Consider the following 144,179-nt stretch of genomic DNA (forward strand, 5'->3'; position numbering starts at 1 on the left):
TGATGACCTTGGCCAGCTCTAAGCAGGAGCATGTTCCTGAATCTCACACACTCTTTGGATAATGTCATCAAGCTGGCCAAGAAGCTTCTGCATCTTCAAAGGAATGCTTTACCATCTGATTCATCTGCACTGTGTATCTTCCAATCATGTATTCGCTTGCGTCTTCTTGCTATGACTTTCTCTGCCTCACTGGTCCTCAGTACTCTGGTATTGCAGAGGCAGGAATAGCAATGGAGTCATGAGTTGGACAGGACGCGCTGCCCAATGCTCTTCTCTAATGGAAACGGTACAATAAAGCGCTGGTCTTCTTGTGAGCCAGGATCCACACCAAAATTAGTGGTAGGGCCATGTCTACTAAAACCCACCCTGTGGAGTAGCTGTGAACGACAGACCTCCCACCATGGCTCCGCCCTGGAGATACTGAGGTGCGAAGATTAAACATCCCACATGGTATGAGGAATATCGAACAAATTAGGCTGTTTCCAGTTTCCAATACACCTATGAGGCAAACAAACAAGAGGGACCAGCACTAGGGAAGGCTCAAGATGAACACCAAACTTTGGCAAAGCCAATAGTTATAGGTGAAAGTGCTTTCCATACAGTCAGTCATCCACCCATCCACGCATCTTTTCACTCATCATCCAGGCACTCAGTCACTCATTTTGCAGTCTTGCATCCATTCATCCACACAATGGCTCATTCTTGCATTCACCCAAACATTGCCTTCTCCTATTCCCCTATCCACAATACCACATACAAACACACACAAATTCTTCAGTCAATGAAGAGGAATTTTCAGTCATAACCCAAGCATATTGACTTTGTCATTTTGGTACATATATTCTAGCTTTTTGTTTATTTATCAAGCACTGTTTGTGCCAGATAGCATAGAAAAAAAAACGAATGTGGAAAATCTTGCTATTGCTCTAGGACAATTTGTGAGTTCAAAATTTCGCTCACCATTAGTAGCAGAGGCCATTTTCTATCAGAGTGAAGCTTGCACAACTCATGCACATGCTGGGCCTCTATTGTGTGTGTATGTGTTTGTAAGAAAGAAGCTTGCACAGCTGCTGTCTGTGCTGTATTTGTTCTCTTTGTAAAGCTTGCACTGTGCTTAATAGAGGGGTAAGAGAAGCTTTCACTTCTGTTGCCTGTGCGCTTCTGTTACATGTCAAAAAAGAATGCATGCTACATGTTTACCTGTTCTGTATGTGTGAGAGACTCTTACACTCTAGTTGTCTATGCTGCACTAGTTTGTGTGTGTGTGTGTGTGCATGTGATTTGTGTGCATGTGCGAATATGCATTTTTACTGTCTCTGTGCTACATCTGATACGTGGGGAGAGTTAACATAGCTGCTAGGAGGAGTGTTCCTGTTCCATGTGCCTATGCATGTATTTGCACAGTTGCTTTGTTGAACCTGTCCTGCATTTGTAATAAAACTAGTCCTGCAAGAAATTACAGCAATCAACCAGTATTGCAGCCAGATTCATTTCACAAACAACAATAGAATTGCCAATGTGGATTGTGACCTACGTGTGCAGCTACAGCTACAGAGGAACAAGATCATTTTATCCGTTTCAAGGCACTCAGAGGACCATTAAAAGAAGTGCGTTCTGCGCCAAATCCCAGTCTTTTCTCCTTGTGAGTAACTCGTCATGCAGACAGCGGCCAGCATTCCGTCCTCCGTGCCAGAGATCCCTTGCTGACATTTAAGGCACTGGCACCCTTGAAACCCACCCCCAGGGTTAAGAGCTTGCTTTTTTCCATGATCTGGAGTCTTGGCCTAGTTCCTCTGGCACTCTGCTGGTACCACGCCAGAGGGGACAGCTGTAAACACAGGCAGACACACAGTTCCTGTGGTCCAGTGTGGTGCAGTGATCTCTGCAGGTCAATTGTGGGGAGTGACATGTAACCCTGGGCGTAGTTCACGAAGTAGCACTTCGCGAAGCTACGCAAAGTGCAGTTCGCACTACGTGAGCTACGCGTAGCACTTCGCGAACTGCGTAGTACCTGGTTCGCACTGTGCCAGATGTCGTTTTCAATGATTGCACAGTGCGGACAAGCAACCGGCACTGTGCAATCATTGAAAATGGCATCTTGCACAGTGCGAGCTGTAGTTTTCTGCTGCTCGAGTAGATTTTTACTCGAGCGGCAGCTTTCTCAACGCGAACTGGTAGTTTCTCATCGCGAGCGGTCACGAGCATACGCGACCACTCGCAATGAGAAACCTGACCTCCTTGCGTTGGGAATCTCGCCGGGAGGTTTATTTTCCATGCTCGCGATCGGCAACTTGATGTTGCTGATCGCGAACAAGGAAAAAGTCTCGCCGGGATGTCATTTTGCTTGCTCGCGGTCGCCAACTTGACGTTGAGGACCGCGAGCAAGCAAAAAATGACCGCAGCACTACGCAACACTACTCTATGCGTGTTCGCACTGTGCTACGTGCAATTCGCGTAGTGCGAAGTAGCGCGAACTTCGCAAACTACGCGAGCGTAGCGTAGTGCTTTGCCCAGGCTTAGTGACATGTTGAACATCTCTATCATTGGTGCTTTGACCTCTCCCTATCTTTGCAGTACACTTCTGCTCTCCCGTGGGCCTAGCTGCTGCTGGTACACACAGCATAATGTGCTGTTGCTGCATTATCTGCAGAGTACGGGCCAGCTGACATGGAGAGCTTGTGGTGCAACGACATGGAGCACAGGGGCAATCTACGCACCAGTAGCAGGGTGGGCTATTCTGGGGCAGGCTTGGAAAACTGTGATGATAACATTATGCCTCTGTTGCAGAGTCCACTGTCCATGTGCTGCAACGGACTAACACTGGGACTGACCAATAAAATACTGAACTGCCGTAAAACATGCTGGTTTCGATGTGGTGTAGTCAAAGCCCCGTGCGGTATACTTTTTATGTTTCGACTAGACAGTACATGCGCGCTGTCTCTTCGAGGCATGCTGTATCTGCAATATGGGCTTTGAGTATCGCCCATCTTTTTGATTGGTTCCTCTCACTGTCCTTCATAAATTCCGGCTTTTGTTTGGTGAATACGCTTACTAGTCCCTCCTTGTTGACTTTTTTAGCCTGCCATGAGGACAGCCCCTCTTACGTGTGCTCTTACTCTTTCTGGTATTTATGATACTCTGTGAGCACTCCTTTTTTGTGGCTTGCCAGCTGCTCATTTTGTTCCACAACAACAATGAGCTTATCTTGTATTGTTTATTTGTGGCTTGACAGCTGCTAAATTTCGTTTCCCAACACCAATGTGCTTTGCGCTTAGCTTGCCTTGTTTAGTATTTATGTTTTTTTTTGTTCATCGGAAGGGAGTTCAACCATTGCTGGTTTCAGTCCCTATTTCGAGTCTGCCATTGTTTAATTTAATTATTACGATCGCATTTGCTTTGCGAATATCTTGTTTTGTATTTAAAGGGAATTCAACTATTGCCGGTTTCCGTGCATATTTCGAGTCTGGCATTGCTGAATTTTATTGTTACAATTGGCATTTTTTTGTAGGCACTGGGAGAACCGCGAGTCAAACCTGGTTCCCAGCCACCAAATTTGGCAGCTCTGCATGTTAGGCCACATCCTCTCAGGCCACTAATTTGAAAAGTAAACATGTTTGGTTTTAATGAAAGATTGTCTTTAGTGTCATAATGACGTCGTTTTGGGGATGGGCTTCTTTCGGGTTTCTTTTCCTGAGCTAGTCTTATTGTGGACTCGTTATGATGAACTCTAGTGCTTGTTAATATATACCATCGCCACTAACCCAGATCCCAAAATGGCCAGGCTGACAGTGGACTGCCTGGTCTGCGTTTTTTCCTACCTAAATGCAAAAGAACTGCTTACTGCAGCCATCGTCAGCAAGGTAACACTATTTGTGGAGCCGCTGAGTGGGTACCACAACAAGGGCACTCTGGTGCGACTTGTATAAAAGTCTAAAAGGATAGTTGTGCTGAATGCTGAGGTAAGTGCCAGCGATTGTTCCATGCCATGTGGGCCCTTCCCTCTCTCTTAGTCTTCCTCCATAAGAATAATTTGACTTTTGTAAGCCGTCATGCATTGGCAATCGTACTGCTCACTGTTTACTTTAGGAGCAGCGCTGATTGGATGCTCTGAGTAATAAAAAACAAATGTGCAATTGTTCCACCCTCATCCATCCCCTCCTGTTGCTTGTTACTTTTGAGGTCACCCAAGTATGCTTGGGCGAGGCGTATTTTCTCCCCTGGTGTGCTCAACCCACTTCATCCAGCTGTTTTACACTGCCTCCTTCGCAGGGCGGCTTGTTCTAAGGTGAGAGGCAGGCACACTGCAGATTTCTCAGCGGCTACTGTTCGAGTCACACTCTCGAAAGTTGATGATCTTCCGGGGACGGGCCACACCTTGCTAAGCAGAGGGCGGAACAAGTGGTTTTTGGTGTGATAGTACCCAAGATAATGTGCTGCTTGGCTAAAAACTCATAAGGTCCCAAAAGCGAGACCTATTGGCTATGCCAATGCTTGTTTTCCCTTTTTTGGGTATGACACAATGTGTGGAAGCCCTGTCTAGTTCTACAGCTGTGCTCCTGAAGCCTTTCCTGCTTTTCCCTGTGATGAGGTCTTCCAAAAATCTCTTTAAGTGCTGTACTCTGCAGTCCGTGCTGTGCTCCTCCAGTCTGTGCTGTGCTACTGCAGTCTGAGCTATTCTCATGCAATGTGTGATACTCCTACCATTTGTGCTGTGTTCCTGAAGTCACCGCTGTGGGCAAACAGTCTGTGTTGTGTTCCCGCCATCTCTGCTGTGCTCCTAAAATATCTGCAGGGCTCCTAACGCCAGTGCTGCACTTCATTAGTCTGTTATGTGTTCTTGCATTATGTGCCGTGCTCCTGCGGTCTCTGTTGTGTGTCTGTAGTCTGTGCTTTTCTCCTGTAGTCTGTACTGTTCTCATGCAATGTGAGCTACACTTACCATTCGTGTTTTGCTCCTGAAGTCACTGCTGTGTGCGAACAGTCTGTGTTGTGCTCCTGCAAATTCTGCTGTGCTACAATCCTCTGTGCGTTCTCCTTCAGTCTGTGCTGTGTTCCTTCCATATCTGCTGTGTTCCTGAAGTATCTACTGGGATGGTAAAGCCAGTGCTTTGCTCCTGAAGTATCTACTGAGCTCCTATAGCTAGTGCTGTGCTTGTTTGGTCTGCGCTGTGTTCTTGCATTCTGTGTTGTGCTCCTCAAGTATCTACTGAGTTCCTATAGCCAGTGGTGTGCTTGTTGAGTCTGTGCTTTTTTTTTTTTGAAACCTTTATTACAGAATGCAATAGATATACAAGTATAGGCCTACAACCTTCAGGCCAGCCGCTAGCAAGCAGTGGGACCATAAAACACAGTTATAAAACACAAGCGGCCAGTGGTAAAGGTCCCAGAAGTCGAAGGAAGCGTTCGCGGCCACACACCGTCCAGACCTCCCAAATGGCGGTTCCATTTTTTAATGAAAAACTACAAACAAACCCACAAGGCAGCAGAATTCTAAGCAGCATTATGTGCTCCCCTCGGGAGGACCCCACCGATCCACAGGAATAGGGGGGGGGGGATGGGCCGGGACAGAAACAAAGTGGGCATGACGACACAGAATCAAGGTAACAAGCAGACTAGGGAGACTGGGCCGCTGCCAAGTCAGGCGTCAGTGGCGGGGTACAAATCCCGCCACGATAGGAGTTCCAGGGGCCCCACACCTTCACCCATTTCCCAGGCTTACCTCTCGCCACATACACTACCTTCTCCCGAAACATACACCAATCCATGTTGTCCTTCCATACCGAAACCGTTGGTGACCTCTGGGAGCCCCACAATTGTGCTATGTCACGCTTGACCACCATATATCCCAGTGTCACCCACCACGTTTGCGGCACCGTGTAATCAGTCGGTTCCCACACATTCAACAGACATCTCCTAGCCTCGGGAAACAGCGTCACATGCGTGACCGCTTGCAACACCGCATGCACACCACGCCAGAACCGCGCCACCTCCGGGCATTCCCACAAAGTATGGAAGAAGGTCCCTAACAAACCACACCCACGCTTACACATCCCATCCACGGCATATCCCATACGCATCAGACCCGGCCCCGTAACGTATACCCTGTGGAGTATTTTGAGCTGGACGAAACGAAGGCGGGCCGGTATGGCCACCTCTTTCGGGGAGGCCACCGCAGATACCCAGTCCTCGTCATCCAGCTCCAATCCATCGGCAACCCATGCCTCACGAAGGCCAGTCAGCAGTCCCGAGCGATCGTTGATGAGCTTTTTATAAATCAACGAGATAGTGCCATCCGGTACATGCCCGTCTAGCACTCTATCTTCCAGAGGGGAGCACTCCGGGATGGACGCCACATCCGGGAATACAGAACACAGCGCGTGACGAACCTGTATATACCGGAAGTACTCCCTGTCCTGCAACTGGAATTCCGTCTGCAGCACATCAAACGTTTTAAATCCCCCCCTCGTCCAGAGATCGCCCACCCTGCTGATGCCAATCGTGTCCCACTTATCAAAGCCTTTCGTGGTCCACAAGCAGCCCAATCGCTCAGATGCATACAATGGCGTCGCCCGGGTCAACCGATCCTTCCACCCCATCGCCAAGTTTGCCGCGTGCCACACCCGTACCACGACCCGTGTAGGACCCGTCAAACGTGCGTCGAGCGATCTAGAGTAGAGCGCACGATTGTAGTCGCCACACGGCAACAACAATTTGTCCATTTCAAAAGCCGGGTTAAGGGCGGGCCCATAAAGCCCGTGGTTTATCGCAGCCAGCTGGGAGGCCCAGTAATACCGTTTGATGTCTGGGAGGGCGACCCCCCCGTCATACCACGGGAGCGTCAGCTTCGCGAGGGCGATACGCGGCCTCCTATCCCAAAACAGTTGGCGCTGCAGACCCTCCACCTCCCGAAAGTAGCGAGCCGTGACGACGTCCATCGTGATTTGTAAAGCGTATAAAAAACGTGGCAACGACATCATCTTAAACAGCGCCGCACGGCCGAACGGCGAGAGCGGCAAGCGCCTCCAACGCGCCACATCCTCCTTCAGGCGCTGGAGGGGGGGGAGTAGGTTCTGTTTATATCGGGCCGCAGAGTCCAGGGTAATAAAGATACCCAGATACTTAAATCCCTGCGGAGCAACCTGGATAGGACAACCCCGCGGAAGGAGAGAAGCCTCCCCTGAGAGGACATATACACAGGATTTAGCCCAGTTGATGACTAGGCCGGAGTTGCGGCCAAATGAACACAATACATCCACTAACACAATCAACGATTCACGCGGGGAAGCAAGGTACAAAAGAATATCGTCCGCGTAAAGGGAGACGCGATCCTCATACTCAGGAGTCCATCGGAGACCACGAATCGAAGGGTGCCACCGCAGCCACTCCGCCAGGGGCTCCAAGGCGAGCGCAAAGAGGAGCGGCGACAGCGGGCAGCCCTGCCGCGTGCCCCTGCCCAATTCAAAAGGAGCCGATACTCTACCATTCACCACCACCCGCGCCAGCGGTCCGGAATACAACAATTTCACCCAGCCAATGAATCCCGGGCCAAACCCAAACTTCGCCAGCGTCGCCCAGATATACGGCCACTCGAGCGTGTCGAATGCCATAGTGGCGTCCAAGGACGCCAAAATGGCTGGCTCACGTATGAACGGGACCCTCGCGAGCACCCCATGCAGACGCCGCAGGTTAAGCGCGGTTTTGCGATGAGGGATAAAGCCGGACTGGTCCTGATGGATCAGATCGCACACCACGCTGACCAGCCGATTAGCCAGCACCTTGGCCAGAATTTTCGGCTCCGCATTCAACAACGAAATGGGCCTGTAAGACGTGACCCGATCCCGCGGCCTCCCCTCCTTGTGAATAACCACAATAGTGGCAAGACGCTGGTCCAGCGGGAGGGTACCCGCCGAACGGGCCGCGAGGAACATATCACGGAGATGCGGAGCCAGTGTATCCGGCCGCAATTTGTACAATTCGATGGGAAGGCCATTAGGACCCATGGCCTTGCCAGAGGCGACCGAACGTATGGCGAGGGCAATCTCCTCAGATGTCGGAGCCGCGTCCATCAACAATTTATCCTCCTCCGAAAGGGAAGGCAGCGCAATATCTTTAAGCAGGGCGTGGGAATCCTCTTCCGAGCGGGAAGATACCGGGGAATACACCCCGCGAAAATACTCAGCGAAGCAATCAACAATTTCCTCCGGCTCAGTGACACACACACCATCCAGTCTCTCAACCGACGGGACAACTCGACTCGCTCTCTCCTTTTTATCCAGCCACGTAATCAGCTTACCAGCCTTATCACCCACATCATACAGTCGCCCCTGTTGCTCTCTACTCAGGCCCCTGGCCGCCTCTGTGACTAGGGCCTTGTAGTCCGCCTGTTTGAGTCTGAGAGCATGCAGTTTGTCGTCTGTGACACCACAATCCAGATCACCCTCCAACTCAGTTATCTCAGATTCGATACGGGTCACCTCCTCCCGCTCGCGCCTCCTGGAATGGGAAATGAGGGATAGGGCCTCCCCCCGGATTACCGTCTTGAACGCCTCCCACAGAGAAACAGCAGACGACACAGATCCCACATTATCTCCAAAATATTGCTCAAGGGATTTAACCAAATCTGCGCGGATTGTGGGGTTACGCAGGTACCAGGGGTTGATCGGGACCACCCTCCCTTCCCCCCTCGGGACAATATCGAAGTGCAACAAGAGCGGGGAGTGGTCGGAAATACCCCGAGCTAGATGCCGCACCTCCCCAACCCTCCCCGCCTGTGCTGCTGGCATCAGAACATAGTCAAGCCTCGAAAGACTGCCATGAGCCCCGGAATGAAAGGTGTATTGTACCTGCGTAGGGTGTTTCAGCCGCCAACAATCCACCAGTCCCAGGGTATCCAAGAGGCCAGACAACCAAGCTTGGGCGCGGGGGAGATCCCTGGGTGGGTGACGATCCTCAGTTCCGGAAATTACAGCGTTAAAATCCCCCCCAACCACTAGAGTCCCCTCCGGCAGCCCAAGAAGAAGGCGCCCCAAATCAGCGAAAGTAGTCGTCTGCAACCCCGGCGGGACATAAACAGAAACCAAAACAATCACTTTACCCTCCAATCTGCCCACTAGAGCCGTATACCGTCCCCTATCATCATGGAGCACCTCATCAACCTCCAACGGGAGCGAGGTTTTAACCATAATGCCCACACCCCTCGAACCAGAGGTGAAGCCCGAATGGGCTACAAGGCGATAGTCCCGCCTGTTCATGGCACGAAAGGAATTGCCAATAAGGTGTGTTTCCTGCAGAAATACAATATCAGGTGAAATCCGTTTTAAGAACTGCAGGACCACCCCCCGTTGTATCCTGTCCCCCAATCCATTAACATTCCAGGACAGAAGTCTCAGTCCCCTACCCCCCATCACAGCCAAAACCGATCAGTCTCCCCCCAGAGAGCACTTTAGATATAGCACAACAATACTTCTGCCTTGTGGTACAAACAAACAATACCCAACCCAACATCCCAAACAAAACTCCCCCCTCCCTGCACCCCTGCATGAGCCCAGACAGCCCCCCCAACTTGCAGTGTGCCTGTCGCCCCTGTGTGAACTAAACTACAAAGACCCCCTAGAGGAGGAAAGAGAACCCCCTCGAGACACCGCACAACCTCCAATGGAGGGGGAACGAGACACAACAGTCAAGGAACCCTGAGCTTGGCCGAAAAGTGGCATCATCAGGAATGAGCCCCAGTGTCAATACCTCATACCCGGTCCGGTGGGCACTCTCCTCCCGCTGCCCCCATCCCATCCCGATCATGTCCCCCAGACAAAGTGTCTAACCAGTCCCCGGCCGTCTCAGGACGGTCAAAAAAGTGAGTGCGACCATCAGACTCCACACGCAGCCTGGCCGGGAAAAGCATTGCGTATTTTAAGTTCATATCTCGAAGCCGCCGCTTGACGCCCATGAAACTCAGTCTCTGCTTCTGGACCGCCTGCGTGAAATCAGGATAAAAGTTCACCTCCATGTTCTCCAGCTTAAGCGGCCCCCGCAGTCTGGAAGCTTGTAGAATCGCATCCCTGTCCCGAAAGTTGAAGATACGGGCAATGAGAGGCCGCGGGGGAGCTCCGACCTTCGGCTTGCCGCCAGGAACTCTATGGGCCCTTTCCACCGCAAAGAATTTACTCAGTCCTCGGGGCTGGAGATGAGTAGAAATCAGATCCTCCACAAAGAGATCCGCCGGCGAATCCTCCAGTCCCTCAGGCACTCCGATAATGCGAACGTTATTCCTCCGGGCCCTGCTCTCGGAGTCCTCCAGTCGCCGATCCGTGAGCGCACTGGCCTGCCGGAGCCGGCGCACCTCCGTCTGGAGGGCCGCCACCTCAGTCGTGAGGCCCGACGCGGTATGGGCCAAAGAGTCAACCCGGTCATTTGTCTTGGATAGATCTGATCTAATAAGGTTGACATCGATGAGGACCGCGTCGAGTTTGTGCGCCAGGGTGTCGAATTGTTGACCCACCGAGGTCTTCATCTCAGCTATGGCGCCCATGACGTCCTGCAAAGTCAGATCCGTCGGCAAATCCGGGGCATCCGGAGGGCACTCGGAAGACTTATGCGACCCGCCGGGAGAACCTTTTGGTAGGGTGTAGCGATCCATGATGTTGACTTGAAGTGCGGCGCCACGCCGGGTCGATTTGGCCTTCAGCCGATCTCCATCCTGCTTCGTGGCCATCGTCTTGTATCTCGCACCCCCACGAGTCATGCAGCGGAGAACGAGCAATCGAGGCCGAGGACCCCGGAGGTCACCTCAGGAAGGCGGAGCAGGTCCCCGCAGGCAGGCAGGATCCCCCAGCGAGGCAACCACCACACAAAGAAGCGCCGTGATCCCACTTGCGATGACGGCAAGGGGACTCAAAAGCGAAAGTGAAAGTGTGGGGTACGCGGCTCGCCAGGCTCGTCCCGCCGTTGTTATTCACTTCTCCACTGGATCACCCCCAAACTCAAGTCCGGGGTCAGGAGAGGAGCAGGCCGCAAACTTCAGTCGATGCTCATCACGGCACCCGGGGTCCGATTCAAAAACGGAAAACGGGTACCACCTCGGCTCAGGTTCACCGACACAGTCCCCTCAACCGATTCAGGATGAAGACAGGATAAACGTAGGAGGTTGCGGAGGTCCTCGGGAGCCTCGCACCTACGTGGCCATCTTGGTTGCGCGCTAGGCTCCTCCCCTGGGTCTGTGCTTTGCTCTTGCATTCTGTGCTATGCTCCTGAAGTATCTACTGAGTTCCTATAGCCAGTGCTGTATTCTTGCATTCTGTGCTATGTTCCTGAAGTATCTACAGGGCTCCTAAAGACAGTTCTGTGTCCCTTTAGTCTGTGCTCCTGAAGTATCTACCAGCTTCCTATAATCAGTGCTGTGCTTGTTTGGTCTGTGCTGTATTCTTGCATTCTGTGCTATGTTCCTGAATTATCTACTGGAATCCTAAAGCCAGTTCTGTGCCCCTTTAGTCTGTGCTGTGCTCTTACATTCTGTTCTCCTGTAATGTTTGCTGTGTGTTCGCTGTCTGCATGGTCAGGTAAGTCAGGTTCGCCCATGGCTGAAGTGGGCAGAACCTGTGCCCTATTCTATAGTGGGTAGAAGCAAAGCGTGAATGATACTACTGCAGACAAATGGCTGAAGAGGGCTCAGGGCTGCCTGAAAGTCCCTTTTAGCAAGTGTGAATAGTATATATATGTTTTAATTGAAAACAAAAGGTCTTGGCCAATGCTAGGTCTAAAACATGCATTTGCAATGCAGTAGGTCTCACATTTACGAGAGTTTAAGCTATTGGCATTATAAATGACAATGCCTTTTATTTATCTGTTTTGATAATTAACACATTAATAAAAAGCATTGTCATTTACAATAAAAAAAGATAGTGGAAAACTGCACACCAAAAAACTTAGAAAACACTAAAAAAATTAACTCTAAGGAAGAATAAACTGATACCTAGGTTTTCTTACTAGTGCGTGCTACATAGTATTAGGGGGCTGCCAGTCCCTCCTTGTAACATGAAAGTGTGTGATGAATCAAGCGGGATAGCCTGAACAGAACTATGTGCACAGCCTGAGACTGTGTTGCTGATTTCACATGTGGAAAAATTACAATAACAACGATATTCTTAAATGGCGTCTAAATCAATTTTCATTAATGCATGAAATATTGAAATGAAAATGGTTCATTGATTCAATGACAATGAAATTGTGTCAAAATTGTTAATACATCAATTACGATTACACAACTCAAACAGAATTGCAATATACTCGATGAATGTTGCATGTGATGACACCGTGCGCAATGCATTTCGAGACCCTAAGTCCCTTCTTCAGGGGAAACTTAATATAAACATAAAGTAATACAACGTATGAATGATTTTTAAAACATCAGCATGTGGTACAAACAAAGCCACCTCATCCAGCACGCCCACAAAGGTGGAAAAGATATAGAGTGGACCTGCCACGTAGAGAAAGACAATGATATTGGAAGGTAAAAAACGACAGTCTCAGTCCAACAAATCCATCATAATGTGTCTAAGTGATGAACCTCGTGCAGATAATACCATGTGCTGCTATGACAACTTTGCCACCATGGAAAGCATGAGTGTAACTGGAAACACTCGATACTAGTATCAACACGTGCCCAGCAACCACACGTGCCCAGCAACCTGAATGTGAGTGCATGAGAAGAAACAATACTTACTGGCTGATTAAACATTTACAATGCCAATAGCTCAAACTCTTGTAAATGTGAGACATATTTCATTTAAAAGAAGCGGCAGCCATTGTCCCGGGTTGCTTGGAAAGTGAAAGCACGCATGGCACGCTGAATGTTGCTGGAAAAAGCATGTTGTGTCTGCAGTAGGAGAAACACATTAAAGAAAATAGTGCTTACAGACTAAATAAGACATACCGTGTAACAAGAGAAGTAAAAGGGCCAGTCCTCATGGGAGGTTACAAATGAAGACAAGGCGGTACTAAGGAGGGACTAACAAGCCTATTAACGAATCAGAAGCCAGCATTACAAAGGACAATAACACAAGCCAATGAAAAGTATGGGCAGAGAGTGGACGAAGCTTCAAGGTCATACTTCAATACACCATGCCTCGCAGAGCAGCGCATGCGCTGCCTAGACTCGACCTAATAAGGAGTTCCCTTCACACACTAGTTTAAGGGCCATTGTAGATGAAAATGCCTCATAGCCTCAATTCTATCACATAGATCCTTTGCAGATTCCAGACTCTCTGGGGTTTCAGACCCGGTCTGTTCAGCCTACCTCTCTTTCCTGGTCAGCCTGTCTGTATTTCAAAAGCACTTGCCTGTACTTTGCATTTGTGACAATGGTGAGGTAAGCGCACTGTGTATTCGTGTGCATGTGATTGGCTAGCTTGTTGTAGAGCGCCCGGTGCCTCCACACAGGAATAATATTCCAGATCCACCTCTCCTCCTTCCTATCTCAGTTGAAGACATTGTTCCTCCAGGACTTCCCAGCAGGAATCAATCCGATAAACAGTCCCAGTGGAGACACTTCTCTTTTTGGAGTATCCTTAAACTCTGGCATCGGACTTCCTGCAAAGAAAAGGGGAAGTACTTGCAGGGTAGAGCTTAGGCTGCCAGGAAGTCCCATTAGGTTGGATAGAGGGACCTCTCATCTATGTGAACTTATTTCTCATATGGTTGTTTTACTCACAATAGATTTTGTTTCACAAAAAGAGAAATCCTTATTTTCTGCATTCATTTAGAGAGAACAAAGGTAATGAACTGAACCTTTGAGGGAATTATTATAAGTGTTCCAGAATTTCCAGTGCAGATAGTAACTGTGTTATCAGCCCCAGTGGAAATTGCAAGACCCACAAAAACCACACATACATGTCTTGTGTCCCTTTGAGGTTGTGGCTCTTCAAACAGCCGAATCTTCAATGGACATTGCAGTGAGGAACAGGGGGTGCTCTGGTGGAGTAGCGTCGCTCCGCCTGCTGTGAGAGCAGTAGGCAAACACTAATAAATAAAATGGCATAAACATGCTGTTCTATTTTGCCACCAGCTCATGCTGAGCAAAATAGTGAGGCAGGGCTGAATCCTGTTAGTGCAGAATTATTGATGTCCCTTTGAGTGCGCATGTCCGGTTGGCCGGCTGGCTAGCTACAGCCAGCCCGACATGCGCACTGTATACCCAGCAATCCCTGGGCTGTGAAGCAGCCAGGGGATTGCTGGCACAAACCCCCATCCTCAAAATGAGCGCTGGGTTGGCCTGCTTTCACCAAACCTGGAGCTGCTCTCATGCTGAGAGAAGCTCCAGGATTGGTCAGGATTCGCGATCCACTGGGCAGAAAGGGTAGTCCTTCCCTTTCCTGTTCGTGGACACCGCCATCGCTGGGAGAGCAGTGCCGCACCGGGCGGTAGCATCATTTGTGGTGAGTTGGGTGCTTCGACCCCCACATATTTATGTCTCACCAGCAGCCACTGGTGATGAATAGACAAATTACTGGGTGACTCAGACCTGGAATTACCATTTCACCCAGTAATTCTCAGGATTTCTCTCAGAACACCTCCTAACTCTGCACTCCTGGCATCAATGGCCCCCAGCTCAGGGCATAGCTTCAGGAGGGGTGCTTGGGATGTGACCCCCCCCCCCTCCAAATAATTGCATTCCTGGCTAGGTAGTTGAGTTTGGGGACCATGAGTTGGGTCTGCTATGTCTTTGTTAGTTTTCTTATTGTCCTGATTTCACCAACAGATTTTTAACATGTTCATTTTTGGATGAGGAACTTAAATATATATAGTGACCGATTTACCAAAAAAATAGCAACACTGTACCCATAAAAGTACTCCTTGTATAGATGCAAATCTATTACTTTTTATAAGTCATAAATATTGGCAGTAGTAGGCTTGGTAAGTTGTGCCAGTCTCTGGTTGCCAGACATACTACTGGCAAACAAACACCAAAAGGTGATAGAACGAGAGCTTGCAAATAGTCTAACCACTGACTATTGCTCGGGGTAGAATTCCAGCCATCATTTTTCACCCACTTTGTCACTCTAGACAGACGGCCTGAATTATGGTTTGACAGATGGAGTAAATGCAGACAGAAATGCAGCCACCACCCTGCCTTTAATCATTTCTGCAAATTTATAGTTGTCCGCCGGCCCCATGCCCATCCCTATACATTCATGAACCGCAAAGGAGTAACCCTGTGTCCCTCAGAACCTGGGCGTTTATGAACTGGACTATAAATGGTTCTGTCGGGTAACCAATTCCTTAGCGTTCCATAATGAATATGTATCAAGAAACACACCAAGAGAATTAATAGATACACGATTAGTATCTTATTTTTCTTTTCTTTTTGGTACAAGCAAGGCTGTCACATTGACATATTATTCATTGAAAAAACAAATGCGTGACTTAATGGTGAATAAGTGATCAAGTAGTGGCAAAGTGGTAAAGTGAGTACAATATATACAGTGTAAAGATTATAAAACAATATGATCTTCAAAACTTACGCGGAACATTTAGTACCACATCTCCACTCACTGTTCGCGGAGGCAATCTCGGATGGGGCACTACCCCCGACCATGCGTACCGCTAATGTAGTTTCTTTGCTAAAACCGTGTAAGTATCCCACGTCCCCCGGCTCTTATTGCCCAATTGACATATTGAACACGGATTATAAGATCCTGGCAAAAGTCTTGGCCAATCGACTAGCCCAGCTTGTCCCTAATTTAGTGCACTCCGATCAGAATGGCTTTGTTCCACAGAGTAATTTATTTATTTATTTATTTATTTTTGCAATTTATTAAGTGCAGCGATTGCCCATGAGCGTCTTGGCGCTATAACTTTCAGTAATAAAAAGGGTGAAAGTATAACAAATACAGAAGGCATGTTTATTGGTTAAACAACCAGGTTTTTAATGATTTTCTAAACTGAAAAAGAGATTGACTTAATTTGATATGTGGTGGGAGCGTATTCCACATTTTAGCTGCTGATACCACAAAACGTCTGTCTCCCCAAGACGCCGTTTTTGTGCGTGGGACAGTGATTTGTAAACTGGTCGCGGATCTTAAAGATCTGGTAGGTTGATATAAAATTAGTTGATCTTGAAAAACTTGTGGGCCTTGTTTGTTTAGTGCTTTGAAAGTGAGACATAAAGTCTTGAATTTGATCCTATTCTTAACAGTAAGCCAATGATAATCCCTGATGGTTTGGCTAATAGAAGCAAATTTAGGAGTGTTGGAAAGCAGTCTTGCCGCCGCATTTTGGATTGACTGCATTTTTGCTATCACCCATGTTTGAGCATTTGCAAAGAGGCCATTACAATAGTCCAGAGACGATAGAACTAAAGTACTTACCACCGTTTTAGCAGCATTTTCAGGTAGGAACGGGATGACCTTTTTGACAATCCTTAATTTCTGAAATGCAGTTGAGGCCATCCGATTTGCATGAGAGGCGAAATTAAGTTTGTCATCAAAGACAATGCCTAAGTTCCTGACTTTAGATGCCGGAGTCGGCAACGTTCCCATGGATGGAGGCCACCAGACGGATGACCACTCAGGGAACAATTTCCCAAAGATGATCACCTCAGTCTTCTCAGAGTTTAATTTTAGACAATTCTCGGCCATCCAATCTCTAACTGCCAACATACCGACCTGGAACCTTGCCACTACCTCCTCCCCATCGTTCTTAATGGCAAGGACAAGCTGGGTATCATCCGCATAAGAGGTCAGGCTCATCTGGTATTGTTTAATAACCCTCGCTAAGTCCGACACATAGATATTAAAGAGTGTCGGACTTAGAGATGAGCCCTGTAGAACCCCACAAGGTAATGCCAGACTAGCAGATTTAAAAGGGCCTAGCGTCACTACCTGTGTTCTGCCTGATAGGAAGGATGCAAGCAGATTCTTGGCTTTTTCTTGAATGCCTAGATTTCCGACACGGTCAATCAAAATAGAATGATTGACCATGTCGAAGGCCGCCGAGAGGTCCAGCAGTATTAATACTGCTGTCCCACCTTGATCTTTGATGACTCTGATGTCATCAGCGGCTTTAATTAAGGCCGTCTCCGTGCCATGAAACTTACGGAAACCAAATTGTGTATTATCGAGCAATTTATGTTGTTCAATGTATTCTGCCAGCTGGTAGTTTATAGCTTTCTCCAAAATTTTTGCGAGAAATGGAAGCCCAGCAATTGGTGTGTAGTTTTTCAACTCCTCTTTATCTAGCGAAGGTTTCTTAAGAAGAGGTTTAATTATTGTGTTTTTTAAGCTGTCTGGATAGATCCCTTTTCTGAATACAGTGTTACAAACTAAGGTAACAGTCTCTATAATTGTTTCCAGGACTGGGAGAAGAATTTTTGGGGGACAAGGATCCAATGCCGATCCTGATTTTATTTGTTGTATGATGATCCTCATGAGTGCAGTATCTATATCCTTGAATTGGTCCAAGGAACAATTCAACCGACCATGATTACAAAAATTAATATCTACCTTATCCTTGGATGTGAACTCTGCGTAGATATCATTTACTTTAGTAAAAAAAATGTAGCTAAAGAGTCGCAAAAACTCTGCGAAGAGGGGGGGACTAGATCTACTGCTTTACCTGCCAACTGCTGTACTACTCCAAACAATTGTTTGCTGGAGTTCTTGGCATTCTCTATTTGTTGAGCATAGAACTTTTTTTTCGCCTCGTTAATCATTTTTTTATAACAGTGTAGAATGTCTGTATATTTCCTTCTGCTCTCGTTGTCATAGGATCTACGCCAGCGACGTTCCTGAGTTCTACATTGCTGCTTTTTTATTCTTAATTCCTCATTAAACCATGGGGCAGAAGGTGTCGTTCTATTTTTTTATATAGATTTTGTAGGTACAAGGGTGTCAATCGCATTTCCAATCCAGAGGGTGTACTGATTGGCAGCAGTATTAGCTTCTTGGGAAATCTTAGGGCGTGAAATTTCTAAATGCTCTTTAAAAGCGACATAATCTAGATCCTTCCAAATTATAAAATACTCTTGATTTCTTGGCACTTGCTTCCTGCCATGTACAGAATTGACGCTAATCCTGGCCAAAATAGCATGATGGTCGGACCACGTAAGTGGCAAAATATCATAAACTCTTAGCCCATTGATATTAGAGAAAATAGCATCCAGAATGTGACCAGCCTCATGTGTAGATGTGGTGATCTCCCGAGAAAGGCCAAAAACATCCAGGTTTGCCAGTAGTGTTTGCGTGTCTATTTCGTCAATTTTGTCTAAATGAAAATTCCAATCCCCTAATATCATACAGGAATCTTCCACAGCCAGGGTTTCCAACAATGAGCTAAGATTGGACAGAAAGTCATTGCGGGGGCCCGGTGGCCGGTATAGAAGTATGCCTTTAAGATTAAATGTAGGTGTGAGCAGGATATTAAAATGTAGAGCTTCACAGGACGAGGAGAGAATGGGATTAGTTCTTATGGGAAACTCAGACCGAGCTATTATGGCTACGCCACCACCTTTCTTTCCCCGCCTGTCCATTCTCTGGATGGAGTAATCCGGTGGGACAGCAATCACTAAGTCCGGGTCAGAAGTATCGTCCAACCAAGTTTCTGTCATGAATAAAATATCTATACTATTATCCTGTATTAGTTCTGCTATTTCTTGTCTATGCCTACATGCTGATTGTGCATTAATTAATGCCACAACAATATTTTTAGTTTCTTTTCCAGCCCCTCCATGTCTTACATTACCTCTGAATGGTGGGATGCACTTACATTCTGGACATCTAATGATGGCATCTCCAATCACCAACTCGGGATCGTAAAGGGGACACCGGTTAGTATATCCGGTTCTGAGCTGGTGCAAGGAGTCCGAGGAATAAGTGATCTGGGTCCCTTGCAAGCTTGGACCAGGGGGTCTGGCCCACGGCCCGATTCTGTCGCGGATGGGCGCAGACGGGCTTGCCTTAGGCGCGCCTTCGGCGCGCTGACGGCGCGCCCGCTGCGCCCGCCCGCTGCGCGGTCGGGAAGACATGGAAATTTATACTGTGCAGAGGAGGGCAGGAAGCGTCCTAGAGCTGGACCGCAACCCGTTTAATCCCAGTAAGGTGGCGGCTAGCGCCCTTTGACCCCACAGCGTCAGCACCAATCTGCTGAGGCGGGAGTAAGGAGTCGAGCGCAGAAGCCTCGTCTCAGCTGGTATCTCGCACCTGAATATCCGGTCGCTTTTAAAAAAGGCAAGTTAAAATATATACAAATTTTTAAAATTAGCTGCACCACCAATTCACTATTTCAATCGATTTAACAAGAGAGAAAGCTAGAGCCCCCGGCTTCCGCCTCAGGGGTAGTATTACTGAAGTTTGCACACTAAAGGGTACCCGCTCCTTAAGTATCCTGGGAGGGCGGAAAGCGTCCTGGAGCTGGACCGCAACCCGTTTAATCCCAGTAAGGTGGCGGCTAGCGCCCTTTGACCCCACAGCGTCAGCACCAATCTGCTGAGGCGGGAGTAAGGAGTCGAGCGCAGAATCCTCGTCTCAGCTGGTATCTCGCACCTGAATATCCGGTCGCTTTTAAAAAAGGCAAGTTAAAATATATACAAATTTTAAAATTAGCAGCACCACCAATTCACTATTTCAATCGATTTAACAAGAGAGAAAGCTAGAGCCCCCGGCTTCCGCCTCAGGGGTAGTATTACTGAAGTAATACTGAAGTAATACTGAAGTAATACTGCTTTGAACATACAAAGCTACTTCCGGGTGGCAGAATATGCCTCGATTGATTGGCCACGCTCAGGCTGCATGGTGTTGGACCTTGAGAAGGCCTTCGATTCGCTGGCTTGGAATTTGCTCTTCGCCGTCCTGGCCCGTTTTGGAGTCGGTCCCTACTTCCTTAGTTTGGTGCAGCTGCTGTATCGCAATCCATCGGTCCGGATTTGGACGGGACCCTATGTTTCAGATTCAATCCGGATGCGACGTAGAACCCGGCAGGGATGCCCGTTGTCCCCGCTTTTGTTCACGTTGGCAGTGGAACCGCTGGCGGTCCATATTTGCACCCACATCGACATTCGGATAGCACTGGGAGATGGCACTCACACCATTTCGCTATATGCAGATGACCTGCTGTTATATGCTCGAGACCTTCATAACATCCCCTCCACACTTGACCAAGCTCTCAGCCATTTTTGCACGTGCCTCGGGCCTGCGAGTCAACGCAGCGAAATCTATACTTTCACCGTTTCTGAAGGAGACCTCTGATCCGGGTTACGTACTGGGGGGACACCCGTGGCCTAGTGCGTAGACCCTTTTCGCTATTTGGGGGTCCGAGTTTATCGTACCAGAACTGATCTCTTCGATAGGAACATACTCCGGGCCACCATGCCGATACGGTCACAGATGGGTTTCTGGCAGACTCTTCTATTGGCGATCTCTGGGAGGATTGCCCTTATCAAAATGGTTGTTCTTCCTCGCCTTCTGTACTACTTTGCCACTCTACCCCTTATCATCTCCCCCCCTTTCTTCAGACAATGGAAAAAGATTGTGCGGGATTTTATATGGGGATCATCACGTCACAGGGTGTGCATGGAAAAACTTTATTTGCCTACTGAACTGGGAGGACTCGCAGTACCCAACTTCGAGCATTACTACCTGGCTTCCCAGCTGCAATGGGTTGCCAGGTGGCTATCCTGCCAGACACGGCTTCGTTACAGCCCCTGCTGATGCAGGGTAGACTTCTACAAATCTTCCATCCTTGCTCCAAGTCCAAACCCCCGATACACTTCTACTCAATGTAGCGTACAAGTGCTTTTATAGGTGTATTTTTCTCACTAGAACCACCATCCCCTATGCACCCGCTATCCCATTGCTTGGGACTCCACGAAGGGACACCCATACAACAGTGGCTGAGCTACAACACTGGGCCTCGGAGGGAATACAGGATGTGGGGGACCTTTTCCAGGACGGCACCCTCATCCCATACCAGGAACTCATGGCGGAGGGGAACCTACACCCTGGGCAGTTTTTACTGCATAGAGCAATTGTAGCTTTGTTATCGTCTATGTGGGGTACACTCACTCAGGAACCTCTCATGCACCACACTTTGCAATACCTTCAAGTGATGGGGACAGGGGGACACCTCACGTGCTGGTTCGCATCTTCTTTCCGGCAACAAATGGAGGTGGACCTCACTCGACTTCGGCATCATTGGGAGGGGGCCCTGGGAGGGGGCCCTGGGAGGGCATTTACAGATAGAGAGTGGACTACTGTCCGAGATAGCCCGACATACATTCCACGGAATCAACGGTTCAAACAGATTCAATTTTTTGTACTACATCGGGCTTACCTTACTCCAGCTGAAATCAACAGGTACTTCCTCCGCGCAGACACGGCTTGCCCCTGCTGCCGAGCCATTCCGCCTAGCTGGGAAGCACATGTACTGCACCTTTTTAGCAGAAATAAAAAATATAAAGCCGCCATACGATTTCTAGACCTGGGTCTGATAACGGGCAAACGATTGATCACCAGGCGATGGAAATCCCCTCTGTCGCCTCACCCACTTACCTGGCGCCATTCCCTGCTTAATTGGGCTAAAGCGGAGGGTGTAGCATTACGTAGGGAGGACCTACTCGACATTTGTACACTCCCCCTAGTGCCTCAGTGGGACGCAATGGTCTCCAAGCTCCAAGAGATAGTCACTAACACAGGGGCCTCGAATACTCTATCTGGGGCCGGTACACAAGGTCTGTCCCCCACTGACAGCTGACAGGGGTGTTGAGTAACATTGATCCCCAGACTGACTTAGCTCTCCTGTTCCAGAACCTCATTGCCACTAGGCCCTAGCAGCTCTGGCTCCCCCGGCTACACTAGACGCAGCAGCAGGTCTCAAGCAACTCCCTTTCCCTTCCTTGACTTATGTTGTCCTCATTTTGTTGTATCCTCTGTCCCCAGTTGGGTTCGAACTGCACTATATCTGAATCAATTACATGTCACCCGGTGGTGAGGCTCATTAGCATTGATCCACCCTGTCTAGGGGTATTCACCCATGACTTCATGTGGTCGCCGCGATCTACTCACCTGTCTCTCCTTTTGCTATTGAGTACTGCACATTATGCTGTTGGCAATCACTTTTCTTTCTTTCCTTCTTGATGCATGAGCACAGTTCTGACTGCATGTTTAAAAAATGTGCAAAAATGTTAATAAAAAAGATTTAAACAAAAAAATAGATTATAAAACAATATGTACAATGTATGAATCACATAACATCCGTCCCCATACAGAATAATCTCAAAGTCCCTGATCAGAGTCCTTTTTCTACTTTAGGGCGAGGAGAGCATAGGCCATAGATTGTTATAAGCCGTCGATGTTTCGACCCAGGAACATGTGTTACTAGACCAGCGTCACTGCGGGTCTTCTTCAGGACAGAGGTGTGGACAGCCAATTGTGGTGGTTAATATTTTCCACGTGATGAGATTGATAGCCAAAGATTGAATCCACCGTCAGGTTGGATACTTATACTTGAACAACACTGGTGTATATGACGAATTTTCAACGTACAGGCACCAGCGCTTTGAGAAAGGAACCAGATTCCATGAGCCAAAGCATAATCTTCAGGAGGCCCAGGCTGTGTTAGTGCCGGAGGTCTTCATTGTTTATGATATAGATATGCAACCACATGAGTCGGTAACTGATGATGTGACCGTCAAGGAAAGAGGAAGGATCAAGAGAGGACGCAGTCTGGTAAGTGGGGGTGGGTTTTGGGGGGTGGGAGTTAGTTTTTAAGGGTTTGGGTAGCTTTTAGAGCTTAGGGTTGGTGGTAGTTTTTATGGCTCAGGGGGTGGTCGCGGTTGTTTTCAGGGCTCGGGTAGTTTTTAGGGCACAGGTGGGGGGTCGGGTAGTGTTTAGGGTTCAGGGAACGCTCGGTTAGGTTTTAGGGCTTGGGGTAGTGTTTAGGGCTTGGGTTCGTTTTAAGGACTCAGGGGGGGTCGAGGTAGTGTTTAGGGCTCAGGGGGTCTGGGTAGTTTTTAGGGCTCGGGAGGGGGGTAGTGTTTAGGGCTCAGGGGGGGGTAGTGTTTAGGGCACAAGGGGGTCAGAAAGTTTTTAAGACTCTGGGCGGGGGGCTGGGGTGTGATCTTTACCACACATCCCTTTACCCGTCATGCCTTTACCACGAAATTGCGTAGTAAAGGCATGCATGGTAAAGGCATGTGTGGTAAGGAATGCATTGTTCAAACGCATTCATTATTCGGGTTGCGTTGTAGAGCTGGCAGACATGAGGTAGAACGATGTCTTAAAACCCTCAGGTCAAAGTCATTAATAAATGTACAATTATAGGTAGTGGCTGTTTTCATGACGTAAGGGCTCATTCATTAGGTGTGCATCTAATGCCACAGAGTACATTCTTTCTTTTGACAATCCCCATTGGCTGCGGTTTTGGACTTGAAAATCATCACCTTCTGCTAACACGTTCACTTTTGACCCTATTCCACCCATTGCTCAGTCGTGTAGTTGTTTGGACTGCACGCGTCCATCCCATGATCACTCTGGGCAGCTGAGGCTGCAGAAGTCTACAGACCGGAAGAAGCTGTACACATTAATGAGCGGGAACATGACAAGAGCCCCAATCATGGAACCCAGCTGCACCACTGCTCCGCACCACACGAGGGCACTGTGACTGTGATTGCGTAGGATCATGCCCGTCATCACCTTCACATAGCTGAGGAATCCAGTGAAAAGGACCCAGGACAGCACCTGCAACAAAAGAATAACAGAGGCCTCAGTCCCTGTACATCAGGATGGTACCCAAAGGGGATAATCAGTAGCAGATTTATTGGAGAAGAACCCATGGAAAACATTAATAGTGAGCCCATGTGTGGGTGAGGTTTAAGGCATGGCAGAGTATGGAGGCAGCGCTTGGGTGGGCGCAGTTTTGGGTCTTCTTTGATGCCACAAGTGTTAGTTTACTTTATTAATGTTCACTTTTTGAGTGCAATTGTGTGTTTAGATGTTTGAACCATTTTAACCTCCATACAAGACACACTTTCTGAAAACTATATTGCATTATATTTTAGCATTTCTATGGGGTTTTGGTACCCCTGTGTCCTTTCCAGTTCTTTACTAAGAAGTTATTCCATTAGTTGTGCATGGTTGCAAGCAGGTATTGGTTGAAGTATCACCTGTGAGTGGTGGGTTTTGGTGTTTATGACGAAGCCGCATCCTTTGCTTGTTCTGAAGCCTCTATGCCCCTCTCATAGGTCACACATTGACTGCAATACAAGGTAAGTGAAATCCCAACAATCACTTCTACTGGCGGTTCATATATTGCTCTACATCAAGAAGACACCTTTCCAGTCATTGGCTCTCCTTTTACAAGCAGGGTATTTAGGGCTTGTAGTCTTTGCTTGCTTTGTCTGCTTCAGTTGAACTAACTGCATTAACCACACATGTGAAGGTGAAGGAATCACTGTGATTCAATTTGAGGCTCTCTTTAGATCCTCTTAGAAATTTTGCCAGGTGCTGTAGGGATACAATTCAATGGTCGATTGAAGGAGGTTTATATGTGAACGCGCTGGATAATTTTGAGCAAGTTCATTCGAGACAGAACTACCTCTGACGAAACTGTAGATATGGGAAACACACAGTTTAATTGATCGGGAGTTCCTGTACACCATATTAGTTTTTCATGCAACTGCATAGCAAAGTTTGAAATTCCCGGATGATTTTCCTTATGCTCTATTAGATTACTGTTGTAGTTTTTGCCCTGAATAAGCAGAGACAGTATTCCGCGAAACACGTGTTGGCAACTTCAGTGCTTCTAATTGGCTCCATTAGCATTCAACTATATATATTTGTCACATTATTGCTGGATTGGATGTGATGTACCTAATTGTATCGATGGATAGAATGTAACCGAAGCATACTGAATCAAATTGATGGATGAAATACAATTTAATCATACTGATGTTTTGCGAAATAAAATATCAAAAAGTGAATGAATAATATACTTCTGGTGTTCTGAGTGTTTATATTACGATTTCAACTCCCCACTACCCTCATCGCATTTGGTTTCAGTTGTGTCAGCTGGATAAACTTACATCAGTGGGTGAATGCGCAGGACCATTTCTCTGTTTATCCAGTTCCTAATTCTGGGATACAATTCATCACACAGTTGGAAAAGCCATGCCACGCTGGTGCCTTTTGACTGTAGGCCTGCTCTGTATTTTTAAAAAAACACATAAAGTGGGACTTGGTTACGCCTAGAGTATTTGTCTTTCACCTTATGCTATTGGCTGTTTGCATAGGGGGCTATTTTACACCTCAAAAGTGCACAATATATTCACAGGTAACATTATTTTTCTCCTCGATACAAATTGTTATTTGGTTTTTCATTGGAGTGGGTTTTAAAAAAATATTTTAGTCAGTACTCAAAGTGCAAGCCAGAAGTATAGGCTTTGTCAGTGCTTGCTCCCTCGGCTGGTGAGGAAAGAGAGGATCCACTCTAAGGCTTTTCCACGGATGCTGGCATCGTGGAGTCTTGCGTAGAGGGTGTGGTGGGAGACTGTCGAAAGTGGCAGAGAGGTCCAGGAGGAAGAGGGCTGCGGTTTCTCCTCGGTTGAGGAGCTTGTGTATGTCGTCTGTTGGGGTGAGGAGTGCAGTCTCGGTGCTGTGGTTGCTTCAGAAGCCTGATTGGAAGTAGTCCAAGATGTGGTTTGTTTTTCGATGAATTTGGTGCGTTGGGTGCTGATTGCCTTTTTGATGACTTTGCGTGGGGAATGGGAGCAGAGATATGGGTCTGTAATTCTTGAGGCCAGTCGGTTCGGCAGAGGGTTTTTACAGCAGGGGGTTGATCTCTACGTGTTTCTAGTTTTCAGGGAAGGTGGTGGATTCGGAGAGCAGTTGATGGTATGGCAGAGTTCAGGGGCGATGGTGGTGCTGGCTCGGTTGCATATGTGGTGGAGGCAGGGGTCTAAGGGGGGTCCAGAGTGGATGGTCTTCATGACCCGTAAGGTGTCGTTGGTTGAGAGGGTCGTCCAGTTGAGCAGGGTCAGCTGGGATCTGGAGCACTGGGGTGTGGTGGCTGTGGGTGTGGTGGGAGGGTCCTGCGTTGCAAATCTGTTGTAGATGTCTGTGATCTTGGGGTGGAAGAAGGTGACAAGATTGTCTCTCAGAGGGCTTGGGAGGGGGGATGTCAGTGGCATCCGTGGTGGGTTTGGCAAATTATTTGATCACAGTGAAGAGTTCTTTGCTGTTGTGTGCGTTGTCTTGGATATGTTCCTGTATGGCAGTTTTCTTTGTGGCTCTGATGAGGTATGGTGCGTGGTGAGGGCAGTTTTGAAGGCTCTATAGTCTGCTGGGGTCTTGCCGCTACTCCATCTTCTATCAAGTCGTCTGTAGGTGTGCCTGGACTCTTGAAGGGCGAGAGAGAACCAGCTGGCTTTCTCAGCAGGCTGTTTGCTGGAGGGTTTCCTGAGAGGAGCCAGTGTTTACCGCAGTCGAAGACCCATTGGTGGAGGTTCCGTGCAGATGTGTTGGTGTCCGTTGAGGTTGGCGGTGGTGTCTTGTGGAGGGCGTTATCGAGTTGGTCACAAACAAAGATAAAAATGTTAACAATGCATGGGTGGGAGAAAATTAAGCAAGAAATAGTATAGGTACATTACTATAAAGACCAAATTGATAGTCAAAATGTATTTAAATATATTTCTTTGTGACACAGCTACCAGAATTTCATTTAAATTTGCCCAAGGTTTGTCTGTGAAAACCAAAGTAGCCAACTATGACGTAATCAATTTTCAAGGGTAGGTACTCCGTATTCTCTCCAGAGGAGGAAGGTTTGCAGAGCACAGAGGGAAACATAGCTCTGGGTTCTGGCTGATGGCATTTCATAGTCAATATATCTGCTCTTGTTCCAGACTGTTGAAGCAGAGGTTCCTCTCGGAGAAATCCTTCTTTTTTAGGCCTGAAGCCCTCACCCATCCAAGGGTGGTATGCTTCATCCTCAGGCCTTCCTCACGCTTGCTTTAAGGAAAAGCTTCCATTGTGCCCCACCACTCTCCTCAGAGACGAGCTCTCAAGAATATGTAATAGGAGTAGATCACTTTAGGGCAGGGATTCTCGGGATCACACATGGGGTGGCTCCTCCTTTAAGGCACAGGAGTGTCGCCCCACTTACCAGATTTGGAGAAATAATATGGTTATAAAGTTAATTTATTACCGTTCTATTTTTTAAAACCCCATTGCAAACCGAGTGTTAGGAGGAGCGGGCAGGATTTTTTGGTTTCTGCTGCTGCCACTCAGGCAGCAGCAGAAAGCAGTGATGTGTAGGGCACTTTAGGATTACAGTGCGCATGTCTTTTTGGCCAGACGTCTTGAGATGGCCAGCCAGACATGCGCAGTTTAAATCTCTCTAACCTAGCTGTCTTAGACAGCTGGGTTAGAGATGGCAGTGGGCTCCAGTGTCCACGGGAGCGCCGAAGGAGGCCGATCTTTACAATCCTGGCGCTTCTTTCATGCTGCATGAAAGCTGCACCAGGATTGGTTACTGCCGTTTCCTGGTACCACGTGAGAGCCTGCCTGCCTGCCTGGAGAAGACCCGATCGAGGAGAATGTCGTGCCAGGATTAAAGGTAAGTGTAATTCTTTTTTTAAATGTATTTATAACTTTTATTTTTTCCCTCCTGCCCCACCACCCTCTTTATATGCTAGCTGCCACTGAGGGTGCCTACTGCGTAGTACACAGAACGCCAGACCAAAAGAGTCCCCTTTTGTGGGGAAGCTCTTGCCTGACCACAAAACAGGTGTGTGTCCTGTATCCTCTATCTTTTTATACTTGTACCAGAACTATGGGGCAGATATAATCAACACTGGTCTCAAAATGCTGGTTGCATATTGTAAGCAGTATTTTTGCGACCAGTGTGGAATTTTGTGAACCAACCTATGTACTAAGAGGTTGGATCATAAAATTGCAAATCGACCTGTTGCTTTAGTAATCGGTTTTGAAGGAAACACAAAGAAACCAAACATGAAAAATCAGCTAACAACTTATGGCCACATTTACAAAGGTAACCATTTGCTATTACCAAAAAGCAATTATTTGCGATTTGCTAATAGGTAATCGCAAACACCAATGTACAAATGTGTCTTTGACATATTTTTTGATTCCCAGTGGGTCGCAAATAGACCTACCTCATGAATATTTGTGAGGTAGGTCTTGGTTTGCGACCCATTGGGAATCACTAAAATCACAGGGATGGTGGCCTTCTGGGGTCAGCAGACCACCATGTCTGTGATTTCTTTTAAATAAAGCAATCTTTTTAAAAAAAATTGTTTGTGCAGCCCATTTTTCTTAAAGGAAAATTGGATTTGATTTGTTTTTAAAAGAAACGTTTTTTTCTCCATTTTGTAAGAGCAGGCAGTGGTCCATGGGACTACTGCCTGCTATGGACCACTCCCTGTTTTTAGAAAGGTTTTTACAAACATTCACAAAGGGGAATTTGCAAATGGGTTACCACTTACTTGGATAGGTGGCAAAATGCAAATGTTTTGCTACCGCATTTCGGTCGCAAACATTTACACATACCACTGCGATTCAGTATTAGAAAGGGACGCCCTAAACATGCCCCCTCCTGATACCGAATTGCAAACCCAATTTTAGATTCGGTAATAGGTTACCGAATTGCAAATAGGGCTTTGTAAATTAGAAAAAAGCCTTTTTGCATTTGCAAATAGGCCGATTCTGAGCAGCAACCCATTAACGACCACAAAAGCCTTTGTACAAGTGGCCCAGAGTGCCGTAAGGTCAATGTCTTCGCCCAGCCAACTTGACTTCTATGCTTTAATTTGAGCATAGATTTCTTATGTCTAGTGGCCTGTTTTAATAACGGACAATTTTCTTGATAATGAATGTGCTATTATTCGCAAGGAAGTTTTACTCCAAAACGACTCCTCTCAATCCGGGTTATTGAACAAGTTTTATAAGTAACCCATTTGTTGCCAGACAGACCAAGCGATATTTAACCCCCCCCCCCCCCCCCCCACACACACACCGACCATCCACATTTTTTCTGCAGCATTTTCCAACATTTTGTATTTGTGCTTATTAAATTTGTATCTATTTTTCTAACTTGGTGTGGACCTCTCAGATACCAAAGGTGGCCCAAGGATTTCCTCTCATAAATCTGTTACCTCTGTGCAGCTGACTGGGTTTAGTGAAAGTTCAGTCAGAGCTCGCACTAAGGGCCTTTCTTCCAGAGCATGACTGGCCACTTCCCTACTGCTGAGGACGTGTGGCACACAGGAGCCACGAGGCAATCGTAGCTCAGAAGACCAGGACCTACCCAAGAAATAATATTTCATCGAAGAGGTGGAGACCTATAGACTACATTCCAGGGCTGCTACAGCGGCGAGTTGACATTGTTCTCAACCCATCCTGCACCTGGCGTAACTTTTCAGGGGCCTATATGTGCATTTGTCCAGTGAGGAAAGGACAAAGTAGGTATTCTAAGCATTTTTATAAAGGTCTTAGGCTTGGGTCCTATTGCCCGTGGCCACATGCTCTAATTCCAAAACTGCTTCTGCACTCTCTGCGTCCTTCACCATTTGAAGTTGCAGATTGACCCAAAACTAAACCCCAATGTCCAACTGGCAAGTCTTGAGGATTAGTGGGGGGTCGCCATATCTGGTGGTGTCCATGCCACCACAAACCATAACTGAAAGTGGCCAGATATGAGAAATGGTGCTTTAGAGGTGCAATGACCTCAAGGGTATGGATGCAAAAGTCTCCTCAGTAACTTTTCTCAGTGTTCCTGGACCGAGACTACAAGCCTCCTGGTACCCCCAAGCAGACACTAAGATTTTGTGAGCCCACCACTGAACACAAAGTCTCTTGTTGGCTTTGACGTGACCCTTGTTTTGCATGAGTGGTGAGTCTTTTGGTCAACTGGATTTTGGAGCCCAAAGTCTCCGAGGTATCCAGCGTTTTACCCCTGGCCGTTGGAAAACTAGAGCAGAGGGCAGCCATAGCACAAACCACTTAATGCATTATAGCTTAATAGCAGCCACCTCAGCTGTGTTGACTAAGCCTAGTAAACAACGCCCGTGGTAACTCGGAGGGGTCGCAAAGGCTGCACGAATGCTAAGATCTTATGTTTAATGCATATTTTCCAGTTTTACTGCCCTATTTTCCTACATAGATACAAAATACCTACTAATTTCTGAGACATAGCTCTAATTGAACATTGAGCTTATCCAGCGTAAACTACTTGCATCCATATAAAACCTTTTTCCAAACCCTAAGCTACCTCCTGGAGTAGACCCTCAATATCCTTGGATAATCAAAGGGACGAATCAAGTGAATTGGTGATATAATTGGAGTGCAACAGTGGGCGGGATCCTGGGACACCAGTGATAAATAACCGTACCACCTAGCTTACAGCCCAGGGACCAGGAGAAAAAGGCTCAAAGGGGTGGGTTTGGGGTAACCACTGGAGAGGCACTTCCATATCTTGCCTCTGAGCAGGGAACGGCCTTTAGCATGTGCAAGCAGGGCCAGCGCCCAGGGCACCGATCTCCATAGGGGCGCAGGAGCTCCCTGCAGCAGTGTCCTTAGGACCTTGGTCCAAAGAAAATCATATTTTTTCTGAAGGATGCTGGCGCCCTGGTCTGCTTTTTCTTTCATGGTGCTCTTTAATCTTGCCCACCTCACCTTCCCCCTACTCCTCCAAAATTTTCAAAACATACACAATTAAAAAGCACGAGCGGGAGGGGGCACCAAATTTGGTTTCGCCCAGGGCGCTCTCTGAGCTGACTCAGAGGCTCTGAGTCCTGGGTGTGGAAGATATCGTCAGGGCCATTGGAATTATGCAATTGTGTGTCCGCTACGATTTTCGCACAGTTGTAGATTTGCTGCATTTGCCATATAATCCATCATCTGCAGATTTTATTTTTTTTAAATGTGTTTCCAGTTCAAGCGGTTCAAAAGTTAGTAAAAACACAGCGGCACGTGCTGCTGTGCAGTGGAAGCTTCTTTGCAAAGGTTGATTGGTCACATTTCTGTAGCTTATTGCTATGTTTGTGTGTTAAACTGGTACTAATGAGGTGCAACCAATGGCCAGACTGTTTTAAGAAGTGTAAAAGTGACAAAATAATAAATTCATACTATCACAAACTGTGCCGCAAAGTGCCATACAATTTGCTGTTTCTTGCTACTCAATTTACTCAGCCCTGCCACATAATTTGCCCATCCCCTGCCGCATAATTCCAGTGGCCCTGGATATTGTGCAGGCTGTGACTGCTCTCTTCTGCCACGCACCTTGACAAAGGGCACAGGAAAGAGGGCAAGTATTTTGTTAGTGACCAGAAATGCCAGGAAACGTAAGTACAAGTGCCCCACAAACGTTCACTGTTCTCATGGGGGTGCAAAGCCCCTACCATGCTGACAAAGCCAAGAGGCTCTCTGCTGGTCCTTTCAAAACAAAATGGAGGGATGTATAAGCCACATTTTCATCTACAGCGGGGTTTATGGGTTATAAGAGACCTTTAGTGAGGTGCAGAGGGATCAATAGTGATATAATGGTCATCTAACCCCAAGGAAGGGTAAAGCGATCAGGAGGTGTAATAGCGATGTGAGGACCCCCACCCCCTCTTTTCCCCCAGGCCAACCCCCACCCCTCCAACATAGGTGTGAGGAGATTGGGTGGTGTAATGGTGAAGTGAGACTCCTGGGAGATGTAAAGAGATCCACACTGGTGTAATGAAAATAAAGCGTAAATTGAGGAGCAAAAAGATAGGAGAGGTGTAAAGGCGATATAAGGTGCACTGCAACAAGTGTCGGCTTTCAATACCTACTTATAACCGGGGCCACTGAAATTATACGATTCTGCAGCCGCTGTATTTTCCGCAAAATTTTGGATTTGCTGCACTTAACACATAATCCATAATTTTCTGCATAACTTGCAGGTTTTAACCATAAAATGCTTCCAGCTCAAACAGATCAAAAGTTACAAAAAACTTTGCTGAGTCGGTTACGCAGTGGCATGTCTTCTGTCATGCAGGACCATGTTGCCTGTCAGTTGGTGATTGCCGTATTCAGGTGTTTAACTGAGATCAACACGGTGAAACATTTCTGTCCCGTAATTACCGCTTCAAGAACATACAGTTACATATTCTACACAGGGCGTACCTCACTCCTGAAAAACTACAGAAATACTTTCCTGATACACCGTTCGCCTGCCCTAGGTGTCTTGAACCGGCTGCCTCGTTCATACACATGCTATGGGATTGCCCGACACTCCATAATTACTGGGAAGCGGTGCATACCGCCATTCGTGCAGTCACTGGGTTGCAGGATCTCTACACGTGGGAGGCCAGCGCCTTAGGCATACATGGACAACACAAGAATAAGAAGGTGGAGAGGCGTTTTGCTTTCTTGGGACTTATCCTGGCTAAACGATGCATTACTATGCACTGGAAGGCGCCGGCCGGAGGGACCTCCCATGGCGGCATGGGTGGGGGCAGTTAAGAAGTGGGGGAAAGCGGAGGAGACGTTGCTTCGAACGGAGGAGGCTCGGGGACACCGCAAACACCCGATTTCCCTGTCATGGGCGATGCTCATGCATTCCTTCACACAAGAAACACAATCGGCGGCGGGCCCGCGAATAGTTGACTCTCAGGAGGCCCCCGCGACTCAGGAGGGAGATGACCGAGAGGCCCGGGTATCCGATGGGCCCTAACCCTGACCTGTAGCTGGTACCCTATCCGCCCCATGCGCGGCCGGGGATCTACACTCCCGCCATCGACCCTTGCCCCTCCCCTCCCTAGACCCTTCCTCGCGTCTGAGAAAACCTAGCGCTGCGACAGGCAAGGAAACTGCTCCCCGACGTTAGCCACACACTGACTATAATTCCAGATATGGTGCACTCCCCAGTTTACACGTCCCCAGTTCGTTTATAGTACTTAATTGGCCGCGCTTCACCGACCGGAGGGACAACGCACTCAGGGGATATGGATATTCATAGCAGCCCTCATGTAATGCGGCATCCACAGCGTTCGTCAGTGGGATGGGCCTAGACATAGGATAGGGCGGGGACCCTGACACTCTAAGCTTGTGAGATCCGCTGCACACGGTGCTCCAAGGGCACATGTTTACTGTAAATCTGTATGTGCAAATATCCGCACTCTGTTTACTATAAATGCCAATAAAAAGAATTTTCAAAAAAAAACACGGTGAAACATTTCCCCTACGGTGTTAAGATGTGTCACAGTGACAAAAAAGTGAAGCCATACGGCCTCAAAAGGCTAAAATATTGAAAGATAAGTTCATATAGAGAAAGTATAGATTTACAATTCCTAACTCCATATCTGTGTACTATGAAGATCCATATATCGCCAAGGTACATATATGTGGAGTTAGGTATAAAAATCTATACTTACCTTTCGATATTTTGGATTTGACATTTTGTCCTCAATAATTGTATACCTTGATATTCTAGTTTAGCTACTCAAGGGCATACATACCCCTTACATCCCGTGCTTTATACTGTAAAGAGAGGCAAATGTGCATGGGCAGGTCCTGGTATCAGCTCTGCAGATATGTGGCTAAGACGGGCCTCCAGCCTGACATGAACCTTGTTCAACAGTCCTAAGTCACCTCAGGTACATTTTTTCTATTGATCAGAACGTCTTGGCAATCAAGAAAATAATCCAGCAGCTTAAGATTTAGGGCCACATGTATCAAAAATCAATTTTGCACTCCCTAAATAGCACATTTTAGGTAATCCATATTTAAGGAATGCAAAATGGTATGTATGAAAATAGTGATTACCTAATAGCAATTCCTACAGAGTCGCAATCGCAATTAAGTAATCGCTATTAGGAAAATCACAAATTAGGAAATGCAAAACTAAGGCCTCCCTGAAGCACCCCCAAAAAATGTGCACATGTAAGGCTCCCACATGCCCTAGGGGCAAGTGTGCGCTACATGGCTCTTTAAAAAATGCATTTTATGTGCATTTTCAAATATTGCACATGGTTACCATCGATTTGAAGTCAATGGTAATAGCATTTCCTAAATGCTCAGTTTGCATTTTTGGAACTGCTTGGTAAATGTGCTTAGAGAATCGCAAATTGCAATTCCATATTTGTAGTCGCAATTTTAGGTAATTGCAAAAAATTGCAACTACCTAAAATGCACTGCCAAAGCCTTTCATACATCTTGAAAGGCTATTTTGCATTCACAAATGGCCTAATTTTGTGAATTGCACCGTTTGTGAATGCAAAATAGGTTGATACATGTGGCCGTTATTTTTTTTATCCTGCCACAAATAATTATTGGCACATATATTAATTTGGACAGATCCGATCCCTGTTTGAGTCTCTTTTACATCAGTGGCTTTATGAAGCCCCCTTCTCAATCTACTGCTAAGTCTCTAGGTGCCACGAGAATCTAACCACTCAGGACTTCACTAAAGTCTTAGCTGAATAGCAAGGTAGAAGAACCCAGAAAGCCAGAAATGTCTAGGAATGACCTTGCTGCAATTGTCATCAATTTCAATTCTATTTAAAAGGACACTTTTAAAATCCTGGTTTCCTGTCTGGAAAATGTAGTGAAAGGCAAGTTTAGAACATTAGTTGGTTTTCCATATGCTACAATCAGAAAAAAATCAGTCTTTATGAACGTGAAATGAAATACAGGATATTATGTGGTAAAAGCAGCAACTCCTCCTTAATTTCAATTGCGGAAGTTTAACTCTGTATCCTTGCAGCAGAGAGGAATTTATTCACTATAAACTTGCTATAGTGGGTATCTCGCTCAAGAATTATTTAGAAGACCACAGAACCTCATGGTTCTGTGGTCTTCTAAATAATGGGCCTTTTGGTCTTGACAATCGAAGTGACACCTTCCTTAGAATTGGTAAAAGCTTTCTTCATTGATACCGTAAGGGATATTTGAGAGGGAACACATTATGAGAATATACCTGTGCTACATAACCATGTAAAGTACAATACATTTTTTAAGAGCACAGGTTCAGAACTATTGTTTTAACAGAAGACAGCACACACACCAGGATACATTCCTTCTCTTTATTCACTAATAATTTTCCATTGTGTATTTATGCAATGTTTATGTCTTCGTTACTTTGTTAAATTTTGTAAATGTTCTTGTATTTATAATTCCCTAATATGTGATCTATGTGTTTCGCTACATACGTTTACCCTGCTTCAGGTTGAACATTTGAATTGTATTCTAGAAAAGAAAACAATAACTAATTCATTTGTTTGTGTGGTGTGGTTAGCTTCAGAAGAAGTAGAGAGTGAAGGTAAAGAAGTAGCCCTTGTGGGATTAGGTGGAATGAAATACTTACAATGAGGGCAACACCCCACTGCGAATGCTGCAGAAACGGACAAGGACTCATAACGGCGGTCGCCATGTTATAGGCCCCAAAGGCTGTGCCAGCCAGAGACAGGGCACCCAGCAGTGGGAGAGACCTGCAGAGAATAAAAGACATCAGGAGTGAACTGTAATGTGAGAGAGAGGGAACTGCAAAGAGTAGACAGCATCACCGAATAGACAGGGATCTACAGGAGGCAGAGAATGCGAAAAAGAGACCTTTCAGTGTAGAATGAGGGAGAAAAAGAGAAAAAGAAGCCTCATCAGAAAGAGAGAAACATATGTGAGAGAGATACGCCAGGGGAGAAAGAGAACAAGAGGGGGCAACAGAGATCCAGAGCATGAAAGAAATGACCAGTGACCTGATGAGATTAGCCAGAGTCAAGAGAAACACTTATTTACCCTCCTCCAACACAATAATTAAGGACAGAACTTGGGGCTGGGCGGCAAAGAGTCATCCATCAAAACTCATCAGATTCACTGTGTGGCCAGCACTTGGGACCCCACCTCATTTATGGGTGGTGGGAGTGCAGCAGATCCATTGGCCGTGCAAGCAGGGCCGTCTTAACAGAATTATAGGCCCCTGGGCAAAGCAGTGGACTGGGCCCTGCCTACACAACCCCTCGCAGGAATAAAAATGTTTAATGGAAAATTTGTGTTAAATTCTGGCCTGCATGGGGCCTCTAGGCTTGTGGAACCCCCGGGCAACCGCCCAGTGTGCCCATGTGTTAAGACAGCACTGGTTGCCGAGCCTCAGCAATGGCAAAGCCACAGCAGACTTTGCCGACCAAAATATTCTGCCCACCACACAATCACTGTTTAGGGGCGGTCTTCCAACACTATGACACACATTTGTTTGCTGTTCACGACCGCCAGGAATAGCATGGTAGTGCCATACAAGAAAAAAGAAATAATGTTCCTCGGGGTCTTGTTTAAAACACTTGGCACGTCAGGGACATTGATATGCATTTCCAAGAAGGAAACTCACACTTCAGAAGTCTGTCATTGGAAATGAAAAACCACAAATCTTATGGTAACCCACCATTACATGGTGAACCTGCCCCTATAAATTATTTTTCATCCGAAACTGATGGCACCTTCTCAATTCTGGGTTTGGCGGCATGCAAGCTGTGCCTGGGCCAGTGGAGGCAGTACCTCTTTCTGTCCCAGAAACTTGGCGGTCCACTCACCAAATTCTAAGACACAACCATACTCGCCAACTTGAAGAACAATCTCATCGTGTGAGGAGGGGGCGGGCCATGAAGGGGGCGGGGCCTCCTACAGAGAAGTACCTACAAGGCACTTTTGAGCCCTTCCCCCAAGCCCCCCCCCCCAAAAAAAAAGCTTGCTGAAGCTGGTGCCGATGTCCTGGGGTGGTTTCACACCCCTTAATGGAAGGCGGCTGTTCAAAGCCTCAGAAAACGAACTGGAAAACCACTATTTACAGTGGTTTTGAGCACGTTTTCGCTGCCAGCGTGGCGATATCGGCTCCTCACTGGGTGACTGTGTGATGGGAGCCGATATCGTGTGTCACACAGTGGCACAGTGCGAGTTGGCAGGAATGCCCTATGGTAGGAACTACATGAAACCTGTGTACAGATGAATGAAAAAGTAAAATTTGTAGGCGAAACACATAGATTTTGAATTAAGCCAGCACGATTAGTTTGGAAAAGGCAGAAGGACAAAATAAGGAATGACAAACTTATCCCACAAGTAATCTTCAATCACCAATCAAACCAATAAGCCGTTAAAGGTCTCATAATGAGTGGCATATTAGGATAGTTTTAGGTAAAGTTGAGTTTTCCACAAATTGGTATTATGACTAGGCTTGACTAAAATGTAATTTTTTTTTTCTCCCTTGTCTCTGCACATTATTCCTATTTTTAAATGTTATTTACCATAACCGTATATCCTTTTCTCTTGACCGATGGCAAACCTTTGTGACAATTGAGCTGATAAATATAGGCCCCATTTTTTATCCCTATATGCCATTTAGACGTAGCATAAATTTCAGCTATACTCTATAGAAGAAATGCATATTTTGTAATTGCTTATTTGTTATTTGATTCTAACATTTTGTAGGCAATCGAACTTGTACATATATACATATGTATTTATATATATTTTTTTGTTCTTAGGCGTGTTCGTCCCACCTCACATGCCCTCCCTCGCCCTGATGAAGGTGTAGCCCCCGTTGGGTCGTGACACCGAAACGCGTGTTGGCGTTTTTTAAGCCCACCGGGCTCCTGAAACTGTATTCACTGGCGTTCTTAAGCCTACTGGGCTGCTGAAATTCTGTCCAGTGAATTTGAAAAGCTGAATTTTCATCTAATCACCTATTGTTTTTATTTGTGTATTGATGTGATTTGATGTATGATGTTGTTTCTGAATGTGTAGTAGTATGATTGTGTTGTCTTGAGGGAGTTGTTGTGGGACTGTTACCAGTTTCATTCTTATGAATTTGTAATGTTTTCAATATCCGTCTTTGTCTTGTGCCGTTATTCAATACATCTAAAAAGAGAAAAGAATAATTTTTTGTATCTATATATGTATAAAAAATAAAAAATGATTTAAATCTAGTGACATCCTTTCTGAGTTGCCGATTGTCCTGGTTTGCCTATTGGTTGTGAGTATTAATTGTTTGGACCCTGCACCGGGCCGTGTTCCATTATTTACTTGTTGGCAGGTAATTTCCTTCTATTTAGGTAAAATGTAAATTACCCCATGATAATATGCATAATTTCAGGAATTTCGTGTTGATGGAAGAGTTATGAAATTACGCAAGAATGCTGCTGTTTGTGACAAAATTATAGCATGAAAGCAATGCAAACAACCAGAACACGAGCGGCTATTGTTTGCACCAATTGTATTTTTGATGCTATTTTTTTAAGTGTGTGATGAGTCCACATATCAAAATTTGAAGCAAGGATGCATTTTTGACTAAAATATAGTGCTAAATTATGGATTTGCATTTCACGTAATGACATGTCATTTTACCCAAATTTCACAAAATTACACAAAAAAACTGCAAATATCACACACCCCTAAGTATGACCCCCATAGTAATACTGCACATGGTACTAGGAGGGCCACTTTTAATCAGAGTCTAAGAAACTGTAACAAGGGGTTAGAACCTGCACGCAAAGTGGTAGCCGAGGAAGGTGTAGCAACTTGCATTGAAGAGACTAAGGTGAAATTGCAATTGTGAGAAGCAGAAGAAGGGATAGCTTGTAGCGGAAGGTGGTTGTGGTGAAGCGGCAGAAATGCTTTTCAGAAAGAGTGCTGTCGAGCATAGAAAGAAGATTATTTTAGGGCAGGTGAAGATGCAGGAAACAGGGTTGTTTCTGGCCGAAGAGCCTTCAGGTTTCTGCAATGTGAGAAGGGGCTGCTGTGGCAACGGGTTAAAAACCTACATTGTGGGCATTGACCCTATATTCCGCTGCAGCACACCCTCTCATCGGGTCGTTACCCGCCAGCACCATCCTGCATGCAGCATCACCATCAGAGGTCCTGTTTGTATTTTCCTTTTTGTGGAATGATGGGAGAACATTTGTTCTTGTTTACTCAGGGTAAAATGGGATTTTTATGGTTGCTAAAGGGATGATATTGCTTTAGTTGTACAGTGGGGGAGTGATGGATATTCATAGGGCCCTAATTAGTAATGAAAATGTAGTTGTAAACAAATGCTTACCTCAAATTTGCCTTTTTCATGACTGCCAGGAATGCACAAAAGTATTCCTAGCTTGCATAACCCAATGTATGTATATCGGGAAATCTCTGCCACGATTACAGATATCTCATCAGCTGTAAATTTCAGTCACGCGGTGGGACAGTGGGTATTCCATGGTGTGATTTGCATTGGCAGTTTCAGAACTCTCACAAACTCATGTGGTTGCCGGAATTCCCAAATTCTGTTCCATTCGCTTTCCACCCTGAAAGAGTGGAAATTTACTCCAGCACAGGACGTCCATGAATCCCTGTCCAGGTTGGGAAGAAGAATAGATCAAAAGGGATTTCTCCATGGGATGAGTATTATCCCCCAGAGAAATAGATGAATAAGCAAGCATATGAAATGCAATAGGTCTCACATTTATGAGACTTTGAGCTATTGGCACTGTAAACGTCAATAGCTTAAATTCTCGCAAATGCGAGGCCTATTGAATTGCAAATTTTGTTTGTTTCTATGTGTCCCATGCCGAGCGGGCGCTTAATAGAGGCTACGCCTCTTTCTTTAGATGACCCGCATCTAAAGTTAGGGCCATGGCTTCTATTAAGTGCAAGTGCGGCATGGGGCACTCGGAAACAACCCACAAAAGAATATTTGTAAAGCAATAGGTGTTGCATTTGCAAGAGTTTAAGCTATTGTCATTTACAATGCTAATATCTCAAACGCTCCTAAATGCGAGACCTATGGCATTGCAAAGAAACGTCTGCCATTGTCCGGGCTGCTTGGAAAGTGAAAGTGCACATGGCGCACTGAATGTAAGGAAAGCACGTCGTGCCTGCAGTAGGGCAAAAAACCATTAAAGAAAATAGTGCTTATAGACTAAAATACAGACTGTGTAACAACCGAAATAAAAGGGCCAGTCCTCATGGGAGGTTACAAATGAAGACAAGGCGGTACTAAGGAGGGACTATCACGCCGATTACCGAATCCGAAGCCAGCATTTACAAAGGACAAAGACACAAGCCAATGAAAAATATGGGCGGACAGTGGGCAGACTTTCAAGTGCATACTCTAATACAGCATACCTCGCAGAGCAACTCATGCGCTTCACAGGATCGACCTAAAGAAGGGCCCAGCACTGCGGAGCAGCAGATAAGGGGTTATAAGGCCAGTTCAATTGATCTTTAAAACTAGCGAAGCAGTCCAACGGCACCCTCAAGTAAACATTAGCAGGCTTAGAGCTACTCTTTTGTTCTGCATTATTCAAATGACACTTTTGCCATCCATGGCTCCACGCACCACTAAATTGGAGTAAATACAGTTACGGTAATAGGCAGTTTGATAAAAGTCCAGAGAGCGAGAAGGTGTATCAAAGTGGCCTATTGTGGATGGCTAATAAACTTCACATAGTTGTGTGCGTGATATTAATAAAACAACAACAAAGTTACGGCTTCACTTAAGCTTTTGTGCAAATTAAAAGTTTGAAAGATAAAGAGGGAAGGCATGCAGCACAAGTAAAAACACTCTCTCGGGATCTCAGTTGAAATGCATTGGTTTTTATAGCACCTATTGAGAAGAGGACCGTCGAACCCAACAGATGTTAAGGGAAACGAACGTAGCATCTGATTCCATTAGCTCTAAAATTGAATCTGCGCAAATCACTCTGCCGTGGCTAGCAATGCGCATGTTTCAGAAGGAGCCTAGCTACAGTCACCGCCTCTAATCTGGCTACTGACAAAATCAAAACAGCCAATCCTAAAGCCTGTTGGGTCCAGGACCAATAACCAATCACAGGCTAGACGAATCAACAGACCAACCAATCAAAAAATATGGTTTTCGCATCGGGGCACTGCTACCAATCAGAGTCCGTTCTTTTTTTTTAACTAGGCTATTCGAACTTGGACCTTTAAAACTCGTGATTCAAGAGGGGTGGGATTGATTTTGTACAGAAGGGTCGCAAGTCACCAGCGGGATGCAGACGCCGCATGAGGAACCCCCATGCATTCCTCTACGCGGTTTGCGCTGTGAAGTCCGGAGACCAGTACCTATGAAACTCGGGACTCTTTTCGGGATAATAGTGCTGGGATCTGTACATGTTGCTGACGTTGCTCCCTGGGCGTTGGACCTTGGAAACAGGAAAACACAAGCATTTGCAATGCAATAGGTCCCGCATTTACTAAACTCTTGAAAATTTGAGACCTATTGCATTGCAAATGGTTGTTAGGAAAAGCAGCCCATTCAGCGTTTTTACTTTTATTGGCGGCTGTGCCCCTTTAGAAAGGGGCATGGCCACCATTAACGTGAAAGTGCCGCATGGGGGTCTTCTACAAACAAAAGTAAAAAAATTTGAATAAAAAAACATGCAAGCGCGTTCGGCACCACAAATAAACCAAAGGCGCGGCTGCCACTGTGGCATCCATGCTATGGAAAAAATAAATGAAGCCTTACAAGATAGCGCGTCCTGTAAGGGGGGTGAAAAGCATTTAACAAAATAGTGCTCAGAGGATGTAATTAAAGCCTACAGAGCAACACACACGTAACAGGGGGCATCGTCATGGGAGGTTACAAATGAAGACAAGGCGGTAATATAAAGACTATTAACGAATCAGAAGCTACCATTTACCAAGGACAATGAAACAAGCCAATGAAAAATATAGACGGGGAGTGGGCAGAGCTTCACCTCGATACTCCCAATACAGCATGCTAAGCAGAGCAGCGCATGCGCTGCCCAGGCTCAACCTAAAAAGGCACATTCATAAGGGATTCTATTGCTCCTCTGCAGACATCTCTGCTATAGAACAATCACTTGACCTTCCCAGAATTGTGAATGCTAACCTGTACCTGGTGAAACTTTCCTGGCGTAATCCTGGGAATTATGTAGAATTCCAAAAGTAGAAATTGTAGTCAGGAGATTTCCATATGCATGTACTTTTTGTCTTTTTTTTGCGAACCGGACTTGTAGCGTGGTGTGATTATGTGCTGTAGGACCCTTGTGGTCCATGGCGAACCTCTTACACTGGTACGTAATCAGTTGTGGTTTGTCTAGCTGTGGTCAATAAAGTTTATGACGCAGTGCGTTCAGTAAACGGCTGCATACTGAAAAATAAAGACATATGCTACAGAACTCCGTGTGTGGCGTGGTCATCTACTTGCTCCAGACCTGGGGAGGATGCTACAGGGCCAATGACTGGGATGATCCCAGGATATTTCTAAATTTTACAGCAGAAGCAATCAGGTTTAATTTCACAGAATTTTTCCCCAGGTCTGGGCTGGGTGGTTCTTGAGTTCAGGAGGCAGGTTGGTTCTGTGACTCGTTTTATGCTCCACAGGGTAGACCTCTGGCTACCGCCAATGTGGGGCTTGGGGTATAGGTTTGTTCCTAAGATCCCAGAACAGATCCTGGAGGCCAATTTCGACGCACTCTGGACCAAGTAAAAAGTGCAAAATTGGTCCGCATGGAGGACAACCTTTTGTATGCACGGTAAAAATGTTGTACTTTCTCAAAAAAATCAAAGTGGAATGCCGTGATTCAGAGGCAAAGGGTGATGCTGGTGTTGTATAGTAGTATGTTTCTGCGAGGAAAAGGAGGACTTCACAGCTGGCTATGAAGAAAATAATGTTAAAACAGAGATTGAAGTGGGTGGGGTGGGGCGACATTTTAAAGCTTTATTAACTTGATCAAAACAGTTCCTATACTTTTTAGTTAAAAAACAATCTGAGATAAGAGAGAGGCAGCTTTAGAAGAAACAAGCCTTCCCTCCAATTTGCCCGCTACCTGAAAGAAATGTAAATATGTGCAATTGGTTAATCAGCAAATCATTGACCGTCAGGTAACACACACAAACATCTGAAGTGATCGGATTAACTAACCAAGCTGTCCTACGAGGAAAATGCATTTCCCAGAAATACATTTAAGTTGCATTAGTTTTTTAGGTCTCGCCTGACCCAGCACATGCGCTGGTCTGGCAATACTTTTTGAGAGGGCTCCAAAAAGTCCTACCAGGCCAGCCTAAAGCTACAGTGCATGTGCGCGGGCGCGCGCACCGCGATTTCTTTCACTTTCGCGGCCGCTTTGATGTTTGATCGCGATCACTTTCGCGGCTGTGTGGCCGCTTGGCATAGCCAATAGGTCTCGCTTTTGGGACCTTATAAGTATTTAGTTATGCAACTGTTGCATGGCTACTTATAAGGTCCCAAAGGCGAGACTTATTGGCTATGCCAATGCTTGTCATTTATGGTGTGTGTATTATATATGCATTTACCTGTAACGGGACAGGCGAACAAATATGTTATAGAATGTTTTGTTCTTTTTAACCATGTCTGTGACCGGCCCCCAATACTTGCTGACCCCGCCCCCCATTGTACAGATAATCACAGTTTCCATACTCAGACCTGCCAACTTGTGAATTTCTTTCCACGAGTGAGGAAGGGGTGTGGCCACGAAGGGACAGGGCTTAGTGCCGAGCACAGCCCGAGGTACTTCTAAATTCACAGCCCCTCCCACGACAAGCTGCACCCCTCCCACGACACCCCCACTTCCCTACCTCCCTCCGCCGCCAAAAATCAAAATAAGCTTTTGAGGCTGCCCCTATGTCTTGGGGACGTTTCACACTTTGTAATGGACATCGGCTGAGCTAAACCCCCAAACAATTAGCTAGAATCCCACTCTCTGCAGGGTTTTCCAGCTATTTCCCATTGTGTGATATCGGCTCCTCACCGGGCGACCGTGTGAAAGTAGCCAATACATTCGTGGCACCATGTGTGTTGGCAGGTCTGCATGTTTTTTTGATCCACTTAAAAGGGGGTCTTGGGGGGCAGCTGAGCGTAGGGAGGTCTGCCCCCTGGGATGTTTGGGGAAAGGGAGTGGCGCGGTCCTCTGCTCCGCCCCTTTTGGGCTTTTTGGGCTGTTTGGGCTATTTTATAGCCCAAGGGATATTTAGGTCATCATTTTGGGTTTCCAGCCACCATTTCGTAGTATTCCCGGTGGCTGGTTGTAGGCTGTTTCAGCATTTTTTCAATTTAGTCAATTGAGGCCCCCCCCCCCCCCCCCTTTTTTCCTTTCCCTGTCATGTCCCGGCTCCCTTTCGTTGGCAGTGCTTGTCCGGAATGCTTAGGGTCCCTTAGAGCGGCATGGCATTTGCCGAGTGTTAGTGAAGACTGGGAACTCCACAGGGAGGAGAGGCTCATCGCTGGGGCGGCTTGCCTGTGACGTAGGAACTCCATAGGAAGGCGAGCCTAGGCGCTGCGACGGCTTGCGTGTACCCTCGGCGCTACTTGACCGCAGGTGAGAATCATGTGGGTCCCGTCTCCGGAGAGCGAACCTGATGGGGGTATGTTGTCGCAGGCCCCTCATTAGGAGAGTATGGCTGCGTTTTCAGCCTCAGGGTATGGGGTGAGGAGAGATGATTTCCCGTTCGGGGGTAGAAGGGGTGCAGCCTGAGTTTGGCTTCCAAAGGCACATCTCTAACCGGAATTTCGTGTGGGGGCTACAAAAAATTTGGGGGGGTGGTTTATTCTGCCATCATCTTTCATAGTTTTTAGGCAGGGGTTTATAGAGGGGGTGAAAAACACCAATGCCTCCTTACAAATTGTGGTCTTCTTAGGACCAGGGCGGTATTTTGGGGCAGCTGTGCGTGGTCCCGGGCAGCTGCCTTGGCCAGGGCTGGAACACGCGACAGAGGGGGGGCTGGACCCCCTTAGAGCCCAACGGGCGCTTACACGCTTGAGTCTCTCCCCCCCCTTCCTATTACGATTGAACCTTGGTGAGCTACAGCAAGCGGAGGCGGAGGCTTTTCAGATGGGGGGGCTGAAGGTTCTCTGCGCCCCCCCTTTTCTTTAAATTCTGGGCTGGCAGAGCTGCGACCACAGTGATGGGTCGGCATGTCACGCTCATCTAATTATTCTGAGCATTACTTCATATCCTGTAAAGGGGTCAGCTCATTATTTTTCCTCAGAGTGGAGTGACTTTTCTTTCCCCACTATTGGAGGGTTAGTCGGGTAGGTGCAGGCCCCGGTTACATTGGGATGGCAGATTAGGATATAGGCAGGGGCCAGCACAACGGACCATACATTAGCGGCGGGATCACTTCTGCAGCTTTCCTGACACAGGAGGGCACTGTACGGCTCCATTACCCCGTGGTGAAGAGAAGGCTGGGCCCAGTACGGCCAGGCTGGAGCGTCAGGGGACCACAAGCTCATTGCCCCACGTAGGCCCCGTATGGCTTCGACGGTGCACCAGGTCAAGGGGGACAGTACTTACCCTGGCGGAAATTGACGGGAGGGTTATGGACCACAAGATCTCTGCCCCATATAGGCCCCGTACGGCTTCGGCGGTGCACCTGGACCACAAGATCACTGCCCCACGTAGGCCCTGTACGGCTTCGGCGTTGCACCTGAACCACAAGACACTGCCCCACGTAGGCCCCGTACGGCTTCGGCGGTGCACCTGGACCACAAGATCACTGCCCCATCTAGGCCCGTACGGCTTCGGTGGTGCACCAGGCAAAGGGGGATAGTACCCCCCCCTGGCAGCAAGCGACTCAGATAAGCAGCTTTTAGGGTATGGTACGGCTGGAAGGTTATGGACCACAAGATCACTGCCTCACGTAGGCCCCGTACGGCTTTCGTGGTGCGCCAGGCCAAGGGGGACAGTACTCCCCCTGGCAGCAATCGATGCGGTAGGGACCACAAGATCACTGCCTCACGTAGGCCCCGTACGGCTTCGACGGTGCACCGGGCCAAGGGGGACAGTACTCCCCCTGGCGGAAATTGACACAGAAAGCACTTTTAGGATATGGTATGGCTGGAAGGTTATGGTACGGTTTTCAATGTAGGCGCAAGGGTAAAGGTGGAACGCTTTTGGGGGGAGCTATGGCACAAATGGTAAGTGGTGTGCTGTTTGGGTCACAGGTTCAAAAGATAGGTTTCTGGTTCCTGTCGATGCTGTCAAAGTATGATGAGGATGAGCACGAGGGTAGGCGGGAAATGCTGCCACGCATAGGGGCGGACACATGGAATATCACGATCTGGACTATGAGGGAGTATTTAGTGAAGATAATTTGCAGGAGGCACTGGGGGAGGGGAGGGGATCTCACCACTTTGTTCATGACATTTTCCAGGATCACGCATCGGGCAAGAGGACAGAAAGGTCAGTGGCATCAGGACAGCCGTGGAGAAGCTGACAGGAGGTGAACAAAAGGGGACAAAGGGCAGGCTACAGCATGGACACCGGTTCTATCACCAGGTAAAAGTGCAGCAGTATAATTTGGGTGTCGGGTGGAATTGAGGAAGTAGCTTTGGCATGAAAGTTCAAGATGGGGTTAAGGTACGAAGGAAGGAAGGTGCTGCGCTGAGGACCATAGGCTTACACAACGGGAAGGGCCCGTAGCTGTGGTTATACGGCGTAAGCTGGCAATTAAAGAGAAAAGCTGATACTGGTAGTGCTGGCAGGAGCCTTCATACCGGAAAGGCACCAGGGATTTTGTAGGTAGTTAGGCAGGCTTACAGGCCCCAGGGGTACACTTTCTATTACCATTATTATGGTAGATGGCGGCAGGGATATAGCAACACAGGCAGGCGTATGGGAACTGCTTCTAATTCTCCTAGTAACTTGGATCTTTTAATACGTTGGATTGTGGCGGTGTAGTGCCACAAAATTACGTTAATGGCCAAGGGAAGCGGCTCACGCTTGGTCCGGGGATTCTCAAGAATGTAAGGGTCAGTAGTGGCTTTCCATTCAAGGTTATTAAGCAGGGGGTGGCTCGCTTGGAAGGTGTAATGGAGGAAGGGGTCTGTGGCGGCTACATTTTTCCAACTGGAATGTCATGGACGACAGGGCATTTTTGGGGTAACATGCAACTGGGGAAAAGTGATCATTGTGGGGTGGCCAGTTTCCGCTGGCTGCCTGGATATCTTGGGGCGTTCAGGTGGGTCTTAGGGGTAACGTTTGACGTCCGAGCCATTACGATGGATTCAGTGCCCAGTGAGGTTGTTTACATAGTGATACGTCCGCCATGATTAGGATCAAGGGGGTTTTGGGTACGTGGGAGCACAGGAACAGATAGCTGGACACGTTTTAGAGCTGTCATATTAGGACAAGGAGATCTAACCTGTGGCCACAGAGGTCTGGTTATGGTGGTGATAAGGCAAAACACAAAAGGGGATCATAGGTGATTTGGTGATTTGGGGCACCAGAGCAGACAGCTGGACCCAGGTTGGGGGCTGGCTGTCAAATACAGCTGGACCCAGGTTGGGGGCTGGCTGTCAAATACAGCTGGACCCAGGTTGGGGGCTGTCAAATACAGCTGGACCCAGGTTGGGGGCTGTCAAATACAGCTGGACACAGGTTGGGGGCTGTCAAATACAGCTGGACCCAGGTTGGGGCTGTCAAATACAGCTGGACCCAGGTTGGAGGCTGTCAAATACAGGCCGGTGAGATGGAGCCTGAGGCCATGGCGGCCTGGTTACTAATGGTGATAAAGCAAATGCGGTTAGTTCGACAAGTCGCCCAGTACGGCACTAGCATATGCACGAGGAGTGCAGAGTTGACCTTTGCGGTACCATTGGCAACTTTGTGGATACATGGCCCAGAACGGATTTAGCACTGGTTCAAAGTGCTGCCAGAGGTTGCTGGGCAGGCTTGAGGAGCTCAGAGTGCACTTTTGGGGTACCATCTGAAAAACAGCAGACAGGTGGCCAGTACGACAGTAGCACATGCTGGAGGAGTTTGTGTTGATATTTGGGGTACCCTTGGCAACATATAAATCGAGTGACCCAGAACAGCACTGGCATGCAGGAGCATCAACAATGATACTGTGGCCATGGAGGAACGGCTGATTGATGGCTATTAAAGCTGACAATCCTGTTACGAGGTGCCAGGGGAGGCTTGACAGTTATGGAAGGCATGGGTGAACTGGGGGAATAGTTGATAGCATGAAAGTCAGCCGGATCAGCACAGTGACATTGAGGTCGGTGACCATGGAGGTCCTGTGTTCAGGTAGGGATTAGAGAGGATAAGCCCAGTTCCACGGACTGTGGAGGAGGCTGGGCAGTGCTGGGAGCTCAGGGGCACACGCAGAGCACTTTTGCAACAAGGAGAGCAGCTGGACTTAGTACGGGCGGCCACTCATGGGCATTGTAATTGATACTGTGGCCAAGGGGGCATACTTAGCAAGGGGATAGATTTACCGAGCATTTGTCCATGAGCTGTCGGAAGGCGCGGGACAGCGTTTTGGGGTAGCTAGGGCCTGGCTCAGGGGCCCGTGACAAAAAGGGCGGACAGTGGGTCCCGGTATGGCGCTAAATTTGTTTTTGGGTTAGTATGCGCAGGTCAAAATCTGAGGGCATGGTATCAGCGTGTCATGCGACGGGGGAGGGCTCGGACATCGCTTATGCTTTCTCCGGCTCACAGTTGGGTGAGTGCCTGTAAGAGGTACTCGGTTACAAGGCTTGCGGGGCTGCCCTGCTTTGCAGGGAACAAGAGAGTCATAAGACCAGAGTGAGGATTAAGATTGGTACAGTTTCTTTGGCATCTTTTTGAACAGGGACAGTGGCTTGTGTGTGGGATAGCAGAGTGGTCCGCAGCTAGGGTAGTTTTTGGTCAGGGATACTTCACATTTGCCAGACAAGTGGGTTTCAGGGTTTTTGGGGTTGGGGTGGGGGTTTTAGGAGTGGGGACACCCCATTTGTTCACGCCGGAGACTGTGGCTCATGTGCAGAGGTTATTCATAAAGTTACTCATGTGTGGCTCTGGAGACCCCTATAGTTGTGGTTTTTCCCCGCTCCTCAGGGTGGTTTTGGGGGGGCTTCCCTTTGGTTATGAAGTGGTACGGTTAAGTAGTATGCTTAGGGGTAGCCTCCTGTGGAAAGCATTCATACAGATTTTCCACGCCTACAACAAATTGGAGAGGTCTTGGCAGGGTGGCAGGGCGTAGGTATTTAATTTTTATGTTTGCTCTGGGACGTGTAGCTCTTCCTTGTGAGTAAAGTGGCACCGGTCTGGGGCTTGTCAGGTCACAGTGAGGGGGCAAAGGGGCGAATCGGTCCAATGTGCCGTGTTGCTGTGGAGCTGCAGTCACACAAGGTCTTGGGGGTCGGGGCATTGCGGACATGGGGTCTTGGATTGATGGGCATGTAATGCTGTTAGCAATGTGTACCGGTCGGGGGGGGGGGGGGGGGGGGGGAATGTTTCTAAGATATTTCGTTTCCCGAAATATTATGGTTGCTTTTCAGGAGCGGTTACAGTTGGAAGCTCTGGGGTGTCTGTTTCGATATTGGGGGAGTCATTGTTTATATGGGAAGACCAGCAAAAAAGAGGGGCAGACTCGGAGTTCCTTGGCCCCGCTCCGTATTGTTTGCACATGGGGTTGTATAGGAGAAGGGGGCCTGTGGGGGAGGTTGCTGCTACCCTCATAAGATATGTTGTTCAGGGCGGGGGGTAGGGGTTAGGAATTTACATACAGGTGAGTTACGCCAGTGGTCGAGCGACGGCTAGGTGGGTTGAGTGCTGGCCATGCGGGCGTGCTATGGGGACTTTACACATGGAGGCAATAGGAAGTCATGGAAGGGGTCCATGGTGCCCGGACGTCTTTTCCCGAAGCTCATGCGGCTGGCGTTATCTATGATTCGTAGGTATTTTTTAGGGGGTTTTCGTGGTTTCCTTTTTCTCATGGAATCGGTTGGTGTCAGGTGCAGGTTACTTTTTCGGAGGCTCTGTCGGTTCCCTGGTTTTTTGAGGGGCAGAAAAAGGGGGTAGTTCACCCCCCCCTTTTTCTGGGTTGCAGTTGGCAGTCAAGTTGGCATGTTTTAGCCAAGTTTATTCGTTATTGACAGAGGCAATCCAGGCTGAAAGGGAACGGGTAGACAAGTTCACGAGGTAGGATCTTTAAGGTGTGTTAGGAAGTTAGGTTAGTGACAGGTTAATTGTCGTAAAGGTTAAGGTTGAAAGGTCAAAGGTAAAAGGGTAAAGTTCAAAGGTCAAAGTTCAAAGGCAAAGGTTAAAAGGTCACACCAAGGGCGAAGGGTATTGTTCAAAGGTCAAAAGCTAAAAGGTCACAGTAGGTGGTACGAATTGCAGGTTTTAAATGTTGTGTGGTGGAACCTTAGGGGTGGGGGTAGCGTAACATAGGTAACAGCTTGTATAGTGAGGTTGTAGTTTTGTAAGGCAGTAGGCCAAGGGCCTTTTAATTGTGATGTGCACCTGTTTCAATAAAAGTGACCTTTTACACACTATTTCGGTGTCAGTGGTCTGTGCCGGGCCCCATATTCCCCAAGGGGATCTTGGAGGGCAGCCAAGCGTAGGGAGGGCTGCCCCCCGGGAAGTTTGGGGAATGGGAGCGGCGCAGGCCTCTGCTCCACCCCTTTTGGGCTTGTTGGGCTGTTTGGGCTATTTTATAGCCCAAGGGATATTTAGGTCACCATGTTGGGTTTCCAGCCACCATTTCGTAGTATTCCCAGTGGCTGGTTGTAGGCTGTTTCAGCATTTTTCCCCACCCCCTATTTTGGTTTGCTCCTTCGGTGGGCATTTACTTTTCCTGTCTATCAGTCTGGTTTTTTGTGGTAGGCTTTGCTTTGGAACAGGTGTGCAGGGGTTATATGCGTTGGTGTTAGGGTTGTCGCTTGAAGCAGGTGCAGGGGCAGTTGGCAGTCAAGTTGGCATGTTTTAGCCAAGTTTATTCGTTATTGACAGAGGCAATCCAAGCTGAAAGGGAACGGGTAGACAAGTTCACGAGGTAGGATCTTTAAGGTGCGTTAGGAAGTTAGGTTAGTGACAGGTTAATAGTCGTAAAGGTTAATGTTGAAAGGTCAAAGGTAAATGGGTAAAGTTCAAAGGTCAAAGTTCAAAGGCAAAGGTTCAAAGGTCACACCGAGGGTAAAGGGTAACGTTCAAAGGTCAAAGGCTAAAAGGTCACAGTAGGTGGTACTGAATTGCAGGTTTTAAATGTTGTGTGGGGGAACCTTAGGGGTGGGGGTAGCGTAACATAGGTAACAGCTTGTATAGTGAGGTTGTAGTTTTGTAAGGCATTAGTTCAAGGGCCTTTTAATTGTGATGTGCACCTGATTCAATAAAAGCGGCCTTTTACACTCTATTTCGGTGTCAGTGGTCTGTGCCGGGCCCCATATTCCCCAAATTCATGTTTTCCTAATGGCCCGAGTTTGATGTGTATTTTTCTTACTCACTTGGGTGAATAAATACGAACCAAGATGTGGTCTGTCGGCTTAAACTGCCGACTTTGGTGCAGGAAACCAGGGTTCGAGCCTCGAGGTCGTGTCCACATCCTGTGATTCTGGGCAAATCACTTAATCTACCCGTGCCTGAATGTGTAATGTAAATACGGTGCTCATGAAAAGCGCTCCAATACCTTCGGGTCGAGTTCGCGCTATATAAATATGCAACAAAAAAGAAGAGAAAATAAATCCATGAAACAAAATCTTCTCTGGGGTGATGCCATTTTTGCTCACCAGTTCTTGGGTACAAGGCTCCCCTGGAAAGGGGGTGGGGGGGCAGGTAGAGGTGAGCAGGAAATTGTCAACCCCAGCATCCCTGATCTGCTATCAGCAAGTCGGTGATAGGGCATATGGAGGTGCCAGTTTAGCACTGGCGCTGCATCTGCAGGGATGACTTTGCAATGCAGTGGCGTAGCAAGGGGGGGCCGCGGTCAGCCCCGGACCGCACAAGTTTTGGGGGCGTCGGCCTCTACCCCTTACCTGCAGCCACACGGGGCAGCAAACGCAGGATTCGTTCGCCAGCACCCCCCCCCCCCCCATTTCACCAGACGACGGAAAATGTATTATTTACTTATTTTTCCCACCGCTCTTACCTGCACGGGCCACGGCTATGGTTCAGCCGTTATGTGCAAATTGACTAACAAACAATTTTCAGAGTCTGGCTCAGCATCCCTGGCACTGCTATCGCCAAAAAGGGCATTTATCAAATTTGAAAAGAGGCTTTTGTGCTTGAACTATTTACACTCAAATTGTATTTAAAATATATATTGACAGCATGCCTGCAGTAAGATTGGGTGCAATTTTGTTTTGCATAATAGTCAGGGTCTCATGCTATGTTTATTACTTGAAATGGCCAAGATTACGCTTTTACACCACATCGCATAATTGAGATTTAATTCGGGAAAAAATCCTTTGGCCGGAGTACAGGAACAATGTAAACAGACCGAACATGAGCAACTGTTGTTTGCGTCAAAACGATCCAAGGATGTAGTTTGTGCTAAAATATACTGCAAAATACCAGATCAGCATTTTGCATGATAACACGCAATTTCATGTATGTTTTTGACATTTCAGGGAAGGAAATTCTGCACATTTCACTAAGGCTTAACATACCTTCCTTAGCCGAGCTGCAGTTTTGCAGGTGTTGCTATTGATAATGTGAATTAGCACCTGCACCTAGCACGAACAGCCATTAGTAGAAATAGCAGCGTCCTTCAGTTTCTATTGCAGATCAAAGAATGGTTTTCTTTTGCGAGGGTGTGTGGGCTGTGGGTGAGTATTTCAATTTTAATGAGTTATGAGGTATTTTTGGTGGGTGAGGCAGAAGGACTGTACCAAATTACTTGCAAATTTCCTCAGTTCGGTGCTCAGGGAAGAAAGTGCTTTTGTATGTCTTAACAGCCAATTAATTGCCTTTTTGGGTTGTGTTAGGTCTATGTTCAGAGTCCTGTCTTAAGGTGTGTTGGTGTAAGATGGCCACTGGTATGTCTTGGCCTTTGCTCTTGTGACTATTGTATGTCAAAATATCAACTGTAAAAATATCAATCCGCTACAGTATACACCGCTCAATATTGACTTTCTCAATATTGTCAAGGCCAGCGCACAAAGCAGAATATAGATATGCTATAGTAATTTCACATCTACCCACCTAGATGATATTGTGATAGTCCATGTGCTGCAGTCAGTAGGTTGCAGTTTGATATTTAAAAGTCAGTCCTGTGGTACCACTGTCTTGTGAACGCAAAAAGGTTTGGGAGGTACCCGAGTACTTGGAAAAGGGATGGGTATAGATACTGAAACAAAACACAAAGTTCCCTTTTCCTTCTACTCTGAAAACATGAGGATTCGATCCTCTCATTGAATTGGTTAACTTATACATTCTATGTATGATTTTATATATTTTTGGCTGTAAATTTCGCAACCTGGTGAAATTGGTCTTATTATATCTCAGTGTATGGCCTTACTATAACTAAGTCAACCAATCCAATGAGAGGATCGAATCCTCATGTTTTCAGAGTAGGAGGAGAAGGGAACTTTGTGTTTTGTTTCAGACCACTTTCTTGTGAGCCTATATATACCCAAATATATGGCATGTTGGGTTATTTCTAGAGAGCTGTCTAATGTATTTTGGTGGAGGTTTGTGATTTGTTGAGTGCTCGGTGGGCTTGAAAGCCATATGAGGCATATTAGGGGTGCCTTGGTTTTTCCATTGATTGTTTATCACCTGACCACAGGGCTCTTCAATCAGTCCAATCTTGTTTAATGTCTATATTAGACCATTGATCTCGCTTCTTAAAACCTATAAGATCACAGTTATCAACTATGCAGACAATACTCAACTGATTTCATCACTTAAGAACAATGTGACTCAATTTGCAACTTTCAGGCTTGCATAACGGACATCTCAAATTGGATGAGTGTACATTCGCTGAAGCTAAATGGAGGGAAAACAGAGCTTCTTTTGTAAAACTTTTCTTAGAGTTTTATATAGCGCAAACTAGACCAGAGAAATCGGGTATCAGAGCGCTTTACGTGAGCACCAGTTTTGTTACACATTAATTTTTATTAGGCACGGAGAGATTAAGTGATGTGCTGAGAATCACGGGATGTTGAGCGTCGTTGCCGAAACTCGAACGCAGTTCCCCAGCTTCGAGGACAACCGCTCTAGCCGTAAGGCTACATCCTCTCCCCTCTCCTTCTTTGTTGTTCCTCTGGTATGGTTCTGGTTCTTTTGCCTTCTAATTTCTAACCTTATTCTACAGAGACTCCTTTGGGTGCTTCGTAGAAGGTTTGGAACCTTGGAGTAATTTTGGACGAACATCTTTCACTCGAAAAGCACGTCAATGGAGTAGTATGGGTCTGCTTTGCTCTTCTTCCGAGCCGTAGAAAGCTTTTTCCAATGTTACCTGCTCAAGCAAAATCTCTAGTTGCCAGGTGTGTTGTGCTTAGGGGTTTTCACTGGTTACCCATTGAACAGAGGCTCCTCTTAAAATCACTTTCATTTTATTTAAAGCCCTCCGGAATAAGGGCCCAAAGCCATTGCAGGCCAGGCTGAGGATATATGCTCCAGGAAGGTCGCTATGTTCAGCTACAGCTAATCTTGTTCAACAACACAGATTTAGTAGGGTGCGTCAATGGGTGTGAGCTTTTTCTATTAAAGCTGCACAGGTATGGAATAATTTACCACCTCAACTAAAATCTCAAACCGATTTGTTTAAGTTTAGGGAAACCCTTAAGACCTGGCTTTTCCCAAAACAATAGTGATCAGGAAGACAGTAGGATGGCCACTACCGCTCGCATTGAGAAACCTTTCATTCGTCTCGAGGTAGCTGCCACTCGAGTAGAACCTCTAATCGAGCGGCAGAAAGAAGCAGCGCCCTCTTGCACTGCGCATCATGCCGTTCGTGCTGATTTTCCAGCATGGGACAAACACCCAGTGCTAAAAATCAGCCCAAACGGCGTGACCTAACGCACTCCGCCGTTTGCAGAACTCCGCATAGGGCAGCGGAATTTTTTGGTCACTTCTGCAAACTCCACCCACGCCTAGTGCATAGATGGAAAAGGCCTATTCTTGTTTTTTTTCTGTTTTACACTTCTTAGGCTGTAGTGTGGTGGTGTCTTGGCTGCAGATGCATCGAGATCCACCACGGATGGTGAGCTTGTCTGCAAGATAAGCAGGGGTGCAGCTAGTTTTGAAGATGGTGAGGGCCGGCGAGAGGAGCCAATGGAGTTCCATCATAAATGGAATGCTGCGTCTTCCTTTCACTTAACATTGTCATTTAGGTGAACAGTACAGACACATTTTCACCGCATTTAGTTTGCTAGATTCTCTTTTTGTCCACATCTGTGACTACATCATACTAACTTCTACAGTGCAAGATTGATTTATCCGCTGCTCCTGAAAGAGAAATAAACACAGAGCAGATTCTTTGGTGTTAAACTAGAAAGAAGAAGAGCTATTGTTCAGAAACTGAGACGTGGGCTGCACAATCAGAACAAGCATTTGCAATGCAATAGGTCTCGCATTCACGAGAGTTTAAGGCATTGACATTGTAAATGACAATGCATTTTATTTATGTATTTGTTTTTAAAACAGATAAATAAAAAGCATTGCCATTTACAATGCCAATAGGTTAAACTCTTGCAAATGCAAGACCTATTGAATTGCTTGATGTTGCAGCGGAAGAGGAGTGAACGGGGAGGAGGAGGAGTCAGCTGCAGTGAGCTGTGCCGATTAAAAGAAAGGTGCTACTCGCCGAAGTCAATTTTTTCAGTTTTGTAAGATTTTGGTAAGCAGCACAGCTTGCTGCCTGTGGCTCGCTGCTTACTGAAAGCTTACTATTTAAAAAAAAAATAGAGTTCTGCGAGCCACACCTTCCTTTTCTTCATCGCGGCACACCAAAGTCTATTTTTTCAGTATTGTAAGATTTTAGTAAGCAGTGTAGCACGCAGCCTGTGGTGTGCTGCTTACTAAAAGCTTACAATATTTAAAAAACAGACTTGGGCGAGCCGTGACTTTCTTTTCCTATGTGGCGGCTCGCCCAAGTCTAGTAGTGTAAGATTCTGGTAAGCTGCGTAGCACCCTGCCGGTGTTGCGCTGTAGGTGAAAATCATTAAAGAAAAAAGTGCTCACACACTGTAAAGAAAACATATGTGTAACTACACAAGTAAAAGGGCCAGACTTATTGGGGGGTTACAAATGTAGACAAGGCGGTACTAAGGAGGGACTAACAAGCCTATTAACGAATTAGAAGCCAAAATTTACAAAGGACAATGACACAAGCCAATGAAAAATATAGGCGGAGAGTGGGTGAAGCTTCAATTTCATATCTGAATACAGCATTTCCCGCAGAGGAGCGCATGCACTACTCAGGCTCGACCTAAAAACGAGAGCTCCCAATCTGGCTTTCGCGTGTCACAAAATTACATAAATCTAGGTAAATAACTTAACTTCACTACTGCTCATTTTCCATGAGTTTCAAATTTAGGACACCTTAAAGTCAGTTAGTTCAGAATGTGAGCTATACAAAACCTTCATTAGTAAATGGTTTACTACAGTGCTGCGCCAAATATAAAAATAGTAGCCATACTCATATGGCAGATGGAAATGTCTCTAGGCTCATTCATTCCACCATCACGGCAATCAGGGTACGTTAGTTCTGAATCTTTCTAAGTTCATGTTTAGAATTTATTACTTTCAAAACATAGTACCCAAAATAGTAATACGATCTAATATACCAATTCTAAACACAAATGTTGAAGAAGTTTTATGTATTTTTATGATGTATGTTGTGTAATTTACATGGCAAATCTTTTGATGGCTTGATTAGAGGTTTGGCTCTTTGGACCAGCTCAGATCCATGGCTCGACCGTGGCTAAGATGTCCTTATAAATTTGTTGGCTTGCCACCTCTACGTGGGTGAGTGCTATAGGTAGTGTTTGAGTTATTTACACGAAGAGGGAGGTGGTGAGAAGTGATTTGTTTTCCATTTGAGAATCATTTTGGTGACTTTCATCACAGTGTTTTGGGCCTTTTAGACATTTCGTTGTTTTTCTAATACTGAAATTGGTTTTCCAAGTCCCCTGGACTGTCACAAATAATCACGAGGTGGTGAACTCGACTCACTATTTCTTTCAAATAACCTTTTATAGCTTTTTAACATTTAAACAGAGCAGTACAGGGAGTACATTCACAATATTATTTCTTTGCATGAAGACAATTCCATGGTTATTTCAAGGTGGTTTATCACCATCTTTCCCATATTCTTTTAAAGCCTGCAGCAATTGATCCCATAGAACCGCAATGAACATTTTTCTCAAACCCCCCGTTTCTGCTCCCTATAGAACGCTTTACTTTCCGCTTCAGACCATTATGTCAAATCTTATTCCCACGCGCAAGTAGTACATTCGCTGTGGACTTTCACAGTATAGTTATAGCTGGTTTAGCCATCAAAAGTGCAAGATCTGTAAATTTTGTTGTAACTTTGGCTTTTCTTTGATCTGGAATACATGCTTCATATAGTCTAGATTTACTTTAACCTTCACTAAATAGATGCTGCTTAGCACTGCACCCCAGAACTAGCAGAGTTTAGAGCAAGCCCACATCACGTGCTAAAAGTCTGCACATCAGCAGTCGCATCTGGGGCAGTTTCCAGTGGCTTTGGGGTAGATTTAACTCAGTTTATGTGGTGTGAGTTAGGTCCTGTATAGAATGATACATTGGATGAGTTTAAAGAGGGCATTCTGGAGGACTTTCAGCCACTCTTTGTTATCATAGACACACCCAGAGTGTGCTTCCAACTGATATCTGAGTGGCTGTAGGGTAATCCTGGTATGTTCAAGCATAGCTTTGTAAGACCAAGCAGCTAGCCTATGGCTATGTACTATAGTATACAGGGTTTGTAAGGAAGCATGTGTAGTGGACTTAGTGTGATTTGTCTGCACAACTTCTTGAGTGAGTGTTTTATCCTAGCATAGAAATTGGCCTTCTTGGAGACCATAAGTACCGGTCAGCATCTGGAAGTCATGGAGCAGTCCATCCTCAAAGAGGTCTACTATTGTATGTAAACCAACTTCTTCTCACCGCGTCAGCTCTTCAATTACAAGTGTGTCCAATCTTGCTAGAGGCCCTACAGGGGAATGGATGATGCATATGATAGTGTTGAATGTGTGTACGTTAAGCACCATTTCAGGCTTACAACTGCTGACTGAACAAGGTGTTGGGTACGCAAGGAGGTATAGAGCCCGTGAATAGTATTTTAAAGAGATCTCCCTCTCAGAGCTGGCCACAATTAACCCCTGTATCACATGGACGATGGCCCACCAGCAAATAAGCCGCTGACTGAAGCTGACAGCATGCTAATACTATTGAAAGTCAAGGGCACCCATACCACCCTTGTTAGGAATTATTTTCAGCTTGGCCAAACTCACGCTTCGTCTCCCACCACTCCATATTAGTTCCACCAATAAGTAATCCAGTTGTTGGAAAAAAGGTGTTGGTATGATCAATGGTAGGTTTGCAAAATAATAAAGGAGGCGGGGGAGCATTAACAATTTTGCTAGTGCATGCGACCAACCACCTGCCGACAATGGCAGAGTAGACCAGAAGGCAACAGGAGATCTTGGGCCTCATAGAGTCCCACCCAGATTGCCATCAAGTAGATCAGCCTGTTATTGATATATATGAATCCGTAAATATTAGAATGGGCAGGGTGCCCATTGTTACATCTGGTCACCTAGCATAGACCTCTGTTATGTTTGGATGGGGAAACATACAAATTACTTTGGTTGACTCACAGGCCAGAGATGCTATGAAAATCTTGCGTGACATTCGCAAGTCGGCAGACACATCATGAACGTGGAGCAGCATATCATCTGTGTACAGGGAAATATCATGCATACAACCTATCGGTGGAATAACTCAGGCCGGTCCCTGGTGGTACAATTTTATATTCAGAGTTTTATCGCAAACGCAAATAGAAGTGGAGATAGTGGGCACCCTTTTCTTGAACCCCTGGCTACTGTGTAGATGTCTGATATGTTGCTGCCACTTCTGGCCTTAGCCGTTGTGTAAAGAAGTCTGACCCACTTGATTATTTGAAGACCAATTCCATAGCTACCAAACACCCTGATCAGGTACATCCAATCAAGGGTGTCAAAGGACTAGTCAAGAACAAACGCTAGGCAGGCGAAAGTGGGCCTACTCTAGTAGAACAGTCTCATGTTCAGGGAAGTCTTCCTTCTGGAAATTAAGGCATTACGGTCTTCATGAATAAACTCAGGCAAGGCGGGGAGTAGCCTGTCTGCAAGAAGTTTATTCATGAATGTTTATTCTATATTTAGTTTTAAAAGCTGTTGGTACAAGGAGAAGTTTAATAAGTTCTACCCAGGATTAAGGATTGGAGTGACTAACTCTTCATTAGTCATGGTTGGAAGATGGCCAAGTGTCTTCACTGCTTCGTATAATTTAAGCAATTTAGGTATAAGCAGCTAATCATAGGTGGAGTAAAATTAGATGAGTAGGCCATTATAGTCAGGTGTCTTGCTCCTAGCAAGAGAGCGATTCGCTGACATATTTCCTGCACGGAGATGGGGGTGTCAACTGTTCAGCAGTGTAATAAGACACTTGGGGGAATGCTATGTCCCCAAATAAGCCTTCTATGTTCCCTGTGATAGGATCAGTGGTGGTAGAATATTAGAATATAGTTTAGCATAGTAATCTCTGAAAGTTAAATTTATTGCTTCTCGCATATGATCCTCTTTCCCTTCTTCGTCTCTGATGGGTAATACGGATGTTTGCAGCCATGGTGGCCTAGCGAGCCATGGCAGGAGCTTCCCTGCTTTATTACCCTATTATTGGGTTCTTTATTCATAGGCTGCATAATCAAGACATCTAAGCCCTGTACGAATTCAGGGTTCTTCTGCAGGCTTGAGCAGGGATGCGGCCTGTTCTTTGTCTAGCAGGGAATCTTAAACCTTTTCAGATGTGACCTAATGGTCCTGCAAGTACCTATGGTGGTGTTGATACAGGGGTTTTACACCACTTCTTTAAATACCTCCCACTCCAGTAGGGGCTAGGCAGCAGTATTCTCATATAAACGCAGTCGCGGCCCGTGCAGGTCAGAGGGATGGGAGGGGATTTCAACAGACGATAACGAGGAAAAATTAGTTACTTATTTAATTTTCCCTCATCTGTGTCTGTCGAAATCCCCCCACCCGCCCCACCGCTCTTACCTGCACGGGCCGCTGCTGTTTACACGACACTAGAGGAGTATTACTTCCCTCAGCAAGTCCCTAGTAGCAGAGACTACAAGCCATGTTGGCTGTAGTTTCCAGGCTGGTATTGAGAACTCCTCCCCAGTTTAAGCCCATTTCCAAGGGACTGTGATCCGATAATGTTTGCCCAGGTATGTTGCATGGTATATGGATGGTTGTGGATAATCAGTGCATACTACTCAGTCTAACCTAACATGTAACATGTGTGGAGGAATAGAAGGAGCATTCTGACATCCCTTCATTCCTATACTGAAAGGAGTCAGCCAGTGTCCACTTATGTAACCATATCTCGAGTGCTGTGGCATTGCGGGCCGCAGGCATTCTCAGCAAGGGGTATGAGTGATCGAGGTCCAAGTCTAGCGCACTATTAAAATCCCCACCCAGGACCCACTGCATGTCCACCTAGTCAGCTAGCCTCCATGACAGGTCTGCCATGAAGGCAGGCTGGTCGACTTTAGGTGAGTATATGCTGCCCAGCACAATGGGATTCCCAACCTGCCAACCACTGAGCAGAACATACCACCAATTTGGATTTAGGCATATTTGTTCTAAGGTGAACGGCACTCCTGGTGCTGCGACTCAAGCATATGCTGAGTAAGTTGTGCTGTTTAACTGTCCCCTCCGCTTGGGTTTTAATTTAGTGCGCTCCCCGTCCATCACAGGGATTTCAGATGAGGTAACCATAACCAGTCGCCTTGTGTAATAAGCAACATTCCATCCGTCAGAGCACACCTCAGCGTTGATTGTGATTGGACACTCCTAGGTAACGGAAAACATTCGAAACTAGAAATGCCCGGTTCAAGCTAATCAATTACTATGTCCTACATAGGATGTATTTGACTCCAGGGTGCATCAATAAATATTTCTTTATGGCCGGGGCGACCTCTCCGAGGTGTAGGGAGGTGGACGCAGAGATCATGCACATGATTTGGACCTGTCCACCACTAACTGCTTACTGGGAGGAGGTAACAACAGTGGGTGACAAAGTCATATTGAGGGATGTTCCCTATTCTCCAGGTCATTGCCTCCTGCACTGGTTCTCACACACCTCCAAGACTAAAGTCATGAATACATTTCAGGACTTGGCCTATATATTAGCGAAACAAGAAATCACCAGGCACTGGAAGGCCCTGGGGGAAGTCTATGGGTCACAGCATGGCACAGGAAGCTCGAGAAGTAGGTTGGATATGAGGGGAAGGTACTGCTTCGAGAAGCTAGACAGGGCCTAGGCTCGCTAAGCACGGCCATTCTTGGGAAACATTGGTGGATTGCCTAAAGAACCCAGAACACCCATTACATACGGCAACACCAGGGGGATGACCTACCACTGCTCCTCCTTAAGCGTGACAGATGTGAGCAATAGCTGCTTATCGGGTATTACACATATTACTGGTACCAACATGGTATGAGCACTTTGATTATTCCTGAGACTGGATTGAATTATTGGGACGATGTTGCTTGTGACTACTCAATTGCTGTTTGTGTAACTTCGGGGAACGGCTCATGGGGGGAAGGGTAGGGGAGTTTGGGGGGTTCTACTAAAGTTTTTTTTTAGGACAACTGTATAGTCTTGATTTACTATAAGGCAGTGGTGATGCGCACTTGGTTGTAGTCTGTGATGTGATAAACCCCAATAAAATCTGTTTAAAAAATAAAAACATTACGTTAACTCCTGGTTGGGTGGAAAAGGCCACTTTGACCAATGACAATAGGACACCATAACTAAAACTGTTTACAAAGTAGTACTTAGCGAAGCTTGGGGGAGGTTGCATGCCTAATACCAGTTCCGAAGCCTCATCTGATGTAGTTGGGTGAGGGCTGCTAAGTCTCTGCACCCAGGCCGACTCGGCTCTGGAGTTAGCTCTTGTCTGTTGTTCTGGTTGTCCATCACTGGCTCCCACTCGAGCCCCGGTGCTCTGGTATTGTTCTACCCCGGTGTCTTCTGGCTCTGTAAAGAAATAAGGGCCTGATTTAGATCTTGGCGGATGGGATACTCCATCACAAACGTGACGGATATCCCGTTGCCATATTACAAGTACCAGAGGATATAATGTCCTTGTAAACACGTTTGTGATGGAATATCCCATCTGCCAAGATCTAAATCAGGCCCTAAGTCTGTTGATCTGCTAATATTTTTAGATTAGCATGGAAAAGGAGTGCAACGGTTGGTCCGATGTCTCTGATCCACTTCTGCATGCTAGTGAAGGAGGCTCAACGATGCTACAGAGCTAGGGTGGTCATGTCATCATTATTTTAGAGTAGCCTATCATCAGGGGGGCCCTAAGAGATCACGGTTTTGATAACTCTGGATCTTTGTGACAAATGGTTTGAATGGTACACCTGGAGGGGTTTTAAGGCCAGGAATGATGTGCCTACTCATTCATAAACATTGGCGACGAGTCTTGTGGGCACATCTCGCTTGCATTTCTCTCTCTCCCACTCTATGTTACTCTCTCTCATCTGTCTCTTTTTCTCCACATTGCACTCCTCTCTCATACGTATGCTTCTCTCCTCCCACCCCACAACTGTCTTGCTGTCTCTCACCTGTGTGCTTCTGTGGTGTTCTACCTCTAGTGATTCTCCCTCAGCACTCAATGTGCTTCTTTTCCCTTTCCTCCATGCTCTCCTCCTCCACAACCCCACACGCTCTTTTTTTCAATTGGCCCTTTTGCACCAATGGATCTTTATTTTTTTTTACTAATCCAAGAGACATCTGCCATCTTGGAATGGTAAATATAACAATTAACCAAACAGCACCTGTGCCATTCAGTGTCAGTGGAATGATGCAACTGCCATTGCGCATTTTTTTATTATTTCACAGCACCACAAAAAAACACTTTGCTAAGTCAATATATCCCAAAGGTAGGTAGGATTGGCTTTGCAATGCTGGTTTTAATAAATGAAAGTGGTGGAAAATATCCTTTTAGCAATGCATTATTTTAACCAAAGCAACACTCCACTTCATTCCTGAACTGTTTTAAATCCATAGAGTCTGTATTTACTCTATAAAATCACAATTGGCTGCAATATATGATTTGGGTATTAAATTAGATAAAATAATCTTAAGGTATAGATTACATAGATACACAAAAGAAGCTCCTCCTGAGCTTTGTTTATCGGTGACCGAAAGTTAAAAGGATACTAAATGAATATGCTGGCATCTCACAAAAAGTGAAGGACTGTCCTCACACACCACCAGGTGTCATGCTTCATAATTGGCAGTCCTCGCAGTCTAAAAACTTGGTTTGATAGACAGCAGGCCTTCACCTGGAGACAGGGAGGCACTTCTAAGACTAAGTGGGGGCCGGTGAGAGTGAGTGAAGTTTTTTAAACCAGTATAATTGCAGAATTACATTTATTCAGAAAGGCAATTATATAGTATTAAAATCACAGGAACGGTGAAAAAAGGGGATTATTGCCCCGTCACCGTATTGGCTAAATTTGTCGACATGTTTCTGCCTTTTTGGCCCATCAGGACATGAAAAATGAATTGGGCTCCTTTCTTACCAAAATATCAGTATGAGGTTACCACTTGGTAGGTTGACCTGTGTCACACTCTACCACAGAAGATTTTCAATAAACCTCTAAACAGAAGTGGAGAAAAAGAGAAGAAATTGCCAACAACATATTCGGTCATAGATGAGTAATTGGCCCACATGCACAAATTAATACATAGTGGCTATTTGTGTGTAACACGTGTCACTGCAACTGTGAATACACATAATCTCATTAAAAACAATGTGAGATCAACTCACAATCTTACCCCATGGTGGTTTCCTACATGCCCCATGGGAGGAGAGTGGAGGAGAGACCCCTGTAGTCAAACTCTGGTGCACTCTTGTGTATACATGATAGTTTGGAGGCCAGCTTGCTCCGAGTGTCCCATGCCTCTAGTTCACTCACCCAGGAGTCCCTAGGGTTAGTGTGTTACATAGATTACATAGAACCTGCTTGATTAGCTCCAAGCAAATGTGATGTTACTCCCTAACCATGTGAACCCTACAGTCTATGAATTGGTCTACCCCATAAACTCAAAAAGGGCTGCAGCTCCCTTTACCTCCCTACCTTCACTTTTGATGACATCACCAAATATGCTAATAAGAATTTTGAGATCTTTTTAAATTAAGTGTATTTTGAGTGGTTTGAAAGTGTTGCTATTATTGTGTGGGGGTGATTTCAGCGACTGTGTCAATAAGGCTGAGTTGTCTGTTGTGATGTAGTTTGCAAAGTGCGAGGTGTAGCTACTAGCATGTGTGGCATTATCTTGAATGGTAATTGCGTGTAGTGTAATTGTCAACCTATAGGAATGAGGAAGCTGCGAAAGTACAGTTGCAATGTAATAGTGTTGTGTGTTTAGTATTGTTGCGGAGCACACAGGAATGAGTCCCATGATCATCTTGTTGGTGGTTGAAGTGTGAGTGGGCCACTGCCAGTGACAGGGTAGGAGGCCCTGTGATATTTTCAGTTCAAGTCTGTTGTATTATGTGAGAAACAGAGTGTCTGGGCCCTAGTGCTGGTGGTAACTGCAAGTGGAGTGAGTTGGAAAGCTTATGGCTGGACAGTTTTTCTCTTGTGTTGCTTTATCTGTTGAGGCCATTCACCTGGTGAATCAAAGATGGCTAGGGCTTGTCAAGGTTCAGGGTTTGGGATCATGCAACCGTTCTGTTGTCTGATGTTATTGTGTTTCCAATATATTACAAGCAATGGTTCTCGAAGAACTCATTTAAAAAACACGCATTCACATAATGTTTGGTAACTCAATTGCTGATGTAATTTGTGAAGTAAAAAAAAAACTACTGGATACTTGAAGTCCTGGCCAGAGAGGACTAGGCTGCCAAGAGAAGAATTCTATGTTCACTGACAGATCTCCCTTCAATTCTGGTGACTTATCAGCCCTTCTATGTATAGGTGTTGTATCAAGAACTCAGACTTTTTTTGCCCCATTATTCCAATCTGATTGCAGACACAAGTACTCAGGTCCACTCCTACTATTTTCTTGTCTTGATGATGACCTTATGACTGACTAAGGGCCTTATTACGAGTTTGGCGGTCCACTGGTCCGCCGTATCGGTGGTGGAGGTCCGAGCGCAGTGAGCTCGGCGGTCCAACCGCCGCATTATGTGTTGGATGGATCGGCATTGCAAAGACCATCGCTGGACTGCCGAGACAGCCAGCAGACCACTGACCGCCGGGTTCGCAGTCGGGGAAAGGCGGCAGCCATAGGGTGATACAGAGGAGCTGCGCCACCTGTGTATTACGAATTGCTTGATCCACGAGCGAACTGCATAGGTCCAACCGCCTGCTTAAAGGTGGCGGTGACAAAGGATTTGGGATGCATACTCAACTCTTTCTTCTTCTTCCAGGCAGAGTCCAACGTGGATCAATTTCTCCAGGTCCCCCCTTCACAGCAGGATCTTCACCACAAGGATTACAACCCTGTTTGTGGCGATCTTCAGGTGAGTCAGTTTCGTACCATATACCCATAGCCAGGCCTGCCCACATATGGGCCAAACCCCGGTAATGGGTATATGATATTTTTCCACATATAACATGCATATGTGTGCATCTGACACATCTGCAGTCGAAATGCCAGCCCTTTGGTCAACTCGTCATACAGTGGTCTTTGGACCGCCAGTGCCGTGGGCTGCTGGTGGGGACGGACAGGTTTTAACGGCGGATGAACTGCTCAACTCGTAATAAGAGTCTTAGTGTTGTCGAAACTCGAGCAAACAGATTGTGTTATCTGTCTCTGTTTAAGAGACTATACTGTGGACCCATCCCCTTAAACCCAGGATCCCTATTCGGGGAAACATCCTTTACAATGCAGTTGTAACCAAGCTTTGCCTTTACAATGCAAATCTTTACTGTGCTTGGTAAGGGGGTGGGAGAAGAGAGAGACAGAGACAGAGACAGAGAGAGAGAGAGAGAGAGAGAGAGTGGGTGTGTGCGTGTGTGTGTGTGTGCGTGCGCATGTGTGTTTGTGTGTGTGTGTGTGTGTGTGTGTTACTGCTCCACTGCACTTTTGACTTTGTTTGTTGCTTGAGGCAAGATTTTCTGCAACTATCCCCCGGGAGTGCTGGCTTCTGTTTACGAAACAAGGAACAGTGGAGATTTGGTGTATGTATGTATATATATATTCACGCTCCAAATTGTCCTTGCAAGTGAGCTGCACTCTACACAGACATGAGGCAACAAGCCTTTATTGTGGGTATAAACGTCCTCCTGGCTGCTGATAACTTTTGACAGACATTCCCGCGTCTTGCCGGACGCGTTTCAAAAGTCCTTCTTTCTTCCTCAGAGACTCAAGCTGGCAATGGTGTGTATATATATATATATATATATATATATATATATATATATATATATATATATATATATATATATATATATATATATATATATATATATATATATAATTTACTGGCGGTCGCCAGTAGATAGTTATAGTTAGGACCGAGTTTCCATAGGAAATCTGAAAATTCTATTTTGATTAACTTTGGCGCCGGTTGACGAATCCTCGCGAAATTTTCAAAACTAATGGGGCGCTCCGCTCAGCTCCTACCCAGAAAGTCTCGGGGTGATTCGTCAAGCGGGGGCTGAGAAAAAAGGGGGTCCCAAAACGCGTTTTCCCCATGCATTTTCCCATAGGACCTTTAGTCGGAGGTACAGCCCGAACGGCTGAACAGAATTACATGAAATTTGGCAAAGAGGTAGTCCTCAGGTCAGGCATGTCCCTTTTGCATATATGGTGTCAATCTGTTCAGTAGTTCCTGAGAAAATTGCAGTTAAAAGTACATAAATATCTATCAGCGCGCACCGTGCGCGCACCATGACGTGCGCGAGCGTAATTCTGATTGGTGGTTACATGTCAGTCAACATTCGAATCGGTCGAAATCAGGAAGTGTCGGCCGCCATTTTGTGTGTTTTGTGTGTGACAGTGAAAAAGAAAGGTGGAGAACGTGAAAAGGGAGCAGGGTAGAGAGTTCCTGACCCCCTAGCCTTTGTCAGGGGGTCCCTGAAGGACCCCGAAGGGTGAAAAAAACATGTTTTTTTTTTCAAAAAATCGCGGGGTGCGCGCACTATGCGCGCACGGTGAAAAACCTTAAAAAAAAAAAAAACATTTTAAACGAGCCATTCCATATTACAGGATACAGTCAATCTATAACTATATATAGGTAGTTAATTGTAAAATAAATATATAAAAAATATAATAATACATACATAACTTAGCATTTAAAAAACTTTACAAATTCACTTAAAAAACCATAGGTTTCACACACGTTATAGTTAGGAATTAGCATTTAAAAAACCTTGCAAATTCACTTAAAAAACCATAGGTTTCACACATGTTATAGTTAGCTGGACATTTCACTCGTAAAAAACCATTGAAATTCCCCCGTTATAGTTAGTTCAGATAACTATAACTCGCGCGACCGCCACTCCATCACAAGGATGATGTCATCAGTGATGTCATGAGTGATGCCACTGACCATGTCATGAGTGATGTAATATGTGACATCATGAGCAGTGGATTGCGGGCGCCCGAGTTATAGTTATCTGAACTAACTATAACGGGGGAATTTCAATGGTTTTTTACGAGTGAAATGTCCAGCTAACTATAACATGTGTGAAACCTATGGTTTTTTAAGTGAATATATATATTTTTTTTTTCTCCAAAGCACCCTCGATTCAAAAACGCACTCCAAACTAGCTTATTAATGGCTGTGCAGCATCTCTTCACGTAGAGTAATTTGCAGCCTTACGCGTTTCGGGGCTTCATGCCCCTTGTTCACAGGCATAGATGCGGTGGTGCAGCGTCCTTACGTTTAAATAGGTGCACTCCTCAGCATGTAACTGAATCCTCTCACTTGTGTTGCATGCTGGGATAGGAAGTCCATGCATAATTAATCGTTACTACTTTTTATGGAGCACCTTCAAATTATAATCATATATATATGGGTTAGGGGTGAGTATGGGTATAGGGGGGTAAGGGTTGTTTTGGTTTTAATGGTGGGCAAGAGTATTGGGTTGTAAGGGTGTTTTTAGGGTTTAGGGGTTGGTAGGGGTATAGGGTGGTAAGAGTATTTTAGGGTTTAGGGGTAGGTAAGGGCATAGGGTAGTAAAGGATTTTTAGGGGTTATGGGTGGGTAGTGGTATAGGGTGATAAGGGTGTTGTTAGTGTTATGGGGTGGTAGGGGCATGGGGTAGTAAGGGTATTTTTAGTGTTTAGGGGAGGGTAGGGGTTTTGGGTTGTAAAAGAGTTTTTATGGTTTAGGGGTGGTAGGGGTACAGGGTGATAAGGGTATTTATAGGGTTATGGGGTGGGTAAGGGTATTGGGTTGAAAGGTGTTTTTAAGGTTATGGGGTGGGTAAGGATATTGGGTGATAGGGTATTTTTAGGGGTTGATGTGGATAGGGGCATAGGGTGGTAAAAGTATCTTTTAGGGTTTAGGGGTGGGTAGGGCCATAGGGTGGTAAGGGTAATTAATAAAGTGAGGTTTGGGGTCATCTCCCCCCCAAAACATTTACATTAAAGTAATGTAATTATTTTTTTTTTAAAGTGGTGGATTGGGACATTACAAAATGGACAGGCTCTGGTATCACTAAGACGAGCATCTGCGGGTAGGTGACAAATGAAAGGGAATACAAAGCAAAACGAGGGTTATAAAATGATGTCTACTGTGCGGCAACCGAATGTCATCAGGGGTGTTGAAGAACTGATTAATGTATGCCACAAACCATTGTGGAGAAAAACCTACTTAATGGATTGATAATATCTGGGGCAATGCTAAATTTAAAATCAACGTTATAACCACACGTAAATATGGCAACAGATTATGTGAACTATTTATGGAGAACTAATTGTCCTTTCTTTGTACATGAAAATGCCTCATCCAATAGGAGTAAGCCAAGCCACTTTAAAAGTTGGAATGTGACACCATTCAGCCATACAAACATTGATAAAGGTGAGGATGTCGAAACGCGTCTGTTTGGGCTAATGAATTAAATTTTTAACCCACTGAGTGCTCCCCTTTTGATGAACTATTTAAATACACGCTGCCATGCACGCAATGGAGGCACCCGCTCATAAAGAGTTAGACAGCAGACAGTGGCAAGTTGGTTTACACGCCACCAGTCACATTTACTATCTTGGCACTGTCTGGTCACTTAGTGATACTGATCACCACACTTGTCATCCTTTTCAGATATAATATTTTGTTTGTGGATGATTAAAACATTTTTTTACTCTTGCCTTTTATTACTGCATTTCTTGCATTGGCTTTTATGTAACCAAGTTACCGAGTTCGACAACTTTAACACTGACGACGCACTTCGATTACGCATCATTGAAGGATGCCAATCCGAATCACTGCGTCGTCGGCTCCTTAAAAAACACTACTCACTCGACGACATTGAAGAACTCACATGCATAAATGACCAAGCCGAAGAGCACGCAAAGAAAATGGAAGCCGGGAAGACAGAAAAGCGCGAACAAGCTCTCCGAGTCCAATCCCAGACGGACACAAGACGTCGGCCGGATCATCGGAGGCCTGACAAACCTACGAGCTTGTCCCACGGCGGGACCAGAAGCAGTACAACCCGGACACAACCGCCGCACTGCTACCGATGTGGCCTGGAATATCCACACACTGGCAAGTGCCCAGCCATGGGCCAACTATGCCGTAGATGCGGGAGAGATAATCACTTTGAAGCTATGTGCCAAACCAGGCGTAAAGAAACTAGGCCAGTCAGACGAAGTGCCGGGACACGTCACCATGTGAGGGCAGTGCACGGAGGAAGAGACCGATCAACCAGCTCCTCCAGGTCCAGCACCCAGTCCCAGGCGTCATATCGTTCTCACAGGTCGACATCAAGAGAGTCGTCCGCACTCACTCCCATATCGCAGGACAGTAACGAATATGTATGCAAGGTGGCCGACCCAGACCGGCTGAAGAAATACCCTCGACTAGATATTCGAATGGGAAACTACTCTGCTAAGTTTGTTCTGGACACGGGAGCGTCACTGAACTATATCTGCACAACGGAATATGAAAAGATGTGCCCGAAATCGAAGCTCGAACCAGCTGCAGTGCGCGTCTACACCTGGATGTCCAAGGAACCACTGCCATGCCTAGGACGTTTTCCTACAACGCTAACCTACAAGAACAGATCAATTCAAGCTCAAATTCATGTCATAGAAGGCCCTGAAGCTGCTGACTGTCTAATCAGCTTACCCACAGCAGAACGGCTGAGGCTGGTAGAGATCTTATTGAAAGTGGATGACTCGCCCGACATGATCAATAAATTCCCGAAGTTGTTCTCAGGCCTAGGAAAGTTAGCCAACGTCAAAGTCAAATTACACATCAACAAGCAAGTCACGCCAGTGGCCCAGCACCACAGGAAAGTACCACTTCACCTCCAGCAAGCAGTCGATGATGAGCTTCAATATCTACTGAGAGCAAACAGCATAGAACGATCATCTGGACCCACCCCCTGGGTGTCACCAGTGGTAGTCGTGCCCAAAGAGGGCATGAAAACAAAGTACGCCTGTGCGTGGACATGCACGCCCCGAATACAGCCATAGAGCGGGAAAGACATCCCGGACCTCATATTAGCGACATGATTACCCGCCTGAACGGAGCAACGGTCTTTTCAAAATTAGACCGCAACAAAGGATACCACCAGCTCGATCTCCACGAGAAATCGAGATACATTACCACATTCACCACTCATCAAGGACTCTTCGGATTTAAACGCCTCAATATTGGCATCTCGTCAGCGGTGGAAATCTTTCAAGAAGCCGTTCGGCGGGTGATCCACCACATTCCCAACTCATTTAACTACAGTGACGACATACTTGTGTTTGGCACGACACGTGAAGAACACGACAAAGCCTTAGACCGTGTGTGCCATGCCCTTCTAAGTGGCAATCTCACACTCAGCAGAGACAAGTGTGAATTTCACAAGTCAACCCTCAAGTTCTACGGCCACATCTTCTCCAAAGATGGCATGAGACCAGACCCAGACAAGGTCTCAGCACTCGCTGACACACCGCAACCCCGTGATGTCAGTGACGTTCAGTCATTCCTGGGCATGACCAGTTATTGTGCCAGATACATTAAAGACTATGCAACCATCAGTTACCCACTTCATCACCTCTCTTACTCTTGTTGCTCTGACGCTGATGGACTCCGCAATGGCACACATGTCAGGCTGTTGATGTGGAAGAAATGCTGTGGTCCTCTGTTCTCGGGCTGTAGCATCAGGAAAGAGAGAGTCTGCCTGGTGCACAGAACTGTCCACAGCAAACATCAAAGATGCTGACGACAAGAGAAGAAAACAAAAAGAAAACCAAAACTACAGAATCCGAGCAGAGTCCCTGGCATAATCCACCTTGTGTTCCTCTGATCAAGTGTTTTCCCCCTCTGGTTTTCCCAAACACAGATGTTTCTTTTCCCACCAGGGAGTGTGATTGACAACTCATTGAAATTAGACCACTTGCAGGCAAGCCTCTACTCCTGCTATTGGGCTCGGGCAGCACCGGAAAGAAAACAAAGATCTTTTTGGAGCCTCCAAAAAAACTAGCAGCGGAGTGGAAGGTGCAAGAAGGATGGCAGAAACAATAGGGCAAGGAGGGGCGGGAGCTAGGATGCAATAAAGTACAGCCGTCGAAGCTGGATTTGCACCCACAGTGTAATACGAGCAGGAAATAAATAAAAGATAGTCCCCCAAATGAATAGATAAACAACGGAAGCGTAAAGATACAGCACTTGGGCCGTGCTCTATGGGAGTAAACGAAAGACAAAAAGGAGGGACAAAGAGGAAGGAAGGATCACTAGCATGCAAGGATTTTTAAAGGACACTGAAACAAACAAATGAAAAGCAGTGGGTGGGCTGTAAGCCTACAAAGAAGTATATACAACAGGTCTTGCAGCTTGACATAAAAAAACACCAAAGGAAGTTAAATGTTAGATATTAAATCAGCAGCTATGCAAGAGCTAGTATCACATCTTATCCCTATTAAGTAAATCATAAAAGCGAATCAATAAATGACATCATTAAAAACACAATCCATTTACAGAGCAATAAAAGCATCAAAAATAGTTTAACAGCCTCAATCAATCCTGTAGACCATAAAATATGGCATATATAGGCTTAAACATAATCAGATATTAAAACTAGTAGTTGCATATAATTCCTACCCACACTACCAGTACAGCTTCGTAATAAAATAGCTCCTCTAATACAGCTTAAAAACGCTGAGCAAACATTTGAAGAGTGCACAGAGAGCAAATAACTAAAACCATCTATATAAGAGCATGGACAAAGTGGTCTCAACAGTGGCTCTCACATTCTTATACAAAGGGCAAAACATGAAAAGTGCAAGGTTTTGTCATATTATTACATGGGCACATGACAAGGTTATCAGACCAACTGCATTTCTGCGGAAAAGCTACCAGAAAGTGCACCAAAGAGAGAAGAAATCTGTTCAAACAAAATCTGTGTTGCTGATTCCTAGTAAAAGTCAAGTAATATTGAGGTTGGTTTCTTAGCAAACCCAGATTCAGGTGAGCCACAGAGCGCTGCCGACTCAAAACTAGTGTATGCTATGCACTAGCTCTTACTGCAGTAAGCAGTTCTAATAATAGATTTTAGCCCTATTCACCAACAAAACGCAGGAATGTCACACAGCAATAAAACACAAAGCATCCACGTTCCCTGCAGCACATGCAAATTGTGCCTTCTCGATAAAAAGTAACAAAAAATGTGTAACATTAGCATATAATTATGTTATTCTTAGTCGTTTCTTTTACTATTTCAGTGCTGCGAGGCTATTCATATGATGCAGCACTATATAAATGTAAACAAAACAAAAGAAATGTTGCATTCAGAGTTACAGTTATCAAAGACGTTCCAACAGCCTTTCTAATAATGTACATGGGTGTTTATGTGCATACATACTTGTGTACATGAGTATATTGGCCAGTATTAAGCCTTCCGAATCCTTTGAAGGACATCCCAGTTTTTCATTCTTGCATTATCAGACCATTTGATAATTACAGTGCTGTAATATGGCAACATCTACTGTAGCAAGCACAAACACCTCTGCTTACACCCCATTCCATAGATGTAAATGTAAATGTAAATGTAAATGTGCAGGAATTTATATAGCGCAAATCACCAAGCGGTCTCTAAGCGCTTGCTTAGGGAACCCGTCCTGGTATTCCCCTGTGAGATAACCCGGCAGGGCATCCGCAAGGTGAAAGCCAGGCATCCCGCCGCGAGGGGCCCATGTGGAGATTAAGCAAGCTATTGCCCAGAGTCGCAGAGTGTGAACCCATGAATCGAGTATGCACTGGAGCGAGAATTATCAAGTCCATGGACATTTATGGACTCAAGACCCAGTCGAGCCGGGAATTGAACCCTGGTCCCGGGCTGACCTCTGCTTCCAGGTCTGCCTCCTCTAACCAGTGAGCCACACTTCTCCACTTCCAGGTCTGCCTCCTCTAACCAGTGAGCCACACTTCTCCATAGATCACAACCCTCCTCTCCCTGAAACCCAATAATAACTCGTCCCTTCCAGCCACTCTATTAATCTATTCAATCACTAGCATGATACCACAAACCCCTTACAAACGTTATCATTTACTTCCATTTAATTTATGACAAAGAAACAGAAGTAAAAAGCATGGAATGGGTTCTCTGAATTCAGAAGCATAAACTTAATAACTAATCTTCCACTAAAATAAATGTTAACCTTTCTTTCTCGGAGTAGTGTGCCACCCGACGTAAAGCACTAAAAAAGAGCAATTACAATACTATATAAAAAAAATTACAATAAGGTGTCACAAAGTGTTGTAGAGGGTTACCAAAACAAAAAAAGTTTAAAAAATACTGGAAAATATGAGTTGAAGTGCGCTTTACTAATATATAAAATAGCACCATACAAATGATGGCTTTTCCTTAATAATGCATAAAGTCATGTCATGTTCTGTGGAACGATAACAAGGTTATTCAAAAGCATCTTAAGTGGTGTGCTGTAGCCTTATTGCACCAAGAGGAGCAGGCATCAAGGAGTGCCATATCAAGGCAGGGATCTACAAATAAGGTCCTTTTGCAGAGTCCGGAGCCAAAATAAAAAGTTTACCTCTGATACCAATAATCCTTGAACCAATTCTGTCTCTCATCAGAAACTTGTTATTATGCTAACAACAATTACATCCATCCTGATTTAAAGTTTGGTGGGTGGCCCGCCATCCATCAGGGCAGCAGGGGTACTAACATTTGCTGCCCTATGGATTACCGGCCACCATACCTAGAGATTACCACTGGCCTGGAAGAGATCTCTGCCATGACAGCTCCTCGAAAGCATTGAAAATGTGCTAAGCAGCCACCATATTTCATGCTGGAAGTCTATAAAAAAAAATTCAGAAACAAACGCCCAAACATGAGTTTTTATTTTTTTTACACAAAAACTAATGGGAGTTTTCTCTCAGGTTAAGAGGGTATTTTTTTTTCTGTTCAGGACCACCAGGCTTTCCACAGTGGTCCCAAACAGAAACAAAGTACATCAGACCACCCACTCCAATAGGACAGATGGCCTAATGTACTTACACTGAAGGCCCCCTGTCAGTCAGGCTGTCAGTGTAAGGTTTCCACCGGCAGAGCCGGTGCCAGGGATGGCACCACCATCAGAAACAGGACGGTCCACGTGACTCTAAATAGAACCGATGGTCCATCAGTTTGGCAGATAGGCATGTATGCTATTTTATGTTTTTCTTGAATGAATATGGGTAAATTTATGGTCAGTTCAGTTTGTAAGTGTTTAGTTGACATCTATTAATGTGGTGTTGTGCAGACACTATATAAATCTACATTTGTGTCTGCGAATGTACATTCATTGATCTGAATTCTTTGGAGCAGATTAACATTGATAGAGTTAAATGTACATTCTTGGTTTGAATGTACATTTGTTAGAATGATTTTACCTGTGCTTGTCTGATTGTAGGCTCATTATAATAAATGTACATTTGATTAGGCTCCATTCCTGTCTGCGAGGTAGCTAATAAAGTGGCTTTTCTACCAGTTCCTATACCTAACACCCATTTCATGTTTATTGTATAATACTCAAACCTACTGAACTGGTTTTGGTAATGGTTTTGTCGACTGCTGTGTTTTACTGTACCATTTGTATAGCAATTTCATGTCCCTAATAATGCCTGAAAGTGTTTTCTGGGTGGTCGGATAAGCATATACTCAGCTTGATATGCATGGCGGGTCAACAGTTGTGTGGCATCTGCATCTGTTTACCTATTGTTCTTGTGATGCCATGGTTACGAGGGAACGCATGTCACAAGCTCTGTCCTGGTAGCTTAGCTATGGTGGGTTGGAATGTATGATTTTGAATTGTGCCATGGCTGTTGATGGACCTTGATGCTGTGCCTGGATGGGATTTTCCTATCTAGAAATAAACCTAATTCTCACCTCGTTGACCTGCCTCGAGTGATCCTTCTGCACAATCCCTGGATCTTTCACTGGCGTAGTCGGCAGGATAAGAGCTGTGAGAAGCCGTGGAAGGAAAATCCCAACAGTGAGTTTCCTCAACTTGTACCTGTGAAGCTTCTAGTTGTGAGTACTTTCTTTCACTTTGTTGGGTCTCTCCTGAGCTCCTCCTTTCACGCGTTGTGCCCTGGGTTCCGTGTTTTGACCTCTCCATGTTTTTACTTTTACGGGAGTAGTCTCACGGCCTCTCGCTGCTGCCCCTCCCCCCCGATGTGACTGTTCGTCTCGCCTCGCTCTTGCTGCACCCCTGCTGTCGCTGTTCAACAACTGTTGATGGTGCTAGCTCCTCTTTGGCCGGCCACTTACTACGGAGTTTGTCTTTGGTTTCTGCCTTGGGGGTGTGGAGTCGCGCTTTGCTGTTCTGGGCTACGGTGAGGACTCATACTTCGCTTGGGAGTGCCGACATAGGAGCGAGACTCGCGCTTCACTAGGGAGTGCCGACACTGGAGCTAAGGGCACCTTGTTTCCAGCTGTGGAGCGCAAGAACGGTAGAGTGACTTCATTGTGCCTCTCTCCTTGGATCTACTCTGACCTGAGCCGGTCTGCATCTCTGCTCGTTGCGCTGGTGCACGTATTCTCACAGGCTTGGAGGCTGAACCGCCTACCCTGTGCTTAGCACCCTCAGCTGATTCTTTGTTTCAACGATTGCCTTCACAGTGACAGGCACACTCAAACACCGCCTACCCTGTGCTTGGCATCCTTAGCTAATTCGTCGTTTCAACTATTGCCTTCACAGTGACAGGCACACTCAAGCAGGAAAGACGGTGAATCCTAAAGTACGTCTTTGCATCTACTTACTTTGGTACAGGTCTACTTGGACAAAATATTATTGAGTTTGAAAGTGTATTGCACGCTTTGTTCTGTTTCCTTTAGTGTTATTTCATCTATTTGCATCTTCACCTCTTCCTCAGCCTGCACAGTGATGGGCACACTTTCTTTCTTTCTGAAATTTTATTTTAGTTGTTTCACCTTACTTCTTTGTTTTCGAAATGCAGAATGTCAATGCTCCTCCTTTCTTCTTAGTGTCACCTGGTGAGCCTCCCATAAAATGGCAAAAATGTAAGAAAGTTTTCGAACGCTATGCAAAAGTATGCATGACATCACTGAGTGCAGAGCGAAGGTCTTCACTCTTGCTGCACTGTTTGGGGTCTGAGGGACAAGAGGTGTATGACCATCTTCCTGAGTTGAGTGGTCCTGAAGCGCAAGACCTTAATGAATATGATATCTGCATTAAGAAGTTGGACAAGCATTTCCTCTCCAAGGTCAGTACGATACTGGAGAGGAACCACTTTGCTAAGAGACTACAAAGTGAAGGAGAGACGGTTGAAACTTACATTACTCACCTAAGGAAACTTGCCTCATCCTGTAAATTCGCTAATCTTCTTGATGAGAGGATTAGGGATCAATTTATGGTGGGATGTAATATTGAGAGAGTCAGGGAAGAATTATGGATGCAGGATGAGCCTTCTCTTGACTAAGTGACACAGGTTGCTAAAAGAGTTGAGCACTCTTTGAAGTGCGTTGAAATCATTAAGAGGGATAAACAACCTAGTGTTCAAGTAGTTAGGGCTGATATTAAGAAACCTATGGGCAATGTTGAAGGAAGTGATGTGAAATACAAACCCACTACAAAGAAGTGTTACTGGTGTGATAAGCCTGGGCATTTGGCAAATGACAAGAATTGCCCTGCGTTAAAAACCATATGTTCCAAGTGTAAAAAGAAGGGGCATCTTGCAATTGTTTGTAAGGCAAGGGCATGCTCATCCTCTCCTAATCTGAAGTGTATTGAAACGGAGGATGTTGAAGAGGACTTCGTTTGTGGAAAAATTGTTGTGCAGGTTGAGAGTTCTGAGGTTAAGTCCAAAACATGTCCTATTGATACCATTCTCATAGAAGGGGAGCCTACCAAAGTTATCTTTGATTCCGGTGCAAAAATTACGATAGTTTCCAAATAATCTTTCCAGAACAAGCTTGCGCACAAAATGTCCTTGTATAAACCAAACATAAATCCCCTAGCATATGGTGGCGAACCAATACCTCTGCGAGGTTACTTCCTAGGGATGATTGAGTATGAGCGACGTTATGTATCGGGGAAAATATACGTCTCTGAAAAGGGAGACAGTATAATAAGCTGGTTTCACCGAGGAGACTTGGGTGTTATGCTTGACCCAAGTAGTAGTATTCCCATCCTGTTAAGGGATAAAGTAAATATGGTTCAACATAGTTCACTTCCTAGTAGAGACATTAACATTCAAATTAAAGGGAGATTTCCTAATGTTTGGTGTTTGGTAAGGATGAAGAACATGGCTTTCGTCTTGATATGGTGCTTGAAAAACTGGATAAGGCGAATTTGACCATTAAGGTCAAGAAGTGTCAGTTCGCCACCTCCACCATCAACTATTTTGGTCACACTATCTCCAGTGATGGAGTCTTGCCCAAGTCTGACTTGGTAGATACCATCTATCGAATGTGTGCTCCTGTCTCAAGAGTTAATGAAGTTCTTTGGAATGATAGAGTACTACAACAAATTCATAGAGAATTTTGCAGAGCTGAGTGCCAACCTGAGGGTGCTTCTCAAGAAGGGAGTTGAATTTATCTGGAACGATGCCTGTGAGCAAGAGTTTAACATTTTGAAATAAAAACTCAATTGTGCCCCATGTCTAAAGAGTTTTGATCCCTTGAAGGTATCCATTATCACCACTGATGCAAGCCTTAAAGGCTTAGGTGCTGTGCTTCAACAACAGGGTGATGAAGGCATGTTGACCATTATGTTTGCATCGCGAGGATTGAAAGATGCTGAGTCGCACTACTCAGTCATTGAGCGGGAGGTCTTGGCGGTTTTCTGGGCTATTAGAAAATGTAAGACATTTTTGTGGGGAACGAAATGCATTATTAGGACAGACCACAAGCCCCTTTGTGAAATATTACAAAGAAAGGGATAGATTTAATCTCAAGCAGGATAACCAAGTGGGTTGTTGCCTTACAAGAATATGAGTTTGAGATAAGATATATACCTGGTGTGGAAAATAGGGTGGCTGACACTTTGTGAGTGAGGCATGTGAAGAAAAACATGATGAAGACACCCATGTGTGCATCGTGGATGAAAAGATTGTTTCTGAAGATGCGTGGCGTGTGGAATTGGCCTCCAATGCCATACTTTCTGAAGTTTTGTCTCCTGTCAATAAAGGATGGCACTCCAAGAGACAAGCTTCTGCGGAAGCTAAAAGAAATTGGGGAGTGAAGGATGAATTGAGTGTGTCTGTTTCATGGCACAAGATTGTTATTTTCTCTTAATCTCCATGCTAGGCTAGTTGAATTGGCCCACCTTTCTCATCTGGGAATGTCCAAGACTAAAGAAAGGGTTCATTCATCATATTGGTGGCCTGGCATGGACTTGCAGGTGGAAAGGCTAGTGAGAGATTGCATGGAGTGTGCTATGTGCGAGAAGTCCAAGATTATGAGGGTAAAACCCATGGTAGTCGGGAAATTGCCTGGCGGGTCATGGAGGGAAATAGTCTTAGACATACTTGGTCCCATTCATGGGGATGGCCAGCAACTGTTTGTTATTGTGGCCATAGATATGTTTTCAAGATGGCCAGAAGTCTGCTTTACCAGTGGGATTGAGACCTAGCATGTGATTGCCTTTTTAGAGAACCTCATGGCAAGGGAAGGATATCCCAATACCATTTTAACTGACAATGGTGTTCAGTTGGTTTCTCGGGAAATGGAAACATTTTTAGAGAGGCGTGAGATTAAGCATTAAAAATGTTCTCTTTATCACCCTGAAACCAATGGTATGGTTAAAAGGTTTAACTGGGTTTAAAGGAGGTTATCTCCTTAGCCAAGGGTTGTGGTCTTGACTGGAAAAAGGAGGTCATTAGGAAGGTCCAGATGTACAGATTAACTCCCCACAGTACTACTGGGAAATCGCCTTTTGTATTGTTAGGGGCAGAACCCCATGTACTCTAGTCGAACCATCCTGGGTGTGAGATTTGGAGGGGACGTCATGCAAGGATGTGAGCACTGACTGTTGGCATGAGAGAGAAGTTGGGAAAGCAATAGCTAGGAAGTCCCTCTTCGATTCTAGGACGGCTGTTAAAAGTACCAAAGTTGCCGTTGGTGACATGGTGGTCATCAAACAACCAGGATCGAGTTCAACATTTTCAAAACCCATTCGGGTGATTAAGTTGTTCAACAATGCCATTAAAATGCAGGATCATCGCATATTGAACCTGGGAAGAGTTGTTCCATACAAAGGTTCCTTGTGCGCTCCTTTGAGTATGATAAGAAAGGTTCTGCAACTTTTAGTTCTCCTGTGAGAGGCTGTGACAAAAATGATTCTGCAAGTATTCCCAGGTTCTCCTCTAGTATTAGAGCGAAACCTTTGTATTTAAAAGACTTTCTACAGTAGATTGTAAGTGCTAAGTCTTGTTCTTCAGGTATCTTTTGTATATTTACTCTATTGGTTTTTTTTCTTGTTTGTTTTGTGAAGGAGGGAAGGTGTGTGGCATCTGCATCTGTTTACCTATTGTTCTTGTGATGCCATGGTTACGAGGGAACGCATGTCACAAGCTCTGTCCTGCTAGCTTAGCTATGGTGGGTTGGAATGTATAATTTTTAACTGTGCCATGGCTGTCGTCGGACCCTGATGCTGTGCCTGGATGAGATTTTCCGATCTAGAAATGAATGTAATTCTCACCTCGTTGACCTGCCTCGAGTGATCCTTCTGCACGATCCCTGGATCTTTCAAGCAAGTTTCATATTGCAGACTATATTGAAAGTATTTTGGTGTGAAGTTCAGTGGTGGGCTACAAAGCTGTAGCAATAGTCTGCTGCACTTGACCAAGGTATAGAAGCAAAAGGAACAAATGATGGATAGAATGCTGAATAATGCAAACATTCACCCCCAGTCATAAAGATCTGGGTTTAATCCATCGTTCTTTTACTCAACATGCCACCCCAGTTTGAACCCAGCCATATGCAAATCAGTCTTGACCCTGCTTCCCATGGGAACAGTCTAGCCTTAACTGCCAAACTAGGTTCTCCCTGGACCGGAAACAAGCACCCTCGGACCAGTTTCGGGGCATCACTCCTCATCAGCCAGGCTAGCTTGAATCCAGTGTTGCTGTGACCATGGGACCCATGTCTGGGCATACCCTTCACACTTCAGGCGCCAAAAGCAAAAGGAACAAATGATGGATGGAATGCTGAACAATGCAAACATTCACCCCCAGTCATTTGTTGCTGCAGCACTAACCAAGGTACATAGCAGAAATGGTGTTGGAAAGTAGAGCTGCTTTGCGTACACGTACCCTACCATACTTACCATCAAAATTGACAATGGTGTTGTTTGAGTGAGCTATATCTGGCGTGCTTGGGGAGCAGGTGTGGGTTTAGAGCCCAGGCAAAGGAAAGGAGCACCCCTAGGAAAATCAACAGGCATCATTGTTACATGGTGCACTAAAGAGAAGAGATGATCTGCATCAGCAAGCTCAAGAGACCCCATTCATACATGGGTTTATGGGATCCACCCGGGGTTGGAGATGGCATGATCCAATCAAGAGACCCTTCTTATATGAGCTTACGTGGCCCTTCATGAAGTGGAGCTACAGCAACCCTAAGAAATAGGGGTCTGTTGGGTACAACCAGAAGTACAAGATGCCATGTCCCAGGAAAATCAAGTGTCACTACCTGTACCAGGGTATATGGGGACCAACCAGAACTTAAATTTGGTTGTCACATGAAACAGAAGAGGATACATATCAGTCTTTTGTTGAGTGCAGCATTAATTTATACGCTTGATTAAAGTCACCAAGGAGTGAACGTTAGTCTTGGGAAAGAAGTCTCTTGCAGGGCTGCCCTGTCCTATTGTTTTTCCTGTGATTGTCTTTTTTTGTTTTTCCCAGTTAAGCCAACATTACACAGAGATCGCTGGGGCCCCTCCCTATTACATGGTCCTAAACCCTAGAGCATTGCTTTGAGGTTGAAGAGGCAGACAAAGTGCACATTTTATGTGAGCGTGATTATGGTCCTCTCTGTTGGGGCATAGTGGGACTGTCGGACTGTTGGTAGTAGCATCATGATTCCCACTCAAGCCAAATGTTCTGATTGTTAGTTTAGAACTTGAACATGTTTTTGGACATCACAACATATTAAAAATATGAAATAGTCTCCTTTTTGACACAAAATCAAACACTGCAGGAGAAATACAACGAAACAGTCGTGTTCAGATATGATCAGATAAGATAAGATGAGATATGATCATTTTGCGATGCAGCGCGTGCAACGAAATTCGTTTTATTAATTTAAATGTGTACTTACCTCCGTTCATCCATATTCCGGTGTTTACATTTCCCCACCCTGCCCCTCCCCCGCCCCGCCTCACTGCCCCACCGAACTCCCTCCACGAGCCGCTAATGGTCTACATCAGACAACTGGAGGAGTCAGAGAAGCTGGGTAGATCAGGGAAGGCCTGCTGTTCTTGGTGGGTGTGGTTAATGGATAAGGTGACCAGGTAAGTCCAGTCCTCCAAGGACAAAGTTTTCTTTTTCTGACCATTCATTTAATAACCTGTTGCATTCTAGGAGTAGTAATCCTGGCTCTTTAGTTGTTCAGTGGCGGCTGCTAGCTGGGGATATCGGTGAGCGGCACGGGAGCGAGGGAAGAATAAAAAAATAAAAACTTATCTGAAGGATGACGTCCGTCGCCTCTACAGACGATGCTCACACAGGCTCCCAGAATCCCCTGCACTAATCCAGAGTACTCTCATGCTGGAATACCCCAGTATGAGAGAAGCATAGGGATTGGGTGGAGCGGGATGGTGCCACGCTCCAGAGGGGACTGGGAGCCTGTTCTCCTGAGCCCTGCCGATATCTCCAAGCAATAGCCTGGAGATATCCAAGTGCGCATGTCGGTTTGGCCGTCCTAAGACGGCCGGCCAAACATACATGCGCACTAGCAGTGCCCTGAGCGCACCACTTCTCCTGCTCTTGATGGCCCCACCCTCAAGACTCAACGCCGGCACTGGAGCAAAATAAACTGATAATAAAGCAGTTTTATTAACTGCTTTATTATCATTTTATTTTTCATGCGTCGGCTGGTTCCAGCAGTGGGGCGACGCTCTTCCGCCATAACGGAGGAGCCGTCCCTGCAGTTGCTCCAACTGAACTAGTACACCTGAAAAAAATAACGTGGTTAAAAAACAGGCCTCAAATTGGATTATTGTGTCTTTGGTGACATTGAGTCATTCGCCACAAATTATCTGTTTAAAAGTGAATAGTAAATTTTACTTGAATCGCGGGGCCGTTCAATATGACACTCTCTGAATTTTAGGGCACATTCTCCCTGAAAGTATCATATCCTTCGAGCGCTTAATTTGTAAATAATTAAATAAATAAAAATAGGTGCAGGAAGCCTAGTCTTAATTCCACCTCATGTCCCTTTCCTCCTCCACCACACACTCCTAATATCTTTAGCTCACTTCCTGTTACTGGTTCTTTTTCATCACCTCTTTATCCCTTTGCTACTGTTTTCCTGTCTTTCTCTTCTTTATTCTTCCCCATTTTCCTCCATTCTCCCTCTTGCTCTCTGACAAAGTCTGACGACGAAAACTTTACCCCATCCCCTAAAAATGAATGCCGATGGACCACCACATGGAACCACCGACAGAAATGAATTAGTCACCACCTCACTGTACACTTCTCCTCCTCCCTGGGTAATTTCTCCTTACAGAGTCACTATATTAGAGTCTAAGCCCGCCGCACATGTCCCAGCGCTATCACTAGAGGGTGTTCCCTCATTTGCATGGGGGCATGGTCCCATGCAAATGAGGGAATACCTTTGCCTCTGCGCCCATGTCATATTATAGGAACAGGCACAGAGGCAAAGAAGCTGTTAGGAGGTGCTCTGTCAGTGCGCCACCTGATGGCAGCCCTCTGAAGGAGGGAAAGGGAGTCCTATGGACCTCCAGACATCCGCTTGCAGGCGGTTGCAGTCACTCACTGCACCAGCCTGCAAGGGGATCTCTAATTCCCCTTAAAAGTGCAGGTGGGTTGCTGCCTGTGCAGAGAAACATGAAGGGAATGCTTCAAAGCTGCTCCGTATTCACTTGAATGCCCTGCCCTCAGAGCAACACAAGTTCGCAGCTGTCCTGGGGGCAGCGATTTCCATCCAATACGGCACACTCTCCTTATTAGCGCGAAACACACCTTTTGAAAGGGTCGCCCGGTGTTAACAAGGAAAATGTGCCGCATTCTGTAATACGGCCCCAAGACTACAAGTCCCAGAATTCAAAGAAAAAACACCTTGCATTGGACAAGCACGTCATACATGGACCTGGGAATCTAGGCAGCTATGCCTAGTAATTCCTTTGATTCTCCATTTCCTCCTTTCTGTGGGCTCACTTCCATCACTGTACACTCCTCACTCTTCCACACTGTGCCTCCAGTCCCAGATGCTCTTACCGTACCGCTGGGATTTACGTCACTACATTACAAACCCATGATTAGCGCCCTCTGCCTCATGTCTCAGACTCACGTTGGTGAGTGTGAAATGTACCAAGATGACCACCTCCCTCCAGGTCAATACAGATATTCTTCCCAGTCCTGGACTTTTGTGTGATAGCCTAATGCATTCTGGGTGGTATTGTCTTGTTTTTCTTCCACTGAACTAATTGCGCTAATACCTGAAATCAAACAAATGTATGTGAAAAGTTCAGGATTAGAGCCAGTGTTTCTAATGACCTGGAGTGAGGTGGTCACTCTATGTGCAGCCAGTCTCCATGCTGTAGCTCCACCCCTGCCCCTCAGAGTGCCCATCAAGCATGTTGCCACCATCCCTCCCTGGGGTCTGTCTCGACTCTTCAAGGAGTTCTGAAATACAACACTTTCCACACTTGGGAGCCAGCTGTTTATAGACTAGAAATGAAGGTGACTGCTGGAGAAGCCCAGAAAAAGAGAGGGAGTCACTTACAAACTTGATGCAGAGGATGCAATGTGCTCAGGGGCACAGTGCCCTCTCTGAGACTGAACTACCCCCTCATGGTCCGGCACAACCAAACTCTCCTCCCCGAAGCATGTTGCACACCTACCTACCTGCTGGGCAAGAACATGGCGATGATGCAGGCCAGCGGATTGGCCATGCAGCCCAAGGTTGCAGAGAGGTGGTAAGCCATGCCACCATATGGCATGCAGGAGTACGTCTGAACGGATGGCAAGACCCCATTGGTGAGGGAGTTCACCCAGGCAACCAGGAAGTAAATAAACACCAAGTGGGCGCAGGTGTAGCTGGCTTTTTCCGGTTCAGTGTTGGGTCTTCCATCCGGGATTGTCTCCTGGGGACCTTCTACTGAGGAGTTCCTTTCCCCTCCAGAGGGTTCTGGTCCATTGGTCGTTAGGGCAGTATCTTTAAATAAGGTCAGTGAAGCAGATCCTGTGAGTAGGTTCTCCCTGGACAGAGCCTGCTGTGCTCCAGAAATGCGCGTTAGGAAGAAGAATGCGACCAAGCAGAAGACCATCATCGCAGTTAGGAGGAAGAAGAAGACATTGGTCGGAAAGTTGGCCGGCTGATATTTTGTCTGGATCTGATACTCCACATCTGAGGTGTTCCCCAAGGTGCTGTTAGACAAGGACACATTCACACAACTGTGCATGCCCACACCTTGAGCCAGGGCTAGCAGGCCTGGGATGAAGCCACTAAGACCCTCGCCCACGTAATACGTGGTCAGATAATTGGGCGGAAGTTGCATCATGAAGGGTAGGAATGTAACCGATGAGGTGCAGTCCACCAGGGACAGCAGGAAGGTGATGGAAAAGAAGGCGGTGCTGTGAAGGGCCCCGCCCACCACAGAGGTGTACCTCCAGAGGAACCCCAGTAGGAGGCACGCGACAACTCCGATGACCACAATTGTGTATATGGCGGCCACTTCGTTGACCTTCCCTGGCTGGAACCTGTGCATCAGGGTCACAAAGAGCGGCCCAACGTTGGCCAACTGGATGATGATGATGAGGTAAGAGGGTAGATACCAGCCTTCGGGGAGCTCGTTCACAATGAGGGGGAGCTCCACCCACAGTCCATTGATGGCCACCCAGGCGCCGATGCCGAACAAGCAGGCCAGAAGGTGGACAAGGAAAGCCATGTTTCACGGATTGTCGCCGATAAGAGTGAAGCCCTGGATAGAAGACCGCTCCGCACTTTTTAGGCCCTTATAATCACACTGAATGAACTCTAATGACAAAGTGAGGCTGTTGTGCAGTCACACTTAAGACACTTTTCACACACTTTCGAGTGGTCCAAGGAAAAGTGTGTGCAGTCAAGGGAAGTTGTAACATGTGGCAACGTTGCATGAGACAGCAGACCGTGTCAGGCGCTTTCCTGGAGCCCCCCGGCCCCCGTGCCTTCCTAGGGAGCTAGGGCGTGAGTAAGTTCATGTTAATTTTAGGTTTCCTCATCAGAACAGGTAAGACGGTTGTCTGATGTTTTATTCTCATCCTGTGGAAAATGCAGTTCAGGCTAAGTGTCCCGTTGACGCTGCGTCCTGCGGGTTTGTAGAGTCCGGGGGCTGCGACGCTTGACTGCTTCTCGTGGTCTTCAGTCAGTCCAAGAATACGAAACCATTCGATATATCCTGTCTATGCGCATCCAACAGGCGAACGAGTTACAGTCCTGGCGTCTGAAAGGCCGTACGACGCAACCTGTAGGCTAGTGAGGACCCAGAATTCCCTTCTCTGGCGAGGGTGCCCAGCTGTGCCCTGTACCCGGCGAGTGAGGTGGGTGGGTCACGGAACAGTCTGCTTTGTTAGCCGAGGGAGCTCGGGAGGCGGCCTCCCTCGGCTGAACTTTGGCGGCAGCCCTCTCGGCGCGCACCACGCCCCCCGCATGTTATCGTCAGACGGTTTCAGAGGCGGCGCCACCTGCGAGGGAGAGCAGGAAGGCGCGAGAGGTCTGCACGTGCAGTAGCCTGGGCGCGCACCTCAAGCATTGCACCCTCAGCAACACAGGACGGGAAAAGGTCTGGGAAAGAGCACAACAAAGGCACACTGGCGTGTAACAGGAACACGTGGGAGTCATCAAGGGCGTAGGCAGTGAGAGCAGTGCAACTGCTACCTGTGTACCAGTGTCACTGGCATTATGAGGCAATGCTCCAAGATGTGTGACGCCTTTGACTAAATTATGCGGCAAGAAAAATCAAATTGTGCAGCTCTTTTCTTGGCAGTCTATTTATTTCACTACAGTCAGCATCTGAGGCGCGAACTTTGCAAAAGATCTGCCACTGAGGCACCTGTTTAGAAATGTTTTTATCCCTTTGAGTTAGAAACACTGTTTTTGCTGGGATCTATGAATGATGCAGATGATGGTGGATTGTGTGGCAAGTATGGTAAAGCCATCATTATGCGGAATAAGCCATAGAATCCTATAATGACAGTGGCCCTGCTGGTCACCATCAGGGTGAGCAAGAGTGAGAACAGACGCACAGAGGGATCCATGAGTAACACAGCAGTGGTGTAACGAAAATTGAGGGGGCCCCCCTGCAAGGTACACGTAGGGCCCCCCTCCGGACTCTTCAGGAGCTCTCTGGCCGCACTGCTGTGCTGAGGGGGCCCATTGGAACTTGGCCCTCCCCCGCGCCGCAGGGTCTGCGGGGGCCTATGTTACGCCCCTGTAACACAGAGATTAAAGCCGTGTTGGAACTGGTTCATTCTGGTTGGCTGAGGCAACCCCCCAGCCAGGCAGAACCTACCACTCCCGTCAGGGGCGGGTGATTACACACACTGTATAACCCGCGTTCACTCTTGGGTGGCTTGGCACTGAGCAGTCAGGCATACCACAGAGGCAATGTGTAAAGCATTGGCACAGCACACACACTATAAATAACCAAAGGAGGCTTCACACGTGATGTATGTAAATAAAGTTTATATTCAACACACACTTAATAATCAGCATAGCATTAACATTGGGTCCGTCTGGGCATAAATCACACTGGAAATTATTTCTAGCAGTACCAGACTCAGCTGGATTCAAAAGGAAATCCGTAATATGCACACATGGGGAAGATTCGATCCTACTCCACCCCCATTAACCTCGTGCGGTGCAATACGTTGTCCACCCTCAGGCCCACCCCACAATGATTATAAGTCACCAGCACACAGTTAGACAGGGCACCCCGGGCCACAACGATATCAGGAATATGTACACATACCAATTTATACCACTTTTTAGCAACACAGTGATCCGAGGCCGTGTGGATAAAACCAATGTCAAACATAAGGCTTTCTTAACACAAAATCAATGTACTAGGCAAACCGCCGACCAGTGTCGTGAATCACAGGCGGTTTACCTAGGGTCACTCCCACACACACACACTCACTTTGCACCGCTAGGCGGTGCCACTGTTATCAGTCAGGTCCGTACGGAACACACTCGCACTCATACTCACCCAGCACCCTAATGCTAGGCCACTGAAACCCAGCAGGTCAATTAGTAACATGCTGCAGTCCCCATTGCCTCAAACTTCCCTCCTCCCTCCACATTACCCCGGCCATCCTACACCCCCTCCCCCCCGATTGTAGACACCCCGTCCTCCCCCCAGGCACTAGGCTGCATGCGACCGAAGTAGTCAGTGTCCCCGGGAAGCAGGTGGGAGGGAGGCAGCAAGGTCAATTAGAAAGCAGCAGGCAAAGGGAATTTGGCAGCCACTCGAGAAGTTCACCCGCAGGATGCAAAGCAGGAATGGGTTGGGGGCAATAGTCGGTCACATCAAAGGAGTCCACAAGGGCCTTCCAGCTCCAGCCCAGTTCCGCAAAACACAAGGGGGTCACGCAGTATCTCGACCCGCTTCCGATTGAACTCGGGAACGCTTATCCAGCCCAGGCAATCACTCTTACCATATATAACAGTGTAGAGGGGGACTAGAGGTAAAGACATACTGCCCCTTAAGGGTAGAGAGCTTCTCTGGAGTGAGGTTGAAGGTATACAGCCTCCCTCAGCAAAAACAGGGGAGCTGAGCTGAGGATAGGTAACCAGACGGGTAGGGACCTTTGACGAAAGTGCGCCTACAAGGCCGCCCTCTCAAGCTCCTGTGGGAACAGCTGTCCCACTCACTGGGGGTAATTCCCAACAACGGCAAGTATTGAAAAAGTTGTGCATGCTAATTGCATGCCTACAGCAACTACTACTAAAAAAACACACATTAGACACATCAATGGGGGAGTGACCTCTTAACCAACCCACATGACGAAAACCCAGGACCTTCTATAGGCCAGTAGAACAGGGCTGAGCATGTTGGTGTCATAGGACTATAACATCCTTACACCCTCATAGTATTTTAATTTTACCTTCCCACCCACCCCACCAATAAAAGATTCCTTTGATGTGGGTGAGGAATTTTATTTAAGGTTACGCTCCCTTAGAAAAACGTCTCCATAAGAGCTCACTGAAACATGGTCAGGTTCACCCTGACCTTTAGGAGTCAGGGTGAACCCGATGATGAAGCATGCCACTACTAGAGTGGGGGAGGGTTATATGAAGAAAAGGGTTTCCTTTCCCTATAGAGGTGGCGTATCCCATGGTGTATTATTAGTCCTACACTATCCTTCAAGGAGACGTTTATCGCTCCAGAAGGGATACTTCTTTGTGCGGCAATCACTCTTACCACACAGGCCCTAGTCAGGCAATACTACCAGGTTCCACAACATGGTTGTGGATGGCTGGGTTAGGAGAGGCCAGTTGGTCCACCGCGCTGAAGGGCCAGAGAGAGATCAATTGTGTAATGAAGCAGAGGAGGGGCGCCTCTCAAAAGGCGGAGGCACCCCATCAGGTATATATAGATCAGTGGCGCACCCAGGCAATACAGGCACAATGTCTAGTGTGCGATGATATGGGTCTTGGCCACACAACGAAGAGTTGAAACCACTACCTCCCTGGATTGGAGGCACAAGTGTTTAGTAAATGGTAATATTGGTCACACTATACAATCCAGGCACAGCAGCTTGTAAACGATGATATGAGTCGCACCAGGCTGGTCCAATCTCTTGCAAATTCCATACCTCCCTAGAAATGATGCACAAGTCCAGTGCACAGGGTTATTTTGGTCACACCAGACAGATTTGGTCACACACACAGGCGCAATTTCAGCAATGCCTCACGAGGTAGAATGAAGCACTCCTGTGGTTATGCCCCCAACTCTGACGGTCATAACCTGTGAGTCGGACACCGCACGCAATGAGCATGCAGTTGGTGTGTCACACAAGAGAGATGCAACACGATCGACGCAGCAGGGCACGTGGGCCCCACAACTGGGGAATCCGTTCACCACCCACAAGACTCTTATGCGTGCCAAGGTCCCCACGATGAGAGGGCCACATGCCTCAGTCAGGAGTAAATTCAGGAGTAAATTCTTTTATCAATCAATCAATCAAACAGTCTTTATTTCGACTTCATGTCATGAAAGACATTTTAAAAACAAAACTCATCATTATTTACAAAAGCACATTTAAAAAACATTTCATCATCAAGCGTTTCCAATTTTTGGGCTATACATATAGAATTCATGGTACTAAAGCTAGGAGCAACATGATTTGTTTTACTGTATAAGTGGTATTCCTAATCGACCAATTAAAAAAATAAATATCTGATTTTCATAAAAACAAGCTAAAAGAATACAAAAGATTCCACCGTTATACTGGTTTACTTTTAGGGCAGCTGAAGAGCTTTCAGTTTCCCAGCTCTAATTAACCACATCCATTTCAGAAATTTAGCTATGGCAATCACTATTATTTCAGAACTATCTGATTGAAATATTCTTAGCGCAGAAATCCCCGTCTTAATACCCTTCTGAATGCAAACTGCTCTTATCCATCTTAGGCGGGGGGCCTTATATACTGGGCAAATAAACAAAATATGTGCTATAGTTTCACGATGTATTTTACAGAAAGAACACATTTGATCGTTTTTGCTAGAAGCCCAGTTACAGGTAACCGTGTTCAGTGGAAGAGTACCTACCCTGAACTGGTGATATAATTTCCTGTCTAGAGGCAATGTGATCAAATCCCAGTACTTCTCATACCCAATAGAATGTTTCAGCTCCAAAAAAACCTTGGTATGTGAAGGATCTGTGTGTGACTGGAACTCCACCTGGGATATATATGACCAGTAGGCCTCTTTCAACTCCTGTTTAGTGGGAAATATTGTCCCCTGTGGATTATCCCATAGATCCCCCATTCCTAAGGACTTTAGAAGAATTTTTACCTTTCTGAACCAGGGAATTTTTTCCCCAGTATCCATATTACGCGTCTCCAAAAGTGCCAACGCATAGTGGTTCAATTCGGGGGTGACCCACAGTCTTCTCCAATAGGCAATTGGTCTAAATCTACAGATATTTTCTAGACTCTGACACCCCAGATCCATGCGAAGAGGTATTAATGGTGTAGATTGTGGGAGGCCTGTGATACAGCGAAGAAACCTATTATGTGCTTTTTGTAAGCCTACTATATCAGACGACCCCCACAATTCAGCTCCATACAGCATGGAAGATCTTACTCTCGAGTCATAGATTTTTAATACTGGGGCTATGGGTTTAGTGGCTGATAGCTTAAATTCTCTTAGCAGTGCGCCAGAGAGTTGCGCATGCTTGGAGATTAAATGGGCCACATGAGGCTTCCACTGTAACCTGGAGCCCAGTGTAATGCCCAAATAATTAAAGCTGTCAGTCTGCTCTAGTAATTCCCCATTCATAAAAACTCTGCCCCTAATGTTCCGGTGCCTGTGCATTGTCATAAATTTAGTTTTGGAGACATTAACAGAAAGGCCAAAATCATTACAAAACTTTTCAAAGCAGACTATTGCCTTCTGTAACCCTTCCTGTGTTTTGGATAATAGGAGGGTATCATCAGCAAACATCAGAAGGGGGACGGGGATGCCATTCTGTTTAGGTGGATCGGTTGTAGAGTCTTGGTAGTATTCAATAACTCTATTTATATACAATGTAAATAATGTGGGTGCCAGCACACAGCCTTGCCGGACACCCCTATCAGTTGGGAAGCTGTCAGTCACTTGGCTCTGGTTACCCCACCTGACCTGCGCATAATTATTTTCATGTAATGTAATCAAAATTGCAAGTAATTCAGGTGGGATGCCCTGATCATGGAGCACTCTCCACAGCCTATCTCTCGGTACTAAGTCAAATGCAGCCTTTAAATCAACAAAGGCTGCATACAGTGTACCTCCCCCCAGAATCACCCATTTCCAGTATATTGTGGAAAATCTAAAAACTTGGTCCACCGTGCTGGTCAGGGGTCGAAAACCAGCCTGTAAAGTGGACATAATTCCTGATTCCTCAATCCAGGTCTGGACCCTGAGAAGGACCATTCTGGCCACAACTTTTTGAATACAGGCTATTAAGCTAATTGGCCTGTAATTTCCCGGGTCAGCTCGGTCACCCTTCTTATAAATTGGTACGATTTCGGCTCCCCGCCATATATCTGGCACCATGGTGCCTTTAGCCAGGGTGTTCGCCAATAGTTCGATGTAAGGGACCCAGACTGACCTACTATGCAAGAACAGGTCTGCAGGAATTTTGTCTAGGCCCGGGGCCCTGCCTTTAGGAATTAAATTGAGGGCACATTCGACATCTTTTTTGGTGAACACTAGTGTAGTAACTGGCAGAAGGGGGCTGAGAGTAGCTTGTGCGGGTGGCGGGACATTGTTCACATTTGCAAACTGGGATTTAAAGTGCTTTACCCATTTTTCTGGTGGGACATGATTAACCGGGGCTGGTTTTTGGTTTCCCATGCCCCACCTTACGAGATGCCAGAAGTCCGTTAAATCTCTGGACTGACTGGCTACCAATAGTTCATCCCAGTATTTAGTGTCCCAGGTTTTTTTCGCCACATTTTGTGTCTTTTTGTAGTGAATCCTCGCCGCCCTTATAACTTCCCTATCGGTAGCTCGCACAGCATCAGCTAAGGATTTATAAGCGAGCCTACAATTTTTATCATACCATGATGCTTGTTTTCTATTCCCCTTACCGGGGTGCTTTTTCCTGGGAATATTAAAAAAAGTACTGAGTTTAAGAAAAAGGGTCGAATGGATATGAATTACCCTACTACAGCAATCCTCAAAATCCAGCTGCCCCAGCATTTCAATTGTTGCTTCATTTACCATGTCATTCATTTTGTTAATCAATTCAGGCTTACACAGACACTCTGCCCATCTAAGCCGCCGAGTATCATTTGTCAAGATGATATCACCTATTAAATCAACATGTGATGGCCCCTGCCCTTTGTATAACTGCAGCTCGAGGCTTAAAGGATTATGGTCACTTTCGATACGTTCTATAACTATCATATCAAGTATGGTAGACCAAAATTCGAGGTTGACCAGTATATAGTCTATTCTACTGGTACACAATCCATTATTAAAAGTTGGGTTGCCCTGCTTATCACCTCGAGTCCTGCCATTCACTGCTCTCAATCCATACTCAAGACTAAAAGTCTTGAGTTGTAGGGCAGCCTGGGTCCACCGTTTGATAGGGGCAAGGCTAAGGCTGGGAAGTTGCCAGCAGATGTCCTCTGCCCCCGTAAGCTCCAAGTCTGTTTGATCCAGGGGCTCGTAGGAGCAGTTGAAATCGCCACAAATTAGCAAATTAGCCCGTCCCTTCCAAATATTAGCATAGTGTCCCAGTATCGTTACAACTTCTGGAGGTTTCCCTCCTGGCTTTCCTCTGGCATATACATTAAAAATAATGAGCTCACCAAACGATGGAGATTTTAGCTTAACCGCCAGGATATCCCTTGAATTAACTTCAAGTTGTGAGATAGTGAAACCATCGTCCTGCTTTACCCAGGTAGTCAGTCCCCCCTTGGGTCTCCCTCTATTTGTTTTCGTTGCAGGTATTGCAAAGTGGAGATACCCAGTTCTGTGTTGGGGCTCTAAAGCCCATGTTTCTTGCATGTTTACTATCATAAAATTGTCAATAAAAGTAGCCCAGTCACTGGAAATCAACTTGTTTTTTAAACCAGCCACATTCCATGAGACTAGAAACTGGCTCTCCGCATTACAAGTTGTATCATTTAGGACAGTTGCAGAAACTCCTGTACCATTAATATTCAACTTTTCGCAAGACTCATTTCCGCTAACTTCTCTCGAGCGATCAATATAACTTGATTTCTCTGGGAGGTTGCTTGGCATGGAAGAGCCTATAGCCCCAGCATAAATCTCATGATTATTTAGACCATAGTTAAGTATATCATTTATACGGTCTCCTTGAGTAGTTAGTTTTATGCTGCGAGCAAAATTAATTGGGACATTGATAGTAACACCAGCCAGAATGAAACCTCTGTCGGGTATATTTAAATCAATGGGAGAAATCCTATCCAAGGTCTCAGCCGTACCCACTGGCTCCTCCCCGGGTGGCTGTAAGCTTCAATCACAAGCATCCAAACCACTAAAGATGTCGAACCGGTTAGAAACTTCCAGTGGGGTGAAAGGTGCCGGGTGATCCCAGCTCCTATGTACAGGGAAACCCGGCCTAGTAGGTACCGTATTCCACCCAAAGTCTTCTGACATTTTGACTGGGTTCCTGAGATTCGACGTGTCGGGAAGTTTAATACTAGATATTGTGTAACCCCTAGTCTGGTGGGAAAATACTACAGATCGTGGGTAGAAATAGGTCAGAGGACGTGGAATAATGCAACTACCTGAATTGACCCCTGGCCAGTTCAAGATATGGCGTACTGCATTATGATCTCTAAAGTTTATCACAACCACATCCCCCCTAGTATCTTTGGGTCTACCCCCCAACCACTGAAGCCGGCGTACATGGATTATTTCGCCATTAATATTACTGGCGATCGGCCTATGTAGTGCCAGCCAATGTGTTATTTTATTCTTTAGTTGGGAGAAACCTTCTCTCTTATTCACTGAGAGCTCAGGAACCCCCGTTAGAATCACGACATAGGGGACAGCCTCAGGTGGAAGATCCGGTAAGGGTCCCCTAGACTGATTCCCTCGGGTCTGCCTCAAGCCTCCCTCCTCATGTCTCTGTGGCTCATCCGAGCAATTACCCATATCATTAGTAATATTGTTTACAGGGATTATAGGATGGGAGATAATATTAACTGGCGCATTGCACACAGGAGCATTTGACTGGTTGGTGGTGCAATTACTCGCAGTAGAATTAGAGACCGAGACTGGCCCTCTTATTAAGTTACTACCAGGGGACGGGTCACCTAATGATAGATTGGTGGGAGCTGTATTTACGGCTAACCCATTATCAATCAATAGTGGTCGGGTTTTAACATCAGGATTTCCCCCAGATGAGTGGGCTTGGGCCTGATCGGGTTCCGATTGAGCTTTTAATTGTGTAGAACAAGACTTCCTATCGAGGTCTGCTTCGATTTTCCCTAGTCGGTTCTCAATTTTTTCCAATCTTTCTACAATTGCAAGAGTATAAGAACGCAATATCAGTTCAAAAGTGTCCACAAGATTACTAGTAATTTTAATGTTAGACCCATTATCTTTGGGACAATGTTCAGTGCTGTCTTCCACCTCTATATGTGCAGAGGTCGGCGCTGGTATAGGAACAATGTCTGATCCGGTCACGTCCTTAGTAATTACAGTGGATATAACTTTAGAACTGGAGGGGGTCGCCTTCTTCCCAAAAGCGGTATGGCTCATCCTTTGTTTTGTAAGTTCCATCCCTTTACGTCTCCTCTTAGCAGGTGGTGGAACTTGCCTTGCTGGTTGTACAGCTTTCTTAGGTTTTTTAGACTTGTGGGGGGTAGGTGACACTATTTTCGAAATTCCTGGAGAACTGGGTAGATCAAGTGACGAATTAATAATAACTATTCCAGTGGAAGGAGTACAGGGTGCTACACATTCTCTCAGCAGGAAGGGTACACCTTCTGTACTTAGAGTATCGTCGACATGAGCTGGTACAGGAATACAATCATTTACAGGGGTAGCTATGGAATTAAGCTCAAGCAATGCCCTGGTTTTGATGATTTCAATAGAGCGTCTACGCTCAAGTCTTCGCTCTGCTAAGGAAGACTCGGTTGTTCCTGCAGATGGAGTCTTGATAAGATAGTTATCCAAAGTACCATTCATTACAGATCCCAGTCTGTCAGCCATTGTAGAACATGGACTCTGCACACTTGTAGTCATGGTAATAGCTGTATCAAGTACTCAGATAGCCACAAAGAATGGTAAATGCAACTTACGATGAGATGTATTCCTAGGTCTATGTGTCTCAGCAGGGTGCTGTGCCGGGGCCGGTCTCGTCGGTCCACGGAGGGCCACAGAGGGCCCGCCCTTTGCCCGGGCTTAGCCCGGCGCCGTCCCGCGAAGCGGGTCTCTCTGCGGTTTATGGCGCCTCCTGGCGCTTACACCGCGTCAGCTGGTCGTGCCGCCGCTGAGGCTGCCGGGAGTTGCAGTCCCGGGGCGGCGACGCGGAAGATGGAGCTTGCTGTGGTTCCCTCTAGACTCGTGGCGGTGGCGGCGATAGTGCCTCGGCAATGGCGTAACTCACAGGTGAGTAGTAGTAGATCTGGCAGCGTCCCCCCCGCTCCGCCGGTCTCTCTGCGGTTTATGGCGCCTCCTGGCGCTTACACCGCGTCAGCTGGTCGCGCCGCCGCTGAGGCTGCCGGGAGTTGCAGTCCCGGGGCGGCGACGCGGAAGATGGAGCTTGCTGTGGTGCCCTCTAGACTCGTGGCGGTGGCGGCGATAGTGCCTCGGCAATGGCGTAACTCACAGGTGAGTAGTAGTAGATCTGGCAGCGTCCCCCCCGCTCCGCCGGTCTCTCTGCGGTTTATGGCGCCTCCTGGCGCTTACACCGCGTCAGCTGGTCGCGCCGCCGCTGAGGCTGCCGGGAGTTGCAGTCCCGGGGCGGCGACGCGGAAGATGGAGCTTGCTGTGGTGCCCTCTAGACTCGTGGCGGTGGCGGCGATAGTGCCTCGGCAATGGCGTAACTCACAGGTGAGTAGTAGTAGATCTGGCAGCGTCCCCTACTTAAAATCTTTACAGTATAAAACACATGAACAGCGCCCCCCTCCGAACCACCCTTCCCCCAGGAACAACCCGCTATTCAGCTTTAAAATAGCACCATGGCTACATGGGCTCTGTTTGCTACTTTATGTCCATTTAAAACTTCCATTTAAAAAAGAGTTAAAATATTGGGTCACCACCCTTTCACATTTTTACTCCTGTAGGGATCAATGGTTATATAAAAATCCAACAGGGTCATTCCCTCCGTGATGTTAATTGTCATTAATAAAAGTTCTTAGCGTGCCCCCTGGTGGGCCCCATGTTCAAATTATATTTCCAGTGACCATGCAAAAAAACCCTGGGTTAGGGGATAACTGATAGGGTTAGGGCACCAGATGATTTTCATTACAGAATGACAGGGACCCTGAAATCTGCGGCCTTTTGATGGGAGTCAAGTGCAATTCTAAATTGATGGGTAAACTTGGCAAGTAAGCAAGTTGTGGTTTCTGAAAAGCACCAGTCCGAGGCCTCACAGCAGGTTCTGAGGCCCATGTCCCTTAGGGCCAGGCACAGAAAACGACGACGATCGCTGGCCAGCTTTGGGCAGCAGCATAAGAGATGTAGCCAGGATTCTCTGTGGTAATTGCATAACCGGCAGGAGATGATGCTGTCTGTACGTGCCCATTTTGGGTTAAAATCTGAAATCTTGAGGGCCGTGAAGCGCAAGTACAGAATTTTCTTTCTTGCTTGGGCTGAGAGTGAGTCTCGCACATATGGTTGAGCTTTCCCAGTAGTATATGACTTATCCAGGGCCAGTGTGAGGGAGTTGTACCGGAGTGATGAACGATCCAGTTCAGACGAGATGGTCAGGACTTGGCGCTTCACAGCTTTGGCCCAGGCAGAATAAGGAATTTCGTGAAGGGGCATGCTCTTTGCCTCGATTTTCAGTTGGTCTATTGCTTGATCCAACTTGGAGTGTCATGGGGAACCCGCTGCCCTGAAAATGAATTTTAGGAAATATTTAAGATTGTTTTCAGGGGCTTTCAGTACTCTGATGTAATATTTTATGAGGTCCCCCTGTAGTGCCAAGTCCAGCCTTTTCAGTCCTATTTCCAGCCTTAGCCTGGTGTTCCTTGCTTGTCTGGGAGCTTGTAGCACAGTCTTGTAAGCTTTTATCTGGGCCGCATTGATGACTTTCTCAAGTGCTCCTGGGAAGGCTAAGTGACCGTAAGTGATTGCTGGAATTAGTTTTGCCCTAAGTACAGTCAGCATGGGTTCTATCGATGGACTTACTAGGCGGTGGCTTAGACGTCTGAGAGACAGAATTATTTTGTTAATTCTCGGTGTTAACTCCTTTATGTGTTTGGCTGCTGTGGCCCTCTCCGTCACCCATACCCCCAAGTATTTGTTGGATGTAGCTGTACTGATTCGGTGCTCACCCAAAGACCATGTTGCTTGTTTTTTGTGAGGGTATTTACCAAAGATTACTATCTTGGTCTTACTCTCATTGATCTGTAGGCTATTTTCCTTGTTGTATACTGCAAGACTATTTAATGCTCTTTGGAGCCCCACCCTAGTGTGGTCCATGACCACTGTATTGTCCGCATACTGGAGAGTTCCCAAGGCCAACTTCCCCAATCTCGGTGGTACTTGGCTGGCGTCTTTCAAGGCTTTCCCGAAGTCTGCCGTGTACAAGTTGAATAGTAGGGGGGCCAAAACACATCCCTGCTTTAGCCCGGTGTTAGTTTCGATTCTTGGTGTTACAATTGTTGGACTTAGTATGACCCGGACCCATGTCCCCTCGTAGAGGGCTTTTATTGCTTTTAGCAGGGTTTCTGGGATCCCCCAAGATTCGAGTTTTACCCATAACCGTCTTCGATTGACTCTGCCAGAGGCCGTGGAGTAGTCTATGAAGCAGCAAAACAGGGGCAGCTTATTACTCAATACGGCTTGCTTCGAGAGGTAAGAGAGCGCTAAGATGTTGTCCATGGTGGAACTATTTGCCCTGAAGCCAGTCTGAAAAGGCGGGAGGATACCGTTCTTGTCCGCCCAAGCCTCTAGGTCCCTTAATAATAGGGAGGCATAAACCTTAGCTTCAATGTCGAGCAGGGCTATGAGCCTATAATTAGCAGGGTTCGGATGGTCTCCCTTCTTGTGTATTGGAAATAAGACCGAGCCTTTTCAGGTTTTTGGTATTATTGCTGTGAAGAATGAATGATTGTATAGCGGGGTAAGTATGGATGTAAAAAAGGCAGGAGCGGCTTTGAAGACTTGGGCGGGAATGCCATTTGGGCCAGGGGCCCCTTCTGTTCTTATCGCCCTAATGTACCTTACAGTCTCCTCCACTGTATAAGTGACGGGCTGACTAGGCACTGTAATCTCTTTATGCGCGCTCTGAGTTTTAATGTTTACAGCTGCCGCCTGTGACCGCTCTGAGCTGAGAAAGCCCATCTTGTTTGATCCACTAGTACTGTTCCCATACGTTGCCTGCAACGCTATTTTCTCTGCGCTGACTTCCAGAGCTCAGACTATTAATATATCGCCATAGCTTTTCTTTAATTAGTGAGAACACTTTAAGCTAGTTATTTTCCGTCCACTGTCTTTTCAACTCCCAGACTTTCTTCTTATATGTGGCTCGCAAGGCAGGGATGGAGGTAATCTGTGACGAGTAGATACCTTTCTCTTTTGCCTTAATTGCCTTTTTAAGAGCTTGCTTACTTTGTGTCAGGCACCTCGGTTTTCTTCGTTCCGGCAAGGATTGATTTGAGTATGGGCTGCTTCTCGGTTGGTTGGTATTACCCAAGTTCTTCTGTAAATCCGTTATCAGTGTTTCCCAAAAATGTGTAATATTCTTTATGTCTTGTGTCTTTAGTTCCGCCTCCCTTTTGGCTACATACTCCAACAGGCTATGACTAATGTTGGCAGTCCATTTTATTTTTTTGAGGGCTAGATGACGTTCATCGCCTGTGGTTGCGCCAATTGTTTCCTGGGCTTCCTCCTGTTCCCGGGCCAGATTAAAGGAGGCACAGAGAGGCCTGTGGTCGCTTTCATCTCTGTCGTCCACAATGAAGTCACATAGTTTGTGAGCCTGCCCTTCATTGACGAAAATATAGTCTATGGTGGAAACATTCCTGAAGGTCGATTTAGGGATCCATGAGGGACGGCTGATTTTTTTTATTCCATGAGTGGAATGTAGGTTAAAGTTTGTGAGGAGTGAGATCAATGGGCCCGACTTCTTCCCATTGCCGGGTGCGACAGGGATCTGATCCAGACCTCTCGTGTTGAAGTCTCCCGCAATTATCACATTATGATGCTCAAATCTAATGAGTATGTCTTCCAGGATGCTGGTGAAGAATTCCATGGCCTGTTGCGTTTGAAGTTTAGTTGGGTTAATGTAACAATTAATTAGTAGCAGGGGATGAGTCTGTTGACCCTTTTTCAGCACCTCCATTGTAATGGCTTGGAGGTCAGATGATTAACTTTTATTTCTTTGGTTTTAAATTTGCAAGCGTGACTTAGAAAAATGAATAAGCCCCCAGACGGGCGTCCAAAGATGGTCCTTTTGGTAGCTGGTGTGTGATGTTCATAGAAGCCGCCAATTGGAGTGGTTGACTTGGCCCAGGTCTCCTGAAAGCACAATATGTCCCCCTTTGCGAGATAGTCTAGTGTGGCTTTATCTCTAAAGATGTTACTTAACCCAGCAATATTCCATGAAATGAAGGTTAGCTTACGATCTTGGCCACTAATTGAGGTTGAGCATCCTCTGTTTTTATTGCTGTATATTTGATTAGGGACACTGTTGCCATATATCCTCCGTATGGGCCAGCACTTGCTGCAGCGGCTGCACTCTACGCTGCCTATCTCTGTGCGATATATTGATTTTTAGCGGGGTTCTTAGTCTCCCTGGTTTCTCTCTCTCACCTAAGCTTTTATTCATTGTACCTTTGAGGATTGATGTAGGTTCTTGCTGATCGTAATTGGGCATAAGAACGTGTGGATATTTCGGCACACTGAGGGCGGTAACTTCATTACCCCATTCTCACATGCATACCTCCTAACCTCTTCGAGGAGTTCTAGTTCACATAGTTCTAGACGTGCACTTTCTCCTTTTCACCTCTACCCCAATCAGTGAAGCTGGAACAAATTTTAGAGAGAGAGTGCTGGCCACTAATGTCACATTACTAAAGGCTTGGGGGATGTGCTGCAGGCTGTCTTTGAGGACACAATAATTAGTGCCAGAAGAAAAACATCTGCACAACCCCGTGTTTGTTCATTCTCAATCTAAACTCTTATGGGGTACCTCTCTTTCCCTAAATCCAGCAAGGCAGAACCTTTCTTCCCCTGGTCAGAGCTCCATGTGCCCACACAGAAGTGTAGCTAGGATAATGGGCAAACTCTACAATGTGGTCACTCCAAACCAGGTCTGGGGCAGCTCCTCCTCCCATTGGGTTTGGAGCCAAGGTGACTGGCAAGACAAAGGGTAGGCAGGTCTAGGTTTGAGCTAAATCTGCCACTGACATGGAAGGCATCCTTTGATCAGTGCTTAATTTGTAAAATATTAAGTGCCAGGGCTCTGACCAGGAAGCCACTGCAGCTTGCACCAGCCTTCGTCCTTGTCATTGCTGCCAAAACAACTAGTAACCAACGCTCTTGCATGTAAATGTGACGGTTCAGATTATTCCAGGTCCCCAAAGCTAAAGGAATGGCTGGGGAGGCAGGTATGATCAATTTTAATGTATATTGTATTGCTAAACTACCGTTGTTCTGCTCATCTCTAAATTAGATGAGCAGCGCCACCTTGTGGTCGACTGTTCTAAATATGGTGTTGACAATTAGGTGCCGGTGCCGAGCACCAGAAACCAATTAAGTGCCGGTGCTGAGCACCGGAAAGCTCCGGCTCAAATTAAGCACTGCCTTTGATGCTCAAGGAGGGGCTTGGCACAGATCAATAGTGTACTTGGGCCACCAAATTGGTGGGTGCAAAGATCCGCCTCTTCATCCCAAAATACAGACCATCATGGCTTGGGAACGTCCCAAAACCCAGACTCAGGTGAGAGCCTTCTTCAGACCTCACTTGGTACTAAATAAGATTGGTAAGGGATATGGCACCATTGCTGCCCCCTTAACTGAACTGGCTTCCAAGAAGCAGCCCAAAAAGGTGATCTGGACAGATGTGTGCTAGAAAGCTTTTGACACCCTGAATGAGGCCGTGTGTACAGCACCAGTGCTCAAGGCATCCAACTTCTCCAAGTTCAGACAGATGCTTCAGAACATGCCATCGCGGGTGACTTGTCACAGTTAAACGATAAGGTGATGAGGGCTTAAACCACCCTGTAGACTTCAGCAGCAGAAGGCTACATCAAGGTAACAGAGGTGCAATACAACTGAGAGGGAAGCATATTTCCTCTACTTTTCCAATACTTAATTTTCGATCTCATGGTGATTCATTTTTCTTCTCTTGGTGCTTGACCTTTATAGTCATAGATGTTAATTAGCTGAACCCATGGTCGCAACTGTGACCCCTAGGCAACCCATTGGGATCTGTGGTGCCCAGCTTGCAGTCCCTCACTCCAACCGACCTTTGTCTGGATACTGGTAAGTTTACTGGCCTCATCTAAATAATATGCATTGCGCTGGCTTCTTTGCATAAATAAATGAGTTGTATGGGATGGCATCGGACAGCAGAAGCCTCACTAGCTTGAATACTGTGGCACCGTGGAGTGCACTTGTAGCATGCGCTTACTCGTGCGCATGTGTCTGCGTGGGCGTGGTGGACATCGGACCATCTTCAGCTTGCTGCACACTTTAAATATTGCTGCCAGTGAGGAGTGGGGCCTGCTGCAGTCACCCTAGGCCCTGCATCCCTGCATTTATGATTTGGGTATTATTAGGGCTCTAGCAGTGGCGACCCTGATGTGGCTTAAGTGTCCCTTCCTGACTCTGCAGCAGTGTCCACGCACCCAGCCCCAGAGGTTGGCGCCACCCTCCTAATGCGCAGACAGATAGGCCGTCTCTGCTTGACCGTAAAGTTGAACCTCCTTCTTATGTGTTTCAGTATTCTGCTGTCAGAAATTCCCATAAAGTTAAGTTCATATTCAATACAGAGCTTTTTCTAAATGCCGTCAATTTAATGTTTACAATTTTAACAAGGACAGGTCTCCTTTACACATTACAAATCTCAAATTGCACGATCGGGCCTGGATTTTTCTTACCCTTTCAATAAAATAAATGATGTGTTCTTGCTGTCCCTTTAGCACATTTATACCCTCCAAAAATTAATGTGGATTTCAGTGTGCAGGGGCTACACAGCAGAACTTTGAGATGTTTGCAGAAGTGTACAATGTGCCACTGGTCCTGATAGGACAGCTTCCTGATGCCCATGCGAGCACCACAGTCCAAGAGCAAGGCATGAATGTTAAGAAGGAGAATATACATTGGTGTAATAAGTGTCAAAGTGCACAATTCCTTCATTTTTGAGTACACGCTTGCATGCTGCTTTTAAAAGCCCATTTCACCTAAACCCTTGCCAGCCCTAGTTCAGAATCAGAGATCATGCAGTACACGGTTTCTTAGGCCTAGGAGTCAAAGTGAGGAAGATGTTGCTCTGTGTGACATCCCTTTATGCAGTGCCTAGTTTCTGTTAGCAGGGCTTTAAGTGGGACAGCTTTCAAATGGGTCCCTTTAGGCCCTATTTTCATATCCTTAACTCTACAGGCAAAAACACTGTTTGATTTATCAACAGTGACTACACCAACCTTTAAGGTTGTTTATGACAGAGATGTAGTCTCCATTCACTTTTCACATTTGACTTCACCTTGCATTTCCTACATGTATTTGCTTTTTCAGCTGCCATGTTTCTGTAGGGTTTTTTCAACCAACATATCCCTTTTTAGGTCTCGCGCCTAGCGTTGCAGTATGCAACACTGCTCGCGCAGCGAGAGACCTCTTGTACGGGATTTCAAAATCGCCCTAGGAATCGCACAAGCTCGTGCGTGTGCTTTTCCTTTTGGGAAACGATATTGGCCTTTGCGTGCGTCTTTTTATTAAAGACAGCACGCAATTGTCCAAAGGCGGGCGCATTGCTCCGCCCATGGCCTATTGATGTCTATTACGCGCACCGCCAGCCATGTGGTTTCAATTATCGTGCCCAGCCACGGGCGCGATTATTGAAACCACATGTTTTGCTGTGGTGTGCACGCGCGCACCACTTGCGGGCGTGTTTGTTTTACAATAGCGATCGCTTTTGCGATCGCTTTCACTGCCGCTTGTTTTAAATATAAATGTCCCTTCTGTTTATGGGCCCAGCATTCTTTCCTTACCACTGAGGAACCATCAAAGTCTATAGGTTCTCTCGGACTGCACCTTAGTGACAGCAAACTGACTAGATGCAAACTGACTTACTTGGATACTATTATTACATCAATAAAGACAAGAGTACAATGTGGGGAACTATGACGAACTAAAACACCTTTGTTTTGTAACTCGCTGTCAGTGGCAGGCGTACTGTTGGACGGACAACAATAGAACACACACTCAATTGTGCATACCAACAGTATACAAAACCTAACGAAGCTCATGCAACGGGGAGCAAAAGGCAGTAGGAACATTAATATAGACGAGGACAACTTGAAACAAAAAATATGTTTTGCACTTTGTCGGAACCAAATACGTGTAATCCTGCAACATGACGCCTGTGGGCAAAAAAGCCAAGGACAGTAAATAGAAGATTTATTTCCTTGAAACACGGCGAAGATAACCTACGTGCGAGTCATTCTGTAGCTCGGCACCAAAAACGGCAAATAGCGAAACAGCAGAATGCCAACACCCACAAGTCACAAATGAAGGACTGTTTTCTCTCCCATCCTTCCTGCACAAAAATGAAATGGCAGTTTGTTCCATACATGTTCTTCGCATGCCTTCGTTGCATGTGGATAAACGTGTTTAAGTGGGGACAGCTAACGTAGCTAAAAGAAAAGGTTGTATTAAAAGATTATGGCGAATTTGGGAACAGAGCAAAATAAATACATTTGTGCGATTCAAAATAAGGGAAGGGCTGTTTTCGAAACAATTGTCCCAGATACGTAACATACACTTAAACGTGCCCTGTGCAAACGCAAAACAATAACCAAAAACACACCCAGAAAGCCTGCATTATTTGGCAGAGCGTGCAAGTGTGTGGAAATGTGCAGCTGCTCTTTAGCAGCGTGCGGAGGTTTCACCACTTCATGCAACATGCGCTCATTATTTTCCAAACTGGGCATGAAATAAGTCTTGTGAGACCATCAGCAACACATTCAAAAACATTAATTTAAAATAAATTGAAAATCCACCTAAACCACCATGCGAGGCCGTCGGCGTGCAGAGCGCCTAGGTAAGCCGCTCTTAAAACCCACAGCTTTGCGACTCCAGCGAGTGGGAGAGGTGGGGGATGGGACATTCCTCGGAAATACAGAACGATAACAAAGGGCCTGCATTCACGTCCTCGAACACTCTCACGGTTTGTAAGGTTCACGCAGGTGGGCTGGTCTCCCTCGTCGCTAACAAGCTCCCAAGGTCACGAAGCATTTCGGGAACAACGTCTAGAAGAAGAAAAAAAGCAAGCATTGGCATAGCCAACAGGTCCGTGTTAACTGCCCACCTGCCCCTCTGTATTGTCCCCACCCCAGATTAACGAGCATTTGAAATGCAATAGGTCTCGCATTAGCGACAGTTTGAGCTATTGGCTTTGCAAATGACAATGCCTTTTATTTTTATATTTTAATAAACCTGCAAGTGGTGCGTCAACATACCCTTTGTACTTCTAGTGCTTTCCTACGATAATCAAGGCTGGAAGTTAAAGAAGCATGGTTACTGCCAACCTTGCTTCTTGTAAGCAAGGACTATAAGTACAAAGTGCGTGTTTATGCACCACTTGCAGGTTTTTATAACACATAAATAAAAGGCATTGTGATTTACAATGTCAATAGCTCAAACTCTCACAAATGCGAGACCTATTGCATTGCAAGTGCTTGTTCTAAAGTGCACACAGCAGAGGACAAAGAGAGTGCAAGTTTGTCACAATGCTTGTCAGTGGTTCTAAAGATACTACATGCACATCCAATCCTTGGCTTCTCGGCAGAAGGCAGAGAGAGAGATGGTCACATATGTGCCAACTGTAAATGTCGGCAAAATGTGTAAAGAAGATACAAAACTGTATAAATATGGACAATGCCAAGGGGGAAAAAAATGTTGTGCCAACAGGTGAATGAGTCGGTTCTGTGCCTGGGGTATGGTGAAGTGGAAGAGATGAAAGTAAGTATCTATAGAAGAAGCAAGAGGAAAGTTGGTGCTGAAGAGTAAAGAGATGATGTATGAGGTGTGCAGATGCAGGGTCTCTAAAATATGTGGGGAAAAAAGGTTGCAAGTGTCTAACAGAGTGAGTGGCTGCAGTACAAAGTAGTGTAGAAGTTAGAACTAAAATTACTGAGATATTCCGAAGATCACAACCTCTTCCAAAGACCTTACTAATGCTTATTTCAAAGTGTCATATCTTCAGAATCGAAACATTATCAAGCCGAAATGTTCACAACAAAATCACTGTTATTACTAATCTTTTAGACTGCTGAAAGCATTGGCAAAGACAATAGGTCTGGCTTGTTTTAGGCATTGGTTCATTGTTGCCTTACATGTCTTGATGCAATGACAGAAAACTCAAAGACCTTTGCCTCCTTGGATCTTTCTGACAGATTGAGTGCCTTAGGATGTCCCCCGCCCACTTGCTAGTGATCCCTACAAAGCTGGATCCTCACCCAGCCTTCCTCAAAACACATCAAGACTTGCAAAAGAGTACCAGGTGGACTGAATCTACTGAACTTGCCATTTGTGACCTGTGAGAAGGACATGAGGTTTGCGGAACCCATTCAACTTGAAATCCAGGCACTGAAAGATCTCCAAGAACATAAAAAAGCTGAAGAGGATGTTTACTGACACAATATCATGGTAAAAAACATATAATTGACAAAAATATTGTGTAAAAAATATGAGACCTCATTACGATGTCAGTGGGACTGACACCAATGGCACGTCGGTCCCACCGACATCTGAAACAGTGGTCAGACAGTTGCATTATGATACAAGCGGTCCAACTGCATGGGTGAGGGACCGACCGTTGTAGTTCCAACGGGCTCAAGGAGCCCGTTGGCTCAGTTGTGGAAATGTAATCCCTACAATGAGGGCGGTGCCTGCTCAGGCGCTGCCGTAGGGATTACAATGGCCCTTTTCGACAGCCTTTGAATGGCGGTCTGACATCAAGATCAAGGTATGCGAGGGGAAGCGGCAGGCACCGCCCATTGGGGATGAAGTACTTACGATAGAGTACCTGCATTACATGAACTGGGAGTGCCGAGATCGGGACATTCCCCCTCCTCCTTGCCTGCCAGAGTGTCTCCACCAATCACAGGGAGGCACTCTGTATTAAACTGTGGACACTGGGAACACCATTGAGAGAGGCATTTGAAAAAGGCACTTACGCCGAAACGCGTCATGCCGGATGGAATAAAGCGATGTTCCTATGAAACCCATGTGGGCTCATTCTTTCGCAAAGGGAAGGATTATGGACTTTGATGTTTTTGTGCGGCCACAAGCACATAGAGCACCCATCCCTAAGTAGTTCGGCGGCAACAGTGGCAATATATATATATATATATATATATATATATATATATATATATATATATATATATATATATATATATATATAGATAGATAGATAGATAGATAGATAGATAGATATATTTATCTATATATACAAATATGTATTTACCTATATATATACTTTGCAATATATTAATATGAATATTTGTAAGAAAAAATAGAAAAATCTAAAAAACAATTTTTTATTAAAAATGCTATAAACATTCAAATAAATGCAAACTTAAAATCAAATAATATAAAAAAAGAACAAAGAATGCTACAAAATCTATTTAATAAATATTATGAAAACTTTTGTAGTCCAAAAATATTAAGTATACTATTTCCACTCTAGTTTATGCAACAGTAGGGAAAGTGTTGAACTTCAGAGGAGTTAGATTTACTATTACATCTCCATTCAATGCACCAGTAGGAAAAGTGTTGGATTTCGAAGGGGTAAAATTTACTATTGCCACTCCAGTCTAAGCAACAGTAGAGTAAAGTACTGGAGTTTAGAAGAATGACATTTATTATTCCCAATCCAGTCTACTCAATAGTAGGTAAAGTGTTAGACTTTGGAGGAATTAAATTACCAATTCCACTTCAAACAGCGCAACAGTAGGAGAAGCATTAGATGGCAAAGGAGTAAAATGTACTATTCCCACTCCAAACAGAGCAACAGTAGGGAAAGTGTTGGACTTCGGAGGGGTAACATTTACTATTCCTACTCCAATCTGTGCAACAGTAGGGGAAGTAGTGGATTTCAGAGAAGTGAAATTAACTATTCTCACCCCAAGCAGAGCAACATTAGGGAAAGTGTTGGACTTTCGAAAGGAAAAATGTACTATTTCAGCTTCAGTCTGTGCAGCAAGTAGGGCAAGCGTTGGATTTTGGAGGGATGAACTTTACCAAATAAAAAAAATTGCTATTCAATTATAAATTCACTTTCCACCCTGTACCCCTACAAACCTAGCAGCCTGCACCTAAAATACTAACATCCTAACCTAGAACCCTGCAAACCTAGAATCCAGCAATTAAAAAAAGGAACACAAATAAGTATTCCACAATTTACATATTTAAAATGTAATAAATGATTAATTTACAAATGGTAATTGATAGTTAATCTTCATTTTACTTAATTAACGTCCCACCCTGTACCCCTACAAACCTAAAACTAAATAAGTATCACATATTTTACATAATTAAAAACAATTAAATAATTAACAATTAATAATAAATTAACTAGTTATTGCTTAATTAACTTATCATCCTACAACCCTTCAAACCTAGCAGCCCTTAACTAAAATATAAGTCAAATAAATAGGTATTCCATAAATTACATGATTAAAAATCAATGAAAAAATTGACAATTAATAATTAATTGTTAATTAATTACTACTTAATTAACTTCCATCCTATACCTCTATAAACCTAACAACCCATAAATAAGTTATAATGAAAACAAATCAGTATTACGTAAATTTCATAATAAATATCAATCATATAATGAAATCAAATGTATTAAAAAGTTCAAAATTAATTATTACCGAGTTAACTTTCCATCCAATTCACCTACAAACCCAACCGCCCACTACTCTACTATAAATAACTCTTAAAAATTAATTTAAAAATTCACTTACATTTCCAATCATTGTTTTTAAAAACAATTAACATTTATATAAACAATAGTAACATATACAATTAATATATCAATTTGAACACAATGCAATAATTAAAAACAATATTTTTAACCACTATATTAGTGAAAATGATATGAAATACATCTATATTATTAACAAGATTATTTAACTCAAAAAACGATGTTCTTGTCATGATATTTGTGCATCACGATATTTCTGTGTCACAACATTTTGTCCAAACTCCCTCCCTGACAACGTGAGAGTTTCTGAATGCTGCTGCTGAGGTTCAGGGGGCATTAGAAGTACTCCGGTGGTTGTTTGGGCACTTAAAGAAGTTTGGGAACTTTTTTAAACGTTTGCTCCAGACCTTGAAGGGGACTAACTGCAAGAAGTATCAGACCAGCAGTTTAAATTTCAGGTTTGTCCTGCAAGGAGAAGAGTCTTTCCACAGAAAAAACTGTCTTTTTTTAAATTGGGACTTAGAAACTTTTTTAAACTTCACTAATTCCAAACCCTATTTGGACCAATGTAGTTGATGATTCTGACCTGTGCTATATCATGATTGGCCTCAAATCGTGCCTCGGTTTCGGTCTACCATGACCACTTACTACGATTCGCTCTTTGTGAATTTTAGCCCAGTTTTCACATCTATTTTAAAAACATTATATCTTTAGTTTTTCTTATTGAATTTTTCTCGTTTTGATGCGATTTTGTCATTAAAGTTTACTCTATTTTTGGTTGGGATTATTGTTGTGTTGTGATTTCAACTTTGTAACTCTTTCGGTACTTTTAAATGCTTTATACATTTACTCTAAGCTAAGCCTGTTTGATCTGTGCCATAGCTACCAGAGGTTGAGCTCAGGTTTATATTATTGAAGCCTTTGACTGAGTTCAACAAGTTGCTACTAATTACTAATAATTCACTTTCTCACAAGTATGATGACATTTGCGCTCATTCACTACGAGGCACAGAGTTGCTGGTAAACTCTGTACAGGCCTATGTAGAGGTGTCTCTGTGGAAGTAGAGCACTTTGACTGACTAATCCAGCTATCCTTTCCAGCCTTTTAGAGGTATTGGCTTGAAAGGGAGAAATTTGATCTCCTTATTGAAAGATTTGAGGGTCCCAGAATGTTGCAATCACGCTACTGCCCTCCTTTTGCAATACTGGTGTTGTAAATGAGTAAGCTGATATCTTGGTAGATAGTCGTGAAAATAGGTGTCTGTAGAGAGGACCTCTGTCTGGCCTCTGGGTCTACTCCGCATTACTTTTCTGTAATTGTTTTATCTTTTACTAAAAATCTACTAAAATTACCGAATTGTGGGGGGACATATTGCGCTGCTCTTTTTAAAAATAACATTGCTGCTGTTCGTTTTTAAAATAATATTACACACGTTTTAATATTGCTGGGATCAGTTCTTGCACATTGCTTGTTTGCACGATAGCGATCTTACCGGGGGAAGGCTCCTCTTGTTCACTCCTCCCTGCTAAATCATCGACAGTCGACCCAAGCGGACCCGGCTGTAGGCGGGCCCGCACTGCACCTGGGATCGACGCGTCAGACAGGGGGCGTGACTATCGGCAAAATAAAAACGCCGCTGGGACGGCCGCGCAGCGGTCTGTAGAGAGGACCTCTGTCTGGCCTCTGGGTCTACTCCGCATTACTTTTCTGGAATTGTTTTATCTTTTACTAAAAATCTACTAAAATTACCGAATTGTGGGGGGACATATATTGCGCTGCTCTTTTTAAAAATAACATTGCTGCTGTTCGTTTTTAAAATAATATTACACACGTTTTAATATTGCTGGGATCAGTTCTTGCACATTGCTTGTTTGCACGATAGCGATCTTACCGGGGGAAGGCTCCTCTTGTTCACTCCTCCCTGCTAAATCATCGACAGTCGACCCAAGCGGACCCGGCTGTAGGCGGGCCCGCACTGCACCTGGGATCGACGCGTCAGACAGGGGGCGTGACTATCGGCAAAATAAAAACGCCGCTGGGACGGCCGCGCAGCGGTCTGTAGAGAGGACCTCTGTCTGGCCTCTGGGTCTACTCCGCATTACTTTTCTGGAATTGTTTTATCTTTTACTAAAAATCTACTAAAATTACCGAATTGTGGGGGGACATATATTGCGCTGCTCTTTTTAAAAATAACATTGCTGCTGTTCGTTTTTAAAATAATATTACACACGTTTTAATATTGCTGGGATCAGTTCTTGCACATTGCTTGTTTGCACAATAGCGATCTTACCGGGGGAAGGCTCCTCTTGTTCACTCCTCCCTGCTAAATCATCGACAGTCGACCCAAGCGGACCCGGCTGTAGGCGGGCCCGCACTGCAACTGGGATCGACGCGTCAGACAGGGGGCGTGACTATCGGCAAAATAAAAACGGCGCTGGGACGGCCGCGCAGCGGGCGCGCGCAGTGGGCTCGCCGGTGTCGCGCCAGAGGCGCGCCAAAGGCAAGCCCGTCTATGCCCGTCCGCGCCCGATCCACGCCCAGCGCCAGGACCCCTGCCCCTCGCCATTTGAACTTATACAGCAGAGAGGAGCTGTTAGATCTGGACAACTCCATATGCAGGCCCCATGACTGGGATCCAAGTCAGAGGGTTTCAGGGATAAGATCCTGTCCCAAATGTGAGGTCCAGCTTTGGAATGACATTAGCGAGGATGGTGTGAGGACCCTATCGAACTGGCAGAAGGCCGGAGAGTCCAGGATTGGGAGCAGGGCAGTGCCCCTTCCCTTGACGAGGGGCCACCCACCTCAGTCGCTCAGTTGTGTTCTGGTGAATGTTCGGTCGCTTCATAAGCACAGCTACCAAATTCACGATTTGATAGAAAGTGGTGTGTATGATTTCGTTTTTTTAACCGAAACGTGGACGGACGATGCGTCCGGTCCGGACTGGAACATTGCCTTACCGAGTGGGTATGTTGTCTCTTCCCAGGATAGACTTGATAAGAAAGGGGGGGGAATAGCTGTTGTTCATTCGTCACAGCTGAAAATTCGTGTGGAAACCCACTTGGACCTCGCCGCGGAAGCAATGTTTTTTACCATATATGTGGCTAACATGTATAACTTCCGCGGTATCCTAGTTTATCGTCCACCAGGTCCTAAGTCCACTTTTCCGGTTATGCTTATGCATTTTTTAGAGTCCCGGATGGATCATCACCCTTTTATGATCTTGGGCGATTTTAATTATCATTTAGAACTTACGAATCAGTCTGAGGTTGCCACGCTAATTGATAGTTTAGCAGCGCTGGATTGTAACCAAATAGTTACTAGCCCCACGCATAGTGGGGGACATACCCTAGATGGTATATTTACTAATAATATGGCTTTGAAGGGGGTTAACATCATGGCACTTCCCTGGTCTGATCATAGGGCAGTGAATTTCACTGTTATGACTGGGATATCAGTCATCCCCTTGGGTCATAGAGCATGGAAACGCATGATCAGACCATGGTCTCAGGTTACTGCTGAGAAACTACTCCCTATACTGGCCGGGTCACGCCCCGTCTACACTAATGATATCTCCGTGGCGTCAATGCATTTTAAGGATTGGTTGGAGTCGGCGGTGGAAAGGGTAGCCCCTCAGAAGCTGCTTGGATCCAGGAGAACCAAACCAAGCGCACCATGGTACAACATCGAGCTTAAGACCTTGAAGGCCACATGTAGAAGGACAGAGCGGTCGTGGAGAAAGGATTACAGTGCTGAGGGCAAAGCACATTATAACTGCACCCTTGCAGCCTACAAGCATGTAATAGTGGCAGCCAAGAGTGCTTATTTTTCAACCAAAATTAGGGATGCCGGCAACTCGGCCAAGGAGCTGTTTAGGACTATAACAGTTCTGGCTAAACCACCGCAGGATAATAACTATCGACCGGACCAAGAAATCTGCCAAAAGTTGGCAGTATATTTCCAAGAGAAGGTTCAGGTCATCTACGATGAGTTTAGTAGTATGTTTTCCAGCCCAGAGGGGGGAGAGGTAGGGCCGGAACCGGGCCCCAGGAACAACATGGGACTTAGTGAGTTTGCCCCAATTACGGCGGAGGAAACCCAGAGGTTGATCATCTCAACAAACTCAGGATCACCTTTAGATCCTTGTCCTCCATCAGTTTTTCACCTGGCCGCAGAGGTGATAGCGGAAGAGCTGTCCCAGGTAATTAACATAGCAATGCAATCCGGATGTTATCCGTCTTGCTGGAAGAGGGCAATAATCAAACCTTTACTTAAAAAAGCCACATTGGACTCCCTCGTCTTAAAAAACTATCGGCCAATTGCCGCCCTGCCTATGGGGGCCAAGATTCTGGAGAAAGAACGAAACCGCGCCCTTACGGCACATTTGGTGGCTCACGATCTGCTTGACTCTTCTCAGCACGGTTTTCGTGCCCAGCACTCTACGGAGTCAGCACTGTTGATCGCAGCAGAAAATGTACGGGCTATAGTAGACGGTGGAGGTCGGGCAGTCCTGGTGATGTTAGATCTCTCGGCTGCCTTCGACACCGTCAATCATAAGGTGTTGCTTCGAAGGCTTCAGGAGTTTGGGGTACAGGGAAGGGCATTGGCCCTACTAGCTTCTTTCTTGGAGGGTAGAGACCACAGCCTGTCATGGGATGGTCTACAGTCGGACCCTTTCCAACTACCATGTGGAGTGCGACAGGGCTCCTCTTTATCCCCCACGCTTTTTAACATTTACGTAGCCCCTTTAGCCAAGCTCGTTAGGGCTCAGGGCTTTACTATAATCTCCTACGCTGATGACTCCCAGCTTATAGTTTCTGCTGGTGAAGAAGCGAACGACACGGCTATTAAGTTCCATAGCTGTATGTCAGAAATTATGAGATGGATGCGAGAAAACTTCCTCAAAATTAATACAGAGAAAACGGAGATAATAGAATTTGGCCCGGGAAGTCCCGTATGGAAAAGCTCCTGGTGGCCAGCCGAGGCGGGTGAATGTCCCTGTCCTGTGCTCAAGGTCAGAAATTTGGGAGTGGTGTTTGACAACCAGCTCAATTTCTCTGCGCATGTCAGTAATCTTGCCTCTTCCTGCTCTTATTTAATCAGGATGTTGCGGAAGACTTTCCCTTTTATCAACCCTGATCTTCGCAGGAATGTGGTGGTGGCTTTAGTGCTGTCCAAAATGGACTACTGTAACGCAGTACTGCTAGGATTGAACAAGACCTTGTTGAAGAGACTGCAGGTTCTGCAGAACACGGCAGCCAGACTCTTGTTAGACGTACCTAGGGACCAGTCTGTCGCTGAGGGAATTAAGGCATTGCACTGGCTCCCAGTCCAGCAGCGGATAGATTTCAAGGCGCTATGCCTAGTCCATAAGGCTGTGTTTATGGGGGGAGCTAACGAAGTTGAGAAGCTCTTTACTCCCTACCTCCCGGGTCGGACACTCAGGTCATCTACTCAAAGCCTGCTTAAACTTAACCGTGTCAAAAAAGCTAGATGGGGTGGCAGAGCTTTTTCGTTTCATGCGGCCAGCCGGTGGAATGATCTCCCTGGCTTTGTTAAACTTACTGAAAGTCACCACGTTTTTAGAAAATTGATAAAAACACGGCTTTTTGATGGGACCCGGTGTTAGATGGAGTGGTTTCTTTTTATGGACTAGCGCTAAGACGCCTCGGCATTTGTTTGCGCTTTACAAGTGATTATCCTATCCTATGTCTCAGATAAAAAAAGAATGTCCCCATTCCATTCCAGAACCACTTATTGAGCAGTTCATGTCTGGGAGAAAATGGCAGTCTCAGCATCCAAAGAAAGTACCTGTGTTCTGTTGGTTCCCTTTTATAACATGGGCCCAGGGATGCAGTGACATTAGATGTGCAGGTCTTGAGTTGTGAGATGTTCTAGCACTGTGGTTCACACTCTCTTTCCTTCTTCCCTTTCACTCTCAGCTTCTCTGTCCCAAGTGTTCAGCCCTTTTCTCCATTCTCTGCTAAATTTTCCTTTGTCTCTTCATTTTTATCTGTTACTCATATCTCCCTCCCCTTCTGTCTTGCTCGCTTTGTCACAGCCTCTTGTTTCATTCTGTTTCTTGTTCCTTCCTGTTCTCCCATGTGCGCCTTTTATAGGCACAGAACTCGGATGCAACTTGCTGTACACCAATAACTACAATTAATTAATACAATTGTATAATGTAGTCTCCCAGTTGTCTGGCCTCCTGCCATTGATGACAGATGCTTATTATTATTACCCAAGTAAATCTTATTCATTGTATTCACAGAATAATGAAAGTCTGGGTGGAGTCACCCGTATTCACACCTGTCAATTTCAGCATACACACAGATCTCAACAATGAATGAATTTGTCCTTGGGGTCCTGTCCTGAGTGTGTATATATATTTATATATATTTGGAGGCACTTGAAAAAAACCTCTAACGGTTTGTGTTTTCCTTAACCAACCTCCCCATATTCAAATTCTATCAGTGTATCATACTGTGGTCCTATAGACTCTTATAGACCGCTCTCGCTAATTAACACTGATGCAAAAATCTTGGCCAAAATCGTACAAATCCTTTGCTCTTGCTCCTTCAAGACGGGATCCTCCTTGATCAGGCAGGCTTCATTCCCGGTAGATGAAAGCCTCACAATCTTAGCACACACTTTGCCTTACTGTTTCAGCTAAACCCCGATGAAGAGCCAGTGGCGGCATTATTAGACGCTACAAAGGTTTTTGATTCTTTAGCATGCTTCTCCCTATTCGCCGTATTAACTCTTTAAGATTACCGGCAAGTTTTTAAATAAGGTACAGCTATTGTACATAAACCCCACAACAAGATTTAACCTTAACAGTTTGCTCTACGACCCATTTCCCATAGGGAGGGCTCCCATCAGGGGTGCCCACTGCCCCCTCAATTGTATGCCTTGAGGTCAAAGCCTTTGGGCTCTGCTATCAGGCAATTGCACAGACACAAAGGCCGTGCCTTTAGACCTAAAAATATCATTGTATCACTTTACGCCGATGAAGTTACGCTCTATTCGTGCAATTCACTCCACAATATTGACCCGGTCTTGAGGGAAAGCATTGTCAGGTATAGCAATCAACCGGAGTTAGTAGTCAACCATTTCCCTCTAACACAGGCCACGTGGACGCATGAGCTGGTCTTCTCACAGGCATGGTCTGCAAACTCTGTCAAATATTTAGGTATATGAATTAATAAGTATAAGACCACAGTAATTAAGAAGAGTTATGGTTTTGCCATCGTGAAAGTAGGAAACCAAATACAAATATTGAAAACTCCTGATATCCCTAACGGGCAGGATTGTGGTGTTCAAAATGATCATACTTCCCAAATTACTATGCCTCTTTTACAATATTCTTATACCTTTAACTCAGTAGATATGTAGGGTCTCACTGTACTCGATATCTTCACGTATTTCCAACTTCGGGCTCTCTGTAAGGACCGATATCCAACATTCCCCCCAACACAGTAATTTCTCAGTCCCTAACATTATTGTTATCCATGCAATCTCCAAAATGCTTGGTCTATAGACTTTACTCGACGATGCAGACAGAAACCCCGGTGGTGGTACCTGGCGCTACAGCAAAATGGGAGGGTGGTCTGAAGGATCAGATCTCAAGCAAGAGCTGGTTACATTGCTGTACCTTGCCGCCTACGCCTCATACATTTCATATACATCCACCAGACATACCAAGCACTGTAAAAATGGTTTAATAATAAACTGAATGATAATTTCATCTGTGTGAGATGCAAAGTCCAGGACGCCAACTCCATACACCTAGCCTCTTGTGTATAGAGACCGTTGCACGGTATTTCAAGTTCTCTCCAACGTAATTGGTACGATGATTATGACGTCCTCAAGAATAGCATTCCTAATGGTCTAGGATCTGGTCTCCCTGGAACGCATACCGTGGCTACATGTGTGCCCCACCAGACGATCTTGAAAGTGATAGTCCCCCCTCACCATAACTTCCTCCCTTCATCCTTGTTATCCTGTATGATTTGTCTCGCTGTGCTCCCTGTCAGTAATCTGGTGGAACTGTACCCATGTTGAATATATTGCATAAATTCAATAAAAAGAGTTATAAAAAAAAAAGAATAGCATTCCTAGGTTGTACAGGGGGGATACTTTGGATTGTGTGACCTCTCTCGTCAGTGGCACTGTTATTGGCCAAAAGATGAGTGATTTGTGTGCGGAGTAAAGATGGTACTCCTATGGTAAAAAACCTGGTTTAATTATCTAATCTGTTCAGTGGTGGCTGGTGACATTTGAAAGTGGTGGTGCATTAAAGTTGGTTATGGCTTATGTGGCAAGCATGCTAAATAGACGAACGTCTGTTCAAGTTCAAGTTCTCCCCCTGAGACAAAAAATGATAAAAGATGGACAAACGGTGCATTCTTAAAGCAAACTTCAATGAAGAATTTAGTGTGAAAGACAGAAGGTTTATAAAGCAACCATCAATGTGTAGTTTCAAAACATTTAAACACATTAAAAACTGCCCCCTTGAGAGAGGAGCCTAGCGCGCAACCAAGATGGCCGCGTAGGTGCGAGGCTCCCGAGGACCTCCGCGACCTCCTACATTAATCCTGACAGAATCCTGTCCCAGATGAGGGGACTGTATTTGTGAGCCCGAGCAGAGGTGACGCCCGTTTTCCGTTTTTAAATCGGACCTCGGACACCGGCGGGAGCATCGATAGAGGTTTGCGGCCTTCTCCACACCGGCCCCCCGTCCTGGAGTGGTGGGGCGATCCGGACAAGAAGTGAACAACAGCGGCGGGTGAGGCTGGATAGCCCGCGTGCCCCGCACTTTCACTTTCGCTTTTGCGCCCTCCTTGCTGCCAGGCGAGGTTGGGTTGCGGGGCGGTGTGCGGTGCTGTGGCCTCGTTGGGCTGCCCTGCCGACCCGCCGGCAGCGATCTGTCCTGAGGATCGGCGGTGGCCCCCCCCCCGGAGCCCTTGAACGGGATTGTCTGCCCCCTTTCTGAGGAGATTGGCTCGATTTGGGGATTGCGACCATGGCCACAAAACAAGATGGCGACCGGGCCAAGGTGAAGTCGACCCGTCGTGGCACGGCCCAACAATCCAATAACATGGACCGCTACACCCTCCAGAAGGGATCTCCAGAGGTGCTGCGTAAGTCCCCCACGGGCCCGACAGATGCTCCCGCTCTACCCACGGACCTGACCCTCCGGGACGTCATGGGCGCCATCGCCGAGATGAAGGCCTCGGTGGACCAGCGCTTTGACACTCTGGCGCAGAAGATCGACTCGGTCCTCGTGGACGTGGGCCTCGTGAGAGCCGATCTGTCGAAAACAAATGACCGGGTCGATTCTTTGGCCCACTCTACCTCGGGCCTCACCATTGACGTGGCGGCCCTCCAACAGGAGGTGCGCAGGCTTGGCCAGGCGAGCGCCCTGATGAATCGTCGACTGGAGGATTCCGAGGGTCGGGCCCGGAGAAACAACGTCCGCATTCTCGGGGTGCCGGAGGGACGAGAGGCGGAGGCAGCGGATCTGTTCGTGGAGGACCTGGTCCTCACCCACCTACAGCCCCGGGGGCTGAGCAAATTCTTTGCTGTGGAGCGGGCCCATAGGGTCCCTGGGGGTAGACCTAAGATCGGCGCCCCTCCGAGGCCTCTCATCGCCCGGATCTTCAATTTCAGGGACAGAGACGCTATCCTGCAGACTTCTAGGCTCCAAGGGCCGGTCAGACTGGACAACATGGATATTAATTTCTATCCTGACTTTACCCCGGCGGTCCAAAAGCAGCGATTGAGCTTTCTGGGTGTCAAACGTCGCCTACGAGACCTGAATCTCAAATATTCTATGCTTTTTCCAGCTAAGCTGAGGGTGGAGGTGGACGGCCACACACACTTTTTTGATCGTCCTGAAGCGGCCGGGGACTGGCTGGACACTTTGCCCGGAGATCGGGGCCGGGGGGGCGGGGGGGGAGCGGTTGGTGGGGAGGGCCCGCCGGATCAGGCCTAAGAGACTAATGGTAGGCCTTGCTCCGGACTGTGTTGTTGTCACCATTGACTGTTAGGGTAAGTTCCCCTCCTGAGGGGGTCGTGCGGGGTCTCTTGGGGGATCTCCCTCCTCCTCTGGGGGACTAGTTAGTTTTCTTCTATGGGGCGACAGGCACACTGCACTTTGGGGGGGCTATCTGGGCTCATGCAGGGGTGCAGGGTGGGGGGAGTTTTGTTGGGATGGGTGGGTTGGGGTGGGGTGTGGTTCGTTTCTACCGCAAGGCAAACCCTTTATTGTACTAGTGTTCTTGAGTTGCTCTCGGGGGGACAAATGATGGCTTCTGTATGTGATGGGGGGTAGGGACCTGACTTTATTGTCCTGGAATGTCAACGGGCTGGGGGATAGGATTAAGCGGGGTGTGGTCCTGCAGTATCTGAAACGGATCTCGCCTGATGTGGTCTTTCTGCAGGAGACACACCTTATTGGTAACTCCTTTTGTGCCATGAATCGACGTGGTTATCGTCTGGTGGCCCACTCGGGCTTTACGTCAGGCTCACGGGGGGTGGGTATTATGGTCAAGACCCCGCTCCCGCTAGAAATAGACGAGGTGCGCCATGATGAGAGGGGACGCTGCACTGTTTTGGTGGGGAGGATGGAGGGCAAAGTGGTTGTCTTTGTCTCAGTGTACGTCCCACCGGGGTTGCAGTCCTCCACCTTTGCGGACCTGGGGCGCCTCCTTCTCGACCTTCCGGGGGGGCTTCTGGTGGTCGGGGGGGATTTCAACGCAGTGGTTTCTGGGACTATGGATCGTTATCCCCCTAGGGACCTCCCCCGGGCACAGGCGTGGCTGTCGGGCCTTTTGGATACACTGGGATTGGTGGACTGCTGGCGTTTAAAGCATCCCACTCAGCTGCAGTACACCTTCCATTCGGGTGCCCATGGTAGCCTTTCGCGGCTTGATCATATCCTTGTCCCTGCGGCCTATGCCGGGAGGGTGGGGGAGGTGCGCCATCTGGCGAGGGGCATTTCAGATCACTCCCCGCTCCTGTTGCACTTTGATGTCTTCCCGAGGGGGGAGGGCAGGGTAGCTCCAATCAACGCTTGGTACCTGCGCGACCCCACTATTCGCGCTGACTTGATTAAATCCTTGCAACGGTATTTCGAGGAGAATGTGGGGTCAGTCCTGTCGGCTATCTCCCTGTGGGAGGCTTTCAAGACAGTGCTGAGAGGGGAGGCCCTCTCCTTTATTTCCCATGCCCGGAGGCGCGCACAGGAGGAGGTGACCCGGGTGGAGGCCGAAATTACTGAATTGGAGGGTGATTTGGGGAGCGGGGTGACTGACGCTGCGCTCCACGTTCTGCACCTTAAGCAGGCGGCCTATAGGGCCCTCGTCACGGAGGCGGCCAGGGGCCTCAGCAGAGAGCAACAGGGGCGATTGTATGATGTGGGTGATAAGGCGGGCAAGTTGATTGCGTGGCTGGATAAGAAGGAGAGAGCGAGTCGTGTGGTCCCGCTGATTGAGAGGACGGATGGCGTGCGTGTCATTGAGCCGGAAGGCATTGTTTCTTGCTTCGCGGACTATTTCCGCGAGGTATATTCCCCGGTTTCTCCCTGCTCGGAGGAGGATTCCCATGCCCTGCTGCGTGACATCGCGCTCCCCTCCCTTTCTGTGGAGGACAGGGAGTCGCTGGATGCCGCCCCCACCTCGGACGAAATCGCCCTCGCCATCCGCTCGGTCGCTTCTGGCAAGGCCATGGGCCCAAACGGCATTCCTATCGAGTTATACAAGCTGCGACCGGATGTACTGGCACCCCACCTCCGCGCAATGTTCCTTGCGGCCCACTCGCGGGGCTCCCTCCCGCCGGACCAGCGTCTGGCTACCATCGTGGTCATCCACAAGGAGGGGAGACCTCGAGATCGGGTCACATCCTATCGGCCTATCTCGCTCTTGAATGCGGAACCTAAAATCCTCGCCAAGGTGCTCGCCAACCGGCTGGTCGGCGTGGTGGGCGACCTGGTCCACCAAGACCAGTCCGGCTTTATCCCCCATCGCAATACGGCTCTTAATCTGCGACGCCTGCACGGCGTGCTAGCGCGTGTTCCGTTCGTGCGGGAGCCGGCCATCTTGGCGTCTTTGGACGCCACTATGGCGTTTGACACACTCGAGTGGCCGTACATCTGGGCGATGCTGGCGAAGTTTGGCTTCGGGCCGGGTTTCATCAGCTGGGTCAAATTGTTGTACTCGGACCCACTTGCGCAGGTGGTGGTGAATGGTCGAGTCTCGGCCCCATTCGTGCTGGGACGGGGCACGCGACAGGGTTGCCCCCTGTCGCCGCTCCTGTTCGCACTGGCCTTGGAACCCCTGGCGGAGTGGCTGCGGTGGCACCCTTCTATCCGAGGTCTCCGTTGGACCCCTGAGTATGAGGACCGCGTGTCTCTCTATGCAGACGACATCCTTTTGTACTTAGCCTCCCCGCGCAAATCACTGATTGTCCTGGTCGATGTTCTGCGCTCTTTTGGCCGCAATTCAGGCCTTGTCATCAACTGGGCCAAATCCTGTGTCTATGTGCTTTCCGGGGAGGCTCCTGTCCTCCCGCGGGGCTGTCCGATCCAGATTGCCTCGGAGGGATTTCGATACTTGGGTGTCTACATTACGCTGGACCCGGTGGCCCGCTACGAGCGAAATTTGCTTCCCCCCCTCCAGCGCTTGAAGGAGGACGTCGCGCGCTGGCGGCGCTTGCCACTTTCGCCGCTCGGCCGGGCGGCGTTGTTCAAGATGATGTCACTGCCGCGCTTCCTGTACGCTCTCCAGAACACTATGGACTTGGTCCCAGCGCGCTACTTCCGTGAAGTGGAAGGTCTACAGCGCCGCCTGTTCTGGGATGGGAGGCCGCGTATAGCCTTGGCAAAGTTGACGCTCCCGTGGTACGACGGAGGGATTGCCCTCCCGGATATTAAACGGTATTACTGGGCCTCCCAGTTAGCTGCAATTAATCAGGGCCTCTATGGGCCCGCCCTAAATCCGGCATTTGAAATGGACAAGATGCTCCTGCCCGGTGGCGACTACAATCGAGCGCTCTACGCTAGTGTGCCCGATTCCCGCTTGACGGGACCCACGCGTGTCATGGTGCGAGTATGGCACGCGGCTAATGCAGCTATGGGCTGGAAGGACCGTTTGACCCGGGCGTCACCGCTGTATGCGTCTGAGAGGTTGGGCTCTCTGTGGACCTCGAAGGGCTTTGAGCAGTGGGACACTATAGGCATCAGTACAGTGGGGGATCTCTGGACGAGGGGAGGATTTAAAACATTCGAGACGTTGCAGGCGGAGTTTCAGCTGCGGGGCAGTGAATACTTTCGGTACCTGCAGGTCCGTCACGCGCTGGGCTCCGTCTTCCCAGACGTTGCCTCCATCCCGGAGTCCTCCCCCCTGGAGGATCGAGTGCTAGACGGCCATGTTCCGGATAGCACGATCTCCCTCATTTACAAGAAATTGATAAATGATCGCTCGGGCTTACTGACTGGCCTCCGCGAGGCCTGGGTTGCCGATGGGCTGGAGTTGGACGACGAGGACTGGATTTCCGCGGTGGCCTCTCCGAAGGAGGTGGCCATCCCGGCTCGCCTTCGTTTCGTCCAGCTTAAGATACTCCACCGGGTGTACATGACGGGGCCAAGGCTTCTGCGTATGGGCTATGCCGAGGACGGACTGTGTAAGCGTGGATGTGGTGCCTCAGCGACCTTTCTACACATTTTGTGGGAATGCCCGAGGGTGGAGCGATTCTGGCGTGGTGTGCATGAGGTCCTGCGAGCGGTTACGCATGTCGCGCTGTTGCCTGAGGCGAGGAGATGTCTGCTGAATGTGTGGGACCCGACCGATTACTCAGTTCCGCAGACGCGATGGGTGACTCTGGGTTATATGGTGGCTAAGCGGGACGTTGCACAGTTGTGGGGATCCCAGAGGTCCCCGGCGGTGTCGGCCTGGAAGGAACACATGGATTGGTGCATGTTCCGAGAAAAGGTGGTGTATGTGGCGCGGGGTAAGCCTGGTGCATGGGTGAAGATATGGGGCCCCTGGAACGCCTTCCGCGGGGATATCTGCGAGCCGCCGTTGTTGCCTCCCGCCTCACCAGCTCCATCCCCTTAGTTGTCTCCCTTCCCTAGCTCCAAGCATAGTGTTCCCCCAGTCCTGGACTTGTTTCCCTTCCCCTCTTGGGGGTTTTCAGTGGATGGTTTGGGGTCCCCCATTTGAGGAGCACGTGCTGTCATTCTTGATCGTGGGTTGCCTTGCGGGTGTGTGTTTATTTATGTTGTTGTGTTGTAGAAAATGAAACCGTATTGCGGGCTCTGAGCCATATGGCCTGCGTTGTTTATACCTCCTGCCCTAGTGTCTATGCAAAGCTAAGTGCCTCATTGTATGTTTCTCATTTGTTCTCGTCACTTTAGCGGCCGGCCGGAAGGTTGTAGGCCCATACCTGTATATATTTGAGATTGCAATAAACGGTTTCAAAAAAAAAAAAAAACAAAAAAAAAAAAAAAACTGCCCCTTATCTTACTGCATTAATATGTTCAACATTTACTGTAGTGTGCAAATTGTACAGCGCAACAACTTCAGGCCTGTTAAAGTGCGTGCTTTCCCACTGTCTTGCACTCCATGCATTATCGACTTTGGAAGAAAAGGCTCTAACCAGCTTCAGGGAGCACCCACAGCTACTGGCTGCAATCAATCATGCAGAAATATGTGCAGACAGGTCTTTAAGGGGGATGAAAAAAGTAAGGGTTCTCTAAAGTATGTAAAATACATTTCTGTTATTCCTATAGTGTGACACCTGGCCGATATTTTGGTTTCTCTCTGAGCTGTTACAGCATCCAAATGTATAACACAAGTGACATATAAAACCTGCCAGGACTATTAGCTTTGTTATCTATTTCAGATAAAGGAGTAACAAAAATAATTTTTCGTAAATAATTAACACTGAAAAATGTTTAAATTGTGATACTGTTAATTAAATATTATTGAGGTCTTTGAAAGGAGTATGAAGTATTCACTTATGTGTACTTTATGTTAGACATGTATGCCCTTTTCTTCTCCACATCTCATTCATCTGTACATCTTTAACCGCTTCTCTGTCCTCTTCAGCATCCTCTTTTCACTCACCCGCTAATGCCCTTCCTCGCATCTCCCTCACTTTTCCGCCCCCAAACATACACTGCTCTCACACACATGTAAGCACTTTATTTTATTTGAATTTTGGCTTGTAAGTATTTTGACACTTGTCACCTTCACGCACATTTTACACTGAATTTTGATTGCAACTGGAACAATTCATCATTGCTCCATGTGCTCTGCAGAGAGGCCAACCCACATACAGGCATGGTCAGAAGCTTGCACTGCCTTCAGCCTCAGCACCAGAGCTCTCAACCGTGGCCCCTCGTGCACACCTGACAAAACTCAAAGTATGCACTGTACAAGAGTTATAAGATGCACGGAAAAAACATAGGGGCATATTATCAAGCCAGGCGATAAAATTATCGCCGCTTTAGCAGCAGAAAACTGCCGCTAAAACGGCGATAATGGGCTTGATAATATGCTCTATGGAATTCCAATTGAAGTCCATGTTAAATGTGAAGGACATCTAACCTGAGCTTCAATTGGAATTCCATAGAGAATATTATCAAGCCCATTATCGCCGTTTTAGAGGCAGTTTTCTGACGCTAAGGCGGCGATAATTTTCAAGGCCTGGCTTGATAATATGCCCCATAGAAACACAACATGATGGAAATAGCGAACAATCTTGAAGAATGCAGGATTAAGTAAAACGGGAAATTACGGAAGAACTAAATCGCGGGCATGCATTACCTTAACATTTTTAGCATTTATTGTTCGGAAAATCAATCCGTGTTTTTGGCAATAATGTTAATGGCATGAAAATAGGGTCCGTTTTAACGCCATATGACAGAGCCAGCTCTGCAGAATAATGCTCCAAAACACCAAACATGCTACAGCGTGTAACTGCCTTTACATCCAAACATGTCCACAGTGGGGATAAAGCAGTCTATAGTCATTGCACCGAACAATCTAAATAAAAAAGGACCTTAATAGGCAGGAATTATGCTCCATATTCTAGGTATGCATATTCATAGCATTTAATGTTTTTTGACATTTTTCTGGTATTTCACAATCAGGTCACTACAAGCACATATTTCTCCCTTTCCACTTGACTCAGATATTTGGATCAGCTTTGCAAGGGAACTCAAGCCCTGCTGGTCTTTTGGATCAACTTTGCTTGGAAACGAACACATCAGCTCAACTTCTAAAGAAGGGACCAGCGACCTGCAGCCAGGGCCTGGGGCGTTACAGTGGGGGGTGTCAGCGTGACCAGGCGTCTCACTTCAATACGCCCAATACAAGTTTACAACACTTACCAATACAGAGGACCACAAGGCACCAAATCTCACAGCGCTCGCACCCACTCCTGTGACGAATGGGAAGATGGGTGGGTATATGCCTGTGAATGACGGATGTCTGGCCTCACGCAGGTGAAGCTGACACCATCACTAGCCTACAGTGGAGACCACCATAGACTACCATGGCACAGAAGGGCTTTAGAGAGGTAAACCCTGCTGTGTGTCACATTGCAGAAAACCCAACCGCCCACTACTCTACTATAAATAACTCTTAAAAATTAATTTAAAAATTCACTTAAATTTCCAATCATTATTTTTAAAAACAATTAACATTTATTTAAACAATAGTAACATATACAATTAATACATCAATTTGAACACAATGCAATAATTAAAAACAATATTTTTAAGCACTATATTAGTGAAAATGATATGAAATACATCAATATTATTTACAAGATTAATTAACTCAAAAAACGATGTTCTTGTCAATGATATTTGTGCATCACGATATTTCTGTGTCACAATATTTTGTCCAAACTCCCTCCCTGACAACCTGAGAGTTTCTAAGTGCTGCTGCTGAGGTTCAGGGGGCATTAGAAGTACTCCTGTGGTTGTTTGGGCACTTAAAGAAGTTTGGGAACTTTTTTAAACGTTTGCTCCAGACCTTGAAGGGGACTGACTGCAAGAAGTATCAGACCAGCAGTTCCACTACGTCAGTTTAAATTTCAGGTTTGTCCTGCAAGGAGAAGAGTTTTTCCACAGAAAAAACAGTCTTTTTTTAAATTGGGACTTACAAACTTTTTCAAACTTCACTAATTCCAAACCCTATTTGGACCAATGTAGTTGATGATTCTGACCTGTGCTATATCATGATTGGCCTCAAATCGTGCCTCGGTTTCGGTCTACCATGACCACTTACTACGATTCGCTCTTTGTGCATTTTAGCCCAGTTTTCACATCTGTTTTAAAAAAATTATATCTTTGGTTTTTCTTATTGAATTTTTCTCGTTTTGATGCGATTTTGTCATTAAAGTTTACTCTATTTTTGGTTGGGATTATTGTTGTGTTGTGATTTAAACTTTGTAACTCTTTCGGTACTTTTAAATGCTTTATACATTTACTCTAAGCTAAGCCTGTTTGATCTGTGCCATAGCTACCAGAGGTTGAGCTCAGGTTTATATTATTAAAGCCTTTGACTGAGTTCAACAAGTTGCTACTAATTACTAATAATTCACTTTCTCACAAGTATGATGACATTTGCGCTCATTCACTACGAGGCACAGAGTTGCTGGTAAACTCTGTACAGGCCTATGTAGAGGTGTCTCTGTGGAAGTAGAGCACTTTGACTGACTAATCCAGCTATCCTTTCCAGCCTTTTAGAGGTATTGGCTTGAAAGGGAGAAATTTGATCTCCTTATTGAAAGATTTGAGGGTCCCAGAATGTTGCAATCACGCTACTGCCCTCCTTCTGCAATACTGGTGTTGTAAATGAGTAAGCTGATATCTTGGTAGATAGTCGTGAAAATAGGTGTCTGTAGAGAGGACCTCTGTCTGGCCTCTGGGTCTACTCCGCATTACTTTTCTGTAATTGTTTTATCTTTTACTAAAAATCTACTAAAATTACCGAATTGTGGGGGGACATATTGCGCTGCTCTTTTTAAAAATAACATTGCTGCTGTTCGTTTTTAAAATAATATTACACACGTTTTAATATTGCTGGGATCAGTTCTTGCACATTGCTTGTTTGCACGATAGCGATCTTACCGGGGGAAGGCTCCTCTTGTTCACTCCTCCCTGCTAAATCATCGACAGTCGACCCAAGCGGACCCGGCTGTAGGCGGGCCCGCACTGCACCTGGGATCGACGCGTCAGACAGGGGGCGTGACTATCGGCAAAATAAAAACGCCGCTGGGACGGCCGCGTAGCGGTCTGTAGAGAGGACCTCTGTCTGGCCTCTGGGTCTACTCCGCATTACTTTTCTGGAATTGTTTTATCTTTTTCTAAAATCTACTAAAATTACCGAATTGTGGGGGGACATATATTGCGCTGCTCTTTTTAAAAATAACATTGCTGCTGTTCGTTTTTAAAATAATATTACACACGTTTTAATATTGCTGGGATCAGTTCTTGCACATTGCTTGTTTGCACGATAGCGATCTTACCGGGGGAAGGCTCCTCTTGTTCACTCCTCCCTGCTAAATCATCGACAGTCGACCCAAGCGGACCCGGCTGTAGGCGGGCCCGCACTGCAACTGGGATCGACGCGTCAGACAGGGGGCGTGACTATCAGCAAAATAAAAACGGCGCTGGGACGGCCGCGCAGCGGGCGCGCGCAGCGGGCTCGCCGGTGTCGCGCCAGAGGCGCGCCAAAGGCAAGCCCGTCTATGCCCGTCTATGCCCGATCCACGCCCAGCGCCAGGACCCCTGCCCCTCGCCATTTGAACTTATACAGCAGAGAGGAGCTGTTAGATCTGGACAACTCCATATGCAGGCCCCATGACTGGGATCCAAGTCAGAGGGTTTCAGGGATAAGATCCTGTCCCAAATGTGAGGTCCAGCTTTGGAACGACATTAGGGAGGATGGTGTGAGGACCCTATCGAACTGGCAGAAGGCCGGAGAGTCCAGGATTGGGAGCAGGGCAGTGCCCCTTCCCTTGACGAGGGGCCACCCACCTCAGTCGCTCAGTTGTGTTCTGGTGAATGTTCGGTCGCTTCATAAGCACAGCTACCAAATTCACGATTTGATAGAAAGTGGTGTGTATGATTTCGTTTTTTTAACCGAAACGTGGACGGACGATGCGTCCGGTCCGGACTGGAACATTGCCTTACCGAGTGGGTATGTTGTCTCTTCCCAGGATAGACTTGATAAGAAAGGGGGGGGAATAGCTGTTGTTCATTCGTCACAGCTGAAAATTCGTGTGGAAACCCACTTGGACCTCGCCGCGGAAGCAATGTTTTTTACCATATATGTGGCTAACATGTATAACTTCCGCGGTATCCTAGTTTATCGTCCACCAGGTCCTAAGTCCACTTTTCCGGTTATGCTTATGCATTTTTTAGAGTCCCGGATGGATCATCACCCTTTTATGATCTTGGGCGATTTTAATTATCATTTAGAACTTACGAATCAGTCTGAGGTTGCCACGCTAATTGATAGTTTAGCAGCGCTGGATTGTAACCAAATAGTTACTAGCCCCACGCATAGTGGGGGACATACCCTAGATGGTATATTTACTAATAATATGGCTTTGAAGGGGGTTAACATCATGGCACTTCCCTGGTCTGATCATAAGGCAGTGAATTTCACTGTTATGACTGGGATATCAGTCATCCCCTTGGGTCATAGAGCATGGAAACGCATGATCAGACCATGGTCTCAGGTTACTGCTGAGAAACTACTCCCTATACTGGCCGGGTCACGCCCCGTCTACACTAATGATTTCTCTGTGGCGTCAATGCATTTTAAGGATTGGTCGGAGTCGGCGGTGGAGAGGGTAGCCCCTCAGAAGCTGCTTGGATCCAGGAGAACCAAACCAAGCGCACCATGGTACAACATCGAGCTTAAGACCTTGAAGGCCACATGTAGAAGGGCAGAGCGGTCGTGGAGAAAGGATTACAGTGCTGAGGGCAAAGCACATTATAACTGCACCCTTGCAGCCTACAAGCATGCAATAGTGGCAGCCAAGAGTGCTTATTTTTCAACCAAAATTAGGGATGCCGGCAACTCGGCCAAGGAGCTGTTTAGGACTATAACAGTTCTGGCTAAACCACCGCAGGATAATAACTATCGACCGGACCAAGAAATCTGCCAAAAGTTGGCAGTATATTTCCAAGAGAAGGTTCAGGTCATCTACGATGAGTTTAGTAGTATGTTTTCCAGCCCAGAGGGGGGAGAGGTAGGGCCGGAACCGGGCCCCAGGAACAACATGGGACTTAGTGAGTTTGCCCCAATTACGGCGGAGGAAACCCAGAGGTTGATCATCTCAACAAACTCAGGATCACCTTTAGATCCTTGTCCTCCATCAGTTTTTCACCTGGCCGCAGAGGTGATAGCGGAAGAGCTGTCCCAGGTAATTAACATAGCAATGCAATCCGGATGTTATCCGTCTTGCTGGAAGAGGGCAATAATCAAACCTTTACTTAAAAAAGCCACATTGGACTCCCTCGTCTTAAAAAACTATCGGCCAATTGCCGCCCTGCCTATGGGGGCCAAGATTCTGGAGAAAGAACTAAACCGCGCCCTTACGGCACATTTGGTGGCTCACGATCTGCTTGACTCTTCTCAGCACGGTTTTCGTGCCCAGCACTCTACGGAGTCAGCACTGTTGATCGCAGTAGAAAATGTACGGGCTATAGTAGACGGTGGAGGTCGGGCAGTCCTGGTGATGTTAGATCTCTCGGCTGCCTTCGACACCGTCAATCATAAGGTGTTGCTTCGAAGGCTTCAAGAGTTTGGGGTACAGGGAAGGGCATTGGCCCTACTAGCTTCTTTCTTGGAGGGTAGAGACCACAGCCTGTCATGGGATGGTCTACAGTCGGACCCTTTCCACCTACCATGTGGAGTGCGACAGGGCTCCTCTTTATCCCCCACGCTTTTTAACATTTACGTAGCCCCTTTAGCCAAGCTCGTTAGGGCTCAGGGCTTTACTATAATCTCCTACGCTGATGACTCCCAGCTTATAGTTTCTGCTGGTGAAGAAGCGAACGACACGGCTATTAAGTTCCATAGCTGTATGTCAGAAATTATGAGATGGATGCGAGAAAACTTCCTCAAAATTAATACAGAGAAAACGGAGATAATAGAATTTGGCCCGGGAAGTCCCGTATGGAAAAGCTCCTGGTGGCCAGCCGAGGCGGGTGAATGTCCCTGTCCTGTGCTCAAGGTCAGAAATTTGGGAGTGGTGTTTGACAACCAGCTCAATTTCTCTGCGCATGTCAGTAATCTTGCCTCTTCCTGCTCTTATTTAATCAGGATGTTGCGGAAGATTTTCCCTTTTATCAACCCTGATCTTCGCAGGAATGTGGTGGTGGCTTTAGTGCTGTCCAAAATGGACTACTGTAACGCAGTACTGCTAGGATTGAACAAGACCTTGTTGAAGAGACTGCAGGTTCTGCAGAACACGGCAGCCAGACTCTTGTTAGACGTACCTAGGGACCAGTCTGTCGCTGAGGGAATTAAGGCATTGCACTGGCTCCCAGTCCAGCAGCGGATAGATTTCAAGGCGCTATGCCTAGTCCATAAGGCTGTGTTTATGGGGGGAGCTAACGAAGTTGAGAAGCTCTTTACTCCCTACCTCCCGGGTCGGACACTCAGGTCATCTACTCAAAGCCTGCTTAAACTTAACCGTGTCAAAAAAGCTAGATGGGGTGGCAGAGCTTTTTCGTTTCATGCGGCCAGCCGGTGGAATGATCTCCCTGGCTTTGTTAAACTTACTGAAAGTCACCACGTTTTTAGAAAATTGATAAAAACACGGCTTTTTGATGGGACCCGGTGTTAGATGGAGTGGTTTCTTTTTATGGACTAGCGCCAAGACACCTCGGCATTTGTTTGCGCTTTACAAGTGATTATCCTATCCTATGTCTCAGATAAAAAAAGAATGTCCCCATTCTATTCCAGAACCACTTCTTGAGCAGTTCATGTCTGGGAGAAAATAGCAGTCTCAGCATCCAAAGAAAGTACCTGTGTTCTGTTGGTTCCCTTTTATAACATGGGCCCAGGGATGCAGTGACATTAGATGTGCAGGTCTTGAGTTGTGAGATGTTCTAGCACTGTGGTTCACACTCTCTTTCCTTCTTCCCTTTCACTCTCAGATTCTCTGTCCCAAGTGTTCAGCCCCTTTCTCCATTCTCTGCTAAATTTTCCTTCGTCTCTTCATTTTTATCTGTTACTCATATCTCCCTCCCCTTCTGTCTTGCTCGCTTTGTCACAGCCTCTTGTTTCATTCTGTTTCTTGTTCCTTCCTGTTCTCCCATGTGCGCCTTTTATAGGCACAGAACTCGGATGCAACTTGCTGTACACCAATAACTACAATTAATTAATACAATTGTATAATGTAGTCTCCCAGTTGTCTGGCCTCTTGCCATTGATGACAGATGCTTATTATTATTACCCAAGTAAATCTTATTCATTGTATTCACAGAATAATGAAAGTCTGGGTGGAGTCACCCGTATTCACACCTGTCAATTTCAGCATACACACAGATCTCAACAATGAATGAATTTGTCCTTGGGGTCCTGTCCTGAGTGTGTATATATATTTATATATATTTGGAGGCACTTGAAAAAAACCTCTAACGGTTTGTGTTTTCCTTAACCAACCTCCCCATATTCAAATTCTATCAGTGTATCATACTGTGGTCCTATAGACTCTTATAGACCGCTCTCGCTAATTAACACTGATGCAAAAATCTTGGCCAAAATCGTACAAATCCTTTGCTCTTGCTCCTTCAAGACGGGATCCTCCTTGATCAGGCAGGCTTCATTCCCGGTAGATGAAAGCCTCACAATCTTAGCACACACTTTGCCTTACTGTTTCAGCTAAACCCCGATGAAGAGCCAGTGGCGGCATTATTAGACGCTACAAAGGTTTTTGATTCTTTAGCATGCTTCTCCCTATTCGCCGTATTAACTCTTTAAGATTACCGGCAAGTTTTTAAATAAGGTACAGCTATTGTACATAAACCCCACAACAAGATTTAACCTTAACAGTTTGCTCTACGACCCATTTCCCATAGGGAGGGCTCCCATCAGGGGTGCCCACTGCCCCCTCAATTGTATGCCTTGAGGTCAAAGCCTTTGGGCTCTGCTATCAGGCAATTGCACAGACACAAAGGCCGTGCCTTTAGACCTAAAAATATCATTGTATCACTTTACGCCGATGAAGTTACGCTCTATTCGTGCAAATTCACTCCACAATATTGACCCGGTCTTGAGGGAAAGCATTGTCAGGTATAACAATCAACCGGAGTTAGTAGTCAACCATTTCCCTCTAACACAGGCCACGTGGACGCATGAGCTGGTCTTCTCACAGGCATGGTCTGCAAACTCTGTCAAATATTTAGGTATATGAATTAATAAGTATAAGACCACAGTAATTATGAAGAGTTATGGTTTTGCCATCGTGAAAGTAGGAAACCAAATACAAATATTGAAAACTCCTGATATCCCTAACGGGCAGGATTGTGGTGTTCAAAATGATCATACTTCCCAAATTACTATGCCTCTTTTACAATATTCTTATACCTTTAACTCAGTAGATATGTAGGGTCTCACTGTACTCGATATCTTCACGTATTTCCAACTTCGGGCTCTCTGTAAGGACCGATATCCAACATTCCCCCCAACACAGTAATTTCTCAGTCCCTAACATTATTGTTATCCATGCAATCTCCAAAATGCTTGGTCTATAGACTTTACTCGACGATGCAGACAGAAACCCCGGTGGTGGTACCTGGCGCTACAGCAAAATGGGAGGGTGGTCTGAAGGATCAGATCTCAAGCAAGAGCTGGTTACATTGCTGTACCTTGCCGCCTACGCCTCATACATTTCATATACATCCACCAGACATACCAAGCACTGTAAAAACGGTTTAATAATAAACTGAATGATAATTTCATCTGTGTGAGATGCAAAGTCCAGGACGCCAACTCCATACACCTAGCCTCTTGTGTATAGAGACCGTTGCACGGTATTTCAAGTTCTCTCCAACGTAATTGGTACGATGATTATGACGTCCTCAAGAATAGCATTCCTAATGGTCTAGGATATGGTCTCCCTGGAACGCATACCGTGGCTACATGTGTGCCCCACCAGACGATCGTGAAAGTGATAGTCCCCCCTCACCATAACTTCCTCCCTTCATCCTTGTTATCCTGTATGATTTGTCTCGCTGTGCTGCCTGTCAGTGATCTGGTGGAACTGTACCCATGTTGAATATATTGCATAAATTCAGTAAAAAGAGTTATAAAAAAAAAAAAGAATAGCATTCCTTGGTTGTACAGGGGGGATACTTTGGATTGTGTGACCTCTCTCGTCAGTGGCACTGTTATTGGCCAAAAGATGAGTGATTTGTGTGCGGAGTAAAGATGGCACTCCTGTGGTAAAAAACCTGGTTTAATTATCTAATCTGTTCAGTGGTGGCTGGTGACATTTGAAAGTGGTGGTGCATTAAAGTTGGTTATGGCTTATGTGGCAAGCATGCTAAATAGACGAACGTCTGTTCAAGTTCAAGTTCTCCCCCTGAGAAAAAAATGAAAAAGATGGACAAACGGTGCATTCTTAAAGCAAACTTCAACAAAGAATTTAGTGTGAAAGACAGAAGGTTTATAAAGCAACCATCAATGTGTAGTTTCAAAACATTTAAACACATTAAAAACTGCCCCTTATCTTACTGCATTAATATGTTCAACATTTACTGTAGTGTGCAAATTGTACAGCGCAACAACTTCAGGCCTGTTAAAGTGCGTGCTTTCCCACTGTCTTGCACTCCATGTAGTATCGACTTAGGAAGAAAAGGCTCTAACCGGCTTCAGGAAGCACCCACAGCTGCTGGCTGCAACCAGTCATGCAGAAATATGTGCAGACAGGTCTTTAAGTGGGATGAAAAAAGTAAGGGTTCTCTCAAATGGAGTATGTAAAATACATTTCTGTTATTCCTATAGTGTGACACCTGGCCGATATGTTGGTTTCTCTCTGAGCTGTTACAGCATCCAAATGTATAACACAAGTGACATATAAAACCTGCCAGGACTATTAGCTTTGTTATCTATTTCAGATAAAGGAGTAACAAAAATAATTTTTCGTAAATAATTAACACTGAAAATGTTTAAATTGTGATACTGTTAATTAAATATCATTGAGGCCTTTGGAAGGAGTATCAAGTATTCACTTATGTGTACTTTATGTTAGACATGTATGCCCTTTTCTTCTCCACATCTCATTCATCTGTACATCTTTAACCGCTTCTCTGTCCTCTTCCGCATCCTCTTTTCACTCTCCCGCGAATGCACTTCCTCGCATCTCTCTCACTTTTCCGCCCCCAAACATACACTGCACTCACACACATGTAAGCACTTTATTTTATTTGAATTTTGGCTTGTAAGTATTTTGACACTTGTCACCTTCACACACATTTACACAGAATTTTGATTGCAACTGGAACACTTCATCATTGCTCTATGCGCTCTGCAGAGAGGCCAACCCACATACAGGCACTGTCAGAAGCTGGCACTGCCTTCAGCCTCAGCACCAGAGCTCTCAACCGTGGCCCCTCGTGCACACCTGGCAAAACTCAAAGTATGCACTGTACAAGAGTTATAAGATGCACGGAAAAAACATAGGGGCATATTATCAAGCCAGGCGATAAAATTATCGCCGCTTTAGCAGCAGAAAACTGCCGCTAAAACGGCGATAATGGGCTTGATAATATGCTCTATGGAATTCCAATTGAAGCCCATGTTACATGTGAAGGACGTCTAACATGGGCTTCAATTGGAATTCCATAGAGCATATTATCAAGCCCATTATCGCCATTTTAGAGGCAGTTTTCTGACGCTAAGGCGGCGATAATTTTCAAGGCCTGGCTTGATAATATGCGCCATAGAAACACAACATGATGGAAATAGCGAACACTCTTGAAGAATGCAGGATTAAGTAAAAATTACGGAAGAACTAAATCGCGGGCATGCATTACCTTAACATTTTTAACATTCATTGTTCGGAAAATCAATCCGTGTTTTTGGCAGTAATGTTAATGGCATGAAGATAGGGTCCGTTTTAACGCCATATGACAGAGCCAGCTCTGCGGAATAATGCTCCAAAACACCAAACATGCTACAGCGTGTAACTGCCTTTACATCCAAACATGTCCACAGTGGGGATAAAGCAGTCTATAGTCATTGCACCGAACAATCTAAATAAAAAAGGACCTTAATAGGCAGGAATTATGCTCCATATTCTAGGTATGCATATTCATAGCATTTAATGTTTTTTGACATTTTTCTGGTATTTCACAATCAGGTCACTACAAGCACATATTTCTCCCTTTCCACTTGACTCAGATATTTGGATCAGCTTTGCAAGGGAACTCAAGCCCTGCTGGTCTTTTGGATCAACTTTGCTTGGAAACGAACACATCAGCTCAACTTCTAAAGAAGGGACCAGCGACCTGCAGCCAGGGCCTGGGGCGTTACAGTGGGGGGTGTCAGCGTGACCAGGTGTCTCACTTCAATACGCCCAATACAAGTTTACAACACTTACCAATACAGAGGACCACAAGGCACCAAATCTCACAGCGCTCGCACCCACTCCTGTGACGAATGGGAAGATGGGTGGGTACATGCCTGTGAATGACGGATGTCTGGCCTCACGCAGCTGAAGCTGACACCATCACTAGCCTACAGTGGAGACCACCATAGACTACCATGGCACAGAAGGGCTTTAGAGAGGTAAACCCTGCTGTGTGTCACATTGCAGAAAACCCAACCGCCCACTACTCTACTATAAATAACTCTTAAAAATTAATTTAAAAATTCACTTAAATTTCCAATCATTATTTTTAAAAACAATTAATAACATTTATATAAACAATAGTAACACATACAATTAATATATCAATTTGAACACAATGCAATAATTAAAAAACAATGGGCCATATGTAGAAAGCAAAATTGCGATCGCAAACGTCGAAATTCGCCGAATTTCGGCGTTTGCGATCGCAATTTTGCTAAGTGGTATGTAGGAAGGCAAATCTGCGTGCAAAATAAGGAATCGCTAAATTTGCGATTCCTTATTTTGCAATTGCATTTAAGGAATCGCAAATTTTACGATTCCTTAAATGCAATGTAAGAAGCACCAAAAAACTGCAATTTGGCCTTAAGGAATCGCAAATTACCACCAACTACAGGTTGGTGGTATTTTGCAATTTCTTTCACAAATGCATATTTTTGCATTTTTCAAAGTGGCATGTGGTGCACACACATGTCCTTAGGGCATGTATGTGTGCCACATGTGCACCCATGCTCATTTCAGGGGTGCAACAGGGTGTCCTTTTGACACCCTGGCACACTTGAAATTGCATTCTCAATTTGCGATTCTCTAATTGAGAATCGCAAATTGAGAATGTCTTCACATTCATTCCTATGGGCCTCTAGGCCCATAGGAATGAATGGGGAGGTATTCCTTAATTGCGAATTGCAATTTGCAATTCGCAATTAAGGAATATGTAGGATTCGCAAAATTATTTGCTAATCCTACCTACATTCCATTTTGCAATTCTCTAATTGCGATTCCCTAAAAATTGCAATTAGAGAATCGCAAAACACGTTCTACCTACATATGGCCCAATATTTTTAACCACTATATTAGTGAAAATGATATGAAATACATCAATATTATTTACAAGATTATTTAACTCAAAAAACGATGTTCTTGTCAATGATATTTGTGCATCAACATATTTCTGTGTCACAATATTTTGTCCAAACTCCCTCCCTGACAACCTAAGTGTTTCTAAGTGCTGCTGCTGAGGTTCAGGGGGCATTAGAAGTACTCCTGTGGTTGTTTGGGCACTTAAAGAAGTTTGGAAACTTTTTTAAACGTTTGCTCCAGACCTTGAAGGGGACTGACTGCAAGAAGTATCAGACCAGCAGTTCCACTACGTCAGTTTAAATTTCAGGTTTGTCCTGCAAGGAGAAGAGTTTTTCCACAGAAAAAAACAGTCTTTTTTTAAATTGGGACTTAGAAACTTTTTTAAACTTCACTAATTCCAAACCCTATTTGGACCAATGTAGTTGATGATTCTGACCTGTGCTATTTCATGATTGGCCTCAAATCGTGCCTCGGTTTCGGTCTACCATGACCACTTACTATGATTCGCTCTTTGTGCATTTTAGCCCAGTTTTCACATCTATTTTAAAAACATTATGGGGCCAATTACGATCCTGTAAAAACCGGGTACGAACCGTCGGACGGAGCATATTCCCCGTCCGACGCGTACCCGGTCGTAACAAGATACAAACATGGAAGTACGATTCGCACGGAAATACTATTTCCGTACGAATCGTACAAAACACCGACTGACGAACATATACATACAAATGTGATCCGGGAAAGCGCCGACGTGACGTCGGGACGCACGCAGCCTGCCATTCACAAACCAGGAAGTACGATTCGCACCGACGTCATCCCGCACGGAGAATATTTTCCGGCAGCCAAAAACTGCCGGGAAATCAGGACGACGCGAACAAGGAGTACCTGCACGCGACGGACAGACATGGACCCGAACCTACGTGTCATCCCGGCCCTCATAGCAGTCGACCTCCTCTACAGGTTACGACGCAGACGCCGCAGAAGGTCAGAACAACAAAGGGAGGGGGAAAGGGGGGGGGGCAGCAGGGGCAGGCCATAAAACCCCCACCAAAGTCACACAGCACACATGCCCTGGACATACCTGACCCCCAGGCCCTGGTCACTACGAGGGGGTGGGGGCGTGTCCAGCAAAGCCAGCGTCCGTCACATTGGAAGTGGTTGACGACGCGAACCGGTAACACAACAATACAGGTACGTCCCGTACCCATGCCTTAAGAGCGTGGGTACGAGTCGTACCACGCCCACACCTACGTCACCCCAACAATGGCGGGACGGCTGTACCCACGTGGCAAAGGCATGGGTACGGCCCGCACAAGCATTCCAAAGCGTGGGTACGGATCTGTACGGACCGTACCCCCACCCCTGTATGCATGGAGCGTACCCCCCATGCCAACAGTGTACATACGGACCGTACCCACACCCCGTATGCATGGAGCGTACCCCCACCCCAACAGTGTATGTACGACCCGTACCCTCACCCGCGTATGCATGGAGCGTTCCCCCACCCCAACAGTGTATGTACGACCCGTACCCTCACCCGCGTATGCATGGAGCGTACCCCCACCCCAACCGTGTATGTACGACCCGTACCCTCACCCGCGTATGCATGGAGCGTACCCCCACCCCAACAGTGTATGTATGACCCGTACCCTCACCCGCGTATGCATGGAGCGTACCCCCACCCCAACAGTGTATGTATGACCCGTACCCTCACCCGCGTATGCATGGAGCGTACCCCCACCCCAACAGTGTATGTACGACCCGTACCCTCACCCGCGTATGCATGGAGCGTACCCCCACCTCAACCGTGTATGTACGACCCGTACCCTCACCCGCATATGCATGGAGCGTACCCCCACCCCAACAGTGTATGTACGACCCGTACCCTCACCCGCGTATGCATGGAGCGTACCCCCACCCCAACCGTGTATGTACGACCCGTACCCTCACCCGTGTATGCATGGAGCGTACCCCCACCCCAACAGTGTTTGTACGACCCGTACCCTCACCCGTGTATGCATGGAGCGTACCCCCACCCCAACCGTGTATGTACGACCCGTACCCTCACCCGCATACGTATGGAGCGTCCCCCCCATGCCAACAGTGTACGTACGGACCGTACCCCCACCCCGTATGCATGGAGCGTACCCCCACCCCAACCGTGTATGTACGGACCGTACCCCCACCCGCGCATGCATGGAGCGAACCCACACCCGTGTATGTTCTAAGCGTACATATCCTGAAATAGGAGGGTTGGGTGCAGAGTCCTCCCAGCAGTGCTCAGACACAGGAGGGGTGTGTGCAGAGTCCTCCCAGCAGTGCCCAGACACAGGAGGGGTGGGTGCCTGACACTCCCAGCAGTGCCCAGACACAGGAGGGGTGTGTGCAGAGTCCTCCTAGCAGTGCCCAAACACAGGAGGGGTGTGTGCAGAGTCCTCCCAGCAGTGCCCAGACACAGGAGGGGTGTGTGCAGAGTCCTCCCAGCAGTGCCCAGACACAGGAGGGGTGTGTTCAGAGTCCTCCCAGCAGTGCCCAGTCATAAGAGGGGTGTGTGCAGAGTCCTCCCAGCAGTGCCCAGACACAGGAGGGGTGGGTGGCTAACACTCCCAGCAGTGCCCAGTCATAAGAGGGGTGTGTGCAGAGTCATCCCAGCAGTGCCCAGACACAGGAGGGGTGTGTGCAGAGTCCTCCCAGCAGTGCCCAGACACAGGAGGGGTGGGTGCCTGACACTCCCAGCAGTGCCCAGACACAGGAGGGGTGTGTGCAGAGTCCTCCCAGCAGTGCCCAGACACAGGAGGGGTGTGTGCAGAGTCCTCCCAGCAGTGCCCAGACACAGGAGGGGTGTGTGCAGAGTCCTCCCAGCAGTGCCCAGTCATAAGAGGGGTGTGTGCAGAGTCCTCCCAGCAGTGCCCAGACACAGGAGGGGTGGATGCCTAACACTCCCAGCAGTGCCCAGTCATAAGAGGGGTGTGTGCAGAGTCCTCCCAGCAGTGCCCAGACACAGGAGGGGTGTGTGCAGAGTCCTCCCAGCAGTGCCCAGACACAGGAGGGGTGGGTGCCTGACACTCCCAGCAGTGCCCAGACACAGGAGGGGTGTGTGCACAGTCCTCCCAGCAGTGCCCAGACACAGGAGGGGTGGGTGCCTGACACTCCCAGCAGTGCCCAGACACAGGAGGGGTGTGTGCAGAGTCCTCCCAGCAGTGCCCAGACACAGGAGGGGTGTGTGCAGAGTCCTCCCAGCAGTGCCCAGACACAGGAGGGGTGTGTGCAGAGTCCTCCCAGCAGTGCCCAGACACAGGAGGGGTGTGTGCAGAGTCCTCCCAGCAGTGCCCAGTCATAAGAGGGGTGTGTGCAGAGTCCTCCCAGCAGTGCCCAGACACAGGAGGGGTGGGTGCCTAACACTCCCAGCAGTCCCCCAGTCAAAAGAGGGGTGTGTGCAGAGTCCTCCCAGCAGTGCCCAGCCACAGGAGGGGTGTGTGCAGAGTCCTCCCAGCAGTGCCCAGACACAGGAGGGGTGTGTGCAGAGTTCTCCCAGCAGTGCCCAGACACAGGAGGGGTGGGTGCCTGACACTCCCAGCAATGCCCAGACACAGGAGGGGTGTGTGCAGAGTCCTCCCAGCAGTGCCCAGACACAGGAGGGGTGTGTGCAGAGTCCTCCCAGCAGTGCCCAGACACAGGAGGGGTGTGTGCAGAGTCCTCCCAGCAGTGCCCAGTCATAAGAGGGGTATGTACAGAGTCCTCCCAGCAGTGCCCAGACACAGGAGGGGTGGGTGCCTAACACTCCCAGCAGTGCCCAGTCATAAGAGGGGTGTGTGCAGAGTCCTCCCAGCAGTGCCCATACACAGGAGGGGTGTGTGCAGAGTCCTCCCAGCAGTGCCCAGACATAGGAGGGGTGTGTGCAGAGTCCTCCCAGCAGTGCCCAGACACAGGAGGGGTGTGTGCAGAGTCCTCCCAGCAGTGCCCAGACACAGGAGGGGTGTGTGCAGAGTCCTCCCAGCAGTGCCCAGTCATAAGAGGGGTGTGTGCAGAGTCCTCCCAGCAGTGCCCAGACACAGGAGGGGTGTGTGCAGAGTCCTCCCAGCAGTGCCCAGACACAGGAGGGGTGGGTGCCTAACTCTCACAGCAGTGCCCCTGCAAAGAAAAGGGTGGAGTACTCACAGATCCAATGGCCACAAATGTCAGTCAGGTGCACAAAGATCCTGCAGTACATGTACCACATGTGTGCGAGGCTGGGAGTATACACATGCATAGCGCCGAAAAGAAAACATGTCCACATGAACTCATGACAACAGTCTACATACACAAGTACAGTGACCACCAAGGATGCCACGAATGATGCAGGTGGAGACATCGCTCAGCATGCATGGCCCAAGTCTAACGAGTCCGTCACACACCCAGCCAATGTAGACACAGCTCAGCACCACATATTGGAATGACCCTGCAGGGAAGATGTCAGGTTACACAGAGGAAGGAACACACCTTGGGACGATGTCACCATGCAGTAACTGCTTACATGAACAAAGCGATGTAGCCAACAGCTTGTGATGGCACACAGATACCAGGATCCACCCTATGACCAGCACAAGACTACAATTCCCACACACCAAACACATTATCACCACCCAAAATAATGGAGCAGGTCCACCCACAGCAATACCAGACAGACAGTAGTGTACTAAGGAAAATGAAATTGCTTTATTCAGCATCCAAAAATCTGTTTGTCCCTTGAAAGTTCAAAATGTACAATGCCCATAGGGCAATCCAAAGTTCAAATCCAGGTGGGGGACACAGTGGGACGCGTGTCCCCTAGCTTGCCTGCACAGTCAGACTCCTTCGTCTTCCAGAGGGGGGGGGGCATCATGTGGGGGGGAAGGACCAGGCACCGCAGGGACATGAGGGCGAAGGGTAGGCGTCGTGGGTGCAGGGATGGAGGACTCCACCACAGGGGGTGGGGCAGCGCCAAAGGCGGAGGCCAGGATGTCGCTGCACATCTTAGCAAGGTCCTCCAGCGACTCCCCTGCACCCAAAGGAACCACAGGCCCCAAGGAGGGGGGGGAGCTCAGAGGGATGGGTCGCAGCACCACTGGGGGAGGGTGTGGACAGGGGGGGGGACTCAACCACCCTGACCGGGGACTCCCTTGACCGCTTGCGGGGTGGTGTCACTGTGGGGCTCAGGGACAGAGCGGCCATGAAGGAGTCTTTGCTGGATATGTGGCCAGGAGAGTTGAGGGGAGGGGATTTGGAGGGAGTGGATTTGGTGGAATGCGGACTCCCACTCTGGCTGCGTGTCTTACGTTTGCCCCCCGACCCAATTGGTGTGCCTACTTCACCCTGTGTGTGCGTGCCAGGAGGTGTGCGTTTGACCTTCCCTGCTGGTGTGGTGCCTGTGTCTGTTGTGGTGGGTGCATGCTGACGTCTGGGTGTACGTGGGACAGGCATGGGAGTGGGAAGTGTGGATGGGTCAGGGGTAGGGGGTTGGACGAAGCGCTGCAGGAGACCCACTGCTGCAGTCAGTGTCGAGTCAATGGACCTCAGCAAGTTGCGTTGGTCAGCCTGCGATGAGAAAATGCCCTCCAAGTATGCCTCCATGTAGTTCAGCACTTGGCTGTGGCCATGGAGGACATTAAGCATCGCAGCCTGACCAACCTGCAACTGCCGCTGGATGTCCACAGACTCGGCATTGGCGGCAGCAGTGGAGACAGGGGCAGGGGGTGGGGTGCCTGGCAGGAAGGAGACATGTGGTGACCGGGCATGCTGGGAAGGGACACAAGCAAGTGGGAGGTGGCTGATTGCAATGGAGGGGGCGGGGAGAGATGTTGTGCCGCAGTCAGCTGCCGGTGCAGCCTCCGCCCACTCGGAGAGCTCATCCTCGGACCCGTCAGCTTCATATTCTGTGGTGGCACTGGACAGGTCCTCGGCCTCACTCTCCTCCGCCTCAGTTCCACTCGATGTGCCAGCCAAGATGTCACCGCTGGCACTGGTGCTCGGTCCCTCCGCTCCGTCTGTGCTGATGTCTCCCTCCGTGTCCCCCGACGATGCTGTAGGCAAGGTGAAGAGACAGCAATTAATCATACACCTGTATACATATGTCACATGAGTCCATTCTACATAGGTTACAGTGCATAGCCTGAAAAGAAAGATGAGTAACATCTACAAAACAAGGTACATATGTAGGGCATGCAACACACAGTTGGTTGACCCACCATGCCACTGAAAAACAATGGAGAGCATGACACAATAGCAAATGACATGAAATGGATTTTGACAGAGGAGCCTGGCTCTGGGGACAATCCAGCACTGCATCTGCACCACACAGCGTTGCAGAAAATAGGGATGAGCAGGGACCATATCCATGAACTTGAGGCACATGCTGCATAGGTAATACTGAAAACATGCCCACCATGACTGGCTCACTGCACCTTGAGTGTATGTCCAGACAAACATCACACACTGGCCAGACCTAGCAAGGAGATATCAGGTTTTGACATGTAGGCTTTGCCCGCACCAACCACCCCCTACATGAGACAATTTGTTGAGACACAGGAAGCACTTACATCTCTTAGTCTGGGTGAAATACGCATGGGCTGGATAAATGCAAGATTGGACACAAAATACCCAAGGTGCGCCTGCACAAATAATCATGTACAAAAGTTCATCATCAGATGATTGTAACAAGACACACAGGCACTGGCCACCGTGAGTATGAACAAGGAAAATCAGGTCAGGCTGTACAGTGGACACTTGTACTACATTTTACGTCAATATACATGGTGCCAGGGGACAATGGCACAGAGCACAACCTATGCTGTAGACACTGAGAGTGTCCACATCTTGTGATGACACACATGACACCTAGGAAAATATGCCCCAGGGGACAGTAGTGGCCACACAACTCCATGGTCCTGAATGGGAATGACTGCAACACACGCCACCATCCCTGCACCATGCGTATCGCACACCCATGCACATCATGTCACAGGCCACAACATAGGACATGCGTGCTGTAAGACATGACACTTGAGAGACTAACTCCCATGTCTGGACTCAGCATCAGTGCCAACTGACATGGAACCCACAAGTACTGAACTGGACAGGGCACAGGCAAGGTCCCAAAACCTATAACACACCACCCCCACACATGATGCTACAGGCATTGTTCACGTGGATAAAGTGCCAGCCTAGATAACCTTGTGAAGGAGTGACTACACACAGACCAGGGAACACATTGCAAGGAGGGAAAGGGAGGCAAGAGAGCACCGCTATACTGTGGGTAACCGGATCTGCACAGCACCTTTAAACCCTGGCAGTGTATCCATGCAACTGTGCATGTACAAATGCTGGTGACACACAACAAACACACATGTACCTACCCCCTTCCTGCTGCTGCTTCTCCTGTAAGCGCCTGTCCAAGTTTGGAAAGACCACCACCAGCACACGCTTGTGGATGTGGGTCAGACGGCGCCCCCCGCGGTTCTTATGGGTCTCAGGTGAGTCCCCCAGCAGAACCCGTGCGATCCTCCGCGTCCAGCACCGGATATCATGCCAGCGTTTTCTCACCTGGGCCAGGCGCCGCTTGCGACCCTCCGTCCTCCTCTCGGCACT

The 144,179-nt window shown here is 46.7% G+C and overlaps 1 protein-coding gene across 1 annotated transcript; it reads right to left on the bottom strand.

Annotated features, from left to right (window-relative positions):
• Positions 1 to 22,168: 22,168 nt before the first annotated feature.
• On the bottom strand, positions 22,169 to 86,353 carry SLC52A3 (solute carrier family 52 member 3). The gene is made up of 3 exons (XM_085619561.1): positions 84,678 to 86,353; positions 35,329 to 35,452; positions 22,169 to 23,723 (listed from the first exon to the last, which is right to left on the bottom strand). The coding sequence occupies exons 1-3, from the start codon at positions 85,718 to 85,720 to the stop codon at positions 23,511 to 23,513; spliced, it is 1,380 nt and encodes a 459-aa protein (XP_085475687.1). The 5' UTR covers positions 85,721 to 86,353; the 3' UTR covers positions 22,169 to 23,510.
• Positions 86,354 to 144,179: the final 57,826 nt, after the last annotated feature.

Source organism: Triturus cristatus, chromosome 7, assembly GCF_964204655.1.
Source record: "Triturus cristatus chromosome 7, aTriCri1.1, whole genome shotgun sequence".
Taxonomy (NCBI): Eukaryota; Metazoa; Chordata; class Amphibia; order Caudata; family Salamandridae; genus Triturus; species Triturus cristatus.

What these genes read in the sequence shown, in the direction of transcription:
- SLC52A3 (XM_085619561.1), bottom strand. Translation starts at nt 85,720, where the DNA reads ATGGCTTTCCTTGTCCACCTTCTGGCCTGCTTGTTCGGCATCGGCGCC. An exon ending in GCCATGTTCTTGCCCAGCAG is followed by an intron (nt 35,453 to 84,677) that starts GTAGGTAGGTGT and finishes TATTCTCTGCAG; the next exon opens with GTCTCTCCCACTGCTGGGTG. An exon ending in AGTGGGGTGTTGCCCTCATT is followed by an intron (nt 23,724 to 35,328) that starts GTAAGTATTTCA and finishes CTTTTGTTGCAG; the next exon opens with GTGCTGTCCTGGGTCCTTTT.